The sequence below is a fragment of the Panicum virgatum genome, chromosome 5K (genome assembly GCF_016808335.1).
Source record: "Panicum virgatum strain AP13 chromosome 5K, P.virgatum_v5, whole genome shotgun sequence".
NCBI lineage: Eukaryota > Viridiplantae > Streptophyta > Magnoliopsida > Poales > Poaceae > Panicum > Panicum virgatum.
In genome coordinates this window covers 913052-1050169 of record NC_053140.1, presented here as the reverse complement: position 1 = coordinate 1050169, position 137118 = coordinate 913052, and the positions used below count along the sequence as shown (strand labels likewise).

The 137118-nt window shown below is 46.3% G+C and overlaps 8 protein-coding genes and 1 long non-coding RNA gene across 21 annotated transcripts; 6 read left to right on the top strand and 3 right to left on the bottom strand.

Annotated features, from left to right (window-relative positions):
- Window positions 1-24003: 24003 nt before the first annotated feature.
- LOC120705506 (transcription factor MYB3R-1-like) lies at window positions 24004-31215 on the top strand. Of its 2 annotated transcripts, XM_039989878.1 has the most exons (12): window positions 24004-24225; window positions 25027-25147; window positions 25234-25288; window positions 25386-25443; window positions 26137-26231; window positions 26405-26508; window positions 26921-27049; window positions 27338-28961; window positions 29164-29342; window positions 29927-30017; window positions 30354-30545; window positions 30847-31215. In XM_039989878.1, the coding sequence occupies exons 2-12, from the start codon at window positions 25032-25034 to the stop codon at window positions 30979-30981; spliced, it is 2778 nt and encodes a 925-aa protein (XP_039845812.1). In that variant the 5' UTR covers window positions 24004-24225; window positions 25027-25031; the 3' UTR covers window positions 30982-31215. The 2 variants fall into 2 exon arrangements, with proteins under 2 accessions (XP_039845812.1, XP_039845813.1); XM_039989879.1 differs by lacking the exon at window positions 30354-30545.
- A 476-nt stretch (window positions 31216-31691) lies between these two features.
- LOC120705507 (eukaryotic translation initiation factor 3 subunit L-like) lies at window positions 31692-36291 on the bottom strand. The gene is made up of 7 exons (XM_039989881.1): window positions 35678-36291; window positions 35222-35553; window positions 34274-34613; window positions 33842-33990; window positions 33662-33755; window positions 32151-32222; window positions 31692-32036 (listed from the first exon to the last, which is right to left on the bottom strand). The coding sequence occupies exons 1-7, from the start codon at window positions 36206-36208 to the stop codon at window positions 31992-31994; spliced, it is 1563 nt and encodes a 520-aa protein (XP_039845815.1). The 5' UTR covers window positions 36209-36291; the 3' UTR covers window positions 31692-31991.
- A 684-nt stretch (window positions 36292-36975) lies between these two features.
- On the top strand, window positions 36976-43009 carry LOC120705505 (TOM1-like protein 9). Its single transcript, XM_039989877.1, has 10 exons — window positions 36976-37360; window positions 37888-37966; window positions 38553-38651; window positions 38769-38882; window positions 38976-39118; window positions 39866-39947; window positions 40733-40818; window positions 40953-41198; window positions 41461-41960; window positions 42083-43009. The coding sequence occupies exons 1-10, from the start codon at window positions 37260-37262 to the stop codon at window positions 42766-42768; spliced, it is 2136 nt and encodes a 711-aa protein (XP_039845811.1). The 5' UTR covers window positions 36976-37259; the 3' UTR covers window positions 42769-43009.
- A 263-nt stretch (window positions 43010-43272) lies between these two features.
- On the top strand, window positions 43273-45729 carry LOC120705504. The gene is made up of 5 exons (XR_005687990.1): window positions 43273-43780; window positions 43974-44111; window positions 44204-44393; window positions 44716-44895; window positions 45175-45729. It is a non-coding gene; the product is annotated as an uncharacterized LOC120705504 (long non-coding RNA).
- Window positions 45730-53798: 8069 nt separating this feature from the next.
- On the top strand, window positions 53799-66228 carry LOC120705502. The gene is made up of 6 exons (XM_039989873.1): window positions 53799-54009; window positions 55159-55345; window positions 57469-57932; window positions 58012-59114; window positions 64081-65802; window positions 65885-66228. The coding sequence occupies exons 2-5, from the start codon at window positions 55221-55223 to the stop codon at window positions 65692-65694; spliced, it is 3306 nt and encodes a 1101-aa protein (XP_039845807.1). The 5' UTR covers window positions 53799-54009; window positions 55159-55220; the 3' UTR covers window positions 65695-65802; window positions 65885-66228.
- A 144-nt stretch (window positions 66229-66372) lies between these two features.
- LOC120705503 (acyl-coenzyme A thioesterase 13-like) lies at window positions 66373-82428 on the top strand. 3 transcript variants are annotated; one of them, XM_039989876.1, is made up of 3 exons: window positions 66373-66914; window positions 67039-67179; window positions 81823-82428. In XM_039989876.1, the coding sequence occupies exons 1-3, from the start codon at window positions 66735-66737 to the stop codon at window positions 81970-81972; spliced, it is 471 nt and encodes a 156-aa protein (XP_039845810.1). In that variant the 5' UTR covers window positions 66373-66734; the 3' UTR covers window positions 81973-82428. The 3 variants fall into 3 exon arrangements, with proteins under 3 accessions (XP_039845810.1, XP_039845809.1, XP_039845808.1); XM_039989875.1 differs by having other exon boundaries at window positions 67036-67179; XM_039989874.1 differs by having other exon boundaries at window positions 66373-66941.
- A 234-nt stretch (window positions 82429-82662) lies between these two features.
- On the bottom strand, window positions 82663-89155 carry LOC120705501 (putative E3 ubiquitin-protein ligase LIN). Its single transcript, XM_039989871.1, has 15 exons — window positions 88320-89155; window positions 87949-88215; window positions 86978-87069; window positions 85636-86883; window positions 85396-85540; window positions 85054-85308; window positions 84657-84963; window positions 84435-84559; window positions 84230-84346; window positions 84007-84138; window positions 83797-83919; window positions 83565-83675; window positions 83321-83470; window positions 82994-83242; window positions 82663-82883 (listed from the first exon to the last, which is right to left on the bottom strand). The coding sequence occupies exons 1-15, from the start codon at window positions 89103-89105 to the stop codon at window positions 82866-82868; spliced, it is 4125 nt and encodes a 1374-aa protein (XP_039845805.1). The 5' UTR covers window positions 89106-89155; the 3' UTR covers window positions 82663-82865.
- Window positions 89156-91729: 2574 nt separating this feature from the next.
- On the top strand, window positions 91730-97180 carry LOC120710400 (pyrophosphate--fructose 6-phosphate 1-phosphotransferase subunit beta-like). The gene is made up of 16 exons (XM_039996093.1): window positions 91730-92055; window positions 92141-92302; window positions 92432-92553; window positions 92826-92879; window positions 92994-93100; window positions 93358-93463; window positions 93635-93698; window positions 94104-94192; window positions 94610-94741; window positions 94913-95083; window positions 95178-95293; window positions 95398-95509; window positions 95760-95844; window positions 96128-96172; window positions 96304-96372; window positions 96468-97180. The coding sequence occupies exons 1-16, from the start codon at window positions 91899-91901 to the stop codon at window positions 96542-96544; spliced, it is 1668 nt and encodes a 555-aa protein (XP_039852027.1). The 5' UTR covers window positions 91730-91898; the 3' UTR covers window positions 96545-97180.
- Window positions 97181-97828: 648 nt separating this feature from the next.
- Window positions 97829-104046, bottom strand: LOC120705500 (transcription factor bHLH68-like). Of its 10 annotated transcripts, none has more exons than XM_039989868.1 (9): window positions 103515-104045; window positions 103124-103286; window positions 102989-103030; window positions 102536-102613; window positions 102091-102156; window positions 101680-101745; window positions 100079-100150; window positions 98700-98759; window positions 97902-98585 (listed from the first exon to the last, which is right to left on the bottom strand). In XM_039989868.1, the coding sequence occupies exons 1-9, from the start codon at window positions 103808-103810 to the stop codon at window positions 98403-98405; spliced, it is 1026 nt and encodes a 341-aa protein (XP_039845802.1). In that variant the 5' UTR covers window positions 103811-104045; the 3' UTR covers window positions 97902-98402. The 10 variants fall into 10 exon arrangements, with proteins under 10 accessions (XP_039845804.1, XP_039845797.1, XP_039845802.1 ...); XM_039989869.1 differs by having other exon boundaries at window positions 103022-103030; XM_039989870.1 differs by lacking the exon at window positions 102989-103030 and having other exon boundaries at window positions 97829-98585; window positions 103515-104029.
- Between the last annotated feature and the right edge of the window lie 33072 nt (window positions 104047-137118).

The following is a 137118-nucleotide window of genomic DNA, read 5'->3' as shown; positions in this document are numbered from 1 at the left end:
AAGGTATAGACCAACCTGCCATACAGATTAGAAGAGAAATGCACCTTATACACGGAATGAGCCCTTTTCACAAAGGTTCTCTTCTCACAGTCAGACTTTAGTTTGTTTCACCATCCTAATTCACGGGATCTCCGATCACATAGGATAGGTTTCCACTATAGAATGACTCACGTGGGTCTCAAGCCCAATTCCATAGATGCATTGTCTATCACATTTCGTGAAAGACCCTTTGTAAACTGATCTGCCAGATTTTTAGCCATCTGAACATAGTCCAGGGCTATAACTCCGGAGTTTCTCAATTTTCTGACAGATTTCAACCGCCTTTTCACATGTCTAGATGACTTCATGTTATCCTTTGAACTATTCACCTTGACAATTACCGTTTGATTGTCACAGTTCATTAGGATTGCCGGTAACGGTTTTTTAACTATCGGCAAGTCCATAAGGAGCTCACGAAGCCACTCAGCCTCAACAATGGCGGTATCTAATGTTGTGAGTTCTGCTTCCATAGTTGACCTCGTTAAGATGGTCTGCTTGCAAGACTTCCAGAAAACAGCTCCACCACCAAGTGTAAACACATATCCACTTGTGGCCTTTATCTCATCAGCATCAGAAATCCAATTTGAATCACTATACCCTTCTAGTACCCTTGGGTACCCGGTGTAGTGAATTCCATAGTTCATTGTCCCCTTCAGATAGCGCATTACTCTTTCAAGAGCCTTCCAATGATCATCTCCCGGGTTTGAAATAAACCGGCTCAGTTTGCTTACAGCAAATGAGATGTCAGGTCTTGTAGCGCTCGCTAAATACATTAATGAACCAATGATCTGAGAATATCTCAGCTGATCTCGCATTATCCTTTTGTTCTTTCTAAGAATTAAACTGGCATCATATGGTGTTGAGACAGGTTTATAGTCGCTATAACCAAAGCGACTTAACACCTTCTCCACATAGTGAGACTGTTTAAGAATCACCCCACCATTGATCTCTTTTACCAGTTTTATATTAAGGATAACATCAGCTTCTCCCAGATCCTTCATCTCAAAATTTTGAGATAAAAACTCTTTGACTTCCTTAATCACATTAAGGCTAGTGCCAAAGATCAGTATGTCATCCACATACAAGCACAAAATCACTCCTTCAGCCTCACCATAGCGATAGTACACACATCTGTCAACTTCGTTCACAACAAAGCCGGCAGAGGTCAAAGTTCTATCAAACTTTTCATGCCACTGCTTAGGCGCTTGCTTGAGACCATATAAAGATTTTAACAACTTACAAACCATTCCTTCTTGACCCTTTGATACAAACCCATCCGGCTGATCCATATAGATCTCCTCTTCTAACTCTCCATTGAGGAAAGCCGTCTTAACGTCCATCTGATGAACGAGAAGACCATAAGAGGCTGCCAGGGAAAGTAACACTCGAATTGTGGTCAATCGGGCAACTGGTGAATAAGTGTCAAAGAAATCTTCTCCTTCTTTTTGGGTATAACCCTTGGCCACAAGCCTAGCCTTGTACTTTTCAATAGTACCATCTGGCCTAAGCTTTTTCTTGAACACCCACTTGCATCCAACCGGTTTACATCCATAAGGACGTTCAACGACCTCCCAGGTTCCATTAGACATAATAGAATCCATCTCACTCCTTACTGCTTCCTTCCAATAGTCAGCATCAGGAGATGAATATGCCTCTTCAATGGTTCTGGGTGTATCATCTATGAGGTATACAATGAAATCATCACCAAAAGACTTTACAGTCCTTTGTCTCTTGCTCTTTCTCGGAGCATCATTGTTATCCTCCTCAGGATTTTCTACAAGTGTATGTTCATTGTGTTCTATCGGCTTAGCAGAGCCATCATCCTCGATGAACTCTTGCCTAGATGAACTTGTTTCATCTCTCATGGGAAAAATGTTTTCAAAAAATGTAGCATCTCTGGACTCCATTATAGTACCAACATGCATGTCAGGTACTCCAGATTTCACTATTAAAAATCTATATCTGTAACACCCCTGTGTTAATCGTCTCGCTAAGCATGAGTTAACTCGCTAATCGTGGACTCAAATTCGTCGTTAACGCTAATCGCGTTCGCGTAGTAAACAGCTACTTAGCTGTGTTCGATCTCGTTTTTGTCCTTGTTCCGAGCTCCAAATCAACTTTCGCCCAAAACGAAAGTTGTAGATCTTCTTTTCCTCTACAACTTTTGTTTTGGCCAAATTTCATGTTCCCATATGAAATTTGGAGTTTCAACTGTTCAAATTCGAGCCAAAATCATTAAACGAAGAAACAGTGCATCTCCAGTGCTCAGCACTGTGCACGCCCGCGCCCATACCGGCGACTGAACGCCGGCGAGCGCGTCCACGCGTCGGCAATCGCGCCCGGCGCCGCTCTTCTCCTCTCACGGACGCCTCGAAGCTTCCCGGGCCGTCCTAATCCTCCTTCCTCCTTCCTCTGAGCTAGGTCGAGCTCGAGCAAGCAGAACCGAGCGAAATCGTCGTCGCTCGTCGCTCCGGCCAACCCTCGCCGCCCCACCTCAATCCGTCGCACTCCGAGCTGCGCGACCTCGCCCCGAAGCTCCTCCATCCCTCCACGAGCGCGGCCGTGCCCTACTCCGACTGAAATCGAGCACAGACCGCCGCCCGCCATTGTCGACCTCCGTCAAGCTCCGCTCCGAGCTCCGCCCCTCCCGTCGACGACCCCCTTCCGGCCTTCCTTCGCGCAAAACGAATCCCCGGTGAGCTTCCCCGCAACCTGCTCTCGCTCCCCGACCCTCTCCTCACCCAAGTCCGCGGCCGCCGCCATCGGAGCGCCGCCGCGCCGCCGCGAACACGCCGGCCGCCGCCCGCACACGCCGCCAGCCCCCTCTGCTCCTCCCTGGGCGCCACCTCCGCGCGCCCTAGGGCCACCCGGGCTCCCTGGAGCTCGCGCCGCCCGCCCTACGCCACGCGCCTGCGCCTGCCTCGCCGCCCTGCCCCCCCGGCCGCCTGGCGCCTCGGCCCGGCCGCCGCAGCGCCGCCGGTCAGCCTCGCCGGCGGGGAGCGCCGCCGCGGGCTGCCCAGCCAGCACGCGCCGCCCGTGCGGCAAAACAGAGGAGGAGGGGGGCGGGCTGGGCCACTGTCTAGTGGGGCCCGGCTGTCAGCCCCCCCTTTATTGTTTTTCTTTTATTTTAAATGGCTGAAACCTTCCAAAAGTTGTAGAAATTTGTAGAAAAATCCAAAAATTGCAAACCCAATTTTGTTAGGTTTCAAAAATCACAAGTTTCTGAGTAAAAATACTTGTGCCTGTATTTTGTCACTTTTGCTGTGGTGAAAATTTCAGTTTGCGTTAAACCTAGCTTAATTATTGTAGGTAGTTCCTTGGCTCTAAAAATTATGAAAAATTGGTAGTGGCTTAGTTCTTGCATGTGTAGTTCACTGAAAAAGTTTCAGGTGCTTGTTCTATATGCAAGTGTGTGGATCTATTTGTTGTTTAATTGCTTTTCTAGGGTAAGATAAATGCTTTCGATCGTCTTTAATTGTTGGAAAAATTTGTGAGGCATGCTTTACTACTTTCGCGGTGCGCTGATTAATTGGGTTGCTAGTTCATGTCTGCAAGTTAGGGTTTTGCTTGTAGTTTGCCCTAGCCATGCTCTTTTCTTTATTTAAAAGTTAGTAGTTGTTTTTGGAAGGAAACACTTCAGGCTAATTCGAGTTAATCGTTTCATCGCATTATGTGCTTATGCTTTGCGCTATGTTCTAATTGTTGCATGACATGTTTTATTCGTGTAGACGCCACGAACGAAGCTGTCCACGAGCTGATCGTTGAGCCGGTCCAGGAGCCACGAGCAGAGGCGCAGCAGGAGGACGCCGTTGAGCACGCCCCCGGAGACCCAGTTAACCCCGCTGACCTGCAAGGCAAGCCCCGGAGCATAACCATAATTTAAAGTATTCATCGTTTATTTAAGTATTGTGCATTTATGTTCTAGGAGTTGAATGGAACCATAGTATGCATGTGCCCTAGGTACCGTGGGCCTATACTAGTATGCAGGTGTCGATAGAAATGCTTTGCTAAATAGGATTTCGGTAGAAGTCGAGTGATTGCTGTCACTCGCGAGTTTAGGATCTTGATCCCTTAGCTTTGGCTGGAAATGAATTGTTGAGTAAAGAGAAATGGAGACCGGGCGGAAATGAGTTGGTTTTGGTATGGAATGGATGGAAAGTTAGCTCCGCCTGTGTCGATTGAGGACCGTTCCGTTGTTGGCAGTGCTGATCGAGGATTCAACAGTACTAACCACATACCGGAAGTAGGAGGTAGTCGAAACCGGTAAGCTGTGTACCACCTTACAGCGGTGATTTGAATTCCGCCATGCTACGCTGGGCGTGGGAGTTGGCGGGTGTTGGATAGGATGCCGCCTCCGGGTTCTCCGGGAGTTCACTGCGAGGGGCCCATCACCTGGGTTTTAGCAGGCGTAGTTCAGATGCCGTGGTAATGTGGAAACAGTTGACGCGAGTGGCCCGACGGGGCTTGCATGTGTCGTGTGAGTTAGGTCCACCTTGCAAGGTTAAATCGGATCGATTCGCCGTGACTCGCGGTTATGAGAGCCTTGATCTCTTTGTCACATCGTAGTAAGAAAGTGGAATAGAAACAGAATGGAAAAGACTGGTTTGGAAGTTACTAAAAGATAATCTGTTCCACCATGTGTGTTTTTAGATGAATAGGCGAACTTAGTAATACTTGGTATACTAAATGGAGCTAAAATATTGAAAGTAAGGATTCACTTATAGCAGCTTTTCAGCAAAAGAACTCCAGAGCCAAAAAGCTTTGCATGTCTAGGTAATGGGCTAAGTATACCCAAGGTCGGGTAAGCCTTGCTGAGTATTAGTATACTCAGGGTTGTTGTTGTACCCTTTTAAGCAGGTTGTGTCCCGGCGGACTTCGAGGAGATCTGTGCGTCCTGGATCGGACAGCCGCTTCCTCCAGGTTGGACCGTCGAGTGGGCCCCGTCTTCCCCGTGAAGATTGGGCAGGTTGGCGTCACATCGGTGGGCAGGATGTGGAGCTCACCTTTTATCGTCGTCGTAGCTATCGTATTGTATTTCAAACTCAGTTTTAAACTTCCGCTGTGCGTTTGAACTCTGTTGTTTGTATTTAAGACTTTTATGTAAAACTGGTGTTGTAAATTAATTTGAAGATTTCTGTATGCGGGTAACACCTGTGCTCGTCTTCGTACGGGTCTAAGTGCAATTGCGATCCTGGAGTACAGTAGTTCAATCGGGATTTTACCCGACAGCCTGTCAGGTTACACCGTTTTAAGTGCACAGTAACTGGATTAAGTATTAAGATGATGGTTAGTGCATTTAAGCCGGTCTAATTTGGACGGTGCTGTTATAGCTGGCATCAGAGCTCTAAATTGCACTGGGGTGATTACCTTGCAACGATTTTGGGTTTTTCGAAAAGTTGACGCTAGATGCGCTAAGGAATAGCATAGATAGTTCGTATGCCCTAATTATGTTTTATAAGTTAGGTGGCAACTAAGTATCTATTTTATTCCAGCACTTCCAGCTTTTACTTTTTGTTAAACCTTATTTCGGTAACGACGCACCTACGCTGAGGTAAGCAAGGTAAGCATTCTGGTAGTCCTTAGAATAGCCCACGTGTTTCATACGTGCGCGGGTCCCGTATGTTGAGCATACGAGGAGGTGATAAGGCTCGATTCAAACGAGCCTGTCGCTATCTGCCGCCTGATATGGAGTGCGGATTTCATGTCGTGTGATTGTGATCACGGCCATTTCGTAAGGCAATGTTATGAGATGTAAACCTGTCATGCGGTTGGCCATGACCGTGACCCTTGGGACACGTCTACCCTTGGATGTCCCGTAAGGCGAGTGTACGGGAAGTGAATACGTTGTTATGACGTATGCAGCGCTGCCCATTCAGCGTCGAACGTCTGGGTGCCATCTCTATAGTGGATGGTAATGTATGTGTGAATATGTGGGAAACTGCATATGCGTTACCCGTGTGGCGTAGGACACATGGGGGCCGTTCGTGTGTGCTGGCACGAAGGGTCCAGAAATGGATATTATATCTGTCTCTGTGTTATTCTGCAGGAAACTAACTCCGTAAGCGCGTTATAAAATCCTTGATCGTAGGAACGACTAGTCTATATATAGGGAGAGAACGTAACTGTGCCACCGATTGCTCTCGTATACCATATTTTGGTACTTGTTTGAGTGAGAAACGCTAGAACGTGGCATGCATCTTGCATCTTGCATTCCTGAGTTGTTGTTTATTTTTGTTACCTTCGGTTGCGCTTCACAAAAATTTATTTGGATCACCATGTTTTTACTATGTGTTCTTAAAAATTTATTTGTGTTGCGTTGCCAAGTTTAAACCTGTTTCTTTTGAAAACTGTCACTTACGTCAGCGCTATGTGTTCTTACAGATGGCTAGCTTCACGCACGTGATCGTGGACGCTGAGGGTTGGGCGCACTCCAATGCCCTCCACACCGGCCACTTTCCTCGTCTGCTGTGGCAGATGCTCAGGGCGTTTGACTACACTGAGCCCCCACAGTACTCCGGACACGAGTCTAGCTTGCTGGGCACCGAGCGCTGTCAGATGATTGTGAAGATTCCTGCTTGCCCCGCTCGCTTGGACTGGGACTCGTGGCAGCTCACTGTCTATGGTAGGAAGCTGGCAGACTCCTGGGAGATTGCAGCTAGGAGGGCCATTGAGGAGTTCTCAGAGAAGCATAATGCAGAGGTGATAGATACTCCTTACAGTGTGTTTCCTCTGAAGGATGAGACCACTCAGGCCTATGCAGATCGGGTTAACCGCAACCTGAACATCATGATGCCCGACTACAGCGTCAGGACAGCACTCTCGTTCAGCTACTCCTCAGCTTTGAGCAACATGTATGAGCAGCTTCGTGAGGAGAATGCGATATGCAGGAGCAAGGCTCGAGAGGCTCACCTCCATGAGCAGCACATGATTGGTACCCAGGACAAGATCAAGACCCTGAAGGCCAAGTCTAGAGCAAGGAAGATCAGGATTCAGGAGTTGCAGGAGGAGTTAGAGAACAGGACTCAGATGGTGCAGCACCTTGAGGGGCAGCTTCAGCAGGCCCAGGAGTGGATTGAGGACGCCCAGGCTCAGGTGCAGGCAGCAGCAGAGATGGAGGCTGATGCAGCAGAGGAGGAGCCAGAAGAAGAAGAAGAGGAAGAGGACCCTGAGGAGATCGAGGGAGTGTCTGGAGTCGAGTCGGGACCTGGGACTCCGTGAGGACGTGGATGGATAGTGTTGATTCTCCCCTTGCAATGTAGCCTTACTGTAGGCTAGTTGGGTAGGATGACCAACATAGAGCTTTAGGCTAACCTTGGGTTGAGAATTCTTTTGTGGCTCAGTAGTTCGAGTCATGTAGGATAACCCTCCTAGTGTGGTGTGTAGCCGGGTCGTGTAAGACCCCGTAGTGGTGTGTTGTAGGGTCGTTGTGAACCCTTCTTCCATGTTAGTTTGTTGCCGTAGCACGGCTTGGGTTGTACTGAACCTTGTTCCAGCTTAAGCAGCGTGGCTGCTTAATGTAAATTTCACTACCATGATGATCTTTTCTGTCAGTGTGTGAAATTTCAGAATTGAGTTGTGTTTTGATCGTCTTCGAATCTGAAACATTGTTGAGCGAGGTTTAGTTTTGCATACGTTAGAACTACTCTGGACGAAAACTTGTTGTGTTGATACATTTTCAACCAAAGCAAGTAAATTTAATTCCCTTGGTGAACCATCTCGCGAGAGAAATGATTCATGCCGTGTGTTCATATTATATATGCACATTCTTTATATTGCATGAATTAGTCCTGATAGCGAAATGGCTAACCAGGGGAATGACTATTTTGCAGATGGGTGATAATCATGACAATGACAATCACGAGGCACTGCCCCAGCAACCTCCCTCTTTGGCTCAAGCTGTTGCAGCTCTTATCGCGGACCGCAATGAGCAGACTGAGCTAATAAGGCAACTGGTGCAATCCCAAGTCAATGCCGGCAGAGGTCGACATGCTCCCCCGCTAGCACCAGCAGAAACTGACTATGTCGGTTTTCTGGCCACCCAGCCACCTCTGTTCCATAAGGCCGATGATCCCCTTGAGGCTGATGCCTGGATTCGCACCATTGAGGATAAGTTCAGCATCCTCAATTGCACAGAGATGGACAAAGCCGCCTTTGCAGCGCAACAGCTGCGAGGACCTGCAAAAATATGGTGGGTCAATCACAAGGCTCTACTTCCCGCTGGTACACGTCTCACTTGGGATGAGTTTGTGGCAACGTTTAAAGCTCACCACATCCCTACGAGCTTAATGAGGCGAAAGATGGCAGAGTTCCTAGCCCTGAAACAAGGGACCAACACTGTGCTCCAATATGCCCAGACCTTTAACCAGCTATCCCAGTATGGTGGTTTTCATGTGGACACTGATGAGAAGAAACAAGATTGCTTCAGAAGGGGACTTAGCACAAAGCTTCAGGACAAGCTAGCTCTCACCACGTGCAACAACTTTACCGATCTGGTTAATAAAGCTATCACTCAGGAAGACGCCACACTGGCGCACAAAGCTGACAAGAAGAGGAAGGCACCTGCTGGATCCTCCAGCAATGCACCCCAGAGGTACAAGCTGGTTCAGTCAGGGAATCAGCAGGCTTCAAACCGTCCTCCACAGCAGGGCCGTTGGGTCGCTAGGCCACCCCAGCAACAGCAACCGTGGGTACCTCGTTTCCCGACACAGCAGCAGAGGCCGCTAATGCTACAAGCTCCACGCCCCAACAACTACCCTTGTTACAATTGTGGTAATCTGGGGCACTTTGCACGAGACTGCCGTCTGCCACCTCGGCAGAACATCTACAAGACTCCAGCACTGAGTCAAGGTTCCAGCCAGAAAGATCAGAAAAAGAAGGTTGTACCTACCAAGACTGGTCGTGTGAACTACACCACTCTGGAGGAAGTTCCGGAGGGCGCCCAAGTGATGGCGGGTACGTTCTCCGTTAATCACTGCCCTGTTACTGTGCTATTTGATTCTGGAGCATCTCATAACTTTATCAGTGAAGCATGTGTGGCACGACTTCACTTACAAGTAACATGCCTACAGAAACCCTACATTATTCAGACACCTGGCACCCGATTAAATGCTGGCCAAGTAGTTCGAAATGTTTCCCTTACCTTGGGTGGGAAAAATTTTCCACTCACTCCCATTGTTCTTCCAAGTCAAGGGATAGATATCATACTTGGAATGAATTGGATGAAGAAGCATGGCGTTATCATCAATACCTCTTCTCATATTCTTCAGTTCAACTCTTCCATGCATGGTTCTATGGATATTCATCTTTCCCAGCATGCAATTCCAGCCACTGTCATATATCATCTTGAGGGAAAAATTCTAGAAGTAATTCCGGTGGTTTGTGAATACCCCGATGTGTTTCCGGAGGACTTGCCTGGCATGCCTCCCGATCGGGATATTGAGTTTGTCATTGAGTTACAGCCTGGCACAGCGCCCATATCTCGAAGGCCATATAGAATGACTCCCAGTGAGTTAGCTGAATTAAAAATCCAGTTACAAGAGTTGCTAGATAAAGGCTATATCCGACCGAGCACCTCACCTTGGGGTTGCCCGGCTCTGTTCGTAAAGAAGAAAGATCACGGACTGAGGCTATGTGTGGATTATCGACCGCTGAATGCAGTCACCATCAAAAACAAATATCCACTTCCTCGTATTGATATTCTTTTTGATCAACTAGCCGGAGCTAAGGTATTCTCAAAAATAGATCTACGATCTGGTTATCATCAAATCAAAATCAGACCGGTTGATATACCAAAAACAGCTTTCTCTACTCGTTATGGTTTATATGAGTATTTGGTGATGTCTTTCGGATTAACCAATGCTCCCGCTTATTTCATGTACCTCATGAATTCGGTATTCATGCCGGAGTTAGACAAGTTCGTCGTGGTCTTCATTGATGATATCTTGATCTACTCCAAGAATGAGGAAGAACATGCTCATCATCTTCGCATAGTACTTCAGCGTCTGAGAGAGCACCAGCTTTATGCCAAATTCAGCAAGTGTGACTTCTGGCTGAAAGAAGTGCCATTCCTCGGTCATGTCATATCTGCTGAGGGTATCTCTGTGGATCCCAGTAAAGTGCAGGATGTACTCGAATGGGAAGCCCCAACTTCAGTTCCTGAAATCCGCAGTTTCTTGGGTTTAGCTGGGTATTATCGTCGGTTCATTCCAGAATTCTCCAGAATTGCGAAGCCAATGACTGAACTTCTGAAAAAGGGTGTTAAATTCTATTGGAGTATTCAATGTGAGGAAGCTTTCCAGAAATTGAAGACACTTCTCACTTCTGCTCCAATCTTGGCCCAACCAGACACTACAAAACCATTTGATGTCTACTGTGATGCCTCAGGCACAGGACTTGGCTGTGTTCTGATGCAGGAGAATCGAGTGATTGCTTATGCATCTCGATCACTCAAGAGGCATGAAGAAAATTATCCCACTCATGATCTTGAATTAGCAGCTGTGGTCCATTCACTGAAGATCTGGCGACACTATCTCTTAGGTTCATTGTGCAACATCTATACCGATCACAAGAGTCTCAAATATCTTTTCACTCAAGCTGATTTGAACATGCGTCAAAGAAGATGGCTTGAGTTGATTAAAGATTATGAACTCGAAGTGCATTATCATCCTGGCAAGGCGAATGTAGTTGCCGATGCGCTAAGTCGCAAAGCTCACTGTCATTGCATCTCAGCTATACCATTAAGCGAATCTCTTTGCTTTGAAATGGAAAAGCTGAATTTAAGTATTGTACCACATGGCACATTGGCTCATTTAGAGCTTACTCCTACTCTTCGTGATCTCATCATAGCGGCACAAAAGCAAGATAAGGGGGTGAAGGAAATTCAGAGAAGACTATTAGAAGGAGACCCTAAAGTGAATTGCTTCCACCAGGATGCTGAGAATGTGTTATGGTTCAAGCACCGACTAGTGGTGCCTAAGAATTTTGAGCTTAGAAAACAGATCCTTGATGAAGCCCATACTTCACGACTATCAATTCATCCGGGTAGCAACAAGATGTACCAAGACCTGAAGCAACGATTTTGGTGGACTCGGATGAAAAGGGAAATTGCCAAGTATGTGTCCAAGTGTGATATCTGTAGAAGAGTTAAGGCTAGTCATCTCAGACCAGCTGGAACTCTCCAGCCCTTGAATATTCCAGAATGGAAATGGGAAGATATAAGTATGGATTTCATCGTCGGCTTACCTCGAACTCAAAAGGGTTACGACTCTATTTGGGTTATAGTGGATAGATTAACCAAGTCGGCACATTTCCTCCCAGTTAAGATGACGTATTTGACCAAGCAGTATGCGGAATTGTACATGGATCGCATACTATGTTTACATGGTGTGCCAAAGACTATCATTTCCGATCGAGGAGCTCAGTTCGTTGCTCGTTTTTGGGAGCAATTACATGCTTGCTTGGGAACGCATCTTATTCGCAGCTCTGCATATCACCCTCAAACAGACGGCCAAACCGAGAGGATAAATCAAATTTTGGAGGATATGCTTCGTGCATGTGTCTTGACCTATCCACAGAAATGGGATCAATGCTTGCCGTTAGCTGAATTCTCTTATAACAATAGTTATCAAGAGAGCATCAAAATGGCACCATTCGAAGCACTGTATGGTCGTCGATGCCGTACACCTCTCAATTGGTCTGAAACAGGGGAAAGAACAATCTTTGGGCCCGACATGGTTCAAGAGGCCGAAGAACAAGTTCGCCTTATCCAAGCCAACTTAAAGATTGCGCAATCTCGACAGAAGAGCTATGCAGATAAAAGAAGGGATCCACTCGTCTTTAAGGTCGGTGACCACGTCTATCTAAAAGTATCACCTTGGAAAGGCGTGCAAAGGTTTGGAATAAAAGGAAAGCTAGCTCCCCGCTACATCGGTCCATATCCAATTGTGGAACGATGCGGTCCTGTGGCTTATCGGTTGGATCTTCCAACGAATCTTTCTGCAGTTCATAACATCTTCCATGTATCGCAACTCAGAATGTGCCTTAGAGTTCCGACTGAAGCTGTGGCAAGTGACTCGATTCAATTAGAGTCTGATCTCACCTATCCTGAGCATCCTATCAAGATTATTGATCGCAAGGATCGAGTTACTCGTCGCACAACCAACCGATTCTACAAAGTTCAATGGAGTAATCACTCCGAAGATGAAGCGACTTGGGAGAAGGAGGAATTTCTGAAATCCAAGTATCCGGAGTTCTTAAACGCTCATCCAGGTACTACATCTTCGAACCCTTTCCGCCTGTTTGAATTCTCTCATGCTGGAATCTCGGGACGAGATTCTTTTAAGGGGGGAAGGCTGTAACACCCCTGTGTTAATCGTCTCGCTAAGCATGAGTTAACTCGCTAATCGTGGACTCAAATTCGTCGTTAACGCTAATCGCGTTCGCGTAGTAAACAGCTACTTAGCTGTGTTCGATCTCGTTTTTGTCCTTGTTCCGAGCTCCAAATCAACTTTCGCCCAAAACGAAAGTTGTAGATCTTCTTTTCCTCTACAACTTTTGTTTTGGCCAAATTTCATGTTCCCATATGAAATTTGGAGTTTCAACTGTTCAAATTCGAGCCAAAATCATTAAACGAAGAAACAGTGCATCTCCAGTGCTCAGCACTGTGCACGCCCGCGCCCATACCGGCGACTGAACGCCGGCGAGCGCGTCCACGCGTCGGCAATCGCGCCCGGCGCCGCTCTTCTCCTCTCACGGACGCCTCGAAGCTTCCCGGGCCGTCCTAATCCTCCTTCCTCTGAGCTAGGTCGAGCTCGAGCAAGCAGAACCGAGCGAAATCGTCGTCGCTCGTCGCTCCGGCCAACCCTCGCCGCCCCACCTCAATCCGTCGCACTCCGAGCTGCGCGACCTCGCCCCGAAGCTCCTCCATCCCTCCACGAGCGCGGCCGTGCCCTACTCCGACTGAAATCGAGCACAGACCGCCGCCCGCCATTGTCGACCTCCGTCAAGCTCCGCTCCGAGCTCCGCCCCTCCCGTCGACGACCCCCTTCCGGCCTTCCTTCGCACAAAACGAATCCCCGGTGAGCTTCCCCGCAACCTGCTCTCGCTCCCCGACCCTCTCCTCACCCAAGTCCGCGGCCGCCGCCATCGGAGCGCCGCCGCGCCGCCGCGAACACGCCGGCCGCCGCCCGCACACGCCGCCAGCCCCCTCTGCTCCTCCCTGGGCGCCACCTCCGCGTGCCCTAGGGCCACCCGGGCTCCCTGGAGCTCGCGCCGCCCGCCCTCGCCGCCGGCCGGCCCGGGCCAGGCCGGAACACCGGCCGCCGCCGCGCGCCCCGCCCTGCGCCGCCGCGGGCCGCCGCGCCCCACCCTGCGCCGCCCTACGCCGCGCGCCTGCGCCTGCCTCGCCGCCCTGCCCCCCCCGGCCGCCTGGCGCCTCGGCCCGGCCGCCGCAGCGCCGCCGGTCAGCCTCGCCGGCGGGGAGCGCCGCCGCGGGCTGCCCAGCCAGCGCGCGCCGCCCGTGCGGCAAAACAGAGGAGGAGGGGGGCGGGCTGGGCCACTGTCTAGTGGGGCCCGGCTGTCAGCCCCCCCCTTTATTGTTTTTCTTTTATTTTAAATGGCTGAAACCTTCCAAAAGTTGTAGAAATTTGTAGAAAAATCCAAAAATTGCAAACCCAATTTTGTTAGGTTTCTAAAATCACAAGTTTCTGAGTAAAAATACTTGTGCCTGTATTTTGTCACTTTTGCTGTGGTAAAAATTTCAGTTTGCGTTAAACCTAGCTTAATTATTGTAGGTAGTTCCTTGGCTCTAAAAATTATGAAAAATTGGTAGTGGCTTAGTTCTTGCATGTGTAGTTCACTGAAAAAGTTTCAGATGCTTGTTCTATATGCAAGTGTGTGGATCTATTTGTTGTTTAATTGCTTTTCTTGGGTAAGATAAATGCTTTCGATCGTCTTTAATTGTTGGAAAAATTTGTGAGGCATGCTTTACTACTTTCGCGGTGCGCTGATTAATTGGGTTGCTAGTTCATGTCTGCAAGTTAGGGTTTTGCTTGTAGTTTGCCCTAGCCATGCTCTTTTCTTTATTTAAAAGTTAGTAGTTGTTTTTGGAAGGAAACACTTCAGGCTAATTCGAGTTAATCGTTTCATCGCATTATGTGCTTATGCTTTGCGCTGTGTTCTAATTGTTGCATGACATGTTTTATTCGTGTAGACGCCACGAACGAAGCTGTCCACGAGCTGATCGTTGAGCCGGTCCAGGAGCCACGAGCAGAGGCGCAGCAGGAGGACGCCGTTGAGCACGCCCCCGGAGACCCAGTTAACCCCGCTGACCTGTAAGGCAAGCCCCGGAGCATAACCATAATTTAAAGTATTCATCGTTTATTTAAGTATTGTGCATTTATGTTCTAGGAGTTGAATGGAACCATAGTATGCATGTGCCCTAGGTACCGTGGGCCTATACTAGTATGCAGGTGTCGATAGAAATGCTTTGCTAAATAGGATTTCGGTAGAAGTCGAGTGATTGCTGTCACTCGCGAGTTTAGGATCTTGATCCCTTAGCTTTGGCTGGAAATGAATTGTTGAGTAAAGAGAAATGGAGACCGGGCGGAAATGAGTTGGTTTTGGTATGGAATGGATGGAAAGTTAGCTCCGCCTGTGTCGATTGAGGACCGTTCCGTTGTTGGCAGTGCTGATCGAGGATTGAACAGTACTAACCACATACCGGAAGTAGGAGGTAGTCGAAACCGGTAAGCTGTGTACCACCTTACAGCGGTGATTTGAATTCCGCCATGCTACGCTGGGCGTGGGAGTTGGCGGGTGTTGGATAGGATGCCGCCTCCGGGTTCTCCGGGAGTTCACTGCGAGGGGCCCATCACCTGGGTTTTAGCAGGCGTAGTTCAGATGCCGTGGTAATGTGGAAACAGTTGACGCGAGTGGCCCGACGGGGCTTGCATGTGTCGTGTGAGTTAGGTCCACCTTGCAAGGTTAAATCGGATCGATTCGCCGTGACTCGCGGTTATGAGAGCCTTGATCTCTTTGTCACATCGTAGTAAGAAAGTGGAATAGAAACGGAATGGAAAAGACTGGTTTGGAAGTTACTAAAAGATAATCTGTTCCACCATGTGTGTTTTTAGATGAATAGGCGAACTTAGTAATACTTGGTATACTAAATGGAGCTAAAATATTGAAAGTAAGGATTCACTTATAGCAGCTTTTCAGCAAAAGAACTCCAGAGCCAAAAAGCTTTGCATGTCTAGGTAATGGGCTAAGTATACCCAAGGTCGGGTAAGCCTTGCTGAGTATTAGTATACTCAGGGTTGTTGTTGTACCCTTTTAAGCAGGTTGTGTCCCGGCGGACTTCGAGGAGATCTGTGCGTCCTGGATCGGACAGCCGCTTCCTCCAGGTTGGACCGTCGAGTGGGGCCCCGTCTTCCCCGTGAAGATTGGGCAGGTTGGCGTCACATCGGTGGGCAGGATGTGGAGCTCACCTTTTATCGTCGTCGTAGCTATCGTATTGTATTTCGAACTCAGTTTTAAACTTCCGATGTGCGTTTGAACTCTGTTGTTTGTATTTAAGACTTTTATGTAAAACTGGTGTTGTAAATTAATTTGAAGATTTCTATATGCGGGTAACACCTGTGCTCGTCTTCGTACGGGTCTAAGTGCAATTGCGATCCTGGAGTACAGTAGTTCAATCGGGATTTTACCCGACAGCCTGTCAGGTTACACCGTTTTAAGTGCACAGTAACTGGATTAAGTATTAAGATGCTGGTTAGTGCATTTAAGCCGGTCTAATTTGGACGGTGCTGTTATAATATCCAACGCTGTGAATAGCATAACCTAGAAAGATACAATCCACAGTTTTAGGTCCAAGCTTACGTTTCTTGGTTATTGGCACACTCACTTTTGCCAAACAACCCCATGTACGTAAGTATGACAGTGTTGGCCTTTTCTTCTCCCATTCCTCGAATGGAGTTATCTCTTTATTCTTTGTAGGAACACGGTTTAGGACATGACATGCAGTCAATATAGCCTCACCCCACCATTCCTTGGAAAGTCCCGCTGTATCTAACATGGCGTTAACCAAATCCGTTAGAGTGCGGTTCTTTCTTTCGGCAACCCCATTTGACTGAGGTGAATAGGGAGGCATCCTTTCATGAATAATACCATGTTCCTCGCAGAATAAAGTAAATAAATTTGAGAAATACTCGCCACCACGATCTGACCTAACTCTTTTGATCTTTCTCTCAAGTTGGTTTTCTACTTCAGCTTTATAGATTTTAAAGTAGTGTAAAGCTTCATCTTTTGACTTCAACAAATAGATGTAACAAAATCTAGTACTATCATCAATCAAAGTCATGAAATATTTTTTACCACCTTTTGTCAACACTCCATTCATTTCGCACAAATCGGAATGAATTAATTCTAAGGGTGCCAAGCTCCTTGCCTCCGCGGTCTTATGAGGCTTACGAGTTTGTTTTGATTCAACACATACATGACACTTAGAATTTTTGACAAAAGTGAACTTTGGAATTAAGCTCAAATTAGCTAAGCGCATCATACAACCAAAATTAACGTGACAAAGCCTCGAATGCCAAACATTTGTTTCATCAACGTTAATAACATTGTATGCAATTTTATTACAAACATCTGACAAAGAAAGACGGAACAAGCCTCCACTTTCATAACTTTTTCCAACAAAAGTACCAAACTTAGACAAGATACATTTATTGGACTCAAAGACTAATTTGAAACCATCTCTACACAGTAGAGAGCCGCTGACTAAATTCTTCTTGATGGTGGGGACATGCTGCACGGTCTTCAGCTGCACGGTCTTCCCCGAAATAAACTTCAGATTTACCGTACCAACACCAAGAACACGCGCATGTGATCCGTTCCCCATCAGCAAGGAGGAAGTCCCGCCGGTCTGGTAAGAAGAGAACAAAGAAGCATCAGCACAAACATGAATATTAGCACCAGTGTCAACCCACCACTCGGGTGAACCAAAGACTGAAAGAACAGTAGGTAATAAATTACCGTACCCCGAAGTTCCTCCAGGCTCGCTAATAACCATGTTGGCGGAGTCGTTGCCTTTGCGGTTCGGACACTTTGCAGCAAAGTGATCCGTACTAGCGCACACATAGCAAGCTCCCGTCTTCTTCTTCTTAAAAGTGGTTGTCTTCTTAGTCTTTGGTTGGTTCTGCGGTGGCTTTTTCTTGTTCTTGTGGGAGTTGTTCTTCTGAACAAGATTGGCACTTGAAGCACCAACAACTCTTTTCCCACGTATGTCCTTTGCTCTCGCCTTCTCCTCAACATCAAGAGTCTCTATGAGTCCATCTATTGTGAACTCCTGTCTCTTGTGTTTTAGAGAAGTAGCAAAGTCCCTCCAAGAAGGTGGCAGCTTAGAGATTATACCTCCGGCCACAAACTTATTGGGTAACACACATGGGGACTCTTTGCTGCAATTTTTGAGATCTTTTGCCAGAGTATGTATTTCATGAGCCTGTTCCACTACAGAACGGTCTTCGACCATCCTGTACTCAAGGAACTGCTCCATGATATACAACTCACTCCCGGCGTCAGATACTCCATATTGAGCCTCAAGAGCATCCCACAATGCTTTGCCAGTTGGCAGCCGGATATTAGAATCCACCAGGTTATCACCGAGAACACTAATGATCAAGCCTCGAAAGAGGATATCAGCCTCATCGAACGCACTCTCTTCCTCTGGAGAGAATTGTTCAGGCTTACTCTCTTTCACATGGATCACTCTCGATAGTGTTAACCACAGTATAAGCCGCTCTTGCCAACGTTTGTAATTTGAACCATCAAAAGGTGGTGGTTTGATTGATGCAGCAAAGCTAGATACCGAAAGCCTATTAACACGCTTAGGTTTTTGGATTGTTAGATATCTAGGCAATTTTCGGTATATTTTAATTCCAAATATTAATATCAATTTCATGATATAGATGAGTGATAATGTGTGTACAAGATATGTGCATGTGTTCATGTAATTCTCACTAATAAGCATGAACAAAGAATTAAACCAGAGTAGGTTTAGTAAGTACCCCAAGGCGGGACCAGTGTCGGAGGCACCGGTTGCGCCGTTACCAGCTGGAATAGACATGCTATTCGACTGGTCTTGCTCGAAGTAGCCGAACTATGTCGATGCAGGAAGATGTTCGCAGTGCAGTCCCACGAACGGTTACGCCGGGAAGTAGACGAAGGAGTCGTTCAGGGAGCGAGCAGTCGCGTCAAGACGCTCCCCAAAAACCTAATTGCCCGCGTCCCGTGCAGGACCTTCAGCGAGCAGAGGTTCCGGAGGCCCTGCTCTCGCTAGACCTGTGCGCGCAGTGCTAGCGGTGGGGAAGGCAGAAAGCAGCTGAGGGAGAAGGGAGAGGTCTCCTGAAGAGGAGTACCTGGATGAGTGCTTGAGATGAGTGAGGATGAGAGGAGAGGGTGCTGGTTTATATAGGCACGATATGCCTCAGGTTCAACGAACCTGGACGTCATGAATGGCTTTGATGAGCGGCAGTTAATGTGCCTCAGGTTCAACGAACCTGGACGTCGTAAAGAGCCTTCAATGTCCGGTCATTAGTGACGACATTAACCCTCTGTTTTAATACTCTTTACTACAAAACATCCTTCTCATCTCAGCACATCACGTCGCACCGCACCGCACCGCACCGGCACATGCACGTCACGTCCGGCCGCGCACACCTCTTATTTGACTTTTTCACTATTTTGAAATACGAAAAAGATCCAAATCCAAAACGCAAAGGTAGTTCGAAATTCTGTCTCGGTAGGACATGGATTTCTATTACTATGAAATTCGCACCGCACCGCCCGTTCGGCCGGCCGCGCCGCGCCTCGTCTCGGCCACGGCCACGGCCACGGCCCGGCCCGGCCACGGCCCGGCCCGGCCCGGCCCGGCGAGGCGAGCGAGCGCGCGCGTGTGGTTCACCGTCCTCCTCTTACCGGCTTCACAAGTGGTGTACACGAAGTCCACCTTTTAAGTCGGTTGAGATCCTCCTCAATTCCCGGTACGGAATTAAGCATTGATTCCCTAGTATTAATAGTGGGCTTTAAATTCTTTTAATGCTTTAGAAGTAATGGGCCAAGCCCATTACTCCAACAGTTATTGCAGTTCTACAACTGTGTTCTCTATGGGGACAACATAGAGGAGACATCGAACACCTATTTCTACATTGCCCCTTTGCAAGAGTTTTTGGCATCATTTTTGGCTAACTCCCCCTGCTGTCACTCCAGGAATTGTGGTGGCTCCGTACGTGGGCTATCCTTCAGAAGCATATTTTGCAGGATAAGCTTGTAGCGGCATCTCATTTCTTGACACAGGTGGCCAATGATTTTTTTGCCCGAGTACTTGGGTGGCAGTCTAGTCTTAGAATTGATAGTCATTAGTGTGGAAGGACCTATGTCAAACTCTTTTAGGCTGTGTGCCGTTTAGGCAGAGGTCGGAAAAATTTCAAGACGATGTATCACCTTGATGTGTTGTGTTTGAAATCAATAAAATTTCTCTTTTTAGAAAAAAAGAGATTGTGGTGGCGGCCTTTCGTGATCAGCTCGGTCTGCCTTTTTTTTCATGGAAATAGTTATTCTCATCAGCTGGGGTATTTGGATGACCTACAGTGGTTTTAACTTCAGAAAGCGTGCAGCCGACACAACAACATACAATATTCATTTTCCAAAAGAGAGTTTGCCTTGGTTGTTCTAAGAGCAAAGAGTTCCATGGAAGTGTTGATGAAAGAATGGATAGATATGTAACCTCTCGTAATTTCTTTTATTTTTTTTCGTTTCCTTTTTTTGTCCCGTGAACCTTGTGGACGCCACTCTTAGCCCCGTTGCACTTGTTTTCTTTTTAATATTCAGTAGGGGTGGAAACCTCTCCTGTTTCATAAAAATTAATCAGACATGCAACAAGCAGATGCAGGCAACAAGCCACACACACAATCATTAGCGGCGCCCCGGGCCGCTAGCTAAACGATCTCACTCGACTCTCGGCATGCATGGATCAAACACATGGCAAATTGCACACAAGTTGCGACGTTTGTTTATGCACACCACCACCACCACCACAACATTCACATTCAGACTGCACGTTCTCTGCTTGTTGAGTCAGCTGGTCCAAGAGGCAGATAGCTAGGCGCACGCGCGTATGGTCAAAGGGGGGGATGCACATGCATGTGCTGCGCCGCAAGAATTTCGGATCCAGCAGGACGATGCTGCAGCGACGACTGACTCTGATCCATGGCCATGGGAGACCCACACGGCCGATCTCAGCATCCATCCAAGATGACAAGGAGCGAGCGAGGACAACATGCATGGTGTTTGCCATCTGAACGAAGCACGATCGATGCCGGCACGTCGCTCGCGCCGCTTCAAGTGTTGACAAAGACACAACAGTGTCGATGCGGTAGGTAGGTAGGCAAGGTAGCTTCGTCTCCTCGGTTGACCGAGTACATACAGAGCCCCGCCGACACTAACTCAGAACTCTGATACTACTGTAGTGACAGTAACTCAGCCCGGTCTGAGTCTGTGAGCGCCCAGTTGGAAATCTGATCTGATCAAGAAGAATACTCTGATCTGATATTCTGATCCATGGACAAAACTGTTGGTTGTATGCTAGCCTTGTCAAACCTACAAATGATTAGGGTCTGAATTCTAGCTGGCAAGAGCTTCATGCTCAGAGTTCATCCTTGTATTGTATCTACGATGACCACTCTGCTTCACAGAGATTTAACAAGATCGACTCCGATACAGGGGCGTGAAGAATGTTGTAGACTAGTCCCCTGTGTCGTCCACATGCTTTGCCTATGCATACACGGCAATTGGAGAACTTGTGCATGATGGGCCAACTTGCCGACCTGATCCAAAGTCCAAAGCGACATTGTTGGGGCTGCCATCCTCGCCGGTGGAGGACACAATGCAATGACGGTGGGCACGCTGCCGAGGCGCAGGAGCACGGCGGATTATGAGGAGAATCCAAGGGGACCTGCACTACTGCTGCAGCTGCTGCAGCTGCACACGTAGGAGCAGGACGGAGTCCGGCCGGACCACCATCATCAGCCATGAATTAATTAATTATGAGTAAGCAACGTGTCTCAAGCTTTTATGACTGAATTAATTAAGAGCATATACATACATATATGCATCCTGCGGCTATCACGAGCCTCCCATGTACACATGCATGGTCCTGCAGTACTGACAGATCGATGTACCCTTCGTCTAGCTTGGTATACTTTGACGACGTGTTGTAACCGTCGTGTTTTCTTTCCGCTACTTTAAACTCTGAATTTTAAACTTATGGCTTGTATAACGTTTACGAGTTTGGATCTGTAATAATGCTTTGAATTGGTTTGTAATAACTATATACTTGTGTTGTAAAATATGTAGTTGTAATATCTCTGGACTCGCCATCGTGCGGGGTATGCTTGTTCGATCCGAGAACCGGTGGTTGTATCGGGACGTTACCCAACAGACCAAGAATTGTTCCGTTTGAAGTGCGTTTGTGTCGGTGTTGCCTTTATGGTGATGGCCAGCGCATTTGAGCCGGGATAATTCAGGTGGTTCTTGTCGTGGTGTGGAAAACCACAGTCGGGTGGCGGAATGCACCCGCCTAATCCTAAGTGTAGGATGTGATTGGGGGCAGTCAAGTAATGCTCGATCTAGAGGCGTAAGAACACGGAAGCACACAAGGATTTATAGTGGTTCGGGCCGCCGGAGCGTAATACCCTACGTCCACTATGTGATGTATTGCCTGAGCTTGTGTGCAAGCTGGGGGAGGAGCTATGCCTGTCTCTGCATGTGTGAAAGCTTGTGGAACCCCCCTTCTACCGTGCGTGCTCTCCCTTTTATAAGCCCAAAGGGAGCAGTACACTTAGCGGGACCCCGACAGGTGCCCGGCGATGTATTATAAACTACACTTTGGCCTTCAATGCCTCAGATCCGGAGATCTTTTCGTCGGATTCCGTGCGTAGCTTCTGACCAAGGATGGTCTTGAGCTGTCCTGTCGGAGTAGAGTCTAGTCTCTGGAGCCGCGCGTCGAGGTCATGATGAAGCGCCGAACTACTGACTCAGTCCGATGTAGCAGCGTGCACTGTTGCTCCAGTTGGTAGCTGGTCATCATGACTCGTCGCCCGCGCGCGCGGCGCTGAGACACTGCTGCGTGCCTCGGTAACAGACGAGCCGCCTTGGAAACAGGCGGGCTTACCGTGTTGTCATGTCACGCATGTCCAACCCGTGAGTGGGTATCCGATGCCCTGCTCTGGCAGCGCACGCCCCAACCACCAGCATTTAATGCGGCAAGAGGGCTGGCTTCAGGCAAAAGACTCGTGCCTATGGGACACGTGGCGGCACCGGACCCGGGGGGTCGGCGGCCGCGCCCACAGGGGCACGTGGCGGTTCCGGACCCCTGCCCAAGCGGGGAGCAGAGGTCCGGAGGTCGGCCCTGTGGGACACGTGGCGGCGCCGGACCCTGGGGTCGGCGGCCGCGCCCACAGGGGCTTGCGAGGGCTCAGGACTCCTACCCAAATAGGGTGCTGGGTCCGGGTCCCTTGGCTGGCTCGATGACTCAGGCCTACTGGAGGTCCGGCTTCCCCTTGTAGAGGCCCAGGTCCGGCCCGCGGAGGTTCGGGACCTGTCCGCGGGGGTCCGGACCCGTGGTCCGTGGTTGTCGCTCCTGAGCGTCTTCGTCCTTGTCTTGTAGGAGAGGGTACTCCTGTCTGAGTGTACCGACAGTTCTGCCACAACTGATTTGTCCCTACTAAGATCTTGCTCCATCATGCACCATGAATTGCTATCTTGGGTCACCAGGACGATCAAGATCTCGTGCACATGCACTACTCTCGTGAAAAGGGGAAAAAAAATTTGCAACCAAACGCATACTACATGGAGTTAAAGAAAACGCTGCCAGCCACTACATGCTACCCTTACAAACGCAGTCTCGCGATCTCAACTCTCACCTCCACCTCTACCTCATGTTAAAACCTTTTGTAGTGAAAAGTTGCATGCCTAAAAATCATGGAGTCTTTTTTTGCCATATTATCGAGTACGTCTACTCATAGCGCGTGCGACTACAAGTCATATATATTATCACACTTGATTATATTTAGATGATATATTTTAAAAATATTTTTGTTATATTTATTCCGGAATAATTTTTACCTTTACATATTTTTATCTTATTTTGGAACATTTTTATTTGTTGTAGAACAATTTCTATCTCTAGAATATTTTTATCTTATCTTGGAGGATTTTATTTTGTTCTAGAACAATTTCTTTCTTTAGAATATTTTTGTCTTCAATAGACTTGTTCAATAGTATGGTTTTTAATCGCACATGACCCAATCAATATGTGATTTAAGAGGGTGATTATATTTATCAATGAACACATCCTCAGACTATTAGCCAACAACTTATTACCCACATGAAAAAAAATCTACCATCATCTATTTTTATGCCAATCTAATGGATGTAAAATACAGTAAATTTTGTTTTTTAACCTCGTACTTGTAAAAAATAGATAGAAACCACAAACACTAATCCTTACTTAAATATAGTATGAATTAACTAGTTAATTTTTATAATACTAACCATAATAAAACACAGAAATTTCCATGGACATACTATATCTTTTCATCTAATTTATTTCACAGTATTTTCGTTTTAATACCATTTACAGCGCATAAATACCGTCTCTGCCAAAAAACCAAAAGAACCGGTAACCCCCGTTAAATTCACGCTTGCCACGCGCCTACCCACCCGCCCCAGCCGGTATCCCACCCGTTGGCATTCAAATATTGCCGACGTGGCACGCGAGTCAGCGGCACGGACGGCCCAGATGCGGCCGCTTCCGCCGGTAACCATCTCCCGCCGTCCATCTCCCACCGCTTCCCCTTCCCCGTCACTCTCTAGAGAGCACCCACCCACCCAACATGTCAAGCGGCCGTAGGGTTGATTTCGAAGCATCCTCCCCAAATTTGAAACCTCCGAGGCGGACGTGAGACGAAGGCGTCGGCATCTCCCCCTCTCCGTCGGCTCTCTCGCGGGGGGGTTGAAGCGGCCGAGGAGACGCGCCCGGGCGCGGGATTGGATGCGGCGCGGCGCGGCTCGGCTCGGTCGCCGGAGGTGCTCGCTGCTCGGCGTCGGTCACGGAGGCCCGGTGACTCGGTGAGATGAGATCTCCCAGCGTTTTCGATTTTACTAGGATGAATTCGGTGGATGATTTGGGGGAGAATAGGGATTTCTCTGCTTTTGCGAATTCATCCTATGATTGCGGGCTCGTGGGATCCCCCTGATTTTGTTGTGTATCTGGATTCTGGGGGAATCCGGTGATGAGAGTTTCTCAAGTGAGTCTTTTCTTGTTGCGATCTTTCAAGTGTGAGGTGTGGGTGGTGGAGGTGGATTGGACGGAGAGGCGAGATCTCGTGGCTTAGAGCTCGGAGAACTCGGAGGTTCCTTTTTCCAGAGTCGCGCTTGGTTGAGGTAGAGATTTGGGCGGAATCTGAGTCTGGCTGCCTTAGTGTCTCAGTGCTGGCTTGGAGCCATCGGTAAGCCGCCGTGTATCAGCGAGTGGCCGGCATGTTTGGTGAAGGCAGCATGCTTCAAGGAAGGGGAAGGGTGAACAACGAGACATAAGGATCTTGTTGCTTGAGGCGATGTACCTCTGGATTATCATGGCCAAGGCTGCGCGTTTGATTAGTGGTTGCAATGCTCTTGGGGAGGTACAGGGATTCATCAGCTCGCTGTCATCATCATCTTTGGCATGGTTGCACGGAGATAGTGGTTGCAATGCTATTGGGAAGGTTGTGGGTGGGTTGTGTACTTGTGTGTAGTTAAAATGTGGGATTATGTTCATAATGCTCGAGGTGATTTTGCTTCGGATTGATTGTTCTTTCCTTCCTAGAGATTATTTGATAATGCAAAATATGATGATAAATTATTTTCATTCTAAATGCAATGTTCTTGCAGTAATCATGGCAAGTGACAAAGCAAAAGTCGCAAAGAAGGGTGGAGAGGATCCTGGACCTCCGCCAGCTTCTCGCGAAGGGGAAAACAGCCATGAGCCACAGAGGCAACGGTCACTCAATGGGTAAAAGACTCGGAGATGTTCTCATATAATCATGAACAGTATGTTGTACTAAATTTCCTTGTGGCTATCTGCCCCTTTATCTTTAGGAGGACCACTGGTCCGACTCGGCGTTCCACCAAAGGAAATTGGAAACCTGAAGAGGTATGCTGCACAACCCTCAATCCTGTGTATACAATTTTTTTTTCTTTGTTAATTTTTTGAATGCCTAATATTGTGTGTGTTTGCTATTAAAATGTAGGATGCTATATTGTCCCGCGCAGTTCAGACATACCAAGGAAAAAACTGGAAAAAAATAGGTACATTCTATGGATCATGCTATATGCACAAGACAAAGTATTAAATTTGCTCAACTCGTTTTTGTAGAAAATCTGTCATGTAATGTTATTTCTTCATTTGCACTATAGAACTTCTATCTCTTTAGCTTTTCAGAGAAACAGTAAGCCAAAGTGTAGGCAGCAGGGTTAGAATCAGACAGTTTTTAGATTAGACGGACACAATTTGTCAGCAAGCTGGCCATTCTACAATATTTATGTGCATCTGTGTGATGCTTTGATCTCTCTTTAGGACTGCATTTTCTACCATGATTTTAATTTCCTTTTAACTTTCCTGTTCTTCTGTTCAGGTTTGCTTTATGGTTACAAAACATGCTTTATCATTAGGGAACATTGCGGATAATGCTTGTCACAGGAACGGTTTGGTAGTTGCATTGTAGTTATTTAGGAGATTTAATGCATTTCAATCTGACTGTTCTCCAATGATTCTCAACACTGTGATATGTCGCTAGATTTATCTTATGATCTAGCGCAATGGGCGAAATGTACCAAGCTGCGTATTCTTCAAATCTTACTCCTATATGTTCATGCAAAAGAGAGCATTGCCTTGCTTCATTAACTTGTGCTCTCTACCATTCGTTCTTCTGTTTCTGTAAACAAGAACCCCTTGCTGCCTCTTGTCCTAAGTCCCAGCCTTGACAACTTCTACTTTTCCAGCGGAATGTTTTCCAGACAGAACCGATGTACAATGTTTGCACAGGTGGCAAAAGGTTCTAAATCCTGAATTGGTCAAGGGGCCATGGTCGAAAGAAGTAAGCACCCTATTTGATTTCTTTTACTTTGGCTTTATTTCTATTACTATTGATGAAGCAATACGCGACCCAACTTTCTTGGGACAAAAGGGAATTTGTTGTTCATTAGGTATCTCATGATCACTGTTTCAACATGATCTATTAACATTAATCTGTTCTATTTCTGTTTATAGGAAGATGAAATCATAGTTCAGATGGTAAACAAATATGGGCCAAAGAAATGGTCGACCATTGCTCAAGCTTTGCCTGGGCGCATAGGAAAGCAATGCCGGGAACGGTATGTCACAGGAAGTTTCTTGTTTACTTCATGTTTCATCAAGCTTGCATCTAAGTAAACTTTTTTCCCTTAGCAACCATAGTATAAAACATTAAAAACTTCATGTTGAATAAATTAACTGCAAATGTTAGCTCATGGAGTTTTGCTTTTGCACAGGAGTATTAGTGCTAGCTGTTTTTTCTATCAACTTTTGACAATGCCACAGTAGTAGCATTACTAAATATTAACATTCAAAAGTGTGTAAAAGTGCAGTCTTAATTAGCAATATCAGAGCACGTCTTGTTATCTAATTGAGATCTAGGCATTATACAATATGCCTTTGTAAACTCACTCGATTTTTGGTATTCTAAATATTAATCCAAATACCTTAATTGATGCTGATAACTGTAGTTGACTACCTTGTATGATTCAGGTGGCACAATCATCTTAACCCAGCCATAAACAAGGAGGCATGGACGCAGGAAGAGGAGATTACTCTCATTCACGCTCATCGAATGTATGGAAATAAATGGGCTGAACTGACGAAGTTTTTACCTGGAAGGTAACTATATGTTTTCCTTAATATCAGCCAAGGAGCTGTTTTATATCTGATAAATGGCATGCATATTATGATCAAGTAAAAAATGTGAACTTTTACTGTAAACAAAGAGGACACACGATGATCTGTTTACGCTTTCCTGTCATTTTGCTAACACAAGTGTCCGCTCACTGTTACAACCAAATGTAATTGAGCTATATGTTACTATTGCATAATAACTCTCATTGTTAGGAAATGAACTATTCTAGACTACCAAAATCGTTGAATCGGTAATTTCTATTTCCCCTACAGGACGGATAATGCGATAAAAAATCACTGGAACAGTTCAGTAAAGAAAAAGGTTGATTCTTACATATCTTCTGGCTTGCTTTCACAAGTCCCGTGCCTCCCCGTGATCGAATGCCCTGCACAATGCAACTCTTTATCTGCTTTGAACCTACAGAACAATGGAGATAGTGGTTGCAATGCTCATAACACTAATGTAGCCTTGAGCTGTGAATTACAAGTAAATGTAGATGCCAACAAGGGAGAAGCACACGACTCTCACTCTTCCATGTGTCAGGTGGCATGCTATACTTCAATAGAGGCTGTAGGATCTGCTTTGCCTGATGGGCATCACCATCTTTCTTCGTCATTTTCTCAAAGAATGGACCTGCAGATGGATGTAAATGAAGGGTCAGGTAATTCTGTGTTTGCAGATGACCAAACTCTTTGCAGCACATCAAATCAAGAAAAGTCCATGGTACCATATGGTGTTGCGCAGGAAATGCCTTTCTCTGTGCTATCCAGTGTTTCTGACGCTGAGCAGAAACTACATTTAATCTCTGATGCTGATAGTCTGAAATCTGAACTTTGGAAAGATGTGTCCTTGCAAACATTAATTTCAGGAGATACAATTGATGGTGATTCTTCATCAGGACTAAATCAACCGCCAGATACTTCTGAAACGGACACCAACTTTTTGGCACAGCCGTACACATTACACACATCAAATCCGTCCAGTATGATGGAAACTGTGTACGAACAGAGTACACTGGCGACAATATCTCCCTCTTTTATAAGTTTAGATGGTTTATCTGATGCACCCGAAAATAGATCTGAGCCAATAGAAATGCGAGATTCTGAGGCAGAGATAATCACATGCTCAAACAATTCTTTTTGTGATGCTGAGCAATCTGTTAAACCTGGGAGCAGTGATGACAGACCTGGGGCTTTCACAATGACCGAGAGCATTACAAACTGCAAGAGCCAACAGTCGACAGATGCTGAAGAACCTGTGGCCAGTACAGTGAAAGAACAGTTACCGAAAGACATGGATATTGGGCCAGATGAAAAGAAGGGTGAGGGAGCTCTGTTTTATGAACCTCCTCGGTTCCCAGGTTTGGATGTCCCATTTATCAGTTGCGATCTTGTAACATCTGCTGATATGCAAGAATTTAGTCCCCTTGGTATTCGGCAGTGGATGAGGTCAACCATGAATGTCCCCACTCCTTTAAGATTATGGGGATCCCCGACACATGATGAAAGCCCAGGTGTGCTAAAGAGTGCTGCCGAAAGCTTCCCATGCACACCATCAATAATGAAGAAAAGACAGAGAGGTCTATTATCTCCTACTCCAGATAAAAGAATTGAGAAGAAATCTGGGATTGCAAAGGAGATGACAGACATCTCCTATATGATTGCAGCCACATGTTCCATGAATGCAACCAAAGATGAAGCAACTGCTCCTGAATCAGTTGCGTGTGCTGAACAACATCTAGATGAGAAACTTAAGTTCTCTGATGGTAACAGGGAAAATTTCAATGGAGCACCTGAACAGGCAAGAGATGCACAAAATGGAGGAAACAAACAAGGAGGGCAACATTGTTCCTCATTAAATGTTGCCAATCCTAATACTGATCTGCCAGACAATTTAGTAAGTACATTTAAACGAATTCTTTGATATGATACCTAACCAGTTGGTAGTACCATACTCCTTTAGAAGAAAAAATGTAGCAGCCATATAATTTCTGAATTCCAGCTGCAATGGGGCCTTCAGAAATGAATCTTTATGGCATGCCAACTAGCTAAATAACTTTTGCACTTCATTTTCTTCTTACTGATATTGTTTAATGCAGCAACCTGTCGGTGTTCTTGTTGAGCACAACTGCAATGACATCATTGCCGCTGATCATGGTGCAAAGCCTGAATCTTTGTCATCCTGCAAGGAAGCAGTTAGTTCAAAACCAAAGCCTGCAGAACTAGTTGTTGAGAAATCATCACCATGCATCAATGCGAATTATGAATATGTGAACTTGTAAGATGCCCCACTAGTTTTACTTGTTTAATTATCTATTTCTTTTGTTTGTTAATCAGTTCAGGCTTCAGAGTATGCGAAAACTAAGTTGTAGCATGCTTCACAACAATTAGCAATTAGTGAATGATGATTCCCTTCTTTGCTTGCTAGAAGCTTAGAAAGCGTCAATGTGATGAATTATTACCTTGCATACTTTGTAGAGTTGCTAAGTCCCCCTTAAATAAGAAATTGGATCATGGAAAAAATTAAGAAATTGATTATGTTTAGTTTTGTCCATTAGTGGAGAAAAATGCTGTCAATTCTATTTAGGAAATCAGAAGACTCCGTGATAGCTTTCATAGCTGTCAAAAGTTATCATGAGTCATTTAGCTACTGACCCATGTAATGGAATTATTTCAAATATTAAAGAACACTGCCTTCTAGCGTTCTGTTCTTTTTTTTTCATAAGTCAGTTTTTTCTAGTGAAAACTTCATTAGGACAGTACAGATATAGAGATGCACTGCCATTGAAGTCTGAAGAACGCTGCCTTTTGGCCATTTGTTTCTTATTGTCAAATTTTATTCTGAATTGCTGCTTTTGCTAGATTGGCTGATACCCCAGGTGTCAAAAAAGGACTGGAATCTCCTTCTGCATGGAAGTCTCCCTGGTATATAGATATGCACATGCACTTTCAGGTAAATTTATTCTTAATTTCTTTACTTTTATTTTCGTACAGGCATTTTGTGTCATACATAGATGAACTTTTTGCAATCAGCATATAATCTGGTGGAGCATGTTATTGATTCTAAGGGCTTGATTTGATAGTGGGATTTGATCTGTATCTCTAGGGTTTAGTTCAACCTTGAAGTAATTCCTAAGAGTTACCATGTTTATTAGTTTTGAACTGTGCAAGAGAAGTGTCTTTTGTGATTAATTACTCACACTGTCAGCACCTGCAAATAGTGAATACTGCTTGTTCTGTTTGTTTGTTTTGGTTAACATATTTATTTGTGCCCATATGCTCCACCCAGGGTTTTGTCAGCCCAGCAGACAGAACTTATGACGCATTAGGATTAGTGAAGCAGATAAGTAAGCAAAGTGCTGCTGCTGCAGTGGAGGCCTGTGAGGTGCTAGCAAGCGGCAGCAGAATCTTTGATAAAGAAAACAAGGAGAATAGAGATGATAAGGAGCCAGGGACAAGAAAATCACAGACCAAAATCATGGTGCGTAATCATCAACGGCTTAATAGTAAATTGACTATCATGAAACACTCTCTCTAAGAAAGCCTAGCTCGTCGTCATTTTCAGTGATTCTTTGCATAACTCACTAGTATGGGAGCTGTGATTGCAGCTATCAATATGATATAATATTGATTCCCCATAAATTAATGTGCATAGCTATTTGTCTGAATTATCCCATCACAACTATGTTTAGCAATTTCAAGTCATAGTGTGGGAGCAACTATCAATATGATATAGCTTTATCTTTAAAGATCAAACATTCTAATTCCATTTAATATTACAGGCCGAGGCACGAGTCCTGGATTTCGACGAATATTCCACACCTGCAAAGGCAGCAGATAAGAGACTTGGCAGCTGTCTCGGAAGATCTGTTAGCTCACCGATTCTTTCCTCCCCAAACCTGAGAAGTTTTCGATAGGTAGACTTGTGAGAGATACACCAGATATGTCCCAATAATACATAACCGTATGTACATGCATGTTCCTAGAGCTCATTGTTCTCATTTGTTACTGTGTATTGTCAGTTGTTACCGTTATTTCAGCGTACAGTCTCAGCCCAGAAACTAGCTTCCCAAAGGCGGCAGTATCAGTGGACTGTTAACTTATGTATCATTCAAATTTAATTTACTATTGGTTAGTAGTGGTAGTTTACATTGGAGGCGTTTCTTGGCACTTGAATCTTCATATCATACGTGCAGGCTCCAAGAGCCCAGGCCAACCTGAACAGAACCCGTGTGCGTGTGTTTTTGCGAATTGATCTATCTACATTCAGTCATTTAATTTTGTTTTGTATACCGGGAGGTCACAAATATTTCCATGTACCTTCTTCATATCCTAAAGAATAGTAAATTCTGAACAGACCTGTATTCAAGAGTGCACCTGTGTTTCGGAAGATTCTGCACTTTGTAATAAAGAAAAATATCAAAGTTTCACATTGCATCATGAGCAATACTGACAAATTTGACTGCTATTTCTTTTTCTGCGAATAATAGCACCAAAGTTGATCTGACCGAACCCTAGTGATCAAACATTAACCTTTTATATGCACCGACCAGGTTTCTGTATACCATCGAAGTTCAAAATCTGACGAGTAATGGCCTCACCAATCGTGCGCATTGACACCAGATCAGGAGATTTCAGCATAGGGTCTATTTTGCAAACAGATGCAGGCCAAACATAAATTGAACCTGTTGATATGCACATCCAGGCAAAGGAAGACCCATATAGGTATCACAATTCAACTAATAGAGCCTGGACGAGATGCAAAGTAGATTTCAGCAAAAAAAAAAGTACAAAATGACCAGGTCTCAACTAAGTCACAAGGAGTACAAAAGGCACAAACATAACTCGCTAATACCAGCCATCATAAACGCCTTTTCCTATATTAGCAAAAAAGGAAGAAATGGCATTTCCCTCCATGATCACTAGCTCAGTCAAACTGTACTTTCTCCAGTTCACCAATCATTTCCTCAAACTGTGGGCATAGAAATCAGATCATTCGTCAGAAACCAAATAAAACATTCAAAAAATGGGAACAGAGGGTAGGTCTGTTAGATTATAAATTTGACAAACTGGGATGGGCCAATACCTTCAAAATTTGTCTCAAAAAGTAATCACCGTGACTCTTTGTAGGTTTGGACTCCACAACATGAATAACATCCTGCACCATGAAAACAGTGTAGAAGTAATTAATCATACAAATTTGTATAATATTATTGTCGGTACACCAGGACTGGGGTACCCCCTCTTGCTGTGTCTAGGCAAGGGTCTCGTAGTTATCCTTAACTATGCCCTGACGGCCGAACAGCCGAACCCCTGTGGTCCGGAGCCCTACTCTCCCGGCAAACGGCCCGGACCCGCTCCCCGCTTGGGGAAGGTCCGGTGGCGCCACGTGTCCCGGAGGAGGTAGCCCTCAGCCAAAACAGCTGGGGGCCCCGAACCTCCCAGGGAGTACCGGACCCCCGCCGGGTCCCGGATCCCCATATACTATCCGACACCCCGCCTGGGCTGGTCCGGAGCCGCGCCCAGGAGCCGCCACGTGTCCGCAGGTGCGGGCACGCGCGCGAAGCCGCGTGGCTTCCACTAGAAGACTCGCCTACCTACCGCATTCAATGCGGTAGGCGGAAGTGCGCTTTGCCACAGCAGAGCCCGAGGCGGCTTTTGCCAGGTTGCACTGTTGGTCGCGTGTTACCAAGGCGCACAGTGCAGTCGCTGGCACCGCCCACGCCGCGTATGTCAGTCTACTATGCCAGTTGGGCATGATGGCTCGGCTTCGCCCATTATGACGCCTACATGGTAGCCTTGACAGACTACGCCGCATGCTCATTGCCCCAACGGATGCCTCGCTGATGGGACAAATAAAGACTCCCTTCGGTCAAGATAGTCTACAGGGCGATGAAACGTATCCAAGAAGAGATTCTCAACCGCTGTAGCTCCATTGAAGCTTTCTGCGCAGTATACTATACATCCACGTTAGACCCACCTGCCGGGGTCTGAATGCCTGTGTATGCGTCCCCTTGGTCTATAAAAGGGAGACGCTCGCTAGAGGAAGATTCGGCCCAGCTGGGCAGAGGATAGACTCATTCATACCAAGAGCAATACACCTCACAGTGGACGTAGGGTATTACGCTTCGGCGGCCCGAACCACTCAAAACCCGAGTGTTCTTGTGTTCTTGCCCCCAAGCTAGATTGGCCTAATCGCTCAGCACTTTCCCGAGTACTTTCCCTCTAAAATTAGGCGGGTGCGTTCCGCCACCCGGCTGTGGGTACCCCCAAAAGCCCACGACAATTATGTACTGTACATATGCCAACAAGAGGTTTGCACTTTTATTAGGCGCAGACAAATGAGGTTAAAAGATTGCGCACGAACAAGGTACATCACAAAAGGTCACATTCAAGTACATCCCCATGGAAAAAGCTCGCAGCAGCTAAATGTACCAGCACAAATATCACATGGTGCAGATTTTATCACAAAAAGAGAGACAATTTAGTACCACACCAAGGTTAGAATTCTGAAGACAAAACATCCCCCAATTAACAGTGGTACACCAAGTACATAAACAAGTGGCATGGGCAAAAGCAAACATTAGAAAGCATTACCTCAACAATATAGAAATCAAAGTCTGCACTGGATACTATCTTTCCATCACTGTCCACTGCATGCATTTTGTGCTTGTATGTCATCAGGATTGACCTGTCCAAACATTTGAGCTAATTCATCAATCGCAAATCACCTAAAAGAATCAGTAAACAGAAGTGTAAATTACTTATCATATGGACCTTAGTGTTGCCTCATCCACTTCCATGTATTGGGCAAGTTTACCAATGGTTATTGTTGAATATAGTTTCAGATAACTCCGTATCCCAGAGAGCAACTGCTGCTGCTTTACTTCATAGAGGAATAGCTTCAACTGAAGACGATATGCATCCTGCCAAAGACAATAAAAGCCTATTAGTGCCATCCGGTATAGATCAAACCCGACAAATACCAGGTCAGAGCATAGAAAAGACTAGGCAGTAATAGTGTTAAAGTAGTAATAACAACAGTAAAAGGGGGCCAAGAACTTGCATCTCTTTCACTAATATGATGTAACAACTCAAGCAGGCCATGCGACTAAAGTAAATGTGTGCCAAACAACCAGAAATGCCCAAAACTAAAATACACTCCAAGGGCAAGAATTACAGTAATACCATTTTCACCAGAATCAGTACCTGGTTATAGTTTGTAAGTGGCTGATCCAGAACTGGTGGTGATGGAGTAATGAACTTGGGGCAAGCATACGAGAATAATTCATCATAGGCAGCATATGCTTCATCATCATACCTCTGCATCTTTGTCATCTTGTCATTATACTTTTCTTTCAGCTGGGTGCTAACATTTTCATCTATAAGCTTGTTCTGTGGGCACAAAGACAGGCAAATTGCCAACAATGCATACATCTGCTCATTTTTCTTCAGTATCTGATCATACTGAGGAGACTTCTGGTGGTACTGCTTGTACTTGAGGATATATAGCAGAATTTTGTTGAATTCACGTGTGGCATCAACATACCTAGATTTATTTATTAAAAAAAATTACATATCAGCTAAGAGAACTCACAACTTGGGCAATTTCATCATAGAGCAGCAAAAAGGAATGCAGATTCTAGGTTCATATTCCAAGAATGAGTGTTGAAATCTAGGATTCAGTTAAATGAAATGATTCGAACGGCTAGCTGCCTAGCTGGGCTATTATAGCTATGGCCATAAAGCATTTAGCGTTCCTTAGCTCATGTCTAGTAAGGCACAAGAACAATAGACAATGATGCTATTTCTAAGAACAGCATATAAGACTACTGAAAGCCTTGCACAATATTTCAAAACCAAACCCCTAGCATTAGGCATACACAAGGCATAACAAGTGAATTTGGTAAGGCTCATCTGACGGGACAAGCAAATGCTTCAACCAAAAAATTATGTTCAAGATTGATATCTAATCATCCCTCAGATAATCCTCAGCACACCTACCACTTTGTATTTGTAAAATGTATATATCTAAAGTTAGACCAAAATGAACCAAAGGATGCTCAGCATTTGCACCAAGGATGGCAAGTAATATGCCCAACTCAATGCATTAGGATTACAAGCACCCCATGGATCGACAATGGTCAGGTACTGTACCTGCGCATCATAAGGTTCGCGAAGCCATAGTGATAGATGGTGGAGATGTGGCTCCCAATGACGATGGTGTAGACCCCTTGCTGGTTGAGGTCAATGGGTGCAAGGCACTTGAGGCCAGTGTGGTAATCCCCGAGGAGGCAGTGTATCCTGAGCAGGCCAATCATGCTGTAGTAGCCGAGCACCTTGAGCACATTGCTCCCTCCCTCGTAGTCATAGCCGTCGGTGGCGGTGAACTGCTCGAGGCCCTCCTTCTCCCTCTCGAGGATCTGCGTGATCATGGACTTCTCGACCAGCGCCTGGAGGTAGTTGAGAACGCCATACACATTCCAAGCCTGCGCATTTCAGCTAAGCACGCATTCATCAGTCAGGGGCACGAAAAAAGAAAGAAAGGAAATCTATAGTATAGTATTATAACAAACAGAATTGTAATTGTAAAGAAGAAGAAGAAGAAGTGACCTTGTCGAACTGCTTGAGCTGGTTGAGCTCGTCCTCCGTCTTGTTCTTGAGCTTGGCGCGGTACTGGCAGAAGCTCTGGAACTGGTAGACGAACTCGTCCACCATGTCCCAGAGCCACTGGTTGGGCAGCTGCATGTTGACGACGCCGTGGAGCACGACGCTGAAGAGGTCGCAGTAGTTGGTCCAGGACTCGGCGCGGTGGGCGGCGGTGAGCGGGGAGAGGCGGGCGTGGGCGTGGCGGTACCAGAGCTCCTTGTAGAGGAGGAGGAAGACGTGGTCGCCGTCGCAGTAGGGCGCGACGGCCTCGGCGGACGGCCAGGGCGCGTCGCGGAAGAGGCGGTCGGAGAGGCGCTGGAAGCCGCCCTCGTACATCTGGTGGATCTCGTAGACGTTCTTGTCGCGGATGTGGCGGTAGAGGTGCACGACGAAGGTCTTGACGGAGTCCGGGACGTAGTTGGGGTCGTAGGCGTCCGCCGCGTGCGGAGGAGGCGCCGGCGCCAGGCCGTCCTCCCGGTCGTAGGCGGCCGCCATGGTGGGGGAGGGGAGGGAGGGAGGGCGTTAGGGTTCGGGGAGGGCGGCGGCGGCGGCGCGGGGAGGGAGGGAAGGAGATGGATGGAGGAAAGGGGGAGCGGAGAAGGGTCTGGGGGTTTTGCGGGCTGCGGAGAAGGGTCTCGAGATGCAGGCCGCGTGGGCCCATTTCGCTGGTGTTTGGGCTGGTTGGATCAGCAGCGGCCCGCGTGGTTTTCGGCCCGCCTCGTGTTGTGGGTGCCGTTGCGTGGGCGGTTGGGTTTGGCGCGAGGGGAGGAGAGGCCGGCCGGCAAAGGCACGTCGATCCGCCTGCTGCGACGGCACGGCGGCAACGGCCGCCGCCGCCGCCGGCCAGATGGCCAATGGGTGAAGCGGCGCTCGAGCTTGTTCTGCATGCAACGTCGGCGTACAGTAACCGCGGGAACCTCAGCCTCTAGTCACTCGTTGTGGATGCGAGAGCAATTGGCATTGCAATCACACACGCTCGGCTCGGCAGCTCCTCCGACCTCCGCAACGGCAAAGGACAAGATTCCATGGAGCTCTTTCTTTTCTTATATATATATATATATATATGCAACACAAAGATGAAGATTCCATGGACGACACCCACCCACATGAGCTCAACAATAATGCAAGCAAGCAAAGGGTGGCCAAAAACTGAGCTGGACGACACCCACATACATTGATCCACCACACCCTGCGTCTGCGTGCGTTTGTTAGGTTGGCCAGGCCAGCCTTAAAAGCGAGCAACCGCTCGCATAACACCTCCTCCTCTTCTTCCTTTCTTCCTTCTCCGGCACTCGCGTAGAAGCACAAGGGAGAAAAGAAAAAACGAAAAAAACAGAGAGAGAGGAAGGGAAAAAAAACAGGAGGGTAAAAAAGGGGGCGGGCCGCCCCGCCCCGCCCACCACCCACGAAAGGAACGCGCCCAATCTGGTCCTGCTGCTGCTGCGGTGGTGGAGGTGGTTCCCGGCGGCCTCCAGGGCAGGGCAGCCGCTACCCCCGCGCCGGCCCCGACCCGCCGCTGCCACCCGCCGACGCCACCGTCGGAGCCATGGCGGGCTCCATGGTGGACCGGGCCACCAGCGACATGCTCATCGGCCCGGACTGGGCCAAGAACATGGAGATCTGCGACATCTGCAACCGCGACCCCGGGTACTCCCTCGCTCTCTTGTCTTCCCCCGCCCAGATTCCGCCCCTTGCGCCCCAGGGTTCGGTGTTGCCCTGCCAGATTCGGTGCCTCAGCTTCCCGGTTTCGTCGTCAAATGTGATTTTATGTCGGGCTTGATCCCGGAAATGGCGGCAGCCTAATTTGAGCCCTTCAGTTATTAGGATGTAATTATTGGGCCGGCTGCCTGCCAGGATCATGGGTTGCGAGCGCTGAATCTGGTTTAATTCTACGATCAATTACCATTCTGATTCCACCCGCCAACCCCAAGGACGGTTAGAGGAGTTTCTCCTGTGTCGGCGTTGAATTGATGATAATTGGAGGATTGCCTGTCACTGCTCCGTGATGCTTCATTGCTTGATTCGGTCAAGTGACAAGATACAATTATACTTTTTTTCTAATGAAGAGAAATTGACTCGTTGTTATCACTTTGTCAATTGGTGATGCATTGGCAGCAAAATGAACCACAATGTCAGTTTGTTATTGATGCTTCATATCTTTTTTTTTATAACAGGCAATCAAAAGATGTTGTCAAGGCGCTAAAAAAACGAATTGGGCACAAAAATCCGAAAGTCCAACTCCTTGCACTGACCGTAAGTCTATCTTCACCTTGTCATCTACTCCAAACTACAAAGTGCAGGGGCTATTGGTAACTGTTATTTCAAAATATTTTGTTCTTATATGCTGCTTCCATAAAGTCAAAACCCTGGTTCTCTGCTGTCTTATACATTTGCATTTTTCTTCTGTGTTCAGTTATGTTGCACTTTACATTTCCAGACTTTTTCCTGTGTTTCATGGCTACCCAGTTACTCTCATGTAATCATCATACTCATGCATCCTGCAACACCATTAGCATAATTAAGCATAGTGAAGATTTTTTTTTTTTTGCGATCAAGCATAGTGAAGATCTTGCTGAACATGGTTGCACTATTTATTCTAGCCTTTGAACCCTGTTAATTTTATTCAGTTCTACTTGTACATTTTGATTTCCTTGTTCAATCCCACCAATAAATAATCAACGCCCAATTCATTTTATTGGTTCGAGTTCAAGAACTCTTTATTTATTAATGGTTTTTCGGAGATTCAGGATATGTAGCTGGTGCAGGACTAGCTTTTGTAGTATGAGTATGTGTTGCAAAATATCATCATTATCTTTTTGATAATATTTCTCTATTTCAGCTGTTGGAAACTGTTATCAAGAACTGTGGTGATATACTCCACATGCATGTTGCAGAGAGAGATATATTGCATGAGATGGTGAAGATAGTGAAGAAGAAGGTTCAGTCTGCTTCGTGCTTGTAAAACTATAATAATTATTCTAATGATCCACTAAAAACTACAATAATTATTCTAATGATCCACAACTTCTGATGGCATTTTCTTTTCATGTTACAGTCTGATCCTCGTGTCAAAGAGAAGGTATTGGTGCTAATAGATACATGGCAGGAAGCTTTTGGGGGACCACGTGCAAGATATCCGCAATACTATGCGGCGTACCATGAGTTGGTGGTATGTTTTTGAAGCCTGATTCTATGACTCAATTGATCTGTGGTGTATTTGACATTTTGACACGATTATGATCTTATATTTCTGCCTTTGCAGCGAGCTGGAGCTGAATTTCCCAAGAGATCTGAGAAACCAGCGCCTTTGTTTAATGGTCAGTCTCAAGCAGCAAGGAATATGCGTAGTCCTGATCAACAAGAGGAAGCTGAATCTTCTGCTGCCAATGACTTTCCTGCTTTGAGGTATGTTCTTTTACTTTTCATTTTCATTTTTTGCGTTGGTAGATATTTTTCTTTTCATTCTCTTCACTGAAAGAGTTTCGCAATTGATCGTTTCACTATTCTCTCTTAGACTCTTACTATCATAATCTAACCCACAATAACAGCTCCACAATGCATACTAGATTTGGATAAATGTTTCTATAAAATTCTTCTTCTGCCAAATCTTTTTTTACCGAGATTGTGGTTTGATTGAGGTAAAGCTGAATGAAATATAACAAACTGTCTGCTATTATTATTATTTTTTCTATTATCTACTTGTTATTTGGTGACTTATCATTGACTTTTCATGTGCTCATCATATAGAATGATCTGTCATGTAAAAAACTAGAAACTGTTAATAGTGGTAGATCATTAATAGAGAGTACTATTTCAGCATAACCAGATAATCTTCTTGGCATAATCTGCCATAACTAGTCTTTGCCCCTCTAGTAGTGTGCCTAGTGGACATCTTGACTTCTTGAGAATATGCATGTTTGTGTGCATGCCAAACTCGTTATTTGTGTGTGTGACACACAAACACTGTGTAGTGGTGCGCACATAAAGGCCGCTGGGTGGCAATTGTCGCACACATATATACCTGTTGCATACACATATACAACGTGAGCTAAGCAGCAGATTTCCAATGGCACACAAATTTCCATGAGAAAACGCATCCTGTTCTTTCGAATGCATTTGTATTTTATACTGAATGAATTCTTATATTTGCAGCATGTCAGAGATTCAGAATGCTCGCGGTATCATGGATGTGCTAGCAGAGATGCTGAATGCTTTAGACCCAGGAAACAGAGAGGTACCAGAGCACCCTTAGCATGTCTCCTTTTTTATCGACGCATGCCGCACAGAGATTTGACTTCTTTCATGTATAAAGTTACAACCAACGGTGGAGCATGCCATTATAATTTATTGCTTCTCTTCTTAATATAATGATGGCTCAGCTCTCCTGTACTTTCAAGGGAAAAAATATGATTACTTGCTTCTGGATTTGTATATATAAAGGAATTTTCCATCTTGTTTTGTTTTTAGAAAGATGTGCCAACCAGTTTTAGTCTTAAAGATGACCTTGTTGTAACTTATAGGTAACTTGTTGTAACATACCATACTGTGGAACATTTTCATTTTTATTTATTGGATCTCATTTGAAATACTGAAGCATAGAGTGTATAGGTAATGTGGTAAGGGCTGGTACTGAAGCATGCAAAATAACTGTTAGCATGCCTACCTTCAGTTTTATGTCTTGGAGCATGTTGGGCATTCATGTACTTTAGCTAATCAGTTTTACCCATTTAGATCGAACTAAACATAAGTAGGAATATTTTCTTTTAACTTATAACACCACCCTGTCTATGCATGGCATTGACTAGCCATATGGTATAGATGAAAAGTGTCCCTCAACTGGTGGTATGAATGAAAATTCCACATAGAAATAAAACAGTGATCTCTAATTAAAAATGCAATTACATGATTTACTTCCTATATTTATGCCGTACTCAACCAATAAAGCCCCAGCTATATTCCTATCAATCTCCTCTTGATCTGTTAGGCTTATTGATTATATTTTTAACATGCTATACACAGGGACTAAGGCAGGAGGTAATTGTGGAGCTTGTGGATCAATGTCGCACTTACAAGCAGAGAGTGGTGCAGCTAGTTAATACTTCCACGTGAGTGGACTTTTCTCTGAATTTGCAGTATATCTTATGGCAGTGAATGGCATTTCTAAAACCATCAGTGGTTTCTTGGCCCAACCAGACAACAGCTGTGCTTATATTAGAATGCTGCTTGCCACATTCTGCAGGGATGAGGAACTTATGTCGCAGGGGCTTGCACTGAATGATGATTTGCAACGTGTTCTTGCGAAGCATGATGCAATAGCAGCTGGCATTGCAGTCCGAGTGGAGAAAAAACCAAAGTCTCTGCAAGCGCTTGTTGATACTGAGGACTCTGCCAACCAGGACGCTAACAGAGACAAAGAGAAAGAAAAAGGACTCATAGATATTGAGGACCCCACAAGCCAAGATTCAAAAAATGAGCCAAAGCAAAGGTTTGCTACTATCACTTTTGCAAATTCTTAATTATTCATAAATGTTTATAAGTGCTGTTTGATTTTGTGCATACATGCTGAAAGCAAGTTCAAACTAGTGTTGGCTCATTTTTTGATTCAATAACCTTCATAGCTAGGCATTCTATGTTCTGAACTAATCATGCTATTTAGTATAGACAAATTCCATAGTTTTTCCTATTTTATTAGTTTTTCCATGTGACTTCTCTAATTACTACCCTCTCTTTTCATTGTCTTGTAACAGTACAAGTGACCAATCTCCTTTTGAGCAATTAGCGCTTCCAGCACCACCAGTTTCAAATGGCACAGCAACCTCTGCACCCAAATCCGATCTTGGCATTGATCTTCTCAGCTGGGACGATACCCCTACTACAGCAGAAAATCCGCTTGCGCTTGTTCCAGTCACTGATCCTCTCGCTGACTCTACTCCATCAAATCAAAATGCGCTAGCAATCGTCGACGCATTTTCACAAAATAACACTGCCAACAGCAACGCTCATCCAGCTGATCCCTTTGGTCTCAATTCAAGCTCCACTATGCCGGGATCACAGCCATACAATACTCCAGCACAGCATCCGTTACAGCCACAACAGCCTCAGCAGGCAGCACCGCTCTATCCAAACGGGGGTGCTGTGAATGTTGGGACATCTTACGAGCAGGCACCCCAGTTTAATAACATGAGTTCTGGTTGGAATGGTCAAGTTGCCAGTCCTGCACCCCCACCACAGCAAGCCCAGAGCTATGGTATGGCAAGTCATGCAGACCTTTACCCTTTTTTCTGTTTCGTATCTGTTCCTCCCCATTTTGTAATTTGTATTCATCTTTGAAATGTCTGTAAACACGACTATTGCATCCAAATTTTGTAGATGACCAAAGTGGATCCCTTCCACCACCTCCTTGGGAAGCTCAGTCAGCAGCAACCAATGAATTGCCAAATGGCCAATTGGGGGGAGGTATGCAACCTCTCCCGGCTCTGCCAGCAGGCCAGATCGGCAGCATGCAGCAGCCACAGCAACCACAGATGAACCATATGGGAGTCCCACAAACCCAGCCAATATACAACCAACAAGGAGTCTCGTTGCCTCAAGCGATGCAGCCTGGCCAAGCTGCCGGCTTCGGGAACCAGCAATTTGGTTTGTTACCTCCAGCCTCCATGCCAGGCATGCAATTCCCCGGCATGCAACCTTCACAAATGTATGGCGGATCGCAGCCAGCCATGATGTATCCACAACAGATGCCAGGGGCACAGTACGGAGCAATGCCTCAACAGCAACCCATGTATGGTGGCCGGTTGGCGGGGTACATGCAGCATCCCGCGGTGGCTGCTGCACACTACTACAACCAGGGAACGCCGGGAATGTATGGGTACCCTGGTGCGAACAACCTGTCTCAGAGGATGTATGGCCTCTCCGTGCAGGACAACTCGTACATGGGGATGAGCTCGTCCTACCAGACGGCACCCTCCACGGGGCAACCTATGCGGCCGACGAAGCCTGAAGACAAGCTTTTTGGTGACCTACTTAGCATTGCCAAGACGAAGAAAGCTTCATGAGAGAATGAGCGAGAGCGCGGGCGGTCTAATATATTGTCTCCCCTATTTTTGCGATTTTTCTTGTTTGATGATCTTACACTTGTAACATTATTTGAATGTATAATCTTTTGGTTTTCTTTTCACGCTGTGATGTGATAATATTGATTCCATTGGATTCATTATACCATGTGCACGTACTGTTCACGCTCATGAGGAAAAGCTGGTAAATGATGATTCAATAAAGAAGCGTGCATTACGCACTCTTTTTTTGTTGTTGATATGTTGTCTTGAAGGGATTTTTTTCTGATGTGTATTATTTGGGGTAGCACATTGTAAAATCTCTTCTCTTCTCTGTCTCTATCTCTACTCCTAAAAAAAAGAACGAATGGGAGAAAAAGTTTTGGTGCACCTTAGCACCCTTCCCGTGGTGGTTCTGCCAAAACCAAAGCTCAACCATCCGATCGTCTCGTCGTGCGATCCACACCTTCCACCCCTTTACCCACCCTCCCCGCCGCCCCGCGCCGCCGCCGTAACAGCCTCCCATGGCACCAACCACCCGATTCCCTCCATCGCCGCGCCGTCTCGCGACTCCAAATCCCCCCCTCCCGTGGTACCGCCGGCAACCGTGCGGCCCACCAAGGATACTCCATCCCCGATCGCGCGCCGCAACTCCTCGCTACCTCCTGCGCACCAGCCCGACCCATCAGCTCGCCTCCGTAGTTGCCGCCGGCCTGCCTCGCCGCCGCCCCCGCCGCTACTCCAGGGAATGCGCTCCATCAAATCACGCTGTTCTGGGACTCGGCCTCGACGGCCTCCGAGGCAGGGCGCGTGCTGCTTGTCCTCTTCGTTGGCGACGAAGTTGGCGACCTCGGTGTCGCGGCCGCGCTTGCGCCCAGAGGCAGGAACAGCGTCGACAAGCGAGGGGAAGTTGAGGTTGGCCCTAAGCCCATGGATGTCGCGCAAGGCGGCATCGTAGGCGGGCGTGGCATCCTCGACGGAGGATAATGTGCCGAGCCAGACGCGGACATCCTTGGTGCGGCCTGCTGTTTCCTCCATCGCCAATATCCCCATAGTCCATCATCATCCATAGTCTCTTTTGCGCGCATCCTTTCTTCAAACCCACTAGGGATGCATTCATGTTCTCTCTTTCTATTTTTTATTGGATGTGTCTCGCTACATCCAATTAACCTTTGCATATGGTACTAAATATCACAATTTTCAATCAGGAATTATGGGGAGAAATTGTCAGGATATGGAAAGAGATACGATGGTACTGCAGCTGGAGGCAGAAGGCTGACCTGCTTCAAGCACTGTCCTTTGGCGAAAATCCTTTCTGCTCTAGGAGAACACTAATCCTTTCCCGGGTAAGTTTTTCTATCAGCAATCAATTTCTGTGGTTTTGTAGTTGTAGGCATCCAATTTGAAGCTGATGTCAAGGAAATCATGATCTATTCAGTCAGAAAAGCTCGAGTCTGAGAAGCTCGGGGGCATATTAATGGAACAACTTGCGAAAATAGATTCAGTGCTGAGAGATTTGAGACAGAGGAGAGATGAGCGAGCGAGTTCTGGGTAGATGAGAATGATCTTATCCTTAAAGAGACTAAGGGAGTTGAAGTTGCAGGTTGGAGTTATCCCTGTATTTGGAGGTAATTATCACAGCTCAAATAATTGTTCTGTTTTTATTTGGAGTTATGACCCTTGCATAGCAACCAGATGAACTTTGATTCTTCACTGCACACTACTTGTTAGATCTTACTAGCCTGCAGTTCTTAAAAGGGATTTGCTGAATGCTGTAGTAGTGATCAATTATGCCATCATATTTTTCCTATTTGTGATTATTATTTTGCATGAAGATGCAGCCATTAGGAACAAATAAAATCTCATTTAGCCTTGAAAGATCAACATCATGTTGCCCATTCATGTGGCTTTATGGTCTGACAGCTTCCTTTTTTTTCAATTCCATGACAGCTTGGATTTAAGATGTTCTTGGTTGTGACTGCAATTGTAGACAATTGGGATGCTGACGGTACAAGCTGCAGCAAAACTTGGAGGACAATCCTCTCGTTCATTTTGTTGACTCCCCAGATGCTTGACAAGGCCTTGAATGTTGCAATGTGTTCAAAGGAGTAATCGGGAGAACATTGGAAGGTTAGTTCTGTTACTACCATCTCATTTTATGATTTATCCTTTTACTTTTCTTCTGAGTCACACTATAAAATAATGTTCCAATATATTTGTCCTGGGATCTCTACAGTCAACCTCTTAATACTCTAGGTTGTGACTAATATAGTGGAAATATCCTTTTTTATGGGCGACTGGGTTTTGGTATGCTTGTCTTGCCAGTCCAAGAGGTGTATTGCAGTTGTGCAAATATAGGGCAAATTGTCTGACTCTTTGTCGACGGCGCTTTTGATGTTTGTCATGCAGGTTCAGTTTTTGAGACAAATCCACATGCTATGTCTTGGTCTACACTTGCCGGCAACACAATAGTACTAACACTCATCGGTACAATTGACCTAGGACTCAAGTGCACAATATGCTAAGGAAATATCAGCAAGAAGCCAACAATATATTTATGTTTCTTCTCATTTTCTTTTTTTTTATCAAGGATACGGCCATGAGAAGGGCGGGCTTGGTGCAGCAGTAGAGCCTACCGTCTGTAACCGGAAGGTCCCGGGTTCGAGCCCCAGCCTCTGCACATTTGTGTGGGTAAGACTTGGGGCTTAAAAACAACTCTTCCCCAGACCCCGCACAGTGCGGGAAGCCTACGGCACTGGGTACGCCCTTTTTTTAACGATACGGCCATGGATCCTTGAAAATTTATGCCTGCCATAATACTTCTTGAGTTTTGTGTTCAAGCATAATGTTTCTTGAGTTTTGTGTTCAAGTGCAACTCTACCGGTATTTAACTGACCTGATGATTTATGTAATGTTCATTACATTATATCTGTTCTATCATTCATATATTTTCATTTGAATAAATACACGGACTGCGTAGATATTACCATGCTATAGATGGTTGATGAGTTGATCGTACCATCGATTGAATAAATCACCCGTACATGTGTGTTTGCTATCCCGTAGCATGGCACGGGCACGGACCTAGTAGAAAGGTGTAAAAATACACCATCATTTATAAATTTGCATTATTTTATTAATGTGGCTATTTATTCAGTGTTCGGTGTGTATGCTTCTTGTCGATTGTGATGTACTTTGTCTGTGATACATGAGTCCGTATTGTGTTCCTGGTAGAATTAAATTTGCGCCGTGTCAAGGTGAGACGTCTACTCTGTGGTTATTTACACGTACGTTTCTCTTAGGATATGCCTAACAGGGTAGCCGCACATGGCAGTGGCCAGGCGTGGTGGCCTGGTGGGTGCGCGATGGCACGAGCACGGTGAGTCGGTGACAGTGACTGGCCCGGCCCGTTGCAGTACACTGACTACTGAGACTGTCTTGGACTCAGCGATGAGTTTCTTGAGGAACTAAATTAGTTGATGCATATTTCATTTGGTTTGGATAATTTTTAACAAATAATTACTCTAAATTAATACATTCGATGAAATTTATTGACAACTTTAGGTTCATATTAGAACTTTTGATTATAATTTGTACACAAAAAAATAAAATATTATAGTAATTGTGTTGGCCAAAGTCTCCATTCTAACAAAACAAAATTTCACCTTTAATTTGACCTTTGCATACGATACGACCACCTATTTTTGGATTGCATTCGGATACATTTTTTCAGAAGGTGTGAAAAAATTTGTATGGTCGGAAACATTGCCCGCGGAATTGTTTTGACCAAAACCCGCAATCGAAAAATGAACACCTGTGGCTAAAAAATTCACTAGCGTGACTGGAGAAATGTCAGTTGTATGCGAGTTGAACCCTCAAAGTTTATCAAAAAATGACAGGTGGGCCTTAGTCCATCCCATATGTAAGTCGGACCAACCCTCCGTCCATGACTCGATCACGTAGATCCCTATAAATTAAGACACTGACAATTATACGTATATTCGATACTTATACCAATTTTGACCGTTATTATAACGCACAGGTATATTTGCCTAGTATAAATATAAGTACATGGGAACGTATACAAGAAAGAGGATAGGTACTATACCGTCACGACGACGCAGCCAGCTGTACGAATACTTGGCGCTATATATGCTGCACGCTGTGTCACTACCGTACTTGCCAAGCATACACGGTGCGGCGCTCGATCGTATCCGTCGGTCGGCAGCACGTACGTACGGATCTGGGTGGAGACACATGCATCTGCGATGAGATGTGAGTGCAACTAGCGCACAAGGATGTTAGCGTGTAGGGATTCGAACCTTGGGTTGCCTATTTGGATGACTGGCCTAATGACCAGGCCACCTGGGTTTATCTTCCCCTCAGCATACCCTTTGATTATCTTAGTGTGTGTGTGTGTGTGCGTGTGTGTTCTCTTTCATCAAACTTTTCTAAATTTTTAGAATTCATATATGGATCGGAAAATTACATGGACCAAAAGTTTACGATAATTTTTGCCAGAAAAAATGATTTAATTAACATTCTTTTCTAAATTCATTCATATTTTGGGTACAAAAAATTGTTGGTTAAAATTTTACCTTGTACATAGACCATGCCCGTATATATCGTCATCGTACGCATCAAGAGCTGTAGACCGGAATCGCCGAATGGATAGATCGATGCACACGAACGAGCTATTATATATACCCGCATTGAATTATATATATGACGAAAATGAATAATGAAATGCGCGCTTGACACGCCGACCAAAATATGGAAATGTTGTAGCCTTGCTGGTGCCAGCTGGCTAGCATGTCGTCTTCATATAGAAACTAACTTTGGGTACGGTTTAATTTACCCCTGCAAATTAATTAATGCTTTCGCATCGCTCCATAATTCTTGTGTGGTTACTGGTTAGTTCCTCAGGCAGCCAGCGTGTGGCTTGAGTCTCGCGTTCTTCTTAAACCAAAGCGGGGGTGCGGTCTGCAGCACCTTCCCATCTAGTTTTTTTTTATTAGTTCTCACAACTAGAATATTCATGCTTGCTAGTTTTAAACCTCACCGTATTGAAAAAAGGGGTTAAATTTAAGTATGTAGCTAGGTCACATCATCATCCGTTCACGAGAACAACTAGCTACGTACTACAAATAAAAGTTACTTATCTGAATGATGCATCATGAATCAAATTAAATCTTATATATGAAATCCTGGGCAACTAGCTAACAAGTTGTTCATCTCATCTTTTTTATTATGCACAACATATATGATTTATATTAATTTGGCACAACTTAATTGAACCCCAAAATTGACTCCCTCGGCAACGAATAGCTATAGCATGCTGGTTACTAATTACTTACTTCCGCTCCGATCCGCTAAAAATAAAAAGGACGCTTAATTATTTTTTTACGAGATGAGAACATGAATTTAGAATATATTACAGCGAAAAGAAAACGAAAAGGGTGCAGGCTAATACTCGACACAAAGCTTCATCGCTAGCATAATATATCTAGCTACAATGCATTAATTCTTTTGGCTCTATATACATGCTTTTCTTTCCCGGCCTGACATATATGCATGCTAGCTGCTACTATAGGCTAGATTCCCATGTCAAGTACACACACTGATGAAAAGTGAACACACCACACACACACACACACTCTATCTGCATGTATGCCTGCCCATGGACCAAACAAAAACCAATACCCATCACCTGCTCCTGCTGCCTGTCTCAGACCAGAGACGTCATGCGTCTGGCCGGCTGCAGCTAAGCGTTTGCTACTTAATTTGCTACTAGTTAGCTTAATTGCATGCATGACCTGCGGTATATATATAATTAAGCGTGTGCAAACCCATGATACCTTCCTTGACCATATAATTAGTGGTTCTTATCATGACGTCAAATCAAACTCTAAATTATTAGTCCAGCTTGCATGGCGAACCCGTGCCTCTCTCTCTGTCTCTCACTCACTCTCTCTCTCTCTCTCTCTGGCATTTAATTTTTGTCATCCTTTATTTTCTATATACTACTACCTAGCAGTGACCGAGTATTCGTTGCTGAGCAACTGGGAGTAGGAAAAGATGATTAATTACATATGTAATAATCTTACATTTTTCTCTAAACGGTGTTGCGTGGTTCTAGATCATTCTTGGCTCGACGCTAATCTTTGGATCCACGAATAACTAACTCCAGCTAAGATCAAGAACCCTATTCTGGCTGTGTTTAGATGGGGAAAAGGGGATGCGAAAAGTCGCATCGGACACTGTAGCACACTGTAGCACTTTTTGTTTGTTTGTGGTAAATATTGTCCTACCATGACCTAACTAGGCTCAAAAGATTTGTCTCGCAACGTACATCAAAACTATGCAATTAGTTTTTTTTATTTACCTACATTTAGTACTCTATGTATGGGTCATTTGCTATATTTAATGTTTCGATGTGATGGAGATGTGATGGAAAGTTTGGATTTTGGGGTTTTGGGCATCTAAACACACCCTCTATTTTCCCCACTAGTCTTATCGATGGGACGTTGCAGTTATTTGATTCCTAGGTTTTAATTTTTTCCACCAAGGAGTAATGCTTGACGTACCAGACATTGTACCTACAGATGAAAGTTCAACTCAAGTCCATTTAGCTACTTATTGGAAGCAAAAAACTTGGCGATTTCGACTCCACAACTAGTACGGTCGTAACTAACTAGCATGAATTGATGTAGTACAGTCTATATATAGCTACTTATAAGCCGTTATACAGGATCAATATGATGATGACACAATCCGGCAGCATGTATGTGCTTGATAAACATATTGACGTAGTGATGATATATAGACCATGCAGGAAGATGTATATGTGCAACTCCAAAACGATAGTCCACTTGTTCCTTTTTATCTAGGATCTTTAATTTATATATAGCCACATTGTTTTATATAATGAATATAATATTTATATTAGGTTTATGCAAGCTATATATTAAATGCACTAATGCATTGACATCTACAGCATTAATTGCACTATGTTAACACCATATAAATGCGCTTTTAAGACATATTTATGGTGGATTTAATTAAACTAATTTTTATTTTGTAGATGTTGGTACACTTTCACTACAACTTTGGTCGAAATTACAAAATTTTAACTTATTAAGACTAACTAAAACCTCTAACAATTTGGAATGGAGTAGCTAGATAAATACTGGCGTAAAAGCACAAGAGTGATATGGTTACATATTATACATATGCCCGTTCTTACCGAAAAAATAAAAACGTTAGAGATGCGCATCAATAGTAGAAAAGAAAATTATGTATGGTGGAAATGGATCCGGGTAAAACAACAATGTAAAATGTATAGATGTGTCAAACCCAGCAAGTATGACAATTAATACCATTGATTATGGAAATCAGTTTTGGATACTTATTAATGGCTATACGATAGCCCTGAATAGAGAGTAGGCATGTATCAACTAATCCAAAAAAAGGGGTAAAGATGAAAAGTAGAAAGGCATGCAGGTTTTGAAAGAGAAAAGGGCCTTCCGTTCAAAATATACCTTGCTTGGAGTAGTTGTGTCATGGATGGGATCCACAGAAGCCACACCACGCCAGTGGGGAAACCAGGTGTGTGGATGCATGAGATAAGGGGGGGGGGGGGGGGGGGGGGGGAATATATGGGCTGTGTGCGAGCCACTAGAAATTAAACTATCTAGCTAGGTAGGCCATTCTTATAAAGCGGTCTATTAGTCCTTACATATAATACAACCTTTTAGCTATATATGGATTATCTTTTTGTGAGGTAACATTTATTTTATTTCTATCTAATTTGCACATATATAATCCCCCTTTTGGATCTAATAAATCTAGTCATCCAGAGAAACTCATTTCTTTTAACTCAAGGCCTTTCCTTCTCTATCCTCTACAACTCTACCTTCCTTCTTTAAATCTCTTGTCTCTTTAGAGCTCTCTTCCAAATGCCGGCGCCACCCACGTCACCTGATGCGTCGCCTCTCACCGACGCTCCTATAGTCCTATATGTACAGCCTTTTTTTCTTTAGCCGGTTGTCTTTCCATCTCTATATTGTCGTATATATCGACACCGGTCATCACCAACTTATTCATGCTGGCAGGAGATTAATTAGGTGCCCCTACACAAACGTCATCCGGCGTCACGCCAGCTGTATGCCTCCTCAATGATTCGCTAAAGCCACTGTATTTAGACAAATTCACCCCCAAACCTAAACTTTCCATATTTTCCAGATCGATACAAAAATCAAATCATTTTGAACTTTTACTAATCTTTATTCGAAAGACCAAACTTAGATCCAACAACCTATTATTGCGCCAGCTAACCCATCGTCGACAAGATATTAGCCAGCAGGCACCCCACCCAATTTCGCTCAATGACATATAAATTGCGCAAAACAGATTAATTTAGATAAATCCCCATCCACAAACTCATCTACCAAATTAAAACCCAAAATCCATTAACCCTAACTGTTTTTATGGTATTTTGGAAATGATGTGAAATATTTTGAAATTTTGGTGGGCCTGGAAAATGTAACGACTACATATATTTCTCATTGCTAATTTATTCCTTCCTTTTGGCTTCTGCTGACAATTTTTGCAGAGTAATTTCGCTTTCTATTAATTTGATGTGTGTGTTGGTGTGCGTGTGGGGGTGGGGGGGCGTTCGTTGGTGCACTTGTGTTGTGCACCTTGCAAGACCTTAGGAAAAAAAACATAAAGCCATCACAGCACAGCAGCAAACCACCACCACTATTTTGTCCTTTTGCTTGACACAGTCCCGTCTCCTTTGAATGCTCCAAAGCCCCACAGGCCGGGCACGGCACTTTCAATTGCCGGCCCCACCTCCTCTGGTTAGCCATGGTTGCGTCCGGTTAACCCACTGTAGTTAGCGGTTAGGGTTAGGGTTTCCTTTTGGTCTGCGTAGCGTGGCGTAGGGTCGTCATGTGTGGCGTGTGGGCGTGCCTGCGGCTGCTGCGTGGGTGGAGTAAATAAAGAAGAGATAGTGCTATGGGTGTGTATGGATGGAGGATGGATTGGGTGGTGTGGCATCTGATGCGCCTCTCCCCCACCCATTTCTGCTCCCAGATTCTCTGCGCTCTCATCTTCTGTGATATCGCCTGTGCTGTCACATACGATTGCGTGCGTTCATGCATGGTGTGTGCTAGCTAGGAACTTTGACATGACGCGGTCTTAAAAACTTCACTCCACGTATACCTTTTTCTTCTTTTCTGAGGATCTGAAGGAATCGTACAAGTAATTGACACCTTTCATATGGAATAGCATTTTTTTTGTTAGGGAGAGAATTTGTGTTAAAGTGAGTTATTATTTGGTAATAGCTTTGTATTATTTAGCTACTAGATAACATAAGCCAAATATACTGAATACAGAAATAAATAAATGAGTATCAAGCCAAACATATTTTAAAGAGTTACCTATAGTTTCCAAAAAGAATGATGGCCACATCATCAATGCATATGATCACAATGATAATATTCATGTATGCCTTGGATTCAAGCAATTTCAAATTTAGGGTGGAAATAGCTTGGGTTAACATATTATCTAAAACTACAACACAATCTGAATTTAACACAATAATGCACGGTAGGAGATAGTTGGTTAAAAAACTTTCCTACTTGAACGGCCAATCTGTATCATCTATGATTCAAATTATAAGGCCTTTCTAAGTGTGTCATCCGCAAGTTGGATCGAGTGGGTGAACCATAAGGCTTTTGTAGTCTACAATGTAATTGTATATTGGTCTAGATCTAACCTATATATCACCAATTGTATCTCAAGAAGAAATCACGAGGTTAATGCGATGTTTGCCAGCTAGGTCGTGCAATCATTAGGTTGCTAAGGTATCAGATAAGAAACCACATGGTTGATATCTTTTTGCTAGCAATGCCCAGATGAGAAACCATGCGGTCAATGTGGTATCAAATATGTTTGCTCATTGTGTCTAGATGGGAAACCACGTGATCGATGTGGTATAATAGTTGTTAGTCATTTATGTCCAGATAAGAAACCACACAGCTGATGTGCTATAACAGTTGTCTACCAACTGTATCTAGATAAGAAACCACGTAGTTGATGTGGTATAACAGTCCTTTTTGTCAACAATATCTAGATAAAAAACCACGTGGTTAATGAGCTATATATTTGCTGCAGTGTCTAGATAATAAACCACGCACCCGGTGAACCATTTGCTAGCAATGTCCAGATAAGAAACCACGCAATCGGTGAGCTGTTTGCCAGCAGTGTCTAGATAAGAAACCACGCAACCGGTGAGCTATTTGCCAGCAGTGTCCAGATAAGCAACCACGCGACTGATGAGCCGTTTGCCAGCAATATCTAGATAAGAAATTGTACGGCTGATAAGTTATTTGCCAGCTGCATCCAGACAATAAAACCACGCAGTCGATGTGGTTAACAGATGCTTTGCCAGCTTTCTCCGCATAAAACACACACAGTCAATATGGTATTACAACTGTTTGCTGGTTGTGTCCAGATAGTAAACATCAAAACTTGCATAATGCTGCTTCATATGTGTCCAGCGCATTACATCAATAGTTTCCAATATTTTTTTAAAAAATAGTAATTATCTCACCAACCCATATGAACACGTGATAAATACTGTGTATACTCTGGATTCAAACGATTTCAAATTTAGGATGGAAATAGCCGTCGGTTATCTCACCTACCTTTGATTCGCCCACCTACCTATGATTCATCTAACCGTTCGATAAAAAATTAAACGGTCATGATAGCTTATATGCTCAAAAACATAGAAAATCTGCTCTGGTTCTCTTTCTTTCGACGGTTAATATTTACGGCAGCAACCGGCCCAGTTGATCACAGTAGACTAGCCCTGATTCTCTCTCAACCCTGCAGCATGGGCAGCCGCTGACGTGGCGGCGTGGGGCGCCGGCCGCACACCTCCCAAGGACAGAAACATCCATGTCCACACAGCAGCCCTCCGCAGTTGATTACCATCCCCCCTCCCGCATTTCTTTTTCTCCCTCGTCCCTTCTCTGATTCTCTCTCTCCCCCTCCTCCCTGTCTCCCTCTCTCTCTCCCCCAGAAAACCCTAAAGCTTGCGCCTTTCCCCTCTCCCCACCCCCAAATTCCGGCCGGAGCCGCCGCCGCGTCGACGGGAGCCACCTCCCCCGCCCCAGCCTCGCCGCGATCTGGTCGCCGGCGCTCGCGACGCCCCCTGCCGTGCAACATCGGGTACGTCGCAGCGGTGATTGCTGTCCTTTTCTTCGCTTGCTTTCGTTTTCCCCTCCCTGGTTTGGTTTGATTTGATCCGTCTGCTCCCGTTTTCCTCGATCCGTTTAGTTTTTTTTTTCGGCGGATTTTCCATCGTTTCGTCCCCAAATCTCGGTGGCCCTTTCTCGTACCAAATCGCATCGGTTCTTCGGCTGCAGTCCAGTAGGTACTAGTACTAGCTGCGGTAGATTTATTACTCCGATGAGGAAAAAAAATATACCTTTTCTCGCTCCAGTTAACCTCTGCTCCGGTCGATTACGCTCGTCCGTTCCTGGGTTATCGATTCCGCGGAGAAAGGTCTGTTCTTCCTATGCGCGCATGGGTGTTTGGTGGGCGTGGTCCAGCAAGTTTTTTTCTCGCGACGGAGATCTGCTCCTCCCTCCGCCTATCCGCCGATCCGGCGGAGAAAAAGGTCGCAACTTTCGTCAGGTTCGGCAGCTATCATTTCATGGATCTCGCGACGCGCTCGTTAGGTCCGTCCGATCAGTAGTGGTGTGTTCTTCGGGGTCCGCGCCGTCGCTGTGCTACTGTGTCCCTTGCTTGCCCGGTCAGTCGCTGGCTTTGCTTCGTGTGGGGGCTTCTGCTTTGCCAGGGGCCAGCTGTGCCTGTGTGTGGCCCCCTCTTGGGACCCGAGCCGTATCTTACTGCGCCCGCATGGAAGCCGTGGCTGCCTATATTTCATGTCGCGAAAAATGCGGGCCTTGCGTGGATTCTTGCAGATGGGAGTGGGCTACCGTGTCAGAGTTAATAGGCGAGGGCAATTATGTTTGCATTGTATTCATGGAAGTTAATCATATTTATCTATCTCGGCCTTACTGGCTAATTAACTTTGTTTGTTTAGTTTTACAGTCTGGGAATGAATTAATCTGAGATCTAGGTTCCATTCATTTCTTTCCTTTGTTGGGATGTATATGTAAATGGTTCGTTATGCTGTGCTATATTCCATGAAGGAAGATACACATACAGTCTGTGTTATGTTGGGTTGTATACAGTTTGACGTGCTGTTTCCTTCTTCCTATACATTTTTGTACCAGTTATATCTTTCTGCAGTCTCGGTACGGCGAACCAAGATGTGTATGACAGGTCATGCAATGCTTGCTGTTTGTGCAGGAATGTGCCTGGTGTTTCGTTTTGTTCCAAGATCACAGAACTGACGTGACAAAGTTGTAGCAATGGAAGCTGTTGCTCAGACTATTGGAAATAATGAAGCAGTGGAGGAGCTAGGGCGTCTACCTACAGTGGCTGAACCTGCTGATGACAGACCAGCAGAGCTCGAATGTAACCATTTCTCCATGAGGTAATCTTTTCTATATTCATATGCCTGCATTTCTTTCATTGACTATGGTATGACTTGCATCTCTAGCTAGTAGTACATCATTGTTTATGGCTGAGCAGGTTAATCACACTTCAACAACAATAACAATATAGCTTTTTTTCCCAAGTAAATTGGGGTAGGCTAGAGATGAAACCCGAAAAAATAGGTTCAAAGTTCAGGCACATTGATAGCTAGTCTCCAAGCGCTCCTATCCAAATCTATCTCTTTAGAGATATTCCAATCCTTAAGGTCTCTCTTAACCGACTCATCCCACGTCAGTTTCGGTCTACATCTACCCCTCTTTACATTATCGACCTGCTCAAGAACCCCATTACGCACCGGCGCCTTAGGAGGCCTTCGTTGGATATGTCCAAACCATCTCAGCCGATGCTGGATAAGTTTCTCCTCAATTGGTGCCACCCCGACCCTATCCCGAATAACTTCGTTCCGGACTCTATCCTTTCTTGTGTGCCCGCAAAACCACCGCAACATCCGCATCTCTGCTACACTCAGTTGCTGGACATGTCGCCTTTTTGTAGGCCAACATTCAGCACTGTATAACATCGCCGGACGAATTGTTGTCCTATAGAATTTGCATTTTAGCTTTTGTGGCACCCTCTTGTCACAAAGGATGCCAGAAGCTTGCCGCCATTTCAACCAGCCAGCTGAAATTCTATGCCTAACATCTTCATCAATGTCGTCATCCTTTTGTAGCACTGATCCTAAATACCGAAAAACATCCTTCTATACCACCACTTGCCCATCTAGACTAACGTCTCCCCCCTCATGCCTAGCCGCTGAAATCGCACATCATGTACTCGGTCTTATGCTGACTGGAAGACTCTCTCTCCTGAGTCGTCTCAGCATAGCCGGTCCCAAGCCCGGGTAAAGGAGGAGGGTTGCGTTAGGTTTTGGCAAACCAGCATAAAAAATAGACACTCTAATGGATTTGAAACCCAGGTTAATCACACTTCTGCATAATATTATTCTTTTACAAAATCATCCATTATTTGTGCAAGCACACACATGGACATTTGTGACACACTGATCAATATCCATAGGAACATTTGGTTCGATTTGTCAGTAGGTCCATTGATTCGATCAGATGCACACAGTTTATGTTATTTATTTTGATTTTCCTTGTTGTGTATCTATCTTCATTTGTATATAACTATATATATAATGTCTTATCATGCATATTGCTTTTGCCACCCACCCGTCACACACACACACAAGCACACACACACACATATAGAGAGAGAGAAGAGTGGGACACACACTCACACACACACAATGGTGTTCCATTTATATTATTTAAGGTGTTCAGTGTTTCATCTTTTGTCTAATGAGAAGGATTTAAAGATCTGCCTTCTTTCTTTTTCTCTCTTGGAGAGTTTTCCCGGCTGGATTTAACTCTAATACCCCTTGTCAAATTGATGCAGATTGAACTAACAGTTATAAGCTAACAGAGTAAATAGGGCAATCCTGAGCCCTAAGTGGTTAGTCATGCCTTGATTTTTTTAAGAGTTTTTTTTTTGTTTAGAATTGGGTTGTAGCAATGCAGTATGTTTACTAAGAGTGCTAGTTTTTGCTTCGATTCAAATTTCCAAATGCAGCAGCATAATGTTCACTTGTTAGTTTGAGATTTATTAAGAAGTCAGAACAGACTGTACAATGTTGCTTTAGTAGACAGTGCAGTACATGTCTGGCATTATATTTGATAATTTTAGCTTTGTGAGTCCTCTGTTCAGTTTAATACCAGCCAAGAGTAGAAATGGATGTAAATGTTTCATCCTTTATGTATTAGATTAGACACTCACAAAATCAGAGGACATGCATGTTTGGCTTATGGGACAATTCTCTTATCTTTGTTCTTATGCGTGTTTGCAGTGGTTACTGGCATATCAGTATAGGATACTTTCTAGTGTCTCACTTACCTCACAAATGTGCATGTTAATAAGGGCCCTTGGACTACAGGTTTTGTGTTCAAGCCATGAGTGAGACTGCCTTTGCACAGCTTTTGATATCCCCTTCTTATCACAAACATTTGTTGTTTTATATATGCATATATTGTGAGTTTTATTTGTGACTTGTACCTTTGGCAGGGGGTATGTTGCTCTGCGTCAGAAGAAGGATCCAAAACTGTGCGCTCTTCAGATTTTTCGTAACCAGCAGCAATATGATGAACACCATAACAACTCGTCCCCACTTTTGGTGGCAAAGTATCAACGATGGAATTGCTCAAGTTGCCTGGATAGAGTGAAAAATTCAGGTCACAGAACTATATCTGAAACTGTTCCTACGCAGCAGGATGGAGATGGTTGCTCCATTTCAATTATTCGGACTTTACCTTATAATATTAGTTCCAGAAGACTGTTTTCTTGCACACAACAATCATCTCAAGGGAATGGTGCTGATCAATCAACTGTTTCAAAGAGTGTCAAAGAATGCAATTCGAAATGCAGTTCTCCTGACAGCAAAGCTGATACTGCAGAGAATGTTCCAGCCACATCCACTGAAAAAAATGTTCCAGACACATTCGTTGAAAAAGGTGTTCCAGCCACACAAGGTATGGCTGTGCTCATTGAATTCCTAACTACTATTATTTTTCTTTGATACAATAAGCTAATATGATGCTATATCCTCAGATTTCCAGGGCTCACCAAGTAATCTTGATGTACCGGAAAACATCTTGAATGCTGTGTCCATGGATGTTACTGATTTGCCTGATGTTCCTCAGATGATATCAAGCAAAGAAGGAAATGGCACACACAGTCAATGCAGTCCAAAACCTTGTGAAGTGCCAAATGAAGATGAAAACAGAGCAGTTCAAGATGTTCCGGATGTTGACCAAAATGAGTCCAGTGTTCATAAATCAATATCTGGTCACAAAGGCTCTAAACAATTATCTGGGCAAAAAAGCAACCAAGTTCGCAACCACGGTCCACGAAGAGCAGCTCTAAAAAGAAATGTTGGATCTGATGGTAAGAAGAAAAAGAACAAATCCGCTGGCTTGGCTGATATTTCAGATCTCAAATTTTCTCAAAGAAAGCCAAAAAAGACAAGGCTAATATCGGAACTCATAGACAGTCAGATTGGGGGTTCTACAGATGCCATTGAAGCTGACCATGCAAAAAGTGGTGATATCTGTGAGAGTCATAAAAGCAAAATGCCACTTGAGGTTGGAAAGGATGATGACACTCCTGTTAGCAATCAGAAAGTGTGTGAGTTCCAATCAGTGGCTGTCAAAAACAAGGCAAAACTTAGAGGAGCAGAAAACGTTGATGATAGATCTTCTCTAATGAACTGGCTGAGAAAGACTCATAAGAAAGTTAGAAAAGAGAAAAGGGGCTCAGGACACAAGAATTGTGATTCTTCTGCTGTTTCAAACTCTAATCCAGATATACCTGCTTCCACTGACATGCACCATGGTTCTCTACCTGTTGGCGACCTGGGACAGGAAAATGTGCTATCTACTACCAGTGCCAAGCATGGGAATGAAAACACACAGAATATGCAGAAGGATGATATGCAGAAGGCTGATGACCAGTGCCAAAATGAATCAGAGAACTTGAAACAGCGGTACTTGTCAAACGGAAAATCAACGATTTTGCTAAAGAGGAAGGTACTTTTACCTGCCGCTTCCTGTGATGATAACACTGAGAACAATTCTATAAAGAGAAGCATGCTCAGGACAGATGAGTTGCGTCAAATGGAATCTGAAGGCACCGTGCAGAGATGTCTGACAAAGGTACGATCAAGAATAATTTCTTGCTTTTGTATATGTTATTGACTTTACTTATTCTTTGATTTCATTTTTTTAGGCATATCTTCTATGTAAATAAATGAACTGAAATCTATCAGAAGGAAGAAAAAGTCTTTAGAATTCTTACATAGTATGTAAATAGACAATTGCATTTGTTTACCTGCTTTACCTAGTTTTGATGACCTGAGTAGGCAAACTTTGTCCAGTATAACCTTCATTTTTGTGGCATTTGTGAGTACCACTTTGCTCGCATGCCATCTATACTAGTCGTGTGTACACCACTGGAACACTGGAATTGTTTTATGGCATCTGTGTCTACGCCACTCTGCCTGTGTGCTATTTGAACTAACCATTTGTGTGTGTCGCGGGCTTTTGGGGGTACCCACAGCCGGGTGGCGGAACGCACCCGCCTAATCCCAGAGGGGGAGTACTCGGGAAAGTGCTAAGCGATTAGGCTGATCTAGCTTGGGAACAAGAACACAAGAACACTCGGGTTTTTGAGTGGTTCGGGCCGCCGGAGCGTAATACCCTACATCCACTGTGAGGTGTATTGCGCTTGGTGTGAACGAGTCTATCCTCTGCCCAGGGGGCCTCTTCTATTCTCTAGCAGGCGTCCCCCTTTTATAGCGCAAGGAGGACGCGTACACAGGCGTTGGACCCCGACAGGTGGGCCCAACAAGGATGTATATTTTACTATCAAAAAGACACTAATAGTGCTACAGTGGTTGAGAATCTCTTCCCGGATACGCTTCATTGCACTGTAGACTCTCTGACCGAAGGGAGTCTTCACTTATCCCATCGGCGAGGCGCCCGTTGAGACAGTGTAGGTTGCGGCGTAGACTGTTGGGTCTACCGCGTAGGTGTTATGATTCTCCGTTGCCGAGCTGTCGTGTCTAACTGGCGTAGCAGACTGACGCGCGTGGCATGGGTGGCGCCAGCGGCTGTACTGTGCGCCTTGGTAATGCGCGATCAGCAGTACAGCCTGGCAAAAGTCTCCTCGGGCTCTGCTGTGGCAGAGCGTACTTAACGTCTCCCGCATTGACGGCGGTAGGTGGGCGAGTCTTCCCGAGGAAGCTAGGTGGCTGCGCGCGTGCCTGCGCCTGCGGACATGTGGCGGCTCCGGACCCCCTTAGGCGGGGTGTCTGTTCCCTCCCTACTGAAAGGTCCGGATAGTATACGGGGTCCGGGACCCCGTGGGAGGTCCGGGCCCCCGGCTATTTTGGCTCAGCGCTCCCCTCTCCGGGACACGTGGTGACACCGGACCCGTCCCCGAGCGGGAAGCGGGTCCGGGACTGTTGGTTCGGTGTGGTGGAGGCGGACCCCAGGGGTCCGGTTGTTCAGCTCCTTAGGGCGTAGTTACAGATAACTACGCGAGTCTTGACATAGCAAGAGGGGTACCCTAGTCCAGAGGTACCGACAGTGGCCCCCGGGCCCACCTTGGGGGAGGTACGAACCCGCAGGTGGGGCCATTATCGCGACGCAATCCTAATTGCGTTGCCGTGCTCATGTTGAGAGCGGGTGCTCCGGACCCCTTCAAGGCCGTAGCACTTGTTGCCAGTTCTGGTATTAGAGCGCTCTCCGCAGGGCGGCGAAGGTGCAGGCTTAGGGTACGGAACCAAGCTAAGCAGCTGCACGGACCTCGATCGGCCCAGGGAACGAGCACCACTTCCCCAGACCCGGCTCCAGGCGACCGTGGCGAGCGGTCTCCGCCGGAGCGGGCCACCGGAGTGGACTTGAGCCGACCGTGGCGAGCGGTCTTCGCCGGAGCGGGCCACCGGAGTGGACTTGAGCCGACCGTGGCGAGCAGTCTCCGCCGGAGCGGGCCACCGTAGTGGACTTGAGTCCACCGTGGCGAGCGGTCTCCGCCGGAGCGGGCCACCGGAGTGGACTTGAGTCGACCGTGGCGAGCGGTCTCCGCAGGAGTGGGCCACCGGAGTGGACTTGAGTCGACCGTGGCGAGCGGTCTCCGCCGGAGCCGGCCACCGGAGTGGGCCACCAGAGTGGGCCACCGGAGTGGACTTGAGTTGTTGCTGATGATCCCATGAATTACGCCACCGGACCTTGCTGCACGGTGTAGGAAACCAGGCCTTATACTAGAAAGGAGCCCCGGGACCTCTAGGGACAGCAGTCTCAGATACTAGGGGACTCGTAACAGGGCAGTGAAGTACGTAGGCTTAGGGTACATTACCAGGCTAAGCTATGCGGAGCTTCTCTACCCCAGGATACGGGCACCACTTCTCCTGAGCAGGTCCTAGGGGTCCGAACTGCCTTCCAGTTAGAAGGAGTGTCCCCACCTGACCACAAGCCAGCAACTCAACTTGGATTGTTAGGCAGTGAAGTATGTAGGCTTAGGGTACATTACCAGGCTAAGCTACGCGGAGCTTCTCTACCCCAGGATACGGGCACCACTTCTCCTGAGCAGGTCCTAGGGGTCCGAACTGCCTTCCAGTTAGAAGGGGTGTCCCCACCTGACCACAAGCCAGCAATTCAACTTGGATTGTTAGTAACTAAAGAAAAGACTCCGTTTGGGAGAAAGACACATTTAAACCAAAATGGATGAGTGTAAGCAAGGTAAAGTTCAGATAAGACTGAGGAAGCAATTCCCCTTTATTGTGGTTATCGTGGTGTACATCAGAGGTCGGGATTACGAGGCCGGACCTCTACCGCTCTGGACCACTTGCTGGCGTTGCCTGTTTGTGCGGTGAAGCCAGAGGTCGGGTTTACAAGGGCGGACCTTTACTGCTCCGGACCACACGTAGGCGCCATGTTATTACAAGGATGTACTCTCTTAGTCCTATCTAGAGGTAACCTACGGCCGCCTTCTGTAAGGCATGCACTTTCCCAGCCGGAGCGGATCTGCCACTTTTAAGTTCTCTACAGTCGTCGGAGGCGAAGGCATCCTGGACGTGCCTGAACTGCATCATCCAGCATCACCTCGAGAACTCGGGGGGGGGGGGGGGGGGCTTCCCTGCCTAAGAACTGCCACATGCCTAGGTAGCATGGAGACGAATTCTTTGGCTTTGAATGGGAGTGGCCCAGCCACCGCCGTCTGCCGCCGGACGCCAGCCCGATGATCGCTCATCACGAGCTGTGTGCTCATTGGGATGAGCACGGAGCGTGGAGAAGGGCGGTCGTTCGCCGGCTCGACCTTGGTGCTGGCGTTAGGCCCCCGTGCCTGGTGGCGGGATCCTATCTGCAGCAGCACCGAGAGAGACTCGGTCCTTGCGAGAAAGGAGACGGCGGTAGACTTCCCCCGGGCCACAGCGGTCGGCTCCAGGCTTCACATTGAGAGAAAGCCTTGAGCCGACGTCATATCGCCGCAGGGGAGTCCTGGTGATTGCTTGAGAGAAAACCTTGAGCCGACGCAGAGGTGTTGTAGGGTGACGTACAGCGGGCGTCTCCGCTGCGCGCCACCGCGCCGGCTCTGAGGTGTCGCAGTGGCGACGCACAGCAGGCACCGCTGCCGTGCGTCGCCGCACCGAGGGCACCGCTGCCTCGGCGCTGTGGCATGTGGCACAGGTGCCGCCATGCCTCTCTTCATCTTCTCGTCGCCGTTGCAGAGGATGAGCTCAGCCTCAGAAGCCTGGAGATCTAGCCAATACTTGCACGTTCCCCATGGACGGCGCCAAATGTCGCGGGCTTTTGGGGGTACCCACAGCCGGGTGGCGGAACGCACCCGCCTAATCCCAGAGGGGGAGTACTCGGGAAAGTGGTAAGCGATTAGGCTGATCTAGCTTGGGAACAAGAACACAAGAGCACTCGGGGTTTTGAGTGGTTCGGGCCGCCGGAGCGTAATACCCTACGTTCACTGTGAGGTGTATTGCGCTTGGTGTGAACGAGTCTATCCTCTGCCCAGGGGGCCTCTTCTATTCTCTAGCGGGCGTCCCCCTTTTATAGCGCAAGGAGGACGCGTACACAGGTGTTGGACCCCGACAGGTGGGCCCAACAAGAATGTATATTTTACTATCAAAAAGACACTAATAGTGCTACAGTGGTTGAGAATCTCTTCCCGGATACGCTTCATTGCACTGTAGACTCTCTGACCGAAGGGAGTCTTCACTTATCCCATCAGCGAGGCGCCCGTTGAGGCAGTGTAGGTTGCGGCGTAGACTGTTGGGTCTACCGCGTAGGTGTTATGATTCTTTGTTGCCGAGCTGTCGTGTCTAACTGGCGTAGCAGACTGATGCGCGTGGCGTGGGTGGCGCCAGCGGCTGTACTGTGCGCCTTGGTAACGCGGGATCAGCAGTACAGCCTGGCAAAAGTCTCCTCGGGCTCTGCTGTGGCAGAGCGTACTTAACGTCTCCCGCATTGACGGCGGTAGGTGGGCGAGTCTTCCCGAGGAAGCTAGGTGGCCGCGCGCGTGCCTGCGCCTGCGGACATGTGGCGGCTCCGGACCCCCTTAGGCGGGGTGTCTGTTCCCTCCCCACTGAAGAGTCCGGATAGTATACGGGGTCCGGGACCCCGTGGGAGGTCCGGGGGCCCTGTCTGTTTTGGCTCAACGCTCCCCTCTCCGGGACACGTGGTGACACCGGACCCGTCCCCGAGCGGGAAGCGGGTCCGGGACTGTTGGTTCGGTGTGGTGGAGGTGGACCCCAGGGGTCCGGTTGTTCAGCTCCTTAGGGCGTAGTTACAGATAACTACGCGAGTCTTGACATAGCAAGAGGGGGTACCCTAGTCCAGAGGTACCGACAGTGTGTATGGCACTGGAAACACAAATTCCATTGACATACACACAAATAGTTTATTTGGGATGGGTGGTGAGTAAAGTTGCTAGTGAATTCAAAATGATCTGCACTCTCTTTGTAAACTAGTATGATATATTTTACTGGTAAAAGCAATGGAAAATCAATGAAAATTTATCCAACTGCTCTGGAAATATTGTTCCCTCTTATACTGTTCTGGATTCGTGGATATTATGAAATATTCATATTTATTTTGTTCATTGCCTCAGGTTTCTCTTGGTAAGCGTCATATCCTTGGGTCTGGTTTCCACAACCAGAATATACCCAAGAATAAGAAGAAACGAAGGCCGAAGGTTCATGAGAAACAGAATGTGATAGATGACATACCCATGGATATTGTTGAACTTCTTGCTAGAAATCAGCATGCTAGACAGCTAATGACTGATACTGATTCTTTTAAAAACAGTCATAGTCAACCCAAGATAGCTGAAGTTGATTGTGCTGAAATTTCCGCCAAGGATGGTCCCATTGATGCATCAACAGTGCTTGACACTAATTTCCAGAAGTCCCTGGCATCAGAAAGTAAGAGGAAATCTTTACAGGGTTGTGCATCATCCAGCACAGCGGCGGCCAATGTGCATCTGCAGGATTTACATACACAGATGTCATCACAGTGTCACGCCGCATCCAGCACCGAGATTCCCAACGGTCATCGTCCGGAATCACATATGCATAATTCGTTACAGGTTCATGCATTACCCATTCCTGGGTCTTTCAATGTGTACCCTCCAAAGCTACGCGTCCCTGACATTTTAGAGTGTACCCAGGAACAACAGACACATTTCTGCAGGGATGAAGAAGTCACCATTGCGTGTACCTCACCAATATTTTCACATCATCAACATATTTCTGAAGTACCCACTCAGAGCTGGAGTAATAAGAGGGAAAAGAAGTTAATGTGGGATTCTTTCAAGACAGCTTCAAGGAATTCACCAACATATGGATTTCAATTCAGAAATAGAGTTCGAGAAGATCCTCATCCCATTCCTGTGTATGGAGCTTCTAATGACTACACAACTCACCAGCCAGTAACTGCCTCTGTAGATCAGTACACAAAGGAAGCAGTTAACCAGGTCCATCCGAGAAGTGTTCCAAGCACGGCATTAACAATGGAGGTTGGTAGGCTGTACGATCAAAGTATTGCTGGGCAGTCAGGCCTTTACCCAAAAGAGCCCATGGCTGCCACACATCTTCTGGGACTTATGGATTCATCAACTGCACGAGGCTTCGCAAACTATCAAAGAGCTAGCATGCGCCAGATGGAACTCGAAACACAAAATCTCGGTTCACAGTATGCACAGCATAATCACCACTACAATGCATCACCCAGCGCTAGCACATCATATGGAAGTCACCAAACTGAAAAGGTTCCATTGAGGCTGCAAGACTTGGCACGGCATCAGGTCGAGAAAAACTTGCACAGACCTTTGCGCCCTCATCCTCGAGTTGGCGTGCTTGGTTCATTGCTGCAGCAGGACATTGCGAACTGGTCCGAGAACTGTGGGACACAGTCTGGGTACAGACTAGGTGTGTCTAAAGGGACATCGTCATTTGATATAAGCAGAAAAGGAAATTATGGGACCTTGAACTCTGGAATGTTGTCAGCAGGATGGAATGCCCTGCAATTGGGTTCTGTTACCTCTGTTGCGAATCCAGAACGTCCATTGCCAAGGTATGGTACAACTCAACCTTGGACTGGTGGCACTGGGAGGTCAGTTCATCCGCTGGATAAGCTCGTCAAAAAGGATATCTGTCAGACTAACAGGAACCCAGCTGATTTCACAATAATTAGCGACAAGAATGAGTATATGATAAACCTTTGAGGCTAGAGGGGTGTGGATAGCTGAGGACATTTAGTTTCATACTTTTACCTTGTCAGTGTCAAGCAAATTGTCATTTGTAGAGGAAGGCTTTGCCGAAACTTTTGCAAGGTAAGAGATGCTCTCCCTCTCTTTTGTTTTGCCAGGGGATGGAAAAACGAATATTTTCTTACTTTGGTGAGACTGCGTGCAGGTCTGGATTCGCTGCTTACTGGATGGAGAAGCAACAGACACCGTTGGCAGGTGAATGTAGTAGGCGAAGAGCTGATATCAGGTCGCTGTGGGAAAGCCCCCAATAAACTTATTTTGTTGTGTACAAGAGGAACATTAAAGGTTGTGGGCATAGAATGTTTTTGCCTGCTTTGTAAGTACCATAGTGGGGTTGTCCACCATTAAATGTTGCTGTGGTTGTGCAATGTTTAAACTAGATCAACTGGTTGTGTGATTGTGTTTGTTGTGGCTGCGAGTGTTGTAAAGCATCAAATTGCTGTGGTGAAGTCTTAAAAGAAGGGAATGGCCGAACATTGGATAAGTTTATATGCTTGTCAGCTGTTTGGTTCCGTTCACCGTGTTTGTCTGGAGATGCAGGTAGTATTCTTGGAGGTTGCAGCCGTCAGACAGTGGGTAGGGGCATGCAGGTTCCTCCGTGGTTGGGAAGGACATTCGGACAGCAGGGGCATGCAACCTGGTGGTGAACTGATGACAGACTAGTATAGTAGTAGCAGGTGTCGAATCGACTGCGGTAGGGAAGGGAAGAGTAGCCTGTACTGAAGGCTGGTGAGGAGCTCAGCTGCTGGTAGAGCAGAAGCGTGAAGCTGCAGCTGCAGCTGCAGCTGCAACCCAGTAGTAGTAGTGCTTGTCGGAGTTTGAGAAAGCCGCCCACGAGGTGGCGGTGGCACGACTCTGACACGACGGAGTATTGAAAAGGGAAGCTCGGCGAGGTAGACAACGCTGACGCTGAGCAAGCAAACCAACCCCGTCCAGTGTCAAACAAGGCAGAGGCGGCAGGTAGCCTCGTCGTCCCGTCAGAGCCCACCGCCACCATGGGGGAGCCCCCGGCATGGATGGCGGAAGCCGCCCGCAGATGGCTGGAGGACGCCGGCGCCACGGTGGAGGGCGGCCCCGACCGGGCCTTCAACGCGCTGCCGCTCTCCGGCGTGCGCGTGTCCCTCGCCGAGCGGGGCCGCGCCGTCTGTTCGCTCCGCGTGCCGGCGCACCTCACCGTCAGTTCCTTTTCCTTCCCCCCGCCGGTCGGTGGTTTTTTTTTTCTCCCTGCTTTTGCCTTCGTGAAATAAAATCTAAAATAAATGGCGCAATCCCCCGCTCGGTGGGCGCGTGATGCAGCAGGATGCGGAGGGGAACTGGCACACGGGCGCCATCGCCGCGGCGACGGACGACGTCTGCGCCGCCGCCATCATGTCCGTCGAGGGCATCATCAAGGTCTCCGTCCACTACGACATCTCCTACTTCGCGCCGGCCAAGCTCCATGTGCGTTCCCTAACTAGTAACTACCATCTCTGATCCCTCCGATTTCCTCTTTCCTCCTCGAGAATCGGCATGCCAGCGGAGGTCGCCGGCGACGAGCCCGCTGCTCCGGCGACGCCCCAGAATATTTACAAAATGCCCCCTGGTTTCGATCCAAATTAGGGGTCTTCTTATAAAAATTTGGTTCAGATTGTCCAATTAGGCGAACCTGCTTCTTGAAGTAAAGCTGAGCACCGGGCATTGCTAGCAAAACTATTTTCTTTCCTGATGATGTGCTTTGGAAAGATGGGGATGTTGGGATCTTCGCATTTAGATGTTATAGGAAGCATGAACAGTAAGAAAGATGACAATGGAAGTAGATGTCGAACTCTCCAATAATATTTAGAAAATTCAACCCTTTACACTGTGGAGAGAGGGAGCTATTTATACCCCTAGCCCTCGGCCAGATCTTCCTAAATTGCCCCCTCTCAACTCATTTACAGCTCACTCTTAGCCGGTTCCTGGCTAAAATTACAAGGTGAGAGGTTTACAAATCCGACCTTCTCACGTATTCGGGAGGTGTACAAATCCGACCTTCTCACATATTCACGTTTTACTCACATGTCTACAACCGACAAAAGTTACAACAACCTTTGGGTACCTCCGGGAGTTTGAGCCATGAAGGTTCCATGATCGAGCAATCAGCCGTCACCTTCGCTCCCGGTGGTGATCTCTTTTCCCGAAGGTCCTGGCCTTCGAGTTTATGCTTCCGGGTAGCCGTTTGTCACCTTCGTCTCCCGAAGGTGGTCGCCGAAGGTCTTGCTCTTAGGCTTTTTGCTTCCGAGCGGCGATTTGTTTCCTTCGCCTACCGAAGGTGATCGCCGAAGGTCTTGGTCTTTAAGCTTGCGCTTCTGAGTGACCCTTCGTCACCTTCGGGTACGCTTACCCTCCTCTCGTTGGAGCCCTGCAAAAGAGTTAGGGAGCATTTCCGAGGGTGGGAGCTTGACCCGGAGGTCCAATCCCCAACAGTAGCCCCTCGAGGGCGAGGTCCAAAGCCGACGGTCCGAACCCTTGTTAATGAAGAAGATTGCGTGCAACATTCGGGAAGCTCTCGAGGAAAAATGTTTCCCGAACCATCGGCTGCAACGGTCGGTTTCTGTTGTATACGTGTCGTGCTCTGATTGCGCCGCTTGGGCTGCCGTCTCCTCAATTTTACCGCTGGAACTGTTCCTTTTCACCGCCTATATAAGCGGAGGAGGGAGGGGGTAAAACCTGTGTCCTCTCGAGTTTTGCTTTCCTTCGTCGCTTTTTGCTATAAAGCGCCTTGTCCGAAGGTTTTGGTTTCGTGCGCGGTTAAGCTGCTCGTTTTCTTCGGTGTAAGTAACTTTGCGGCTCATGGCTCGCACTAAACAAACAGCGAGGTTGATCGAAGGTTCGTTTGAGCCCTTGTTTCTAATTTGACTTTGTTTTTTGTAGATATGGCATTCATTAAGAGGGCGGTTCTTCGTGCAGACTCAGGGCCAGCTTCCGAAGGAGAGGTTGGTGGTTCGCAGCCGTCTCAGCAGCAGCAGCAATCCAGCGAGAGTCTTTCGGCGGTGTCCGCGGACGTGTCGGAACTGATGGCTCCGGAGAAACGTAAGACTTTGCTTTTCGAGCCATCTGTTGTATCTCAGAGCATGATAGACTTCTACGTTACGAAGGGCTATTTTGCCGAGGGGGTTTGTCGCCCTCCGGGGGCAGAATTGATTTCTGTACCGGAGACCGGCGAGGTTGTGGTCTTTAAGGATTTTTTACTGCGGGACTTAGACTTCCGATGGATCCAATTGTTCCGAAGCTTTTGGAGCCATTCAACGCGAAGCTACACCATTTTACCCCGAACGGGATTGTTGCATTGGCCAAATTTCTATGGGTGGTGCGGAGCTTCGGAGGGGAAGTGTCTGTCGATGCCTTTTGCAGACTTTTTCAGCTGCACTGCCAGCCTCGTAAGATTTATGTAGATGATGATGCCGAGCTTAGCGAGGTTTAGAACGGCTGTTGTACCTTCGTTCCTCGTAAGCCGAACAAAAGGACTGGCCTGTTGAAGGTTATGCTCTCGACAGCTTACAGGAACAAGTGGGAGGGGAACTGTTTGGGATACTGGTTTTACGCGAAGATTGGCTTCCCTGACCCCGAAGGTTCTAGCAAGGAGAAGTATCTTCTGGCTTCGGACATTGAGATGTTCGATCACGTTTATCAGCCTGCCTTCAGCAAACGTGGGCCAGGTTTCAAATCGTGTCTGGAAGCCTTCATGACGGCTTGTCAAGTTTGTGGTGGCAGGGATGCTGTTGAGGAATTTCTGGCTGCCAAGGTTTGGCCATTGGCTGCTGGCTGGTCTCCGTCGAGGTTGGAGCGCAAGCGCTTTATTGGTTTGAAGTATGATGTGACTTCTCCGGTTTTTGGGCTTCGGAGACCCTAAGGTGCCAGTGACGAAGTTATTGTTGATGAGCTGGAGCGTCGGGCTGCGGAGATACTGGGGCCATGGAACAAAAAGGAGTACCGTTCTTTGGTGGAGGTGTGCGGAGGGAACCTTCGGTTGAACCGGTGCCTAGCTGAGATGGGCGTCGCTTACGAGCCTCGGCCGGTTCCGGCGAACGCCGTTCCAAGAATGACGCCGCCGGGGAACGTAGGTTCGGAGGTTGCTGAGACGAAGTCCAGAGGTAAAGCAAAGGTGGAGGAGGCGGGGAGCTCCGGGGCTCATGGTGCGCGGGGGCGCGGCCGTGGTCGGAAACCTTCGAGCACGAAGGTTTCAGTTGCGAGGGCTGAGAGCGCCAAGAGGAAGGCGCAAGATGAGGAGGTTTCTTCGGGCAACAGCGGTACGCCCTCATTCATGGAAGAGCTCATGGAGACGGTGGGCGGGGAGATTGTAGTTCCCGAAGGGAGGCTTTTTAGATCCCGTTATGATCTTAGCGATGAGTACGGGACCATGCTTTTCGGTTCTGGCCGTCGGGTTGAGGTGGCGAAAGCGTTGATTAATCTTCATTGTTCATCCGAAGGTACGACGAAACGTCGGAGGATTCAAAGCCTCGTCAAGACTGGGGCCAAGCCTGCGGACCTTCCGAAGCCGCCCGTGACGAAGGGGACTGCCTTGATGGCTGATGTCCTGAAGGACTCGGCTCCGGCGCCGAAGGATGTGCAGTCTGTTCTTGCGGTGAACATCGTGGAGGGGGAGATCTTGGTGGGTGAGACGCTGATGACGTTCAGAGGTGGAGAGGCTCGGGGCGGTTCCTCTGCTCCACCTTCGGACAAAGAGGTGGAGGCTTTGGAGGGGATGGCCTTCGACGAGTCTGGTAAGTTTCACCTACTTGTCTTTTCCTGATTACCTAACTTGTTCGCCGCTCCCGAAGGTTTTTTTACTTATGTTATTTTTTGCAGTTGTTTCTGCGTCAATGCAGCAGCTCTTGGCCGTGATGCACGGGCCTGGTGCGACTGGATTCTCCCTCCCGAGAAAGGTGTGGGGTCTTGTTTTATTTTTGGCTTTTGATCAATTTTTAGTGTTCCCGAAGTTGATTTTGTTTTTGATTCAGGATTTAATGCGGCTGTGGCAGAGGCGTCTACCTCCGACGCTGCTTTCGTTGTTGCTGAGCTGAGCAAGAAGCTTGCCCATGCCAGCCGTGCTTTGATGCAGAAGGCGAAAGCGGACGCGGACCTTCGGGTGGCGAGTGCCACCGAGAGACTGGGTTTGGCTGACAAGCTCCGGCAGGCTGAGGCGGAAATTCTCGTTTTGAAGGACGAGAACCAGCAACTGAAGGCCAGGTGTTCGTGGCTAGAATCTGCTGCTTCGGATAACGAGAAGGTCCTGGAGAGCCTTCGTAGGATCGTGGAGGGGGATGCGAACGAGAAGGCTGCTCTTAAGAGTTGGATCACCGAGCTGGAGTGGGTTCAGGCTAAAATGTCTGAACTCGAGCGGGTCTTGCCCGAGGTCGCCAGACGAGCCGACGGGGTGTACCAAGAGTACAAGAAGGCTCTTGCTACCCTTGGAGCAGAGCCTTTGCCCTTGCCTGAGCCGGTCGAAGGTCCCCAAGTTTTCTTCCTGCTTTTGGACTGGTTGCTGTCGGAGTTCGAGGGCCTTGGTGAGGTGATGAGTATTGCAAATGACAACGCGGCCTCTGTCTCCTTCGAGGGGCTTGTTGGAAATCTTCTTCGTGCCGGCGCAGTTGACCCTGCCCGACTCGATGGTTTTCAGTATGTACCCTACGAGGGCTTGGCAGCGGAGGTGGGAAGAATTCAAGAGGTGAAGGCTGTGTTTTTTGAGCGGTTCTGGGAAACTTCTGGCAAAGTTGCCGTTCGGACTCTGGCGGCCGCAGCTGCCGAGGTAGGGTTGTTTCCAGCAAGCTTTCGTTTTTTCTTTTGTTTGTTTTTAATTGATTTCATCTATTTGGTGCAGGAGGCGTCTCCTGATCGGCCTTCGGAGGACAATCGAATGTCCGAGGATCGGAGGTCTCCTTCGGGGAATGTTGCTGCTGGTTCTTCCGGGGCTCAGGTGTAGAGATTGGTTTGTAGTTTACTTTTGTAGTTTTCTGGCACTTTGGTCTGTAAATATTGCCATGGTGCAGGATGTGAACAATGCTATGTTATTGATGAGCTGGGAGGCTTTTAGCCTTGCTCGTCCTGGATGCAGCGTTGCGGAATATTTAATTTGGTCCGGTAGAAATTCATTGTAGCTTGTTTTGCCCCTTTGTCTGAATGTGACTTTCACGATTGCCTTTGTAATGGCTTTTATTGCGTATCCTTCGGGTTTTCTTTTTGTGTGCATCCTTCGAGGTGCTGTGGTGTGCATCCTTCGAGGTGCCTTGTGATGTGCATCCTTCGTGGTGCCGTGCGTTGCGCATCTTTCGAGGTGCCGTGCATTGCGCATCCTTCGAGGTGCCTTGTTGTGTGATGTGTTAGGCGTATTTGCACCCGAAGTTTGCAGAGTTGTACTGTTGTGGGGCTCTTGGAGAAAAACGTCTCCCCCTCAGCCTTCGCTTTTTCTTGCCGAAGGACCTTTTTGGATGTAGTTTGTTTTTATCCTGAGCGACGCTCGTTAGGGTGGTTCTTGAAAAAACGTCTCCCCCCCTTCCTAATGAGTCGTTGTTCGGAGGTATTTTTTGCTGAAGTGTTTGTTGTTTCGATATAAGATTTGTTTGTCGACGAGGTAATGCGCGGAAACTTTGTTTTTTTTTTGAAAAAATGTCTCCCCCCTTTCTTTCGCGCTGTTGTCCTACAAGGTCTTAGCTCTTTTTTTTTGGGTAAATCGAATTATGGGTGCCGAAGGTTCTTGTGGAAAAAATGTCTCCCCCCCTTTCTGGCATCCATCTTTTGTTTTTTCTGAGGTAGCCTATTGGTCTTCGCTTTGCACTTATTGTGCCCTTTTTGTTGTTGGTTTTTGGTTCGTGTCCTTTGAAAGTTCCATTGGAGTTTTTGCTCTTTTTGAGAGTTTTTGCCGAAGGTTTTTTTTGGACCTTTTGAAAGGTGGAAGCCCCTTGGCATTTTTGCACTAGTTGTGTGCTTGTGCCGAAGGTTTTTTGGTTCGGACCTTTTGAAACGTCGAAGCCCCTTGGCGTTTTTGCACTAGTTGTGTGCTTGTGCCGAAGGTTTTTTGGTTCGGACCTTTTGAAAGGTCGAAGCCCCTTGGCGTTTTTGCACTAGTTGTGTGCTTGTGCCGAAGGTTTTTGGTTCGGACCTTTTGAAAGATCGAAGGCCCTTGACGTTTTTGCATTTGTTGTGCGTTTGTACCGAAGGTTTTTTGGTTCGGACCTTTTGAAAGGTCGATGCCCCTTGGCGTTTTTGCACTAGTTGTGCGTTTGTGCCGAAGGTTTTTTGGTTCGGACCTTTTTAAAGGTCGAAACCCCATGGCGTTTTTGCACTTGTTGTGCATTTATTTTGATAAGTATGCAAAGTTTGCGGATTCTGCATACTTTGCTAACTTACTGTTTTGTTTAGCATGCGGATGCTTGCCGAAGCTTGCCATTTTGGCTGATTAGGCGAGAGTGACACTATTTGGGGAAAATTCATTGTATTGAGATTGTTTACACTGGGTCCGCCTCGTCAAAAATCTCACCTCCTGTGCGGAGTTTCCCTTTGTGAGGAAAAGAGTACGGCCCGTTTACAATGTAAGAAATAACTGAAAATAGATGCGAAGCTCCGCGATCGCTTATAGCTTCGCGATGCGTCCTTTTTACAAGTTTAGATGTAGTACTTTTTGAGGCTGTCAGCATTCCAAGGATGCTGCAGATCATTGCCTTCGGCGTCGGACAAGTGATATGACCCTGGCCTGTTGCTTTTGATTACTAGGAATGGTCCTTCCCACTTGGGTTGAAGTTTGCCGGAGGTTTCGGCTTTTGGCTTCCTTTTTAGGACCTAGTCTCCGACTACGATGTCCTTTTTCACGATTTTCTTGTTTCTCCACTTCATGGTTTCTTGTTGATACCTTTCTATATTTTCCAAAGCTTGTAGGATGTCTAGCTCTATGAGGTCTTTCTCCTCCGAGGTTGTGCACTCGACTTGATGGGTCACCCTTAGGCTTCGATTCTTAAGCTCCTCTGGTGTCATTGCTTCGGCACCATATAGTAGCCTGAATGGGGTGAACTTGGTGGTTCTTGATTCTGAGGTGTTGTGGGACCTGATGACCTTCGGGAGTTCATCTGCCCATTTGCCCTTTTTCTGATCAAACATGCACTTCTTGATACTGCCGAAGACGATGCCATTGGCCCTTTCGACAGCCCCGTTGGACTGTGGGTGGTACACCGAAGCAAAGATTACCTTCGTGCCCAGACTGTAACAGAATTCTCTGAAGAGCTGTGAATCAAACTGTTTACCGTTATCGACGGTGATCTCCCTTGGGACCCCGAACCTGCAGACGATGTTCTGCCAAAAGAATTTTCTGGTTGTTTCCGAAGTGATGTTGATGAGTGACTTGGCTTCGATCCACTTTGTAAAGTACTCAACAACAACTGCTGCGTACTTGTAATTGCCCTGAGCTGTGGGTAGGGGGCCCACTAGATCAATTCCCCATCTTTGAAGAGGCCAGGTCGGGGGTATCAACTGAATTGGCTCTGAAGGATTTGAGGACTTCGGGCCCATCATCTGGCATGCTTGACATGTTTTCACTATGTGCTGGGCGTCCTTCAGGGCTGTTGGCCAGAAGAATCCTTGCCTGAAGGCTTTGGAGACAAGTTGTCTGAAGCCAATGTGGGATCCGCAAAACCCGGAGTGAATTTCCTTGAGGAGCTCGATTCCTTCGGTTGTCGAGATGCACTTTAACCATGGGCTGGTTACACCTGACTTGAACAATTCTCATTTGGCGGCTCGATGTTTCCCCGAAGGTACTTCATTATAGGTGTTCTCCAGTCTTCGGCTGAGATGACTGAGACTTGTTTTTCTCTCTTCGGCTTGACCGAAGGTTCTGAGATTTCTTCGAAAAATACATCCGATGGTAGCTGCTCCTTTCTTGAGGCTGCCTTTGCCAGTTTGTCTGCTTCGTCGTTCATGTGCCTCGGGATATGAACGATGTCGAAGCCTTTGAAATATTTCTCCATGGATCTAACTGCATCAAGGTACTCGATAAGCTCTGGTTTTCTTGCCTCTGAGTCCTTTTCGATGTGGTCTCTGACGACCTTCGAGTCTGTTTTGACTATGAAGTTCTGATGGCCAAGGGCTTTCATTTTCCGAAGGCCCAGGAGCAATGCTTCGTACTCGGTTGTGTTGTTGGTAGATGATTCTAGGTTGCCGAAGGTTAGTCGTGCAGCGTATCTTGTTTTTGCTCCCGAAGGGGACTCTATGATTGCGGCGATGCCCGCTCCGTCGTTGCACCAGGCCCCATCGCAGTGCACGATCCAGGTTTCATTTGAAGGTTCCTCGTTGAAGGTTGGGGATGTCCAATCGGCAATGAAATCTGCTAGTACTTGTGATTTGATGGCTGTTCTTCTTTCGAAGTCTATGTAGAACTCCGATAGTTCCGAAGCCCATTTGGCAATTCTGACTGATGCCTCTCTGTTGCTGAATAGGTCATGCAAGGGTTGATCTGTGACCACGATTATCTTGTGAGCTTCGAAATAGTGTCATAGCTTCCGGGCAGACATGACCACTGCGTATGCAATTTTTTCTAGCTCTGAGTATAGTAGCTTCGAGCCTGCAAGAGCTTCAGATACGAAGTAGACGGGTAGTTGCTGCTTCTTTCCTCCAACTTCTCTCTCGAGGACGAGCGCTGCACTGACAGCAGAGTAAGATGCCGCGATATACAGTAGCAACACATCCTTCGGGTCCGGTGAGGTCATTTTACCATGTTCTGGAGATGATTTTTGAGGTCCTGGAGGGCTTTGCTTTGTTCGTGGCCCTACTCAAATTTATTTGCATTGCGAAGGACCTTGAAGAATGGTAGACTTCGGTCGGCAGAGCGAGGGATAAATCTGTTTAGGGCTGTTATCCGCCCTGTGAGCTTCTGTACATCCCTGATGGACTTAGGCTCCTCCATCTTCCAAAGAGCTTTTACTTTGTCAGGATTTGCTTCGATGCCTTTGGTGGACACGAGGCATCCTAGCACCTTTCCTTTGTGAACTCCGAAGATGCACTTGTTGGGGTTCAAGGACAGCCCTGCTTTTCTTAGGCTTGCGAATGTTTCGGCCAGTTCTGCCACATGGTTACTTCTTATTGAGCTGGTTACTACAATATCATCAACGTAAGCCAGGACATTTCTTCTGAGTTGGTGCTCCAGGACCACCGAAGACATTCTTGAAAAAGACTGTCCTGCATTTTTCAATCCTTCTGGCATCCTCACGAAGCAGTAGGTGCTGAAGGGTGTTATGAAGCTTGTTTTTTCTTCGTCTTCTTTCCTCATCCAGATCTGATGGTATCCGGAGAAACAATCCAGTAGAGACATAAGTTGACTGTTTGTTGCGTCATCAACGACTCTGTCGATTCTTGGCAGCGGGAAGTCATCCTTCGGGCAGGCTTTATTGAGGTCAGTAAAATCGATGCACATGCGCCATTTGCCATTCTTATTTTTGACTGGCACGGTGTTTGCCAGCCATATTGGGTACTTGACTTCTCTAATGACATTTGCATCTAGCAGTCTCTGGACTTCGGCCTTGACTGCTGCGACTTTTTTATCTGCCATTTTGCGAAGCTTTTGCTTCTTCGGCTTGATGTTTGGGTTGATGTCTAGGCGATGCTCGATGATGTCTCTGCTGACTCCCCGAAGGTCGCTGGCGGACCATGCAAAAACATCTTGGTTCTTGCCGAGGAACTCGAGAAGTTCTTTTTCCTCTTCGGGCTCTAGGGTTGCATTGATAGTCACCATTTTGTCGGGGAGGTGTATATCGAGGGGGACCTTCTTGACTTCACAGTCTTCTTCGAAGGTTGCTTTCTCGCTGTCCCTTTGCTGCTCTTCGAAGGTAACGGGCTTGGATTTGGTCCGAAGATTGTGCACATTTTTCTGTCCTGGGGTGTATCCCCGCTCAATGTCCCGCGCAAGTTGCTGGTCCCCGCGAACGGTGATGACTCCTGCGGGGGCTGGCATTTTCATGCACAAGTATAGTTGATGGACGATAGCTTCGAACTTGTTGATTGTTCCTCTTCCTAAGATTGCACGGTATGGGTATGGCATTTCTACTACATCGAAGGTGATGTGTTCTGTTCTTGCATTGGCCGTGTCTCCGAAGGACACGGGGAGTGACAGTTTGCCGATTGCGTTCACTCTCTTCCCTCCGAATCCCATTAAAGGGATTTCCGAAGGCTGAAGCAGGCTTCGGTCGATACCCATCTTATCGAAGGTATCGGAGAAGATGATGTCTGCAGAACTGCCAGTGTCAACTAGTATTTTGCCAAACCTCCAGCCCTGAATGTTTGCCTCGATGACAAGAGCATCTGTGTGTGGGTAGCTGATGAGGTTGACATCTTCTTCAGAGAAGGTGATCGGAGAGTGTGACCACTGGGTTCTCTTGGTTGGACCTTCGGAGACGATGCAATGGACTTGCCTGAAGTAGTCCCTGCGCTGCCTCTTGTTTTCGAAGTCCAGGGTGGAACCTCCGGAGATGGGCATGATCATGCCGAAGGATGGTAGTGCCGCGGGATGGCTATTTGTGGTTTGGTTTTCTTGTTTTGGTGGGTGAGCTGGGGGTGGTGGTAGCTGCTCCTGAGTGGGTTGAGCTTGGGTTGTGGGTTGAATGGTTTGCGTTTGAGGGTTTGGCTGCGGCTGCCAATTGTGATTGTAGTTGTAGTTAAACATAGGTGGGTGGTATGCTTGTGTGAATGGTGGTGGAGCGAACGAAGGTTGCGTGTACTGTATTTGTTGAGGTGGTTGGGTTTGTGGTCATGTAGTGTGCCCAACTAGCTTGGCTTTTTTCTCGGCCTCCATTCTGTCGAGGGTCTTCTTCTTCTCCGGGCACTGGTTTGTTCTGTGGTCGGAGTCGGACCCATGGAAGTGACAGAAGAATTTTTTGGGGTCACGCGAAGGTCCACGACCTCGGCCCCTTCCTCTGTCGCGACCTCTGCCCCGTGCCCCGAATGAGGGTTGCTTGTCGTTTGAGCGTTGGGGTTCCGACTCTGGTGGTGCCATGAAGGGATCGAAGGTTATCTGATCCTCATCTTCATGCGAAAGTTCCAGAGGTAAGATGAGCTGGTAAGCTGGCTGCTTTTCTTGCTGCCATGTTTGTTGGTTGTATTTCTCTGCCTGACGCATGATTCTTCTTTCCTCGACCCTTCTGCGGTGGTCGGCTTCTGACTTCGCATACTTTTCTACTTCTGAATAAAGCTCCTCTAGAGTCCTCGGAGGTTCTCTTATGAGGTAGGAAGCAAGTTGGCCAGGCAGGAGACCCTCGATGCATTTCTCTATCGCATCTTTCTCTGGGAAGTTTGGGATTTGAGCCTTCTTTTGGACGAACCTCCGGAAGTAGTCATAGAGAGGCTCACGGTCATGCTGGGGGCATTTGAAGTCTTTTACAGTGTTGGCGTTGAGCCTTCTGAAGCCTTGGAAGTCCTGCAGGAGCCTTCCTTTCAGCTAATATCAGTTGTTGATTGATTGCGGAGGCAGGTACGAGTATCAGTTGGCCACAGAACCTTCGCAGGCCATGACGAAGGACTTGGCCATGGTGGAGTCGTCACCTCCGGCCGAAGCGATGGTTGCTTCGTAGGCCATGAGGAACTGAGTTGGATCTGTTGTAGCGTTGTACTTGGGGAGCTGTGTTGGCTTGGAGCCGAGCGGCCATGAAGTTCGCTGCAAAGCGACTGAGAGTGGCGAGGTCGGGTCAAATGGGAGGTTGACCGGCGCTGGCCTTTGGTTCTCATTATGGGCTAAGGCTGTCTGGAGGATGACGCGGTTTTCTTGCTGGGAGGAACCTTCGGGCATTTCTTGGTATGCCCTCTGCAAGCTCTCAACTTCTGCCTCCATCTCTGCTAGCCTGCGCCTGGCCTCGGCTAGCTTGTTTGCTTGGTCCAGTGCCCTCTTTTTGGTGGCAAGCTGGGCTTCGATGTTCTTTTTCTTCATTTCAAGGGCTTTTTAGCTTGAGTGCTGCTTCTGTGAGTTGATGAGCTTCGGTGTTTTCTGTGTTATCGATCAGGTCTCCATGAGCAGCAGCTTCGTTGGTGATGTCTTCCATTTGTGGGTTGGCTCCTTCGTGCTGCGGTTGAGGGCCGTCGAGGATGCGGCCAGGCTCAGTGGGGGTGCTTGTGGTGCCGGCGGTGGCTTTCTTCTTCGCTGGGGCCATCAAGGGTTGTCTTACGTGCTGGAACGGTGGGCGCCGCTGTTGGGATCTTTGCTTCTTAGATGCCCAGACAAGGAGCATGAACAGTAAGAAAGATGACAATGGAAGTAGATGTCGAACTCTCCAATAATGTTTAGAAAATTCAACCCTTTACACTGTGGAGAGAGGGAGCTATTTATACCCCTAGCCCACGGCCAGGTCTTCCTAAATTGCCCCCTCCCAACTCATTTACAGCTCACTCTTAGCCGGTTCCTGGGTAAAATTACAAGGTGAGAGGTTTACAAATCCGACCTTCTCACGTATTCGGGAGGTGTACAAATCCGACCTTCTCACATATTCACGTTTTACTCACATGTCTACAACCGACGAAGGTTACAACAACCTTCGAGTACCTCCGGGAGTTTGAGCCATGAAGCCGTCACCTTCGCTCCCGGTGGTGATCTCTTTTCCCGAAGGTCCTAGCCTTCGAGTTTATGCTTCCGGGTAGTCGTTTGTCACCTTCGTCTCCCGAAGGTGGTCGCCGAAGGTCTTGCTCTTAGACTTTTTGCTTCCGAGCGGCGGTTTGTGTCCTTCGCCTACCGAAGGTGATCGCCGAAGGTCTTGGTCTTTAAGCTTGCGCTTCTGAGTGACCCTTCGTCACCTTCGGTTACGCTTACCCTCCTCTCGTTGGAGCCCTGCAAAAGAGTTAGGGAGCATTTCCGAGGGTGGGAGCTTGACCCGGAGGTCCAATCCCCAACAGGGCAGTGCCCTTTAGTCCCAAACTGAGAAGCGATCCGGAGTTGGACCAGCTTAAATACCAGGCCTAGGGAAGCTGAATAACTCCGGTTGCAACCTTTTGCGCGAAGCGAGGACGAAAGCGCAAGAGAGTTATTTAGCATGTGTGATTTAGTCAACGTGCAGAGTAGATCTTAGCCGTTATCCCAGGGCAGGTCGTTACACCATGGATGCCCCGCGCCGGCCGCTGGCGGCCTTGCTCCTCACCCTGCTCGTCGCCGCGGCCGCCACCCCCGCCGCGTGCGCGTGGACGCGCCGCTCTCCCTCACCGCGTGCGCCATGACAGGCAGCATCAGCGCAGCCGGGCGCACCCATTTGGGGGCCCTGTGCTGCTGCTGGCCTGCCGCAGGCGGCCGGCGGGCTTGGCCACCATGGCCATGGCGATCACGACGGCGCCTATGGCGTTCCGTCGAGCGGAGCGGCACATGCGGATGACTAGAGGGAGCATGAACATCTACGGCTCATGGAGAACGCGCCCATGTGGTTGGTCGGTATAGAGGAGGCCGGGAAGGTGGGTCTCACCGGCAAGGCGGTGCGACGGCGGCGCTGGCAGCTCGGGCGTGCCAACGGGAGGGCTCCACGGTGCGCGGCGGGATGGGGTGACGGGTGGGGAGTTCGGCGAGGGCACGAGGAAGCTCCACATGCGAGGAATCGAGGCGGGATGGCTCGTGCTCGGCGAATCGAGCCGGCGACAAGGAGGAGGTTGCGGTGGTGTTGAAGCTCGGGCCCGCCGCGAGATTTGAAATCCCGCACCGTGGAGCAGCAAGAGCTAGTGGGGAAAAGCCTGGCAATGGCTATTGGGCGGAGGTGGAAGGAAACGCCTGATTTACGGCCGACGCGGCGGAGGAGTTGGCTCGGCTCGGCCGCTGGCCGCTGGCCGCCGCCGGCCCTGCTCCTCGCCCTGATCGTCGCCGCGGCCGCAACCACCTCCCCCGCCACATGCGCGTGGACGCGCCACTCTCCCTCGCCGCGCGTGCTATGGATCCTCCTCGTCAGCCGCTGGCAGTCCCGCCCCTCGCAGCGGGCTCCCCGGCTGCGGCCCCTCATGCTCTGCCTCTCTGCGCTACCCCCAGCGCACTGCGGCTCCAGATCGACGAGTAGTCGAGGGCTACTCGTCGTCACCACACCACCACCGCGGCCACGGGGAAATTTTGTTGGACGGCCGGCGGAGCTCCGTGTGATGTTGACAGAATATCCAACGGAAGGTGACGGGAAGGCCATAGAAAGGATAGAAAATAAAATGGAGGTCATATAAGGAACTTTCATTTCTCTAGGGCCATACAAGGGAGTGCTATTTATTCTAGGGCCATGCAAGGAATTTCCCCTTTCTTCTTTGAGGGGTTCTTGACCAATGGTGCCTACTGCCTAGTTAGTTTTATTTGTAACCACTCTGCCAATGCGACTTGTAGCTATTTTTCAGCTCTAGAAGGCAAAGTGGTGCGATAGTAGGAATAGGTCTGCCCATTCTGTCACCTGCAGACATGCTTCTTTCTGAAGCTAGTTCCCAGAAGCAACCGTGTTAGCCCAAAACAACAGGTACTGGTTATGTTTCCCAGAAAGGGAGATTCTCACCAGGGCTGTGTTCACTTCCAAAATTTCTCTCTCCAAAATTTTTTATTCACCTATCACATCAAATCTTTTACTTCATACATGGAGCATTAAATGTAGATAAATAGAAAAACTAATTGCATAGTTTTAATGTACACAACGAGACGAATCTTTTGAGCCTAGTTAGGTCATGGTAGGACAACAATTACCACAAACAAACGAAAAGTGCTACAGTGTGCTACAGTGTCCGATGTAACCCTTTTTACCACTATTTTACGGATCTAAACACAGCCAAGCAAACAATCAAAGTTAAGACAGAAATATTTGTAGTTGCAGCGCATTCTACTTCGAGAACATATTCTGACTCAGCAGGGCCCAAACTATGCGCTCCAGAATCATTTTCTGTTAGTTAATGACTCAGCAAGCTTTTATTTGTTCTCCTTTTTTTCCTCTCTGGTTCTAGATAGGCTAGGTGCAAAGTATCTCTATTCTCTTCTGAATATATGCATGGTCAGACGTGACACGCACCTTTGTGCAAGATTTCTGACAGCTGCATATATTCTGAAAACTTTCAGAATGTATATGTTCATAAGGACTGACGGAATTAAAATTTGTCAAAAATGTCCAGGAGGAAGTTGAGATGGATGGCAGGGTGGTGGAGCATAAAGGAAGGTTGACGGCGGTTACGGTGGAGATCCGGAAGAAGGAGTCTGGCGAGCTGGTGGCGATCGGGAGGCAGTGGATGACGGCGTCCAGGCCCAGAGGGAGCAAGATCTGACGCCTCATCTATCAGAGTCTCTGCCTGACCCTGAAACGGGTGTTGAGTTACTAAACTAGCAGCTGGTGAGCTCGGCTCAAGGCAATTGCTGGGTGAGTTACAGCTACATAGATTGATTGCTGGTGTGTGTTTGGTGACTCGTGATTTCTCTGGCAATTAAGTTGGATTTGTTTCTGTCTTGGGGGCCAAATAAGTTAGTAGGAGCTCTGTTCTTGTGCATTGTTGCTCTCTGCATTGCTTTGCTAGCTGTTCAGGGCTCTTGTGGTGAACCGTGGACCAAGAGGCCGATGGCTGATGGGCCTAACCAGTTATAGCCTTTCTTTGTCAAGACGCTGATGGGCACAAGGGATGAAAATGGTAACGATATTAATAGGAGAAAGATTTCCCGCTCCTTAGCCCGTAAGTCATGATTTTGTAATGAACTATCAATGAAAGTTACAATTCCTTAGCCAGACAGTATTATGAACTCGATCGATATTTATGCCCTGTTTAGTTCCCACCCCGTAAACGCAAAAAAGCCGTAAACGCAAAAAAGTGCAAAGTAATCTTGCTAATTTGAAGTACTAAATGAAGTCTATTTATAAAACTTTTTGCATAGTTGGGCTGTAAATCGCAAGACGAATCTAATGAGCCTACTCAATCCATGATTCGCCTCGCAGTTTACAACCCAACCATACAAAAAGTTTTATAAATAGACTTCATTTATTACTTCAAATTGGCAAGATTCCCACGCAAAAAAATTTTGTGTTTACAGCCTAAGGGAACTGTTTAGCCTTACACTCTGCAGATCGTGCCAGGAAAAACATAGAAACAGAGCAATCAGCATTACGCCACTCGTATTTCCACATTTTATTCACCAATCCCTGACGATTTTATGCCTCCTCTGCATCTGCTCAAGTCAATCCCCACGCCTGCAATAAGAAGTGAAATCCCAATGTGAGTACTGAGATGCCAATGCCATACATAGGAAGTTCAGATCTTGGCAATCCTGTCAGCGCAAACCAAAGCAGCAGTATTTGACCTGAATCCTGCCGTCCGATGTCCCGACGACAAGCACGTCACCATCGCCGTCGACGGCCATGCACTGGACGCGGCAGCTGGGGCCGCCCGCCTGCAGCGTGCCGATCCTGGTGAGCTTCTCCCTGGACCAGATCTCCACGGCGCCGTTCCTGGAGCCAAGGTAGATGAGGTCTGCGCTGACCACCAGCGACCGCGCCTCCATGGACGACGGCATCGAGCCGACGAGGTTGTAGTTGGCGCAGTTCCACACCTGCAGCCCGCAGCAGCCGTCAGAAACCTGAAGATTGGGTTCCTGCAATTGTTCAGTTCGTTTCAGTAGTAGTATTACCTTGACTGACGCGCCGTCCATAGATGGAGTGCTTCCGGTGTACAGCAATCCGTCATGAACTTGCAGGGAGTATATAGGATTCGCCTTGCCCAGAATCCTCTTGTTGCCGGACTGGATTACGCACAGCGTGCCACTCGCCAGGTCGATTTCCTGTCGTCGTAGATCACATTATTCAGATTCAGTCAGTGCCATCCATGCCTGTAGTGCATAGAATGTTGTTTCTGAAGATTTCAGCAGCAGATACCTGAATGCTGCTGTCGTTGCAGCCGCAGAAAAGCTTGCCGTGCACCAGCGCCATGGACCTCACGTACTTGCTGGGATTCAGGAGCTTGAAGCTGCCGTTCCAGCTGAGCACCTGCAAGGACACAGCAAAGCGCTGAACGTTCAGCATTCTGAAGCCCTGAATATGTTTCCATGTTCTAGACTAGAGAGGCAGCTAGCAGCTACTACTACTGAAGGATCTTGTTCTCCATCACCTTAACGCCTGCGCCTTGCGGCACGAAGTAGGCCATGGCGTTGGCGACGGCAAGGTTCTGCACCGGGTCTCTCGTGTCATGGATCTCCACGCACCGGAGGACGCCATCTCGGAACTGCCACACCTGCACCAGACAGGGCCATGGAATTTAGTCCATCCTATCCTATTCGTATGTGATGCTACCTCCTGAAGACTCCTGCAAGAAACATACTCTAATTGTCCTGTCCAATGATCCACTGTAGAGCTTCTCCTCCGAGTGCAGGACTGACAAACTGGTGATTGCTTTCGTGTGTTCTTGGGTCTCGTGCACAAGGCGAAGGATGTTTTCACTTCCCTCCCAGACCTGTGGAACAGTTAGACGAATTCAGAAACTGCAAAAAAAAAGGTTTAATTTTGATAAGCTACGAATTGGGAATTTTGAAAGAGCAACCAACCTTCAATGTTCCATCAGAGTGGCCAGAGAAGATGTGGTTCTTCAGGTAAACAATTGATGTTACTTCACCATTTGAGCTGCAGTCCACAAAGTTGATCTCCTTATGGTTCCACATGTCCTGCAATGGAAAGAATGTTCTTTCAGTAAATCTGAAGGTTGCACACAGGGATGCACTTGGTAAATTTTTATAGCAAGCTGAGCATTACAACGCTGGATTCCTGGCCGTCTGACAGCAGCTTGAGCATCTCGAATGCGAGACCGGACGATTTCTTGAGCTCCCTCAGGGTCTTGAGCACATCCTTGATGTACGAGGTGATGTCGTGCATCCCCTCTGAAAATTTGTTCACCATTCTTTATAATTGCGTGCTCAAGAAAGAGAGAGAAGAAGAAAAAAAAATGCATGGTCTATGGTCATAAACCAAACCAACCCCGGTCGTTCATGAAGCTCCTCAGCGCCACCATGGCGAGGACCCGGTCGCTGCCGTGCTTGGCGGACCGGAGGACGACCACGAACTGCCGCAGCAGGCAGACCCTGGCCGCCCCGAGCACGCCGGTGTCGGGGAGGAGGGAGAGCATGTACACGAGCCATGTGGCGCCCACGAGGCTCGTCGCGAACAGCTCGGCGTTCTTGCTCTTGAGGCACTCGGACAGGGCCTCGAACACCAGCCCGAACTCGTGGCTCACCAGCGCGTACGCCGTCTTCCGCTCCCATTCAGAGGCGGCCTTCTCTTCTTCCTGCGCGCGCAGCGCAGACATATATGGTGAATACAAGGTCCTATCCGATCCGAGTGCTTGAAAATTCAATCGAGGTCGCCGCCTAGCTACCATTTCGTCTTCGCCGGCGTCGGCGCGAACGGCGGCGCTCAGATCCTGCGACGGCCGGTGCCTCTCTTTGACCCTGGCCAGCTTGAGCAGCGTCGACCGGGCGAGCGGCCTCCCCGACGAGGAGAACCTCCCCGGGAGGCACATGATGGTCTCTGCGGCGAGGAGCTGGCTCCGAGGGAAGTCGGAGTTCTTGAGGCACTGGATGAGGCAGTCCACCGCTTCCTCCCTGTACATGCTGAGCTTCCTCGGCTCCACCTGCACGTGTTGTGCGAAATCATGCATCAGAACTTCTGGGGGTGTTGAGAGTTGAGAACTAGCTAGTCCAAGACGTTTGATGCTGACCAGCAGGTCGAGCTGAAGAAGTAGCCCTGCAACCACAGGACTGTGCTCCGGCGGCGCCGACTGCAGGTACACGAGAAGCGTGTGCATCATGCTGAAGGAGCCGCCGTCCTTGATCGCCCGGAGAACACGCTCCGCCGCCGATCGCCTGATGAAGTGAGGTGAGCATATGATGAGCGCTTAATTAATTAATTAATTAATTCTACAGTGTAGTAGTAGTGGAGAGCACAGAGTAGTACGGACCTTTTGAGCTTGAGCAGCTCGTAGAGGAAGCGCACGATGTCCAACTTGTCGGCGTCGCCGACGGCGTGGAAGGCGTCGAGGACGGCGCCCAGGGAGGAGGCCGACCTCTCGGCGATGCTGCTCCGGCAGTGGCCGTCCTCCCAGATGCAGCGGAGCAGGATGCGCATGGCGGCCAGCCTCTCGTCCAGCACCTGCTCGGCTCCCAGGCTCGCGGCCACGCTCCGGATGAACCTCTCCGACAGGAGCGCGGACCTCGGCACCGGCGCCGTGGAGCTGTCCCTGTCCCTGTCCCTGTCCGTGCCGCCGCCGCCCTCCTCGGAGAGGACCTGGCTGAGGAGGATCACCGACGCGGCCTTGGGCTTGATGCACATCCTGAGCGGGTCCTCGTCGCCGCGGCGGATGGTGGACACGAGCGCCTCCGCCATGTCCATCTCGACGAGCTGCTCCGGCGTGGGCGAGAGGAGGCAGATGAGCACCACGGCCTCCACCAGGCCCTTCTTGAAGAGGGCCACCAGGCAGTCGACGTCGGAGTCGACCCTGGTGAGCGTCTGCACGACGGCGTCGTCCCGGGAGGCGAGCTCGGCGAGGAGGAAGACGGCGACCTGCAGCACCTGGGCGCTGACGGAGTTGAAGAGGATCTCGACGAAGCCGTTGATGACGGCGGGCCTGGCGAGCGCGGCGAGGACGGGCTGCTCGGCGCCGGCCTCCCGCCAGAGGCGCTCGATCTTGAGAACCGCCTTCTCGGACTCGGGCAGGTCCTCGGAGGTGCAGAGGCAGGAGACGGCGGCGCGGAGCTCGCCGACGGCGGTCTCGAGGGTGGCCTGCGCGATGACGCTGGTGGGCGAGGGCGCGCTGGCGCTGGTGTCCGGGGACGGCGAGCTGCTGCTAGTCTTGAAGGGCGGCGCGGGGCTGTCGGCGTCCATGGTGGTCCTGGCGGGCGTGGGCGTGGCGGCCGGGGAAGAAGAAGGGTGGTGCTGGTCGCGCCAGGCGGCGATGAGGCGCTTGAGCACGTAGTTGGTCTTGGGCAGGTGCGCGCCGTGGAGGCGCTGGCGGGTGATGGGGCAGGTGGCGTTGCCGCGGTCCAGCCACTCCTGGATGGCGCGCCGCTCGTAGGTCTGCCCGGTCTCGAGCGTCACCGGGTCGTCGAACACCTGGCTCGTGATGGGGCACACGAAGTCCTTGGGCGTCGCCACCGGCTGCGGCGTCTCCTCCGTCTCCGGCGCCGGCGCCGGCACCGGGGAGGGTGAGCTGTATCGAAATCGATCGGCCGGGTTGTCAGGGAGGGAGGAAGACCGAGGTACAATGCAATGCTGCGAGAGGCTAGGTTATGGTAGGTAGGTACCTCGCGGGGTCCGGAGACAGCAGCAGCAGGGCGTCGTCGGCGTGCGGGCGTGGCTTGGACGACGACGGTGGCGACGCCGCCGCGCGCTTTTCCTAAGATAAAGAGACAAGGCAACGGCATCGGTAACTCAAAACGCACGTCTCTGGATTAGAAGCATGCTGTCAGGCTCGTTCGGCATTGGTTTGATCAGCATTGGTTTGATAAAAAACAAATGGACATGTCGAGGCCCATTATCTTAATTTCATTCTGAACGCATGCATGTTCCGATTGACTAATTCAGCCACACATGCATATGCCTGCTCTTCTCCAAGATTGTCCAGAAATTTATTTCAGCTTCCAGACCTAACGTTGGAACTGACTGAATTAGCTGGTGTTATTGTCATCTTCAGACTTGCTTATACTACACATTTACAGAACTATATACCTAACGTTGTGATATATACTACCTCATAAATAAATTGTTGAAACTATGATGCTGTTTTTAAGACAAACCTAGCTACACATATAGCTATATTTTTTTAAAACTAATCATTTCTATAGCTTTTGATGACAAAATCAAGGTTCAAATGTTTGACCAGATCTAGGTCAAAGCATAGACGTACTATTTGTGACCGGATGGAGTATTTCTCTACTCGTAGTTACTGCATTTAATGATTGCCGACACAATTTGGTAAAAATAATGGCTGTTATACGGTTTTCCATCACTAAAATATATATATTTAGGTAGCACAAACCGTTTTTTAGACCAAGATGTTGTGGAACCTGTCGCTGAATATATGTTGTTGTTTGTTGTTGTTGTTGATTTGCAATATTCTTCTGAGTTTGGTTAAAAAAAACTGGCCTGCCTTTCTAATCATGAACTGAGATGCTAATCCTAATTCCTAAGCATGCATGGACCAAATAGCTAGGAGCATTAGCTAATCTGTCACGTCGCGTCTTTTTCCACGCCAAGTGAGTGACAGAGCCCGCACCTCTTTGCCGGCGCCGAGATCGGAGGAAGATTCCTCCATGCTGTCGTCTGAGGGCGCCGCCGGCGACGGCGAGTGCTCCGCTCTGAGCCTTGCCACCGGGATTCCTCTGTTCGTCGGCGGCGAGTGCTGCTGCACGATGAGGTGAGGCGGCACGCGCTGCGGGTACAGGCTCGGCGGCCTCATGAGGTCCCTCCGGCCCTGCTTCACGCTGCCCTGCCGCCGCGGGTAAAGATCGCCCAGCTCCTCCTCCGTCTCCGCCCACATCGGCTGCAAATGAACTCACCGGCAATGAGAAGATCCACTTGGTTTACTCGTCGCACCCTTGACAAGATCAGAAGAACGGAGCGTGTCGCCGTCGTGTTATTACATACATTGTACCGGAAGCTGTTCTGCGAGCTGGCAGACTCGTCCTTGTCCGGGGCGTCCTCGTCGCCGCCGCGGTCGTCTTCGTCGGCTCCGACGCCGAACACGAGCTCAGGAGGATGTGGTGGTGACGACAGCGTCGACGCCTCGCCAGCCTCGAGGATCCTCCTGAGGTAGAGCGCGTAAGCTCTGCAGTTGGCGTCGAGCACCATCTCGTACTCCCGCTCCAGCACCCTCATCTCCTGCGCCTGGGCGCCGCTCATCATCGACAGGACCCGCATCGCCGGCAGCGCTGTGTCCTCGTCGGACCTGCCGGCGGCGGCCGCGGCTGCGGCGGAGGCGCGGCGCGCGGCGAAGTGGCGCATGACGGGGAGGAGCCGCGGCGCGAAGAGCGCCTCGAAGGCCGCGGGCGCGAGCTCGTGGCGCGCCAGCGCGGGGTCCAGCGCGAAGAGGTCGAGCACGGCGGCGGCCGCGGCCGGCGCCCCGCCGCGGCGGCGTGCGGCGCACGCCAGCGCGAGGAGGAGGCAGGAGAGCGGCGTGGCGGCCGGGAGCGACTGCAGCAGGCGCTCCGCGGCGCGGAGGGACGACGGGGACGCGGCGGCGGTGTCGAGCGCGTCCGACACGAGGGACAGCGCCTGGAGCGTGGCCGCCGGGTGCTGCTGCCCGGCGCCGCCGTCCGAGGCCGCCGCGGCCGACAGGAGGTGGCGCCGGAGCAGAGGGTCCGCCACGAGCTCGGCGAGGAACGCGGCGGTGTGCGCGATGATTGCAGAGTACGTAGGGGCCGGGCCGGCCATGGCGCGATCACTGCGGGCTGGCTGCGACTGCGGGCGCACGGCGACGGGGACGGCGGGTTTGTTTTGAGCATCTTGCTTGGTGCATGCTATTGCTAAGGTTGGACTTGGCAAGCGGTGTGACGTACGCAAGAGCACGAAATGACCGAAATGGACACGGCGATACTGCTGATGGCCGCTGGGGGTAGGACTAGGAGGGGCATTTCGTCCTCTGCGTGCGGGGTTTGAAGCTTAAACTAGGGCCGGAGAGGAGACTGACCGGGTTCCCGGCCGGCAACGGCCGGCCGGCAACGCGGCGGCGTGACGCGTGGAGAGAGACGGAGGAGCAGCTCGGCCCATGGGCATGGCCCGGCCGTTAGGAGCAAGTCAAATCCTGTCTGTGTCGTCCATGATCATGAGGATCAGGGATTCAATTGCGCTTGTTTTTTTAATTATTTTATACAGAAAGATAGGGGGAAAAAATCTTTGATGGGGGCGATGGTAGATTTGGGTCATCGTCGTCACCACTCAGCAAGGCCTTCACCAACGATAAAACCAAAAGATATTGACAATAGGCTTACTACCAAATAAAAGCTAAAGACAAACGAACTGAGCCTAACTCAACTGGTAAGGTTTGATAGCGAGGCGTTGGTGGTGACTTCGTCAATCTCGAGAATGTGCCGGCTCAGTCTCTCAGGCATGCTCATAGGAGTAGAGTTGCGTGCGTGTATTCATAGGAGTGAGTGTGTGAGCATTTGTACTGTGTTTTGGGAAAAAAAAAGCTAAAGGTCAAGGGAATGGTAAACTAGCTAGATGGGATCCTCTACTTTTCACCAAAAGTAAAATATATGAAACAAAATTTGTGACGTATCCTCGTCAACGTTTGCCTCTAAAGTCTATATTAGTTCGAAGCCTGATTAGTTTAATTTGGTGAGGTCTGAGGTGGCTTTGATCTTCTGTACAACTAGGTGATAACCCCGTGTGTTGCTGCGGGATTAAAAGAGTAGATTCTAATGAATTCTTAATCAATAATATTTTGTGAAAACCAAATCTAACACATAGAAAAATGATCTATGGCTTCTCTGGTGGATTGAAGGGTGAAATGTCTAAATTGCCTTTCCTTTTTTTCTTTTTTCTTTTTTATGCTTTTTTCTACTTTTTCTTTCTCCTTTTCTTTTCCCTTTTTATTTTCTCTTCCTTTTCCTTTACTTTTTTTTCATTTTTTAGATTTGAACTCCTTTTTTGGATATATTCTCGAAGCCACACTATGATTATCTATTTACCTTACCACACACGTTTATTTTTTTCAAAAACAAAAAAAATGAAAACTCAAAAAAAAAGTTAATATGGGCTCCGCCGTAACCTTCTGGCCACCGCTAGTGGAGTCGCGCCGCACGTTGCCGGGGGCTTCATCCCAAACTGGCGGGCGGAGTGGGCACGCAGCACGCCCTCCTCCCTCCTCGATCATCTGCCCTAGTATTCCAGCGCTAACTCGTGCTGCTGCGGCTCTCCTTGCTACGCTCCGATATCCTTCCTGTGGATAACTGCTGGTGACTGGTGAGGCGGCTAGGCTTACCTCCTGGAGCTCTGTGTTGGTGATTCGGCCTTGGCTCTTGATTGGAACGGACTTGTTGCTTGGTTTGTGTAGTGCTCGACTGTGATACGGGAATGGGAGAGGAGGGGCGAATGATGCAGTTTTGCTTGGATGGCGGGATCGGGGCAGCGAATGGCCGCGGTCGTGGAGCGCGGATGGTGGAGACTGGAGAGGTGGTACCGAGTCTGAGCGATGGCGGCGCATATCCGAGCAACGGTGATGAGCTGATCCGAGCGGTGGCAGCGGGATCCCTGACTTGGGCAGGGTTTTATAACTGATTGCGGGAAAACAAAAGAGTCTTTCAGTTTTACATAATTTATTGATGAAAGACCAAGAGACGGAAGAAACTTCCGTAACTCCCGTCATCATGCCACTGAAAACTCCATCCATCGTGCATGCAGCCCTATACTCATGCACACAGTCATAAGGCCGACCACAGCGGAGGGAGCAATAGCAAATTTGCTCACTCCTCGTTTCCCACGCCCTCTCTATCTACAGTGCCAAACAGTGCATCTACCGTGTCAAACAGTGCATTTGCTCCTCCATTTACTCCTTCCACTGTGGACGGTCTAACACCCACATGCAAAGAATATAAGCTCTCCTTCCGCATGCAAATAGGAATAGAAACTCCCTTCATCATGCAGTGGCTGTAACTTCCATATTTTAAGATTGGAAACTCCTCTATTATTAACTCTGGCTTGAGTGGCAAAATACCGCACATGTGTAGCATGCCTTGTGGCAGAATGAATGGCCAAGATGTAGTTGTGTACCTAAGATCGAACAGCCGAAACAAAAAGGGTGACGTGGATTAACGTGGCAGAATTAATGCTGTATATGTTTTATAGATTTGAAAGAAGAAGAAGAAGAGATTTGATTTGGGGGAAGGGAATGCTGTGGGTGACGTGGATTAACGTGGCAGAATTAATGCTGTATATGTTTTATAGATTTGAAAGAAGAAGAAGAGATTTGATTTGGGGGAAGGGAATGCTGTTTATCCAAGCTAATTGTACGTGCGGCAGGCAGACGCATGCGGCCCCCCGCGACGGGACCTGCGGCTTGCGCGGACGCGTGGCGGACACCCGCAACCCGCCCCCCGCTTGCAATGCAAGTCCAGATCTCTAGTGGTGCATAGACCCAGCCCCCGCCACGGACTCCCCTCCTTCTCCCGCATCGACCCGATCGAGCACCATCGTGTTCTCCAATCCAATCCAAAGCAAAAGGCAATGGCGGCGGCGAACGGCCCATCGCCGGGGAGGCTGGCGTCCGTATACAGCGAGGTGCAGACGAGCCGCCTCCATCACGCGCTCCAGCTCCCCTCCGTCCTCACCTCCCAATTCTCCCTCGTCGACGGGCCGCCCAGCTCGGCTACCGGAAACCCAGGTAATTCATATAACCATCGGCGACCTGATCTCGCTCCTTTTTGCCTTATTATTACCTTCGGTTTTGATCTGATCCCCGCATGCAGATGAGATCGCCAAGCTGTTCCCCAACCTGTTCGGGCAGCCGTCGGCGGCGCTGGTGCCGGCCAAGGAGGCGGCCGCAGTGGAGGGGAAGCCGCTCAAGATCGGGGTCGTTCTCTCCGGCGGACAGGCACCCGGTGGACACAATGTCATCTGCGGCATCTTCGGTGAGGGCTTTTCGATCCTACCTTTGCATTGACAGAGCTAGATCAAGTGGCTTATTAACATCAAGTCTGCACTGCGTTATTATATATGATATCTTCTCGCTAATATAATGCGTCTGTCGTTTATATTAGATTTCTTGCAGCATCGTGCCAAGGGCAGCACAATGTATGGATTCAAGGGAGGCCCAGCAGGGGTGATGAAGTGCAAGTACGTCGAGCTCAACACCGATTTTGTCTACCCCTACAGAAACCAGGTTATCCAAACTTTCTTGATGATCTTCTCACATCAATATAATGCTGTTACACGCTTATCTGTTGAAAAAGTATGTAGGTCATGTTCAACTGTATAGCATGTATACGTCAAAAGGCTTCCACTTTTAATTTGGCTATATTATTGATGCGAAGCAATATAATGCCTTGAAGATGTTAAGCGGCATACCATTATTGATCGCTAACTCTACTTAAGTACATTGGAATTGAAAGAAAAAAACGAGCTAAGAGAGTAGTTTTCTTCTATTTCCAACAGGGTGGATTTGATATGATCTGCAGTGGGAGGGATAAGATTGAAACACCAGAGCAGGTATGTTCCTTCATTTCCATGTTTCGTCTTGCATATGATTATTAACTACCTTTTTTTTGTATACTGAACTATTTCTCAATTGTGGCCTAAATATCACATCTTGGGATTGTCTAGTTTAAGCAAGCTGAAGATACAGCCAACAAACTTGAGTTGGATGGACTTGTTGTTATTGGAGGTGATGATTCAAATACCAATGCATGCCTTATAGCTGAATACTTCAGGTTGGTTTCTAAGATTGCAAATCATTTTGCTTCCTCATTCACAATGTTCTTTGTTTATCACTTTATTGCTGTCAAACAAGCTTTGTACTTAGGCTTCAAATTAAAATATTTTGTGTGTCCATTTTTTTCTTATACCACCACACTGAATTATTATGTGCTGACGGTATTGTTTATGAAAATTATGTATGTCTGCTTCTTGGCAAGTAAAGTTAGTAAAAAAATGAGATCCTTGTTTAGTCAAAAGCATCTCTGTGTAGGTCAAAGAACCTAAAGACTCGTGTTATTGGGTGTCCCAAGACTATTGATGGAGATCTAAAATGCAAGGAGGTCCCAACAAGTTTTGGATTTGACACTGCTTGCAAGGTACCATGTTTTTTTTTTGTATACACAAGTTTTTGTACTCAGTATCAAATTCTATAAGTCTTTCGAAGTTACAGAATGTCATAAGCAACCTTTCTACTTCTCTTTTGACATGGATAAAAAACATGGAGTGCTACCAGAGATGTCATGTGAATGGTATATTATGTTTTACAGATTTACTCTGAAATGATTGGAAATGTGATGACTGACGCACGATCATCAGGGAAATACTACCACTGTAAGCTTATACACTTGTATGGTTTTGTTACATAATTTTTGCACATATTGGACTGATTTTATTTCCTAAAAGGAACTACTAGCATAAACATAAACAATTTAGACAAGATTTGCTTGTATTATCTACCTCATTAATTATCTGCTACAGATTACTCATCCATGATACATGGATCATATGTTTATGACCTTGAGGTTTATTAGGATCTAGCCAAGGATTTTTTTTCTTCTAAAGTGTCACTGAGCCACTTTTGAGCCATTACTTTCCATTCATAGACTGCAGCAGAAATAAAATCAGAACCGTCTTTCTTTCCAAGGATAATTAACTTGCATAACTGCATTACTAAATGTCCGTCTGCTAACCAATTGTGATTAATCTCATTAACAATTACTTGATACCTTATTGCAGTTGTAAGACTTATGGGACGTGCTGCTTCTCACATTACTTTAGAGTGTGCCTTACAAACACACCCAAACATCGCTCTTATTGGTGAAGAGGTCAATACTCTTCTTTTGGAGATTTATTTGCGATGCATTTGTTTCCTATTTCTAGGTTATCCAATGCCTATTTATAGCTTAGTTATGACTATGTACAGTGAGAATCACATGGATGATGTACCTAAAGTTAACATGTTATTTCTGTACCATTCCGCAACTGGAATCTGTTTGGTTCCCAACAGAACTTCAGTTACCCTCCCTCATACATTACTTTCATATTTTTTCTTCTACCCCAAACTTCTCTATCTATGTTTCTATCTTATATCTTAAAGGCACTTGTCTATGAATTGAAACAGATGATTAAATAATGTAATCAGGTTCATTTATTTATAGAAATGATTGCAATGGACTGTTTTTCTATTTTCGATATGTTGCTGCTGTTTGATGCACAAAAATACTATTTCCCCCTTCATCCAGGTTGCGGAAAAGAAGCAGACCCTAAAAAATGTTACAGACTACATGACTGATATTGTCTGTAAGCGTGCCGAACTTGGTTACAACTACGGAGTCATCCTTATACCAGAGGGCCTGATTGATTTTATCCCAGAGGTTATAAACTACCCTCAATAGTCACTAAATCTCTGCAAAAGGTCACCTCTGTGTTCAGTTAGGCTATAGAGATATCCTTGATCCCTGAGACTTGACTGCACCTGCTTTTCTGCATTGCGCCCAATTCATCATTCTATACCCTATTAATTGTATTTTCCCTTCGTTTTGTAGGTTCAGAAACTTATCGCGGAGTTAAATGAAATTCTCGCACATGATACTGTTGATGAAGCAGGTGTCTGGAAAAATAAACTTGAATCAGAATCCAAAAAACTATTTGAATTTTTACCCCCATCCATCCAGGAGCAGCTTTTGCTGGAAAGAGATCCACATGGAAATGTTCAAGTAAGACATTTTTTATTTTACCACAGAATACCTTGCAAACTGACGGTGCTCCTTTTATCTTGAAATCTGTTCGTGACATCCCATATTTTTTTAGGTTGCCAAAATTGAAACAGAAAAAATGCTGATAGCAATGGTTGAAACAGAATTAGAGAAAAGAAAAGCTGAAGGAAAGTACAAGGGCACTTTTATTGGCCAATCCCACTTCTTTGGGTGAGTCTACAGTCCTGTATCTTTTTAAAATAACTGACTCTGGTTTCATGTACAAGATATGAAGTGAAACATCATCTAATGATCTTCTCAACGTCATTTTTCAGATACGAAGGAAGGTGTGGCCTTCCAACTAATTTTGATGCCAGCTATTGCTATGCTTTAGGTTATGGTGCAGGGGCTCTTCTCCAGTCTGGAAAGACAGGCCTTATATCTTCGGTATGTTAATTTAACTTCATTAGATCTTGTTTGATTAATTTCTGGTTCTTATATTGTGCTAAAATTTTTACATGTCTGTGGTCATACATAGTGAAAGGTTCAAATCCTCTCACATGTTTGGCCTCATCTCGTTTTCTATAATAGTCTGACAACTGCCGTATATATGCAAAGTATATGATGTGACTATCTGCTTCACCAATTTTTTTATAATTTGTAATGGTATATATGTACCTTTGTTTTGTCAACTCAGGTTGGTAACCTTGCTGCCCCTGTGGCCGAATGGACTGTCGGTGGGACTGCATTGACATCACTGATGGATGTTGAGAGGAGACACGGTAATTTTCGGCAGCCATTATGCCCTCTTTACCTTTTATTTATGTTATCTCAAGTTTCTTTGAAAAAGTCGAAAAAATATTTCTGATTATTTATCTTAAATTGAAGAATATTTGGTAGGTAATGCATGATTTGATATCATTGCTTCCTTTAGCATATTTTACTTTGTATCTTTGGTTACAATGCACTATTTCGTTAGTTGATTCATTGTTTGAAGCATTTATTCTTCTATCTCTGACTTTGCCCTGTTCAATCGCACATTTTCTACAAAAAACAAATACATAGGCAAATTCAAGCCAGTGATCAAGAAAGCAATGGTGGAACTTGACGGTATGCAGTAACTTACTTTATATTATTCTTTTGAGAATGTCGGGACGTGCGAGCCCCAACCTATTGCATTAATCGAAAAGAGAATTAACTCATATCAATTTCTATATAAATTCCTGTACCATGAAATTCAGGTGCTCCATTTAAGAAATTTGCGTCCGTGCGAGACGAATGGGGCCTGAAGAACCGCTACATCAGCCCTGGTATGAAGCAGCAAGTTTTGCCAGATGACAAATACACTCGTCAATGGATGAGCAAACAACCTGCTGCTAATATGACCACCTCTCTCTTAACACAGGACCCATCCAGTTTATTGGCTCTGGAGCCGACGCTGTCAATCACACACTGCTATTGGATCTTGGCGTCCACGCCTGAGTTGGAGACACGATTCTGGTATAGCAGACTTGTTCCAGGGCCAGCTAGTTTACAAAGTCTCCATCCATATTGTGGGAGATTGAGGAACAGTTAATAAGAGGTTCTGAACTTGTGATGGCGCTTGCTTTTCTTCGTATAGTGGTTAGGTCCTAGTTAGTCCATCAGCTACTCATGGCGATGCTAATTTAGTAATTTGTATCCAGAATGTTTTAATTTGGCTGGCATAAGATTGTAGCAATGATGGATGTTGCAGATTGATTGGAGTATTGGTCTCCCACTCCCAGTAGTATTTTCCTGAATCCATGACTTTACCAGCGGATCTGTACGTGTATATGTGTCACTTAATTACAATTCGCATGCCCTCAGGCTGCATGCGTGTGCCAGCCAAGCAGCCAGCAAGCCGAACGGGCTGGAACGGTTGGCTGGTTCGGCTGGGGCTAAGCCGAGCTGCTTGGCTGGCTGCAACAGTAGCAGCTCCAGCTAGCCATAAATGCCAAGGCGAACGGGCTGGAGCTTGTCTTTTTTTTTTTTAGGGTTAGCTTGTCTGTTCCCTTTGCGTGTCTCCCGTTTGTGTCTCCGACATCCCCACAATCTTGATTCCTGGTGCAAAATCATGATTAGAGCAGTGATAATTTGTATTTTGCGGTTTCCTCTTCTCAAGTCAAAGAATTTTTTCTCCGGACAAATTTAGTCGGACTGACGATTTTTGTTTTTCTTTGACTTGCTGTGAACGGAAAAATAAGATGGTGTGGGCCGAACTTTGATCCACGGCGTTGGATGGCGAGCAACGTGGCGCGCCGGGGGTGGAATCAATTCAGGCCGATCGATGACGTGGCATGGGCCATTGGTCCTTTCTGAGGTCTATCGGCGGCCTGCTCGTGGTATTTTAATTGGGCTTTCTTGTTCACCCCGCAACTCATGTCGGCCCACCTACGGCTCATGGTCCGTTGTTCTATATCTTCACCCGGGAAGTCGGCATATATGCAACACCCTGCGCTGCTCACTCGGTTCCTTCTTAAAATTAATATACACCGTCAACTTTTTTAATCCAAAATTTTGAGCACCAATATTTGTTTAATAAATCAGTTACATAAAGCAAAAATAAGAACCCCTACGTCTATCATTAAAAGTAAGTACTTGAGTAGCTGTAGATGTACTGTCTCTACTTTGTAGAAAAGACGAATAATGCAAGCTAATGAAAAAATAATTTGTCTTACATTTTTAATAACCGATATACTACTAGAAAGACCAAGATTAAAAAGGCGATGCTGCAGAGAGAATAAATAGCATAAAACTTAATTCTTGTACATATTATATTATATATCCAAAACCAAAAGGGTACACAGCGCAGGGACAGTGGTGTAGCAGCCCACACATATACACATCATAATATATGTATATAAAATCTCTCTCGCTCAAAAATGAAAGGTATATAATAAATGAATGCGCACGATAGCATCAAGAGCAATCATCCTACAAGTACTTGCTGCTGCGACAGAATGACGGCTCCTGATGATATATGCTAGCGCCATCGTCATCAATGTATATATACCATATGTATACATATATCTACACACACACACACACACACACACACACACACACACACACACACACACACACACACACACACACTGACACACATACAGCCAGCCGGTAGGTGCTCGCTAGCTAGCTCCATTGTCGTATATATTCCATGGTGAATATAATAGCAACTCATCATGGTAGGTAGGTAGCTAGAGATGAAGCTAGCAAGTAGCAACCGGCCGGACTGCCAAAATCACCAGGCCTCAATAGTATAAATCACCAGGAGATCTAGATGCATGGATATATATGATGATCGATGCTGCATGCATCTCTACCGCCAGACGATGCCGAGCGGCGGCGGAGGTGGTGGCGCCGCGGCCACCGCCCAGAAGTCGGAGTCGTCGCCGGCGAGGTGCGACGTGCACGACACCGGCACCAGGCACAGCCCTCTGCCTCTCAAATCCTTGGTGGAGCCCTCCTCGTCGTCACCGCCGCCATTATTATTTATCTCCTCCTGCATATATATATATGCACCACACCATTGCTAGTGCTATGGTTCAGGAGCACCACGAGTACGTATTTGATTTGTGATTGTGACTAGCTAGAGGAAGAAATTAAATTACGTTACCTGCTGCTCGGTCGAGGCTTCAGCTTCTGCCATACCATTGCTAGTGCTACGGTTCAGCAACTGCATGTATATATATTAACCGTACACGTCAGCAGATACTGTGAGAAAACTTTTTTTTTGCGGGTATTGTTGTGAGAAAACTTGATCGACCACTCTCAGAAAAATAAGGTGTTGCCAAATTCATGACGATGTGGATGCATGGCCAAGTGCCCGCACATCTGCATCCATCTGTCAGCTTGCATTGCACGTACGTACAGGCCGGCCGGCGTGCACCTATCACTGAATCACATGCGGCGCTAGCTCTGATGATGTGCACGCGCATGCAGCTAGCGGCTAATAATCTCAGCTGGGGGTGCTAGCTAGGCCCCGGCCGGCCGGCCATATTCTTGCATTGCATTGCATTGCATTGCATTGCATTGTTGTCGTCCGATCCCCGCATGAGCTCCATCATTAATTGTCACTTTAATTTGCAACAACAGTCAGCAATATATAGCTACAAAGGTTAATTATGCATCATACTGTATCATCATACATGCATGCACTTATCTTTGCTCTTCGGGATCTACAATTACTAAAGTTACTCTTTCTGACCCTGCTCGTAGCGATCAGTAGTACATGCATCAATTTCAGTGAAGTGGGTCGTCCCTTTCCATCCATTCTCTTTTGCAGGTGACCCTTTAGAATAATTACATATATAGAAAGAGTTATGTATGTATGTATGTGATCTGCTAGCAGTATATATAAATAAACTTTCCATGATTCTTTCTCATAAAAAGTGCAGTGTCAATTCGATCTTCTTTTTTCAGGAAATGAAATGGCGAAACTTCTTGCTGCACAGTGTTGCAATATATATGCAGCTCTCACACACCTGCTAAAATGTAGCATTTTAGGGTAGTACCCGATTGTTTCTAGTTGGTAATCTAATCTAATCTAATATATACGAAGTGAATCGATCGATGGGGGTTCCATTTCATAATAAAGCCCAGATTCCTTTCAGAGGCCAAACAAACTAATGCATGCATGGTACAGCTCTTACAGAGAGGACGCTCTAAAAAGCTTCAAAATTCCCCCCGCTACTCATCTCGTGATCTCAACAGTGCCTGGCTTTGCTAAAGCTACCTTTGCTAACCCGGCCCTATCATCTGCAGGAAGCTAAAGTAGTCGATCAAAATGCGTCTGTCAAAAATTTGATTTAATTTTCAGGACACCTTTGCACGTCGTGCCTAGCTAGTTCCTGCACACGTACGACGTACCTATACAGTATGCTGTGTCTCTGTGTATGTGTGATAGGGGGAGAGAGAGAGAGAGAGAGAGAGAGAGAGAGAGAGAGAGAGAGAGAGAGAGAGAGAGAGAGAGAGAGAAAGCAGAGGGGGACTCACACTAGCTACGGTGTGGTGTTGTTGCATGGAGTTCCCGTTGCCATGGCCTCCCAAGTAGGGCAAGCTGAGAACCTGCAATTAATACCATATATATTTTTATTACCTTGTCATGAGCATGAGACACACAGATAGAAGAGATGATGAAATGGAGGAAGAAGAGAGAGAGAGAGAGAGAGAGAGAGAGAGAGATCGTCGTCGCATAGTGCCTGAATGAAAACACACGGCAGAAGACGACAGCACGCCATGTACTGCAAGCAGCCATGCATACATGCACTTTAACGGCGTGCTCTTACACCCGGTCCCACACGTCCTCGCTCTTTTTTTTTTCCTTTTCACCTGCTCGCATCTCACTCAGGCCACTCTTAGGCCTAGCCACTCTCAGCATGTACACGTAAATTTTCCTTCCCCATGCGTTGGACTGGTATCACGGTACTACATTAATTACCAACAGTCCTCATTCTGCTCATATTTTACAATGGTTGAGAAAAATAAGAACCATCTCTCAAGAGAGATCCAATGGTGGAAAAATAAAAGGTATATATAGTACCTAAAAAAGTACTAATAAGCCGGACACCAGCCCTCTCATCGCTGCGCTGCGCCGCCGGCTGTAGCAGCGACCGGGAATACTGCGCCACTGGCCACTGACTATTTGCTGTAACTAGAGGATTATATTGATCTATCCGTTATGCGATTCAATTGACTAGTACATATAACTGTTGTATAAGATGTTGCAAGAAGCCGGGCTGTGCTAACACCAGATTATGCTCTTGTGGCCAAGATCAAACTGGTTCTAGAATGTTCTGCTGTATCTAGTGGGCGGAGGACGAAATGGAATTGAGGTATGGCGAAATTCAGGACACAACGTTTTCTTCTTTCCTCTAAGCTCAGATCAGAAGCATAGGAGTACAAAATGGTTGTAGTTATAAGTTATTGTGCATCCATTCGTGGCCAAATCAAGATATGGCGAGCGCCACACCTTGCCATATTGGGTCCTCCGCTCTTGGCTGTATCTTTGAGAAATATATGAATTTTAGATGTGCTATTAGTAATTTTTATATATATAGGAGCTTATTAGCAACATGAATTATACCCATCATGTATTTGGGGGAGGATAGGGATCGGGTCGGCGGCAGAATAGGACTCAGGGAGGGAGATTTTAATTACGGATGGAAAAATATTTACAATTACTATACTGCCATTCTAATGCACTTTCCTAGATCAACAGTCAGGAATAATCAGGAGGAAAAGGTACCTCCAAGTACTATGGGTACTTTCCAGTCACTGTAACATATCTCATTTTATTGATATATTATAAATCCCCCATTGAAAAAATTACTTGGCACTTCATATAATTACTAAATTGTGTAATTGCATGCATGAAAAAACATGTTTATATTATTAAGTTATGGTAACTTACTAACAAACAGCACATAGATAGATTACTCAATTGTCTTCTACTTAATTTAGGGCGCATAGGTTACCACGTCATACTGAGCATCTACAAATTAAAAGCTGATCTGATCTGATGGCATTATTTTGAGAACTGAATACGCAGACAAATATAAATGTATATGATGATTAATAAAAGGAATGAATTGGACCTCAATTTGACTCAGGAGGAAGCTAATGTAGCTAATAGTCTCCTGTAGTACGGAGGCAGTGTCAGTCTGCAAAAAGGAACACGTATGCATGTCAGGGATTCATTTTACTTTCACTGATCCACACAACTCGGCCTAAAGTGAAAGAGAAGCTGTAGCTAGCAGAAAGCAAACAGGCCGACTAGGGAGCATGGGCATATATGCATGGGTAAACTACATTTGCAGAGCCGTTAAAATTAACCATCTGCCAGACAGGACACGCCGCGCATATCTGACTGACGAGGTAGCTACAGAGAGCTCTTCTACTATTTAGTTGCATGCATGCATTTTTCTCTCTGAACATACATTCAGCTTTACCTGGCTTGTACTATACTACTATGGTGTATTGGTGTGGCTAATTAGTAAGCTGCATACCTTGCCAAATGGGGACACTATCTGGTGAAGCGCTGTTATCCTATCCCCAAGCCTCTCCTTTCTTACCTGAAACAAACAAAGGATTATATATCCCATTACTTGTGTGTATGTCACGCTTTTTTTTCTACCAAAAAAGGTGAAAATAAAACTCAATAGATAATGTTCTTGGTAAGTCATTGTTAATTTGTACTTCCTTGAAGAGAATGAATCTATGGGATTAACTGTTGCATGCTGCGTGCTGCTTTTTACATGAAACCAGGCATCATGCATGTTTATTGCTGACTTCTTTGGAGCATATTAGCCATATATATTTTGATCAACATAACACATGGCTGTGTATATGTCTAGAGGAGGGTCGCCATCAGTAAGAGCCTCATCAGATCCGGATTCCAAGATTGCATGAACAAATGATGGGCAAATACACACTCCAGACGGATGAAGAAACCTTTAGAGTAGATTGTGCTGAAGAAGAGGTTTGAACCCTAGCCTTCTTTGGAGCTGAACCACTTGCAGTACTGTTGCCCTGAAACATTTTTAAAAAAAAATAAAGACCAAACGAATACGCAGCAATATCAATAATGGAGAGTCAGTTGCACATGGAACATTATTATGCAAAAATTAACATGAAGCATGCACGCCTTGTACGAAGTGGATCTTATTACACCCGGCCCTTTGCAGAAAGCTGATCATGAAGCAAAGATCCAAGAATCATGAAAACTAAATACTTTGGAACATGAGTTTCAGAATTAAGGTAGACCATACACGCGTATACCAAGTTAAACAGAAGTAATTTTTTTTCCAAGGGTATATGGCTTTCTACCAAAGAGAAAGTGAACTTAATTAATATGTCCACTCGAGACGCAAATAATGATTTTTCTTATGAGTTTTTATCGCTTACATCAGAAGAGTTATCAGAGTGATGATTCTTCACCTCCGGTGCCTGCACTGTGCTGTTTGAGAAGTCTAGCATGTTGCTGCCGAGGCTTGTGGTGATGCATGACCTAGGAGAGGACGCCAAGAGCATCTGGCTCACCTGAGATTTATTGGTCCCCGATGTCTGGATCTCCTCACCACCACCATGGCCATAGAGATTGTAAGCTGCTGCAGCCTGAGGCATATTAGGAGGTCCCTCTAATCCTTTTGACCGTAGAGCTGTGGCAGCGCTGTATCTCTCGTGATCTCCAACTAATCCCCCACTGCAAATAATTTGTGGGTGCAGACGACATGCGAGTGATTATCAGCAGTAAACAAACTAGAGTAAAGCCCAGAACCGTATGGCCGGAGCTAGACCATACATATGTAATTAGCACCAATTTATACAAAGTTTGCATTACTCCCATAGTATTCTGCCATGATAGAACCAAACTAAGAGATAGTAGAACCGAGAGAATAAGCTAAGGGTGGAGATAGAGATAGGTGTTTACAGAAGCAGCTGGCTCCATGACTCCGGCATGTTGCTCTCCCGCCCATCATGCAGATCGCTGCTTGCCAAAGAAGTTGCAGTACTGGCGTTCACCTCGTCAGGAGCCAGATCAGAAGAGATTTGAAGGAGGTGCTGGGGGAGGAGCATGGAAGAAGAAGATAAGGGAGGCATCTTGTTGGAGGCTTCTTGCTCCTCGGCACAAGGCATCAAGCTACTCATCATATTCTTGCTGTCTGTACCACCACTCCACATCATCTGCTGCAGCAAAGAGCTCTTGAATTCCCCTCCACCCATCATGTTTGGCTTGAGCACACAACAGAACCTCTAGGATCCAGCAGCCATATCTTGCAACAAATTCTCTTATTATGCAATCTCAGGTCAATCTTTAGGGGACTGGCCGGCCGGTAGCTTTGCTTGTCCTCCTCCTGCTGCTTTCTCTTTCTAGCTAGAGATGGGGCCGGGTCTCTAGAGACAGAAAACAGCATCATCAGGAGAGAAGGAAAAGGGATAGGACCTGCTTGCATTGGAGAGGAATCTTGGCTTTTGTTTTGTATTCCCCTGTGGTTCCTTTTTCTACACTACTCCTTTATTTTTGAACTTTCCCTTGCAATTCTCTGTCTTCGTTTTTCTAGTATGCTTATTTTATCCTTTTTCTCCTCATCGTCCTACTTTTGCTTTGTCAATAAAAAGTGGTGGCGGAAAGGTACGTTGTGTGACACGATTTCAGGCTAAAAGGAGTGGTTTGTGCAGAGGGTGGTATTTGTTAATCGGGGCTTATGCAAACTTTCAACTACAATAAAATAAACCAACTACGTCCAATCGGGGATTATGCATATATGGTTTGTTAAGTAGACGTGTGTTTTTTTTTGCTTGTTGATAGATACGTACGTGCAGTTGCAGGTGGAGTTAGCAATGATTTTACTTTCTCTTCAAGTCAGAAGGCAATCGATCGACGACAGTGGACAGCTAATCGATGGATGGATCGGCGAGAGAGAAGAGCTGCTATATATGCTATCGATAGATAGATACAATTAATCAACCATTTGGCGCCTCTTTATTGGGTGCAGCGGTCGATTGTACTTTAGGTGAAATAAAGCCGGGCGCTTTAGATGAAATAAAGCTGATTCCTGGATTGATTTGCTCCCACCATCCCTGCTCTCTGCTTTCGATCGGTTTTACATCAATCTTGTACAAAAGCCCGACTTTAACTATATATTTGAGTGAGTGAGTATTCAAAAAACTCGACTGGAGGGGTATGACAACCCCTGTCGTATTCATTATCAGAAAATGACTTTGGCTTCCGGTCGACAAAATCACCCGAACCTAGGCTTCTCTGGCCAGCAAGAGGGATTTTATATATTAACCTCAGTCTGAAATTCAGACTCACCGGAAATCGAATTCAGAACCTGAGAAGTGATACTGAAGCCATCTAACTTTCCCTGCCCATCCTGTTTTGTTAGCACTGAGTGTGGGGCAGGTGAACCCGAGTGGTTCCTTCAGCAGCCCCCGAGCCGATGATCCGGGTTCGAGCCCCGGCGCCAAAGTAGTATATGTTACTAAGTTTCTCGTGGCGATCTATCATCCCAGCTGGTAGATATATATTGACGTACCTCTTCTCCATGAAGGGCAGGGCAAATAATAGCATGGATATCCTGCACCACTTTATTATTTGTGATGGTGTCCTAATCGGTCGTCAATCGGATCGCTAGCTAGCTTCTTTGGTTCCCACTATGTAAAAAGAATCTAGCTCCTTTGGCTAGCATGCTGGAGCCTTAACAACGCTAATTCTCGAATGGCGAGTCGCCAAGGTAGGGAGAGAGTGTAACTTAGTTGCTCACAAGCTAGCCTCTTTTGCTAGAAGGAATACACATACTGCAGTATGGTTGGGTCAAGCGCCTGCGTGCGTTGCTGATCTGATCAAGAATGATTGTAAAACTTCTTTTAATCAATAGAGCTCTCCTTTACCCGCAAAAAAATGCTAATTCTCACTAGACACGGTGGAAAAGAATAAATTCCATCTTTATAATTACAAAAATAAGTAATATATAGTTATCTTTTTTTGTGATTGACCTTACATCAAGTACAAGTTGTAGCATCTGAACTTACACATAGACCCACACGCACCACACTCACACACTCCACACACACACCACCTATGCGCAAGCTAAGACCTACACAACCTATACTCACACCCACACGCCTGCCTTAAAGAGATGGTCTCGGACACCAGTTCCCAGCATGTGTTGCCGAAGCCCAGGAATAAATCATGGGAAATCCACCAAAAATCGTCCCCACAGGGGATCGAACCAGGGACCTCCTCCTCTGGAGGGTGCTACTGAGGCGCTGCAGACCAACTGGTCGCAGGCCCGTTCGCGTAATATATAGTTATTTAAATTACCTTTCTATACTATTATGAATTATCTAAATTAATTGCATCTATATTTATATACACACCTTTACCATTATTAAAAATGGGAATATATCCGGTGCAAACCAATCCCTTCGTGCAAACCGTGCAAACTTCAATCTGTGCCACTGGATCAACATCCAAGGGGGTGCGCAGGGGGAGTGAGAGAGGAAGTTTGCAAAAGTATGATTTGAGGCGGACGGTTAATTGTAAAATTATTCAACCCTCTATGCCTCTTGTACGTTAATTCGGTGGTTCAGATTGAAGCTTGCACGGTTTGCACGAAGGGATTAATGGTTTATTTGCACCTGATATATATGTTCCCATTAAAAATAATATAAAGTGTATAAATTAATTACACACCCATGTTATTGTAAAAAGTATCGATCTCAAAGCTAATAAGTTTCCCTATAATGGGTGCATGATATATAGACTTGAAGTAGACGCTACGTACATCTCCATCGATGGAGATGGATGTATATATCCACACGCCAGCTAGCCATCAGTCCTGTATCTGTATGGTAGCTCGGTCAAAGCTGGATAATGAAGCAAAGCAAGCGTCGATCGCACACGTCAGAGTGAGAGAGAGAGATTCCTCTCCTACCTTCTTCTCTTGCAGCCAACAACATTAATTCTCTCCATTATATTGCATTAGCCTTTTGCTATGCATCCAGGCCCTACGGCCGGCCATTCTCAACTGCTAATAAGAGTAGTGTGGGTGTGGCCCATTCGAATTCGATGCTTCTCCTGGATGACGATGATGATGGATGGAATTATTAGTAGAGTTAGCAGAAGGAGAAGCAACCAAATTTTTTTTAAAGAAAATCTTTGTCGGGACAGGACACGTCATCGTGTCGGCTTTGCACTGACTGACTGGATACACTCTCACTCACAGCATCGGGCCACCAATTTGCCAAGGATGAACCGGGCTGGGCCTCTGAAGTTCTTCTTCCGAAGAGGCGGCTGCTGGGCTCATCCGAATTGGGCCAGGCTCACCGGCCTTTCTACAAACCAGGCCAGGCTTTCCTTGGTCGGCCTCATCTACTGTACCAACAACAAATGCTGGTTTCCATGTTCTTGCTGGCCTCATCATCATCATCATCAAACAGATTACAGATACCACATTCTTGCGTTGTTGGCCTTTCAATTTTTGCTAGGACAAGAGTGCTTGGTCCAAATCTTAGGGTGAGCCGGATGGGCCCTGCCGCTTCTGGACCATCCATTTATCATCTGGCATAATTTCGTTTGTGCATAATTTAATTAAATAATAACATGGATATCCCATACCTACCTTGTAACATAATTATTCTCCTAACACAGGAGTAATTTTGTTCGTTTGTTGTGCATGCAGTCCTCCTATATGATACGATGATGACACACTCTCTTCTCTTCAAGTGGAAGGCCTAAGGAATTGCAAAGTTCTTGGGGGTTGGTTGTGCGGAGATGTATGTACTCGGATTGGACTTGGGTTGGGTTCGAATCCAAAAATGCATGGGTCCCGAGTCAACGAAGTTGTAGATGAGTTTGGGCGCCTTGGGCCCTCTTCATTCCGTTCCGTTCTGCGACAACCCAGACAGTCAACAATCTCTACGGAAGTACCGAACCAACCTGCAACACTCGTTCCCCACGCTTCTAGAAAAGTCCCTCCCCTGTTAGTGGATACCCATCACCTCCGTCCAGACAACCCCTTAAACCTCAATCAGAGACCAAAGCACTGTGATGATTTGTACCACATTTTGTTTTAGCTCCCAAGCTCTAAAAAAGTAGCGGATCTAATTCCGTGATAAAAGAGCTAATGTGTACAAGGAGATAGCTGTGTTCATTCTTCATGATTCCTAAGGTTGGATTTAATTTTGATAGAGAAGGCTTTGGGTGACTTACAACTAGCTTCTTCTACGAACCCAAATACCCAACATAGCTACTTTATGCAACATACTAAAAGTAAATCTCATACATACCTAACAAAAATATTATGGAATTATATACAGCAAGCGTCATTGCAAAAAACCAGAGGAAGGCAGTGCAGATGATGTTGGAGCAGAGTTTTGTGCTACTGATGTATTCAATTTGACACTAGAAGAAGTGCTTCTTTACTATAGGCACTTGTATGAAAAGAGATCTAACATGACCTTGATTTTCTCTGGGTGATGGGACTGTAATGAAATTAAAATATCAGCATATAAGATCATTCTTGTTGTCTCATGTACCCTGAGTAGTGTATTATTGTAGTCTATGAGTCAATCAACCGTAAATTAGGATGTCAATAGTAACTCTAATGTTTCTCGTGCCTTCTAAAATTGTAATGTAAACAAGAAATAAAATAATGTTATAAAAAAGAAAATCAACTGGGTGCTCAACCATGTACTTGTAAGCTGCACATGGCTGAACTAATTTTTTGTTTCATCAAAACAACTCTTTATATTACATTGACATGCTAGACTGATGCTCTTGGCTTCTTAAAAGCTGGCCACCCTACTTGACTGACTGAACTAACCAAGTAGAATGAGACAATCACATGGTTAGTAGCTGTTTTGTGCTACTTGCGTTACCAAAATAGTTGCTCCACCATAAGACAAGTGTATTTGTGGGCATTCTGTAATGAACAACCTACATATGCACATAACAGTGACCATTTTACTACTTTTTCCCATGGAAACGTTGGTGTTTGTGGAGTGTTCAGAGTGAATTACTACACTTGCTCTATTATAGTCTTCTCTGGTAAAACTAGTGTGATTTTAGCACTTGTGAGATGTTTAAAAAGGTGGGGCAATCCTAAAATGTTATTTTCCTCTAGGTGGTCAAAAAGAGAAGTGTTACAAAAAAAATATGGTGTGTGTGCCAGGAAGATAAAGAACCCCATGGAAAAGAGCTACAAAGGAGACCATTGGATCAAAGATTACTGGGTGGATGATAGTTCTATCAAATGAGCTATATATATATATATATATATATATATATATATATATATATATATATATATATATATCACGTGAAGAAAGTTGTGCGGAAGTGGACAAGGCAAAAGGAATAAACAGTAACTAGTCAGGTTGGCGCGCTACGCGCGCCTATACAAAAAACGTGGACCTAAAATATTAATAGAAAGATATTATCCGTTACTATGTTCGAAGCAACATCGTATCGATGTATTGAGTTAGATCTAAAAATTACAGTAAAGCGGCATAGTAGTTTTGTGTCTGAGAGCGCGCCAATCTCAAGCATTGTAGTATAGAGGTACATGTAATTTTTCCTTAGGTTTTTTTTGTGTCAGTAGGTATAGTTTAATTACTTTAGTAGGAAAAAAACTAAGATTAGAAATGAATGAACATTTTAATTATATTTTGTGGATTTACGGAGGGAAATGAAAACCCAAGAAGTAGTACAACTACCACATGTAAATGTAGTATACAAAGTTTAGTTATTATTTTTGTACGTAGGAAGTAGTTAAATATATTTTGTATTGTCAAATAATGGGAAAAAATATTTTTTTAAGATAAAGAGACTAACTTAATAGAATCGTGTGCCCCACGTGGGTCCCGCCTGAATAGTACGTGGGCCCCACGTGGGTCTCGTCTGAATGAATAGTATGTGGGACCCGCATGAACAGTGCACGGTCCCCACGTGGGGCCACGACTCATGAGGAGGCCCCAAATCTTGGCCCTTTAGTATATGTACTTAATTAGAATAGTGAATTCTACTGTAGCCAGGACAACTATTGAAGGCAGCAGCGCCATCCAGCTGTCCAGGTAACAGTAAAGAAGAATAATTGAAGATGCCGGGTGTCCAGGCGCTTCCTTAAGCCAGAAGGCTCCTCCCTTCTATAAAAGGAGAAGCCAGACGCATGCACTCATTGCCGGACCAAGAAGAGGAGAGAAGACACCGACCGCCGAATACCCAGAGCGCATCCACCACCACTCCACCTAATTAGTACCACTCCACTCCCATTGTAATATATAAATAAGGGAGCCTGCTGTGAGCGTCAGTCATTTGTAAGGTAATCCCTAAGGTTGTGTAAGTGCTTGGGGTTTCCCGAAAGGGAAAGCCGTATGTAAGTTTGCTCCGTGGAAATAGATTAAGCTTTCCCGTGAATTTCCCTGCTTTCCTTTGAGCTCGTTCATATGGGGTGATGTCTCTACGCTAGGGACCCTAGAGGAGAAATCTCTGCGTTGAGTTGCTCTTGTTTAGCCCAGAGAGGCGTCTGAGAGAGCCTGTATCCGCAGAGAAGTGTTCCCTTCGGATGGAACTGCCTGGGGAGACGGTAGAGCCTGAGTCCTGTGTGCGCGTGGCCAGGGTTAGCTTGGGAGAAGACCGAGTTGGCCTGGTTCTGAAGCGAGCTAGCGATGCATGCTGTGAGTACCGAGTAGGATTTACACAAGCATAGTTTCACGACCGGCTGAATTTTTGGTCTCGCCAACCTGCCAAGATCCTGAGAAGCACGCATACCTATACTCTGCATATTCACTAATCACACACATAATAATCACGCACTCATATCCACCACCCACGCAAGTCGCTATCGTAGAATTGTGTAGAACTTGGGTGCCTGAGCCACTCCCTGGTGAGTGCTCGCGCACTGTTCATATTCTTAATTAAGAGTAAAGAGCATACTTAGCCAATATATATTGCCAGAATACTGCTATAAATAGTAGCGTGAAAGCGACGCTTGGTTTGCTGAGAAGCTAAATATTTGCTTAATACTATTAAGAATAGTGCTTTACTCCTGAAGTGGTTCATCCACCACACGAGTGGAATTTTCCTATTCATATTCTGAATTTGAATAGTACCTGATATTTTGAATAGTGCCATGAATTTGAATAGTGTCAGCTGAATTTGAATAGTGCCATAAATAGTAACTCGAGATTTTTGGCGCGGCGGGTTCGGGGGCCACACTCGCGTACATGGGCTACAGCAAAGTTTTGTGTCGTGGAGAACGTGCCCTGCGAGGATGAGGATGCAGACGGTCGCGATCGTAGAATAGTGTAGAACTTGGGTGCCTGAGCCACTCTCTGGTGAGTGCTCGCGCACTGTTCATATTCCTAATTAAGAGTAAAGAGCATACTTAGCTAATATATATTGCCAGAATACTGCTGCAAATAGTAGCAGAAAGATATTTGCCTTGGCAATTATTCCCTGTTGCCTTTCTTTTCTTTGATATAATTTTATAAAATAATTTTGTATATCAAGAAAGGTTTTATATTGCCTTTCAACATATTTGCTCCATATTGATAATAAGTTAATTGTCAAGTCTCATCATAAATTTATAATATTCAAGGCTGATATAAATTTAAAATATTTCAAAAGTATACAAAGAAATATTGGTGATGATATCTCCTTACAAACTATTATAGATCATGGTTTAGCTCATGATATTTATGGAACACTTGGAGAAATATGTCAATCAGACCTTGGAATGGCTATTAAAGAAGCATGTAAAAAATTAGCTTGTGTCCAAGGAAGGTATAGAATTAGATTCTGCTCTAATCCACCAAAATTTACACAACCGATAAGACTAGCAAGCCATGATATTTATATTACAAAAGGATCATATAAATTTCCTACTACTTGGTCTTCTGATACACGATACAATTATGAAGAATTATTCACCAATAATGCAAATCATGACAAGTGGAGGATCTTTACTGAAGCAAGAGAAATAGAAGGAAATACAAAATTTGATCCTCACTATTATATGATGTATCAAAATAAGATAACAAAAATATTCCTATGAGAATATTATGGTAAAAATAGTATCATGCAAAGAGAAGTGGGAAGATGAGTTAAACCCAAAAGATACACAGAATCATAGAGTCAAAAGGGAACCAGGTACTCATAAGGGTAACATTATGATAGATAATGTGTTAAAAGATGACAGACAACTAGAGTTTGAGAATAAACTTTTAGAAAATTATGAAATGTGAAAACTGAATTAATGGATCAAGGAAATTGCGATCATAATTGGATACAAGGAAGAGGTGACTATAATATTAAATGTGCTTTCTGCATTTATTATCCTAGTCAAGAAAATAGATTTACTTGTAGTATATGCTTAAAGCAAGCATGTGCTTCATGATTAAAAGCTGGAAATCAAAGATGGAGACAGAAAGTAGAATTAGAAGCAGAAGATAAATTATTAGCAAGAAGAGTTAGAAATTTAGAAAATAGAATAAATAGTTTAGAAGTAGAACTAGAAGAACTAAGAAGTAAGATAGAACTCAGTGAGGTACAAAAGGCTGAAGAAAAGGCTGGTAAAAATATTGAGTTAAAGGATAAAAAGATAATAAGCAACAAGGATAATAGTGCAATACAGTCAAACAACAAAGATAATAGTGCCATACAGTTAAAGGATGCTGTAAACATCTAGGCCCTCAAGGTATGTTTCGGTGATTAATGACAATCATTATTGTGACTAATGAGTTTGTGCAGCTTAATAGATCATTATCGCTCATTTGGTCATATGTCAAAAGAGGCCCCTCAATTTCGGTTATTCAAAAAGGCGATCTCGGTTTTCAACTTATATATGTCAAGGCTAAGGATCTTTCTAGTCCTAAGTGTCACAAGGTTGAGAAGGACACTTAGGTTAGTATAGGTTTTATAGTTTTGTAGTGATCGCACTATTAAGAGGGGTTAAGGCTAAGTAACTTGAGCATGGACATGGTCATTTGAAAATGGATGCACACTATGGTCACTCAGGTTTCTAGAAGTTCAAATAAGTGGTTCTCAAACTATATCTCAAGAATATTTGGATTTCATTCAAGACTCAAATCAGAAAAGACAAAATCAGAAAAAGTCTATACACCGGTTTAACCGACGCTCTCAATTTTCTATACGTCGGTTAAACGAAGTCAGCAGAGTCAGGACAAACTCAATACACCAGTTAAACCGACGTGTTTGAATTTAACGTCGGTGCATTAGTCCAGAGTTGGTTTTTCCATGGTGTTTCAAGTTCTATACACCGGTTAAACCGACGATGTTTGAATCAAGACGTCGGTGCAATTGACCAGTGAGATGGTTTTTCAAAGGAATTCAGAAGTTGTACTCACCGGTTAAACCGACGATAGGTTTGAGTTAACGTCGGTGCAGTTGTCCAGAGACTTGGTTTTTCAGTGGTTCAGTGGACAAATACACTCACCGGTTAAACCGATGATACGTCGGTTAATTTGCCCAAGTTGTAACGGCTAATTTTCAGAAGGGGCAGATTACATTCACCGGTTAAACCGACGATGACTATTGGAGGGACGTCGGATTAACCGGCGCTACGCAGTTTTCTGGCAGCTTTTCTCCAACGGCTCTATTCATGTGAGCTGCCTATATATACCCCTCCAATGGGTCATTTTGCTACTCTTGACACCAGGCAACATCCATACACTCATACTATAGTCAAGAGCCACCTTGAGCTTCATCATTCACATACTTGTGCATTCAATCAATCAAGAAGCAAGATTAAGGACTTGAGTAGAGAGAAGCTAGTGTGCATCCGTTCTTGGTGATCGGTTCTTGCTCAAGTGAAGGCCTTAGCTTGTTACTCTTGGTGATTGGCATCACCTAGGCGATCTTGGTGATCGAGGTGTTTCTCGCGGAGCTTGCCAAGGATTGTGGGAGCCCGGAGAAGAAGATTGTACGTGGCTTGATCTCCACCACACCGGGATGGTGAATGGAGACTCTTAGTGAGCGCCCTCGTCTCGGTGACTTGGGAGGTGACAATACTCTTTGTGAGTGTCACAACGTGGATTAGGGGTGTGTGCCAACACATCGATACCACAGGAAAAAATCCGGTCGTCTCTTGTCCACTCTCTTTATTCAAACATTTTCTTTCATGCAATTTACTCATGTGCTTGACTTAGAGATCATAACTTAGCTCTACCTTGCTAGGCTTTATTTTGTTTTTATCTCTCTTAGCTTGTGTAGGTAGCTTAGTTATCCGGTTTGTGAATTGGTGCCCTACTAGCATTGCATAGGTTAAGGTTGCTTTACTTTGTTTTAGAAATTGAAAAAGGCCCAATTCACCCCCCTCTTGGTCCATCGATCCTTACAATTGGTATCAGAGCCTCGTTGCTCATTTGGATCATTAGCCTTCATCGCCTAGAGCTATGGCCAAGATGGGTGGTTCACCGCCTCACTTCGAGGGCAAGAACTTTGCTTATTGGAAAGTTCGCATGACCGCATATCTTGATGCGATTGCCCCCGAAGTGTGGTTGGCCACTAAGACCGGGTTCACCGGAACTCCCACCACCGAACAATTAAAATGGAATGCCAAGGCTAGAAATGCAATTTTCGAAGCCATTAGTGAGGAAGTCTTTGCTAGAGTTAATGGCATGGACTTAGCAAGTGATATTTGGAAGGAGCTCATTGAAATTCATGAAGGCTCCACTAAAGTTCGTGAGCAAAAATATCACTTGTTTAGAGCTAAGTATGATTCTTTTAAAATGCTAGCTCATGAAAATTGCAATGATATGTACTCTCGCTTGAATGTCATTGTCAAGGACATTAATGCACTTGAAATATCCAAAATTGACAGTGCCTCCATCAATCGCAAGATTCTCATGCTCCTCCCGAAGTCCAAGTATAACATCATCAATGCTATGCTTCAAAAGGAGAATCTTGACACAATGGAAGTAGGAGAACTTGTGGGCGAAATTCGCGCTCATGAGATGAGTATCCTTGGTATGTCCGAAGAGCCAACTTCAAGCAAATCAATTGCTCTAAAGACCAAGGCAAACAAAGCCCGCAAGCTCAAGATGATCAAGCAAGATTCAAACTCAAGCAATGAAGAAGATGATCATCATGAAAGCTCATCCGATGTTGAAGATGATGGAGAGCTTGCTCTCATGATGAGAAAGTTCAACCGCTTGAATGACAAGATCAACAAGAAGGGTTTCAACTTTGACTCAAAAAAGGGAATGTTCCGGCCAATGGATGTCAAGAACAAAATTTACTACAATTGTGGAGAAAAAGGTCACATCCGTCCAAATTGCCCCAAGCCGGACAAAAGAAACAAGGACAACAAGAGCAAGCATCGCCATGATTCAAGCGATGATGAAGAAGAAGAAAGGAAAAACAAGAACAAGAGACTTGGGAAGAAAAAGAGCCATGACAAGAAGACCAAGCTCTTCCCAAAGAAGAAAGGGCACACCAAGAGAAGCTTCTTGGTGGAAAAACAAGAGTGGGTGACCGATGTCTCATCAAGCGAAGAGTCAAGTGATGAAGAAGACATAGTCACCATCGCCCTCACAAAAGATGAACCATCACTACCTCCACCTCCAATGTGCCTCATGGCCAAAGGTAACTCTAAGGTATGTGAGAGTGAAAATGATAGTGATGATGAGCTTGACCCTAATGAGTTTGCTAACCTCATTAATGAGTATACATCCGTTATCAAGAGGGAAAAGGGCAAAGTCAAGGTTCTTGAGAGCACTCGTGCCAAGTTAGAGCTTGCCCACTCCGATTTACTTGCAAGTACAATGACTTGCTTAAAAAGCACAATGAGTCACTTGTACTTGCTAAGCAAGTTGAAGAGAGCCACAAAAAGCTTAAACAAGAGCATAGGGAGTTGGCTCACAAGTATCAAGAACTTGAATTTGCCTATGAAGCAATTGACCCAAGTCTTGAGAACTTTGCTCATGAAACTATTGAGAAGGTCAATGCTTCTACTTCATGTGATGACCTACTCATTAATGTAAATGCTACTAATGCTTTGCCCGAGCTTGCACCTTTTAGGGAAAAGGAATTGATGGATCAAATTGCAAGCCTCAAGAGTAGTGTGGAGAAGCTCTCAAGAGGAGAATACATCCACAAAGAGATTCTCTTCAACAATGCCCGTGACTATGGCAAGAGAGGTCTTGGTTCATTTCCGGAGCCAAACATAGCTACTACTCCTTCTCCGGAGATAAAGATTAGCTTCATCAAGGAAGTTGGATCATATTGCCAACATTGCCAAGTCACCGGGCACCACACTATAGAGTGCACTTTACCATCACGTCCTCTTCCTAAATTACCCAAGAATTACTCCTCAATGTTTCAAAATAACCATTTTCTCTTGAGTAAAGTGAAGGGCAAGCTGAAGGCCAAATTCATTGGTAAACTCACTAAGGAGTCAAAGAAGAAGCTCCCCAAGCAACTTTGGGTCCCAAAAGCTCTTGTCACACATGTGCAAGGCCCAAAGCTTGTTTGGGTTCCTAAAACTCAAAAGTGAATTCTCATGTGTGTAGGTGAACTACAAAGCCGGTGGAAAACATTGGGTACTTGATAGCGGTTGCTCTCAACACATGACCGGCAATGATAGCATGTTCACCTCCCTTGAAGACCCCGGCGATCATGAACATGTCACCTATGGTGATAACTCAAGAGGAAAAGTTTTAGGTTTGGGTAGAATAGCTATCTCTAAAGATTTATCCATTTCAAATGTTTTGTTTGTAGAAGCACTTAGTTTCAATCTCATTTCTATTGCTCAATTGTGTGATCTTGGACTAACGTGTACCTTTGACAAGAATGGTGTTATAGTAACTCTTGAAGAAGACAAGTCAATGGTATTCACGGGGTTTAGGCATGGCAACATCTATTTAGTGGACTTCTCTTCAAAGCAAACAAGCACCATGACATGCCTCTTCACCAAGTCTTCTCTTGGGTGGCTTTGGCATAGAAGAATTGCTCATATTGGCATGAGCAACCTCAAGAAAGCCCACAAGAGAGGGATGATCACCGGCTTGAAGGATGTCACGCTTGACAAAAACAAGCTATGTAAAGCATGCCAAGCCGGGAAGCAAGTTGCAACACATCATCCCATCAAGACGATGTTGTCTACCTCCAAGCCGCTCGAGCTTCTTCACATGGATCTCTTTGGTCCAACTACATACAAGAGCATTGGTGGTAACCTCTATTGCCTAGTAATTGTTGATGATTTTTCACGTTACACTTGGGTCATGTTTCTAGGCGATAAGGGTGAAACTCCGGAAATCTTCAAGACTTTTGCAAGAAGAGCTCAAAGGGAGTACAACTCCCCAATTGTGAAGATCCGGAGTGACAACGGCACCGAGTTCAAAAATATGAAGATTGAAGAATGGTGCGATGAAGAGGGCATCAAGCATGAGTTTTCCGCCACCTACACACCTCAACAAAATGGAGTGGTGGAAAGAAAGAATAAGAGACTCATCACCCTAGCTAGAGCAATGTTGGATGATTATGGCACGTCCGAGAAGTTTTGGGCGGAAGCAATCAACACGGCGTGTCATGCATCCAACCGAGTATATCCTCACCGACTCCTCAAGAAAACTCCATATGAGCTCATCACCGGGAAGAAACCAAATATATCATTCTTTCGAGTCTTTGGTTGCAAATGCTTCATCTACAAGAAGAAAAGGCTCGGTAAGTTTGAAAGTAGATGTGATGAAGGTTTCTTTCTTGGTTATGCATCAAACTTCAAAGCATATAGAGTATTCAATCAAACCTCCGGGTTAGTTGAAGAAACATGTGATGTGGAGTTTGATGAATCTAATGGCTCCCAAGAGGAGGTTGTTGGCTATGAAAATGTAGGTGATGAGGAGATTGATGAAGTTTTGAAGAATATGTCCATTGGGGATATCAAGCCGGAAGAGGTGCATGAAGGCAATGATCAAGGGGGAGGACCTTCCTCATCTACACCAAGCACCTCCACGGCGCCCCAAGTGGATGAAGATCAAGAAAAAGATGATACACAACCTCAAGAAGATGTGTCAACGCCAACACCCCAAGTTCAAGAACAAGAAGAGCAAAGTGTTCCACCACAAGCACAAGTCACCCATGATCCACCCCAACAAGCATCCACGCAAGTACCACTAGTGAAGCATGGTCGCATCTCCAAGGATCATCCAATTGGTCAAATCATTGGTAGTCCATCAAAGGGAGTAAGAACTCGCTCTAAACATGCTTCATTTTGCGAATATCACTCGTTTGTTTCTTGTATTGAACCCACTAGCATAGAGGAAGCGCTTGAGGACTCGAATTGGGTGATGGCCATGCAAGATGAGTTGAACAACTTCACCCGCAATGAAGTTTGGGTCCTCGAAGCTCCTCCGAAAGACAAGAACATCATCCAAGTGGGTCTTTCGAAACAAGCAAGATGAACATGGGGTGGTGATACGCAACAAAGCAAGACTTGTGGCAAAAGGGTTCTCTCAAGTCGAGGGTTTGGATTTTGGTGAAACTTTTGCTCCGGTCGCAAGACTTGAAGCTATCCGTATCCTTCTTGCTTACTCTTCACATCATAACATTAAGTTGTATCAAATGGATGTGAAAAGTGCATTCTTAAATGGTGTTATTAACGAACTTGTTTATGTTGAGCAACCTCCCGGGTTTGAAGATCCGAGAAATCATAACCATGTTTATAGGTTGCACAAGGCACTCTATGGGCTCAAACAAGCTCCAAGGGCTTGGTATGAGAGGCTTCGTGACTTCCTAATCATGCAAGGCTTCAAGATCGGGAGGGTGGACACCACTTTGTTCACAAAAGATGTCAACAGGGATCTTTTCATTTGTCAAATTTATATTGACGATATTATCTTTGGCTCAACTAATGATTTACTAAGCCATGAGTTTGCTACCATGATGTCTAGGGAATTCGAGATGTCCATGATTGGCGAATTGACCTTCTTCCTTGGTTTTCAAGTCAAACAAATGAAGGAAGGGACATTCATCCATCAAGAAAAGTATACTAAAGATATCTTGAAGAAGTTCAAGATGGATGAGTGCAAGCCAATCAAGACACCCATGGCAACCAATGGGCATCTCGACTTTGATGTGGACGGTAAACCGATTGATCAATCCCTCTATCGTTCTTTGATAGGGTCTTTGCTTTACCTTACCGCATCTAGGCCCGATATAATGTTTAGTGTGTGCTTGTGTGCCCGCTTTCAAGCAAACCCAAAGGAATCACACCACTCGGCTGTGAATAGAATCATTCGGTATCTCAAGCACACCCCAAGCATATGCTTGTGGTACCCCAAAGGCGCTAGCTTAGATCTCTTGGGATACTCGGATTCGGATTTTGCCGGAAGCCGTGTCGATCGCAAGAGTACCTCCGGGGGTTGCCACTTGCTTGGGCGTTCTCTAGTTTCTTGGTCGAGTAAGAAGCAAAATTCCGTGGCTTTGTCCACCGCGGAAGCGGAATATATAGCGGCCGGTGCATGTTGTGCCCAAATCCTATATATGAAGCAAACCCTTTTGGACTTTGGTGTGAAACTAGATAGGATCCCACTCCTTTGTGACAATGAAAGTGCCGTAAAAATTGCCAAGAATCCGGTTCAACACTCTCGCACAAAGCACTTTGATATTCGCCATCACTTCTTGCGTGATCACGAAGCCAAAGGAGACATATCTCTCCAAGGTGTGAGATCCGAGGAGCAATTGGCGGATATATTCACAAAACCATTAGACGAGAGTACCTTTGTTAGGCTAAGGAATGAGCTTAATGTGTTAGATGCGGCAAACGTCATGTAAGTTGCCATGTCATATAGAAAAAGGCATACATATAGGACACTTGTCTAACCATGGTAAGATAGTGATGAGCAAGGGTTTAGCTAGAGGTGGTGGTCCACTTGTTTTCCTCTAGGCTTGTAGAAAGGCTCATCATGAAGAAGCTTCCCGTGGGTTCAAACTTGACAAGTAGATCTTAATTTCTTGTTATGCATTTCTTGTCATATAGATGTGCACTTCATGTTTACTTTTCTTTCGCATGTGGTTGTAGCTTGCATTATCATTGCATGCGTAAGGGTCACAAAGGAGATCACTTGATGAAAATGAGACTTGTTTCATATACAAGATCTTAATTCATGAAAACTGAAAAGAGCAAAGTGTTAGGTACGTTTTTGCCTAGTGAGTCATGTCATAATGAGTTTGAAGCTCTCTATCTTCAATATTCCTATGACAAGGCTCATACATTTTATTTGGCGCTTTGTCTCTCTTGCGGCTTTTTCTTGTGTTTGAAAAGAAAATTATTTAAGCAAGTATGCTATCCTATTTATTTTGAGGGGTAAAGTCGCCTATGCAAGTCCATTAACTTGAGTTTATTTGAGTTTTATAAGTTTACTGGACTTAGCATAGAAGAGTGAGCTGAGTGTGGGGTTTTTGGCTTCACCGGTTAAACCGACGTTCAAAGGATCTATACCCATCGGTTTAACCGGCGTTACTAACTTGTGGCTCAGCTCAGTCAAGTTTCAGACGTTCAACCGACGTATTCAAAAGTCAGAGCATCGGATCAACCGGTGAACGAACACAAGTTTTGAACTGTCAATCAACCGGTGTTAGCAGCAATCAACCGATGAGTACAAATTGCATATCATCGGTTCAACCGGCGTTCAGTTTCAGATCTGCAGGAGTCTCGGGTGAACTGCACCGACGCAATCAACCGGCGATCAAACCCTAGGCGTCGGATCGACCGGCGTTAAGAAAATCCGCGGGGTCCACCTGTCATATCTGTGTCTCGCTCGTACCGCCGCCCCTTCTTCCTCTCTGTTTCGCCCGACTCAAGCCGCCGCCGCTCGCCCTCAATCCTGCGCCACCGCCGCTCGCACTCCGCCCGCGCGCAACCGCTCCGCAGCCGCCTCCACACCGCCATCACTCGCCGCCGCTCGCCTGCACGCCGAGCCGCCGCCGCCGCGCTCCTTGCTCGCCGCCACGGTCGCCAACCGCCGTTCCAAGCCGCCGCCGCGCGCCCTCGCGCTCGACCAGCGCCGCCCGTGCGCACCTGCTCTGCCCGCGCGCGCCTCCGTGCTCCAGCGCCGCCACGCCTCCACGCCGCAGCCGCAGCCCCACGCCGCAGCCGCATCCGCTGCATCTTCTCGCCAGGCGCTCGCTAAGTGCTCGACAAATTGCCTGTTCGAGATGGGTCGTGAGAAGAGAAAGGGAAAGGAAGTTGTGGTCGAGAAGCCCGCTCGCAAGCGGACTCGTGCAGAGAAGGAGGCCGAGAGGGCCGAGATGGTGGCCAAGGCCGCCGAGGAGCAGGCATCAGGCCGTGCTCGTCCGTTCCAGATCAGGGAGGACCCCAGAGGCAGAGGCAGAGGCAGAGGCAGGGGTATGGGCAGAGTGAGAGGTGCCAGGGCCACCAGAGCCGCGACAGCAGCTGCAGCGACAGATTCAGATGGTTCTGACTCAGAGGCAGCACAGTCAGAGGGGAAGAGTTCTCCACAGCAGTCGTCTGAGGGAGGTTCCCCGGCAGCGACAGAGCGTCGCACTGGACCGAGGACTCGGGGAGGACACCAGCCACAGGAGCCCCGCAGGTCAGCAGCAGCAGCAGCTCGCAGAGCCGAGGCCCTAGAGGCCGAGCGCGCAGTGTTCCGTATGGACACTGTTGTGCGTCTGGAGCCAGGTGTGATGCTCCAGAACTTGACCCGAGCCAATGCGGCCAAGGTCAAGAGGCTCAGGTGGAGTGTTGAGGAGGAGGTCTGGTTCCCAGTGACCCGAGACAGCAGAGTCGACAGGAGGTTCTGGACTCTGCTACAGGCCAGCTTCTACGAGACTTTCCAGCGGAGGGGACACCGGGTCTTCCAGCACAGGGTTCTTGACTGGGTCTCACTGAGGACAGCCGCAGGGGGAGCAGATGTGAGAGCACACTTCGCTCACTTCAGAGGACTGCCCAGGCTGTTAGAGATGGAGCAGAACCGTTATATCGAGGACTGGGTCAGAGTGTTCTACGCCACAGCTTGGATAGCTCCCGAGCGCAGAGCCGTGCACTTCATGTTTGGAGGGCAGGACTTTGGTTTGTCGAGGGCGACGATTGCTGGTATACTTGGAGTTGACCTGGTCGACGTCTCGCTGCACGAGAGGGTTTACGGGGACTCAGATCCACCCCGCAGGGCGATGGTTAACGGGATTGCTCCTTCCCACGAGGCGATCACTCAGTGCTTCCGCCAGCCGTTCCCAGCCTCTTACGCCAGAGTGCCGAGCTTGCTGACTCCAGAGGCATACGCTGTTCACATGGCACTCTGGAGGACTCTGTTACCGAGGAGTGGCTACCCAGAGGGGTTCACAGGTTTGCAGCAGCTCTTGCTCCTACACATCCTCACTCACGAGCCATTTGATATAGTTGACTTTATTCTGGCTGAGATCGAGGATGTGATCACCGATGGGATGGGTGTGGTGCGACAGTTTCCTTATGCGCACTGGATCAGTTACATATGCTCTATGATAGTGCCAGCAGAGTCACCCATCAGCGCCCCTTACCGTCACGACGAGGCTCCCAGGTTCCCTGTCTACTGACCCACAGCTCCACAGGACAGGAGGAGGGGCAGACACGCAGATAGAGCAGCGATGGCTCGACTGTCACCGGAGGTTCAGGCACGAGTGGCAGAGGAGGATGAGGCACTCCTGGCAGCAGAGGCACAGCTTCCCGGGGGAGATGATGAGATTCACTGGTCTGAGCTTGAGTCAGACTCCTCCGACGACGTAGAGTACTTTCCTTCAGCTGCCCCAGCCAGTCACGACCACGAGGCAGGAGGTTCCGGAGAGCCAGCTCCTCCGACTTCAGCAGCTGCTACAGTCTTTGAGTCCCAGGTGACTCAGCCGTCCGAGCTCACTGCACTACTACAGCAGCTCGTGACTCAGCAGAGGGAGGACAGACTTGCTCAGGAGGAGGCCAGGAGAGCCCATGAGGCCCAGATTGCAGCTATTCAGAGAGAGGCAGCCCGAGAGCGTGCAGCGATAGAGGAGCGTTTTGTCGGCCTCATTGACAGAGTTTCACAGAGGACAGACGCTCAGTTCCAGCAGATGCAGCAGGGCATGATGGCGATGTTCGGACTTCAGGGTGTAGGAGCACCTCAGCTTACAGTCACACCAGCTCCTCCTCCTCCAGCCCCTACTGCAGCTCCAGCTACCACAGCGACACCGGAGACCACGTTCTCGATGTCCGCACTCTTTGGGTCTGCTGGCCGTCCGCTCTTTTCACCACTGCACGAAGATAATAATGCCCAACAATACAAAGACTTTATAGACTCTCTAGATAATGAAAGTTTATATAATCTAGATAATGCTATGGAAACATTAGAAATAAATAGTGAGAAAGTTAATACCTTAGGAAATGTGAAAACTGAATTAATGGATCAAGGAAATTGCGATCATAATTGGATACAAGGAAGAGGTGACTATAATATTAAATGTGCTTTCTGCATTTATTATCCTAGTCAAGAAAATAGATTTACTTGTAGTATATGCTTAAAGCAAGCATGTGCTTCATGATTAAAAGCTGGAAATCAAAGATGGAGACAGAAAGTAGAATTAGAAGCAGAAGATAAATTATTAGCAAGAAGAGTTAGAAATTTAGAAAATAGAATAAATAGTTTAGAAGTAGAACTAGAAGAACTAAGAAGTAAGATAGAACTCAGTGAGGTACAAAAGGCTGAAGAAAAGGCTGGTAAAAATATTGAGTTAAAGGATAAAAAGATAATAAGCAACAAGGATAATAGTGCAATACAGTCAAACAACAAAGATAATAGTGCCATACAGTTAAAGGATGCTGTAAACATCTAGGCCCTCAAGGTATGTTTCGGTGATTAATGACAATCATTATTGTGACTAATGAGTTTGTGCAGCTTAATAGATCATTATCGCTCATTTGGTCATATGTCAAAAGAGGCCCCTCAATTTCGGTTATTCAAAAAGGCGATCTCGGTTTTCAACTTATATATGTCAAGGCTAAGGATCTTTCTAGTCCTAAGTGTCACAAGGTTGAGAAGGACACTTAGGTTAGTATAGGTTTTATAGTTTTGTAGTGATCGCACTATTAAGAGGGGTTAAGGCTAAGTAACTTGAGCATGGACATGGTCATTTGAAAATGGATGCACACTATGGTCACTCAGGTTTCTAGAAGTTCAAATAAGTGGTTCTCAAACTATATCTCAAGAATATTTGGATTTCATTCAAGACTCAAATCAGAAAAGACAAAATCAGAAAAAGTCTATACACCGGTTTAACCGACGTGTTTGAATTTAACGTCGGTGCATTAGTCCAGAGTTGGTTTTTCCAGGGTATTTCAAGTTCTATACACCGGTTAAACCGACGATGTTTGAATCAAGACGTCGGTGCAATTGACCAGTGAGATGGTTTTTCAAAGGAATTCAGAAGTTGTACTCACCGGTTAAACCGACGATAGGTTTGAGTTAACGTCGGTGCAGTTGTCCAGAGACTTGGTTTTTCAGTGGTTCAGTGGACAACTACACTCACCGGTTAAATCGATGATACGTCGGTTAATTTGCCCAAGTTGTAACGGCTAGTTTTTAGAAGGGGCAGATTACATTCACCGGTTAAACCGACGATGACTATTGGAGGGACGTCGGATTAACCGGCGCTACGCAGTTTTCTGGCAGCTTTTCTCCAACGGCTCTATTCGTGTGAGCTGCCTATATATACCCCTCCAATGGGTCATTTTGCTACTCTTGACACCAGGCAACATCCATACACTCATACTATAGTCAAGAGCCACCTTGAGCTTCATCATTCACATACTTGTGCATTCAATCAATCAAGAAGCAAGATTAAGGACTTGAGTAGAGAGAAGCTAGTGTGCATCCGTTCTTGGTGATCGGTTCTTGCTCAAGTGAAGGCCTTAGCTTGTTACTCTTGGTGATTGGCATCACCTAGGCGATCTTGGTGATCGAGGTGTTTCTCGCGGAGCTTGCCAAGGATTGTGGGAGCCCGGAGAAGAAGATTGTACGTGGCTTGATCTCCACCACACCGGGATGGTGAACGGAGACTCTTAGTGAGCGCCCTCGTCTCGGTGACTTGGGAGGTGACAATACTCTTTGTGAGTGTCACAACGTGGATTAGGGGTGTGTGCCAACACATCGATACCACGGGAAAAAAATCCGGTCGTCTCTTGTCCTCTCTCTTTATTCAAACATTTTCTTTCATGCAATTTACTCATGTGCTTGACTTAGAGATCATAACTTAGCTCTACCTTACTAGGCTTTATTTTGTTTTTATCTCTCTTAGCTTGTGTAGGTAGCTTAGTTATCCGGTTGGTGAATTGGTGCCCTACTAGCATTGCATAGGTTAAGGTTGCTTTACTTTGTTTTAGAAATTGAAAAAGGCCCAATTCACCCCCCCTCTTGGTCCATCGATCCTTACAATTGGTATCAGAGCCTCGTTGCTCATTTGGATCATTAGGCTTCATCGCCTAGAGCTATGGCCAAGATGGGTGGTTCGCCGCCTCACTTCGAGGGCAAGAACTTTGCTTATTGGAAAGTTCGCATGGCCGCATATCTTGATGCGATTGCCCCCGAAGTGTGGTTGGCCACTAAGACCGGGTTCACCGGAACTCCCACCACCGAACAATTAAAATGGGATGCCAAGGCTAGAAATGCAATTTTCGAAGCCATTAGTGAGGAAGTCTTTGCTAGAGTTAATGGCATGGACTTAGCAAGTGATATTTGGAAGGAGCTCATTGAAATTCATGAAGGCTCCACTAAAGTTCGTGAGCAAAAATATCACTTGTTTAGAGCTAAGTATGATTCTTTTAAAATGCTAGCTCATGAAAATTGCAATGATATGTACTCTCGCTTGAATGTCATTGTCAAGGACATTAATGCACTTGAAATATCCAAAATTGACAGTGCCTCCATCAATCGCAAGATTCTCATGCTCCTCCCGAAGCCCAAGTATAACATCATCAATGCTATGCTTCAAAAGGAGAATCTTGACACAATGGAAGTAGGAGAACTTGTGGGCGAAATTCGCGCTCATGAGATGAGTATCCTTGGTATGTCCGAAGAGCCAACTTCAAGCAAATCAATTGCTCTAAAGACCAAGGCAAACAAAGCCCGCAAGCTCAAGATGATCAAGCAAGATTCAAACTCAAGCAATGAAGAAGATGATCATCATGAAAGCTCATCCGATGTTGAAGATGATGGAGAGCTTGCTCTCATGATGAGAAAGTTCACCCGCTTGAATGGCAAGATCAACAAGAAGGGTTTCAACTTTGACTCAAAGAAGAATTTCATATGTCAAATTCATGTATAGAATATTTTAGTCTACAATCTTTTGCACCCAATTGGTATAGAGATATAAAATCTAAAAGAGATATAGACAAAATTGTGCAAAGATTAGAAGATATTCAAATAATTGGAGAAATACCAATGAAATATTGGGATAAGAATGATATAGTATGTAAAATTAATATTATAAATCTCAATTATATAATTAAGACAAGCCCTATAGAAGCTACACCTAAGGACATAAAAGAATTTAAGATGCATATTGAAGAACTACTAAAATTAGGTGCCATAAGAGAAAGTAGGAGTCCTCATAGGTCAGCTGCATTTATAGTAAGAAATCATGCAGAAATAGTTAGAGGAAAATCAAGAATGGTCATTAATTATAAAAGGTTAAATGATAATTATGTAGATGATGGCTATAATATCCCAAATAAACAAGAATGGATAAATAGAATACATGGAAGTAAATATTTCTCAAAGTTTGATTTAAAAGCCGGGTTTTGGCAAGTAAAGATGGCAGAAGAATCAATAGAATGGACAACTTTTACATGTCCTCAAGGTCATTTTGAGTGGCTAGTAATGCCTTTAGGATTAAAGAATGCCCCTACACTATTTCAAAGAAAAATGCAAAATATATTTAATGAAAATAAAAAATTTATATTAGTCTACATTGATGATTTATTAATCTTTTCAAAATCCTATAAAGAACATATAGCTCATCTAGAAACCTTTTTTAGAAAGATAGAGTAGCATGGATTAGTACTTTCTAAAAACAAAATGAAAATATGTAAAGAAAAGATAAATTTTTTAGGTCATCAAATTGGGGAAGGAAAAATTTATTTACAATATCATATTGCAAAGAAAATTTTACAGTTTCCTGATGTTATGAATAATAAGAAAACATTGCAGCAGTTTTTAGGAATAGTAAACTATGCTAGAAATTATATTGAAAATTTAGCTAAATTGGCTGGACCATTGTATGCAAAGTTAAGAAAAAATGGTTAGAAGCATTTTAACTCTGAAGATATAAGGTTAGTAAGAGTTATAAAAGAAAAGGTCAAAGAGTTAAAACCTTTAGAGCTACCTCTAGATGATTATTATTTTATAATAGAGACAGATGCATCTGAAATAGGATGGGGAGCTATATTAAAGCAAAAACCGCACAAGTACTCTCCAAAGGCTGAAGAAAAAAATATGTAGATATGCTTCAGGGAAATATAAGCTTACGACGATAAATAATACTGATAGAGAAATATTAGCCATAATAAATGCTATAAATGCTTTCAGATTATATTTAGGATTCAAAGAGTTCACAGTAAGAACAGACTGTGAAGCTATATGCAAATATTACAATAAAGTCAATAGTAAGAAAAATTCAACTATGAGATGGGTTTTATTTGAAGATATTATTATAGGAAATGATTATAAAGTAATCTTTGAGCATATAAAAGGTAAAGATAATCCCTTGCCTGATATATTTTCACGATCATCTATTTTGCAGGAATGAAGAGAGGAATAAGTCCTAGTGGCAATGAAAGCTTCAACTTTGGGACTGAAAATAGACTAAGAATCTTTCCACCAAATACATATAAATTTAAGCCTAGAGACCATATTGTCTTAGACGAAATACAAGAATGCATCTTAGATAATTTTTGGTTTCAATATAATAATAAGAGGGATGATAGATGTTATATGCTAGCAATATTAAATAGCTTAGCTGAATATTTTCATATGGTCAATGGAAAAATACAACCAAAAGACACCGGGAATCTATGTAACATTTGAAGAGGTTATAACTCAACAAATAGAAAGAGATAAAGATGGAGGAATATCATGGAAAAAATGTTTACATATTGATCAAGCTCTATCATATGCAAGAAATATTTTGGGAATAAATTATTTCCTAGAGCCTGCAGCAAAAGAATATATTCAAAAATACAGAAAGACAAATGATGTAAAGACAAACTTGCCTAGAATAAATATAAAAGAAGATGGACCTTCAAAAATACCAACATATAAAGATGCTGTAAAAAAAGAAGCATCAAATGAAGAATATGTTGAAAAGAAGATCAAAGAAAGGTTAGATTCAATAATTTCTCAACTAAAAAAAGATATAAAAGAAGAAGTTCGGCAAGAAGTGAAACATGAAATAAAGGAAAATATTGACAACATAAAGAAAGACTATGAAGAAAATATAAAGAAGGATTATGAATAAAAAATGAATATGCCAATATCTAATGATGACATGTTGGATATACGTGGTCATGGACAAGAGCAAGAGTAGTAAGAATAATATATTATCAAAAATAAATATATATACATTTGGTGTTGATAAGGTGTTATCAACAATTTCGCTGTGGAATAAACATGCCAGAAGATAAACATGCCAGAGTGTTTGCTTGATGTCTGCGACATCAATCATTCGAGCGTGGAAGACTATACCCCCGAATATATCCAGAGAATATCACGTGAAGAAAGTTGTGCGGAAGTGGACAAGGCAAAAGGAATAAACAGTAATTAGAATAGTGAATTCTACTGTAGCCAGGACAATTATTGAAGGCAGCAACGCCATCCAGCTGTCCAGGTAACAGTAAAGGAGAATAATTGAAGACGCCGGGTGTCCAGACGCTTCCTTAAGCCAGAAGGCTCCTCCCTTCTATAAAAGGAGAAGCCAGACGCATGCACTCATCGCCGGACCAAGAAGAGGAGAGAAGACACCGATCGCCGAATACCCAGAGCGCATCCACCACCACTCCACCTAATTAGTAGCCATCTCACTCCCATTGTAATATAAGAATAAGGGAGAAGATGTGATCGTCCCGTGTTTGTAAGGTAATCCCTAAGGTTGTGTAAGTGCTTGGGGTTTCCTGAAAGGGAAAGTTGTATGTAAGTTTGCTCTGTGGAAATGGATTAAGTTTTCCCGTGAATTTCCCCGCTTTCCTTTGAGCTCGTTCATATGGGGTGATGTCTCTACGCTAGGGACCCTAGAGGAGAAATCTCTGCGTTGAGTTGCTCTTGTTTAGCCCAGTGAAGCGTCCTCACATAAGTAGAGACTAAATGTGATACAAATATCAGTCCCAGGAGGTTGATAACACATTTATTCACCAGATGGTTCAGTCACCGTACAAATCTCCAAGGAGGCGGACACTCGATACAAACGATAATAAGCAGTAAAATAGCTACGGTGATACACCAAAGCACGACCCAGATGGTTTCCAGCTCGGGCTCAGAGTAATGCGCTAGCAGAAGCATCTTACAGAGGGCCAACACCACAGACAAGGTTGGGTGCGGACGCAACCTCTACTCAACGTCTTCAACAGCGAAGTCCGGATCTTCTTCTGAAGAAAAACCACAAAAATATATCGGGTGAGTACAAATGTACTCAACAAGTCCAACCCCATCCATGGAGGGGGATAACACAGATATGCACAGGATAATTCAAGAATAAGGCTGAAATACATTTGCAGTAAAGCTAGATTTTACACATGCAAGGGTTTATTTTTGAAAAGGATTTTCTCAAAGCGATTCATTACTAACCGAGTAATAAGCGGGGTTGATCCTACACAGAGGATCCAAGTTTTAATGCTACTGGACTCCTCATCCGCAGTAGCTCACAGCCCAACGGCCGGACACTTTTCCCAAAACACTCACGCCAACCCAACCCAATCCCAGAAGAAGTGCTAGTTGTGTGACCAAACCGTAACTCGCCCAATACCGTGGGCACGGCTATTCGAATAGGTTTTAAACTCTACAGAGGTGTGCAACTTTACCCACAAGTGGGGTACCACAGCACGATCACCTTAGTGTCGGTGCAGATCCCAACAAAGCCATTACCCACCTTAGCTAGACCTGACTAGCCAACACAGACTCCACCAAGGGGCCATTGACCTATCACTGAGGTTTAGCCGGGGCATAAGTCACCACGACCATATCTCTTCTCCTTGATCATCCGTTGCTCTCAGCTCTCCTGAAGATTATCAGACTAACTAGTGGGGTTTATGCTAAGCCGTTGCCACACACAACGGTCGAGTGGTTTGCACGATAATTGAGTTTGGCAAGATGACACATCAACTCGTTCCTTAGTTGTGATAGGATGAATATCTCCCAACCTTCTTGCTCTACCACAACGGTACGAGCCTCCAATGTATGACAATCCACCCAGGGAATGCCATTCATCCATCCCATCTTAACATCCTTTTCTTTAGTTTCTAAAAATTCCCTATTTCCCTTTCCCACACACTCTCTAGTTTTCCTTTTATAAAACAAGTTGTACCACATTCGTTGTGCCGTAATTTAAACGCATGGTCCTAAGCATTCTAGTAGCGATTAACATCCAAATATAATAAATCATATTTAGACATTAATCTAGGTGGTCAAGGAATGATTATAACAAATCAAGGGGTGGCTATCCAACTATGTTTTCAGGAGTAAAAGCATATGCAACTTTGTAAAACATGCCAATAGGTTGTGTTTATAAAATTGGGTCGAAATATGCAATCAAAGGATGAGATTGAACTTGCCGTCTTCAAAGCCTTCCGAGAGTTCCTGCTCGCGGTATGGTTCTTCAGGCTCCGGCTCGCGGTACTGCTCGGTGAACTCGTCGACGGGCTCTCCCTCGTTCACACCGGTATCTACGGCGCACACAAACAATACACAATAAGGAAACAAAAATAAAGGTTTTATCGTCGAGCTCGAATCGGAGAAGGTTAATATATGGAGATGGGAATAATATCTTCGGGAGATTTTCTAATGGCATGGCTGAAAATATATTAGAAATGGCGTGGTAAAGTTTCGGGGTGATTCGAGGATTTTTGGCGCATGAAATGATAGGTCTGAGAGGGGTTTAGGGTTAAATAAGGATCCAGGGGTTTATTTGTAATTAGTTTTGAGAGTGAAAGGACTTAATTATAATTTTGGAAAACATCCGGGCTACTCTGGAAATGTGCAGGGACCGATTGGTAATTATCTTAAATGGTGGAAGGGTTGATTTGGAATAATTAAATATGGAGGGGGTTTCTTTTAAAAGGAAAAATAGAGAGAGGGGGGGCTCTTAATAGAATAGAAAGGAAGGGATGGGGTTTTGGGCAAATCTGCCCTTCTTCTTCTTCCTTCCCGTGGGAAATAGAGGAGGGGCGCCTGGGCGCCAGCGGCGGCTCCTGCCGGTGGCCCTGGGCACGGCAGTGGCCGGGGGAAGGGGTAGGAGAGAGGGGGCGGCACGAGGGATCGATTCCCCTCCTCAATTTTAGAGGTGGGGGCCCGCAGGAGAGGGGCGCGACGGCCATGGCTGTGGTGGGTAGGCGGCTGCCGTGGCGGCGTGGGCAGGGGCGGGCGTCTGTGGGGGAAAAGGGAGAGGGCGATGAGGGGATCCTTTTCCCTCACTCACCAAGGGCTGGGGTGCAGCGGGGCGTGCTGGCCACGGGGGCCGGCGGTGGTGGGCGGAGCTGCTTGGGGCGGCGGTGCTAGAGTGCTGGGGTGGAGGGCTGGAGGTGGCGGGCCGGTTGTGGAGCTTAAGGGCGACGCGGAGGCCCCTTTTATAGGCGAGGAGAGGCGGTGGAGGAGGGGCGCGATGGTGGTCGGCTGGCGAGCTCGGCAGGGCGCTTTTAATGGTGTGGGGGCAACTCTGGCTGCTTGCGGGCGTAGCGGGGTGGCGCGGGTGTGACATTCCAGCCCAAGAGCTTAATAGGATTGATAGAATACTCATATCAATAAGTTGCAACTTCTTTTCCGAAAGCCGATCTCGAAAGAACTCCAAAGTTAAGCGTGCTTGGCTTGGAGCAATTTCAGGATGGGTGACCGACCGGGAACTTCTTCCCGGGTGCGCACGAGTGAGAACAAAGTGCACAGAAAAGACATGTGTTGGTCTGTGAGGGTAGTCTATGTCCTAAAAAGCTACCAGATGTAAGCGGGCCCAACCTGGAATCAGAGCCGACTCTCGCGGTTTCACGGGCACGTACGGGCGTAAATGCATGGGCATGTGGACGGGCGCGTGGGGGCGCAGATGCCACCGGCATGTGGAAGGGCGCGTGGCGGGTCAGTGCGCGGGCATCTGGGATGCGCCGTTGGCACTAAACGCACGGACGTCGCACAGGGACCGTTGGCACTGGACGCACGGACGTTGCACATGGGCCGTTGGCACTGGACGTACGGGACGTGGCCAAGAGAGGACGTTCCTGGCTTGGTATTGACCGACGAGGACGTCGGTCTCTTAAGGGGGTGAGGATGTGACATTCCAGTCCAAGAGCTTAATAGGATTAATAGAATACTCATATCAACAAGTTGCAACTTCTTTTCCGGAAGCCGATCTCGAAAGAACTCCAAAGTTAAGCATGCTTGGCCTGGTATAATTTCAGGATGGGTGACCGACCGGGAACTTCTTCCCGGGTGCGCACGAGTGAGGACAAAGTGCACATAAAAGACATGTGTTGGTCTGTGAGGGTAGTCTATGTCCTAAAAAGCTGCCAGATGTAAGCGGGCCCGACCTCGGGGAGGCGGGATGTTACAGCGAGCGTCGAGGACGTCAGCGCGCAGGGGCAGGTGGCACAGGTGGAGGAGGGTGAGGGGGGCCGGTTGCTGTGCTCGGCGTCGAGCCCTGCTCGCGAGCATTGCGGGCTCGGGCGGCGAGGCGGCGGTGCTGTGCTGGTCGACAGGCGGCGCGGCGAGCACAGAGTGACGGGATGGGTCGAGCAGTGACGAGTGGCACGGTGAGCATCCCGGCACGTGGAGCGTGTGGGGGCAGCCAGGAGCAGGGGCGTGCGCGTGGACGGGAGCAGGAAGAAGGGAAGAGAAGAAAGGAGGAGGGAGGAAAAGACAAGAAGAAAAAGAAAAAGGGGAAAAGGAGAAGAAAGGAAAAAGAAGAGAGAGAGGGGAGAGAGGGGCGGTCGGCGGGATTCGCGGTGACGGTCGACCACGCGCGGCGGTGACCGCGGGGTCGATTGAGCACGCGCGGCGGTCGGGCGACACGCAGCGCAACACGCAGGACGAGGAAAAGAAAGAGAAGGGACAGCGATTGATTTTGGTGTCAGACGGCGAAACACCAGGAAGGATTTTAGAAAAATTAGGAGCTCTGACAGAAAAAGATTCTGAACGATTCGAGCTCAGCGACGAAAAAGTTTTGAAAATTATTTTTAGCGAGTAATTTGTTTTGGTGAATTTTTGGAATGTTACACCCAGAGAGGCGTCTGAGAGAGCCTGTGTCCGTAGAGAAGTGTTCCCTTCGGGTGGAACAGCCTGAGGAGACGGTAGAGCCTGAGTCCTGTGTGCGTGTGGCCGGGGTTAGCTTGGGAGAAGACCGGGTTGGCCTGGTTCTGAAGCGAGCTAGCGATGCATGCGGTGAGTACCGAGTAGGATTTACACAAGCATAGTTTCACGACCGGCTGAATTTTTGGTCTCGCCAACCTGCCAAGATCCTGAGAAGCACGCATACCCATACTCTGCATATTCACTAATCACTCACATAATAATCACGCACTCGTCCACCTCCCACGAAGGTCGCTATCGTTCAATAGTTAGTGCTGAATACTAGTGCCTGAGCCACCACCTGGTTAGTGCTTGTGCACTGTTCATAATCTTAATTAAGAGTAAAGCGCATATTTAGCCAATATATATTGCCCGAATACTGTTGCAAATAGTAGCGCGAAAGCGACGCCTGGTTAATCTCCCCGAAGTGGTGCATCCACCTCACGGGTGGGATTTTCCTATTCATATTCTGAATTTGAATAGTACCTGATATTTTGAATAGTGCTGTGAATTTGAATAGTGTCAGCTGAATTTGAATAGTGCTACAAATAGTAACTCAAGATTTTGAATTTGCTTCAAAATTCCGAGCGTTTTCCCTAGTATACTGTATAATACTGGTCCACCGGACTCGCCAACCAACCACAACTCAATCCCGCCACCCACCAGGAAGCGGCATGCAGAGAATCTTTTATTGATTTGAATAAAAAATACAATATCTCTTAACAAAACGAGATCCATTAAGACTATATTTGATGAATTTTTTTTTCAAGTATGTAATTGCAACATCACAATACTGAGTTGCTGTCATAGGTACATTACAATTGCAACTTGGCTGTAGCGTAATTAGCACTAGTTGTGACCACTTAGAACCTTGTTTTTGCACAATTGCTACTTGTTTCAAATAGTTACAACCTAGTTGCAAGTCTAGTTAGTGAACATTGTAACAAGGTGCATTCTGTGTATAAAATGCACTTATACCCTGCAATTACAACTGAGAGACTACATTAATTGCAACAGGAAGAATAGACCAACTGCAACTAGACGGAACTAATTGCAACTGGACACAAACCGGTTGCAACTCGGACTGACCCGGTTGCAACTGGACGCGAACCGTTGCAATTGGACACAATCTAGTTGCAACTGAGAGGGTGGGTGCATTCTCTATACAGAATGCACCCATGTGCATTATACCATAACACTATATATATATATATATGACTAGTCTATTTAGCATCCCGGGTATTGAATATTATTCAACGCTCACAGCGGAGCGCCGCCCACAGTCCTGCGGGAGAAAATTATGGTGCAAACGTTGAGGAGTAGTAAAAAGTGGGTTAATGAGTGATTTTAATGCTGAGTTGGCCACGGAGACACTGGGTTGTCACGGTAATAGAAATTATTGCACATTTGACTGTCAGACATGTCAATAAAGCACCTCTGGACCATAAAAAGAGGCGCCATGTTAGGGGCATTGAGGTGTTCTCACATCAATAACTCTAGAGTATAAATTGGACGTCTAGAGTAATGGAAATTATTGCACGTTTGTGGGAAGCATGCAGATGAAGTATAAATTGGATTGTGAGGAAGTAAAAATTTAGAGTTTAAACGTAGTCAACGATGTGTGAGTTTAGTGGTACCATTACGGTTCCCTTTTGGGTTTTTCGTGGTCATGTAGCATGTCTGTAAAAAGATATGGATGATTCATAAGGATGTTGCTAGGAAAAAGGAATACTCATTGATGCAAATATGTTTCCGGTGCTGTCTTGTCCGGTGCTGAATAGTTATTTAGTGCGCACGGTGGCGCTCTCGCCGGACGTCTAACAGCTAGCTCTGAAATTACACCCCACCAACATGCAGTAGTAAAAGGAGTAACTTGTTTCTCGTCCATCCTAAATTAATAGAGCATTCATTGACCAGTAAAAAGGGAACCATGTGCATGTAGTTGTGCGAAGTTCGCGTCAGCAACTCCAGGGTTATATTTGAAATATGTGGATGGAGTATAAAGTGAAATATATGGAAGTAAAAAAGCTACGTTTGAGTTGTGTGGATCGTAGCAGGGAAAAAAGACTTTGGTGCATGCAAGTGTGTATTCTGGGCTGCCTTGTCAGTATCCCTGAAGAGTATAAAGTATAGGGTGTGGAAGTAAAAAGTAGTATTTCATCGGTGATACGCTGGAGATGTTGAATAATATTCGGCGCTCCCGGCGGTGCCTCTGCCGGACCTCCGATGAATCACCCCGGCAGTAAAAATCAAGTTTCGCATCCTTGGATCGTAAAAGCTACCTCCGTAAAAAGTCAGTAGCTAGCTTCTGAAGCTCACAACCGGAAACGGGCTAAAAGCCGAGTGTGCAAAGCTTTGCCGAGTTCTTTTTTCGGGTACTTGGCAAAGGTCAAAATTCTTTACCTTATTTCCCGTAGTGGCTCCAACAAGGTCCTCCGACCGTAATTTGTTAGGAAATCCGTCCCTCAAAATTCTAAAAATGAGTTCGACAAAATGAGGTCCGGAGCGCCGACGAGCCCTCTAGATTCATCGCGGGTGGTGAAAATCATGCAGCATCCTAGTAATTAGTCATCAGAATAAGAATTATTTTTTGAGAATTATTTTTTAAGCGAAGGAGTAATTTTCTATGTGAAACGAGGAGTGCATACTCTCCTTTATCCCATAAGTGAGTAATTTTTTAGGAGTAATTTTAAATGTACCAACAAGAAATATTTATAATCACTCCAAGATATCTCCATATACATAGATGAACAAAATTTGACCACTGATTCTATCTAAGAACAAAAGAAAGCAAATAAACATCCATGGACGCATCTCTCCCTACATCCTTCTAGCTTGCAGCTTCTCCAACGGAAGGTATACAAGGTTATCTGCACGACATTAGAAACAAAAGGTCAAGCTACTATACAGATGCTTTGGCCAATAAAAAATATCAACAATTGACACACTAATGAAGTTGTAAATTACTCCTAAGTGAATTTAAAATTACTTATGTCTTGCGATTTCCAAATTAGCGTCGATTGGCTTCTATAAGCAATTCGAAATTAGTGCACCCTTTATTAGGTTGCCCCGCCTGCACGCATCAATGGGTGACTCTTAGAGAAGTTGTAATAAATTAGTAATTGTGGTGAAGTAATTGGATAAATTAACAAAGAAGCAGCAAACCCATATAATCAGGTTGGAGTCTTGCATATCTCAATATTACGACAGAGCACCAAATCCGAAGAATGGAACAAATCGTACTTGCATATAGATATGAAAAAATTCCCTTCTGAATTAGACTGATGAACACCTAAAGTTCAGTGCCTGATTTGGCCACTCAAAAAAGTAAAACTCCCATGAATGTCATTCCTTCTGTACTCTGGAATACACAAGTTGTTTTATTTTAAAAAAATACCAGTTGTCGATCTTTCTATAATTTGGATCTGCAAAAAGAAATAAAATTTTCTTTTTTAATCTAAGACATGGATGAACAATTTAAATAGTTGTTACGCTAAGTGAACCGGGTGAGTTGAGATTTTGAGGGACTAGGTCCGTGAAATTAGATGCTGAAGTGGCACTAACGGACTCACCAGAGAGAGGCGCATGGATGCGCCATAACCCACCAAATCGAACCACGGCTGCACCGTCCTCCAGGCACCCAACGACGGTTGCTTACTGGTCGCCATGAGTGTCGATACCTGGGAGAGCGCCGCGCCCTCCTGAAAACACCATGAAGTGCCGTCTAGGAAATTTGCCGACACAGATGCTAGTGGATGAAGAGCCACTGCAGTGCCCATGGCCGCGTTGCCATTCCCAGGAAGGTGGCGGCAGTCCCAATCACAGCTTGATGAAGCGCGCCCTCCTGAAAACACCATGAAGTGCCGTCTAGGAAATTTGCCGACACAGATGCTAGTGGATGAAGAGCCACTGCAGTGCCCATGGCCGCGTTGCCATTCCCAGGAAGGTGGCGGCAGTCCCAATCACAGCTTGATGAAGCATCGGGTGGGGCTGGGGAAGTGGGGATCTGGTGT

Bases quoted from the DNA above. Each gene is read 5' to 3' on its own strand.
- LOC120705507 (XM_039989881.1), bottom strand. From the start codon at position 36,208: ATGGCGGCCGCCTACGACCGGGAGGACGGCCTGGCGCCGGCGCCTCCT. The intron at 35,554-35,677 runs GTCACTTCTTCT...TGAAATGCGCAG, and splicing joins AGCTCAAGCAGTTCGACAAG to GCTTGGAATGTGTATGGCGT. The intron at 33,756-33,841 runs GTCCATATGATA...ATGTTTGGACAG, and splicing joins GTGGATGAGGCAACACTAAG to GTCAATCCTGATGACATACA.
- LOC120705501 (XM_039989871.1), bottom strand. From the start codon at position 89,105: ATGGCCGGCCCGGCCCCTACGTACTCTGCAATCATCGCGCACACCGCC. The intron at 88,216-88,319 runs GTATGTAATAAC...GTTCATTTGCAG, and splicing joins AGAACAGCTTCCGGTACAAT to CCGATGTGGGCGGAGACGGA. The intron at 83,676-83,796 runs GTGATGGAGAAC...GTGTCCTTGCAG, and splicing joins CGCAAGGCGCAGGCGTTAAG to GTGCTCAGCTGGAACGGCAG.
- LOC120705502 (XM_039989873.1), top strand. From the start codon at position 55,221: ATGGAAGCTGTTGCTCAGACTATTGGAAATAATGAAGCAGTGGAGGAG. The intron at 57,933-58,011 runs GTATGGCTGTGC...CTATATCCTCAG, and splicing joins AGGTGTTCCAGCCACACAAG to ATTTCCAGGGCTCACCAAGT. The intron at 59,115-64,080 runs GTACGATCAAGA...TCATTGCCTCAG, and splicing joins TGCAGAGATGTCTGACAAAG to GTTTCTCTTGGTAAGCGTCA.
- LOC120705500 (XM_039989860.1), bottom strand. From the start codon at position 103,810: ATGATGGGTGGAGGGGAATTCAAGAGCTCTTTGCTGCAGCAGATGATG. The intron at 103,287-103,514 runs GTAAACACCTAT...AATTATTTGCAG, and splicing joins TCATGGAGCCAGCTGCTTCT to TGGGGGATTAGTTGGAGATC. The intron at 98,760-100,078 runs GTGAGTCCCCCT...ATATACATGCAG, and splicing joins AACACCACACCGTAGCTAGT to TTGCTGAACCGTAGCACTAG.
- LOC120710400 (XM_039996093.1), top strand. From the start codon at position 91,899: ATGGCGGCGGCGAACGGCCCATCGCCGGGGAGGCTGGCGTCCGTATAC. The intron at 94,742-94,912 runs GTTATAAACTAC...TTCGTTTTGTAG, and splicing joins TGATTGATTTTATCCCAGAG to GTTCAGAAACTTATCGCGGA. The intron at 96,373-96,467 runs GTATGAAGCAGC...CTCTTAACACAG, and splicing joins GAACCGCTACATCAGCCCTG to GACCCATCCAGTTTATTGGC.
- LOC120705505 (XM_039989877.1), top strand. From the start codon at position 37,260: ATGGCGGGCTCCATGGTGGACCGGGCCACCAGCGACATGCTCATCGGC. The intron at 39,948-40,732 runs GTACCAGAGCAC...TGCTATACACAG, and splicing joins TAGACCCAGGAAACAGAGAG to GGACTAAGGCAGGAGGTAAT. The intron at 40,819-40,952 runs GTGAGTGGACTT...CACATTCTGCAG, and splicing joins CAGCTAGTTAATACTTCCAC to GGATGAGGAACTTATGTCGC.
- LOC120705503 (XM_039989874.1), top strand. From the start codon at position 66,735: ATGGGGGAGCCCCCGGCATGGATGGCGGAAGCCGCCCGCAGATGGCTG. The intron at 66,942-67,038 runs GTCGGTGGTTTT...GTGATGCAGCAG, and splicing joins CCTTTTCCTTCCCCCCGCCG to GATGCGGAGGGGAACTGGCA. The intron at 67,180-81,822 runs GTGCGTTCCCTA...AAAAATGTCCAG, and splicing joins TCGCGCCGGCCAAGCTCCAT to GAGGAAGTTGAGATGGATGG.
- LOC120705506 (XM_039989878.1), top strand. From the start codon at position 25,032: ATGGCAAGTGACAAAGCAAAAGTCGCAAAGAAGGGTGGAGAGGATCCT. The intron at 25,289-25,385 runs GTATGCTGCACA...ATTAAAATGTAG, and splicing joins GAAATTGGAAACCTGAAGAG to GATGCTATATTGTCCCGCGC. The intron at 26,509-26,920 runs GTATGTCACAGG...TGTATGATTCAG, and splicing joins GGAAAGCAATGCCGGGAACG to GTGGCACAATCATCTTAACC.